We start from the raw sequence: 121896 nt of genomic DNA, 5'->3' as shown, positions 1-121896 counted from the left end.
ACCTAACACGTATGACATATAAATATTACCCATCATGGTTGTATCTTCCTGTGTAATTACTTTCCCATATTTGCACATGTGCATTTAAGCGATTCTCAATGTTGATTCGTCAATTAAAGCCATTTGACGTCATCCATTGTTAACGTCACAAATTCATTTCATTACGTCATCTGAACAATAGGCTGCCTTCAGTGAAATTTATCTGTAGTGTTTTATGTGTTTCTTCATGTTCTCTCTTATAATGACAATTAGTAATATAGAGAATAACCTACTCTAAACTCGGAATTACAGATTATCTTAACCCCGTGAAAGAATGCTGTAAGAACACATTTATTCACTTAGGACAGATAATCGGTAATTCCTCATAGGTCGTTTATTATTCTATATATGTAATTTATGATCTAATGTCAATTTCATCATAAATTGAATGTCTGTTTTTCAACTTGACAATGTCACAACATTCCCGATTACCCTTAACGTGCTGAACTTGATAGACTTAGTGATCAGACCATGGCGCTGTATGAGAGAGTGTCTGGATTGAGAGAGGGTCAGCTTTCTTGTCGCCCCATGAAACAGTGTCCTATACCACGTTACTGCTGAAAACGACAGTATTTTTGAATTTTAAAAATCATACCCTAGCCAACTTCTATTGTACCAGTTTATCTGATTCACTTACTGGATGTAACGTCCCAGCAGACTTGCATACCTAAGTTTACATCGAGGTTTACAGAATATATTCAATGAATGTAATTGAATATAATCTAAACAGATGTTTATGGACCTTTGGAATCCAGTACAAAAGCTGAATGGACTTATTTTCAAGTTCTAGAATCAAGCCAGAAATTGATGCTTGTGTTGTGTGGTTTTAGGAACTTTCTTCCCCAGTGGACATACTGGTCTTATATGTAGTGTTATACATGTCACTTTTACCAAGTTCTCTGATCAAACAAGAAATGACGGGATGCTTACATATTGCAGCAAACGTTATTTGCGGCCATGTCAGGGAACAATTACTAATGTTTCACGAGAGCATCCAGACTTTGGATGACAGCTGACTGGGAAAGACTAGGTTTAATGGGTTTTCAATTCGTGCATTCTATATTTGACAACAACACGCACACCAAATTTACACACTCTGTTGGACACTCAAAAGTTTCATCTTCTCTATTGGTCCATTTTGTGACATACACTTCTTCGACAACATCCATAACTGATTTAAACTTGTGACCTAAATTGGTAATATTATGGTTTATATTTGAATAACTGGCGAAAGGTGCTTTGGTCAACGATAGAGACTCCACCTGTAATTATTAGATCCAGACACAAGACATGTAGTTTACATAACGAACCGCCAACATTTCAAACCTACATACTAATAGATATTTTCACCTTCATGTCTGGTGCCTCATATGTACACGTAAGAGAACATTTTGCTTGAAGTATTCCTTCGACCATTCCTTCGACTGTACTGAGTGACTACGGGGCATACAATAGCAGGGGGTTGTCTTTGTGTTTGTAACAGACAATTGAAAGATATTTCTTCAAGCTTGGAAGAACATTGTGCCATCTTTGCCTGACATCTGTACAAACAAGACAATATTGTAAACTGTATAGAACATGAATAGAAAGTGAGTTTGATTTGTGTATATTTAGAAACAATTCATGATCCTCTGTGTTCAAGAATGTGTCGCAAAACAGGCGGCGAAAAAGGAACTTGAGAAACAATATTATAAATTTACTGAATAGTGAAGAAAAACATAAAGAAAACATAGATAAATATTCAGTCTGTTTAGGAGGTACAAGGATATATCTAAGTATTACTTCAGGCAAAATGGGGTCAATGTTTGTTAAATAATGTGCTAATGGTCATAACACCATTTAATCGATTGTTTGAATAGACAAACAAATTTTAAATGTTCTTCCAAGCATGAAAATTACAAAATCAATTGCTTTTTCCAGAAACTAATTTGTATATGAGTTTACTTATTTCGTCTAGAGATATTCATTTGTTATGTCTACTGTGGGTTTGGAGTGGATTCTTGGAACAAACCTTTAGAATACCAATAGTACTTAAAGCATCTTGCGAGTCTGGCACCATGTGGGATTATGGGATTGTCCTGGCAGACGCTGTTGCCTACTTTAGCCTAAATTTTGGGATTGCCGAACACTCTCTTACCAAAGCACTTTCTCATATGGCAGTCCCTTCCTATTATTTATAACCAAGTAGTGGAATTTGTTTTTATTTGTCAAAATATACTTTATTCAGTTAAATCCCTTACTGTTGTGGACTGTTTTCAGGTAAAGTCCCTCAAGCCGTCCCTTTGAGTGGTACGCAGAATATATTTACCGGACCGACCCCTGCAGGGACTGTTGGTGAAGGTAGGCACTGTCAGCCATGATTCAGGTTATTCTAGTTGTGTATTTGGACCTAACACGTATGGAAAGAAAACATTTAATAATTTATAATGTAGAAGTAAACTAGTCTATGACATATAAATCTTACCCATAATGGTTGTATCTTCGTGTAATTACTTTCCCATATTTGCACACGTGCATTTAAGCGATTCTGAACGTTAATTCGTCAATTAAAGTCATATGACGTCATCCATTGTTAACGTCACAAATTCATTTCATTACGTCAGCTGAACAATAGGCTGCCTTCAGTGAAATTTATCTGTAGTGTTTTATGTGTTTCTTCATGTTCTCTCTTATAATGGCAATTAGTAATATAGAGAATAACCTACTCTAAACTCGGAATTACAGATTATCTTAACCCCGTGAGAGAATGCTGTAAGATCACCATTTATTCACTTAGGACAGATAATCGGTAATTCCTCATAGGTCGTTTATTATTCTATATATGTAATTTATGATCTAATGTCAATTTCATCATAAATTGAATGTCTGTTTTTCAACTTGACAATGTCACAACATCCCGATTACCCTTAACGTGCTGAACTTGATAGACTTAGTAATCAGACCATGGCGCTGTATGAGAGAGTGTCTGGATTGAGAGAGGGTCAGCTTTCTTGTCGCCCCATGAAACAGTGTCCTATACCACGTTACTGCTGAAAACGACAGTATTTTTGAATTTTAAAACTCATCCCCTAGCCAACTTCAATTGTACCAGTATATCTGATTCACTTAGTGGATGTAACGTCCCAGCAGACTGTCATACCTAAGTTTACATCGAGGTTTACAGAATATATTCAATGAATGTAATTGAATATAATCTATACAGATGTTTATGGACCTTTGGAATCCAGTACAAAAGCTGAATGGACTTATTTTCAAGTTCTAGAGTCAAGCCAGAAATTGATGCTTGTGTTGTGTGGTTTTAGGAACTTTCTTCCCCAGTGGACATACTGGTCTTATATGTAGTGTTATACATGTCCCTTTTACCAAGTTCTCTGATCAAACAAGAAATGACGGGATGCTTACATATTGCAGCAAACGTTATTTGCGGCCATGTCAGGGAACAATTACTAATGTTTCACGAGAGCATCCAGACTTTGGATGACAGCTGACTGGGAAAGACTAGGTTTAATGGGTTTTCAATTCGTGCATTATATATTTGACAACAACACGCACACCAAATTTACACACTCTGTTGGACACTCAAAAGTTTCATCTTCTCTATTGGTCCATTTTGTGACATACACTTCTTCGACAACATCCATAAGTGATTTAAAGTTGTGACCTAAATTGGTAATATTATGGTTCATATTTGAATAACTGGCGAAAGGTGCTTTGGTCAACGATAGAGACTCCACCTGTAATTATTAGATCCAGACACAAGACATGTAGTTTACATAACGAACCGCCAACATTTCAAACCTACATACTAATAGATATTTTCACCTTCATGTCTGGTGCCTCATATGTACACGAAAGAGAACATTTTGCTTGAAGTATTCCTTCGACCATCCCTTCAACTGTACTGAGTGACGACGGGGCATACAATAGCAGGGGGTTGTCTTTGTGTTTGTAACAGAAAATTGAAAGATATTTCTTCAAGCTTGGAAGAACATTGTGCCATCTTTGCCTGACATCTGTACGAACAAGACAATATTGTAAACTGTATAGAACATGAATAGAAAGTGAGTTTGATTTGTGTATATTTAGAAACAATTCATGATCCTCTGTGTTCAAGAATGTGTCGCAAAACAGGCGGCGAAAAAGGAACTTGAGAAACAATATTATAAATTTACTGAATAGTGAAGAAAAACATAAAGAAAACATAGATAAATATTCAGACTGTTTAGGAGGTGCAAGGATATATCAAAGTATTACTTCAGTCAAAATGGGGTCAATGTTTGTTAAATAATGTGCTAATGGTCATAACACCATTTAATCGATTGTTTGAATAGACAAACAAATTTTAAATGTTCTTCCAAGCATGAAAATTACAAAATCAATTGCTTTTTCCAGAAACTAATTTGTATATGTGCTAACTTATTTCGTCTAGAGATATTCATTTGTTTTGTCTACTGTGGGTTTGGAGTGGATTCTTGGAACAATCCTTTAGAATACCAATAGTACTTAAAGCATCTTGCGGGTCTGGCACCATGTGGGATTATGGGATTGTCCTGGCGGACGCTGTTGCCTACTTTAGCCTAAATTTTGGGATTGCCGAACACTCTCTTACCAAAACACTTTCTCATATGGCAGTCCCTTCCTATTATTTATAACAAAGTAGTGGAATTTGTTTTTATTTGTCAAAATATACTTTATTCAGTTAAATCCCTTACCGCTGTGGACTGTTTTCAGGTGGAGTCCCTCAAGCCGTCCCTCTGAGTGGTACGCAGAATATATTTACTGGACCGACCCCTGCAGGGACTGTTGGTGAAGGTAGGCACTGTCAGCCATGATTCAGGTTATTCTAGTTGTGTATTTGGACCTTACACGTATGGAAAGAAAACATATAATAATTTATAATCTAGAAGTAAACTAGTCTATGACATATAAACATTACCCATCATGGTTGTATCTTCGTGTAATTACTTTCCCATATTTGCACACGTGCATTTAAGCGATTCTCAATGTTAATTCGTCAATTAAAGCCATATGACGTCATCCATTGTTAACGTCACAAATTCATTTCATTACGTCATCTGAACAATAGGCTGCCTTCAGTGAAATTTATCTGTAGTGTTTTATGTGTTTCTTCATGTTCTCTCTTATAATGGCAATTAGTAATATAGAGAATAACCTACTCTAAACTCGGAATTACAGATTATCTTAACCCCGTGAGAGAATGCTGTAAGATCACCATTTATTCACTTAGGACAGATAATCGGTAATTCCTCATAGGTCGTTTATTATTCTATATATGTAATTTATGATCTAATGTCAATTTCATCATAAATTGAATGTCTGTTTTTCAACTTGACAATGTCACAACATCCCGATTACCCTTAACGTGCTGAACTTGATAGACTTAGTAATCAGACCATGGCGCTGTATGAGAGAGTGTCTGGATTGAGAGAGGGTCAGCTTTCTTGTCGCCCCATGAAACAGTGTCCTATACCACGTTACTGCTGAAAACGACAGTATTTTTGAATTTTAAAACTCATCCCCTAGCCAACTTCAATTGTACCAGTATATCTGATTCACTTAGTGGATGTAACGTCCCAGCAGACTGTCATACCTAAGTTTACATCGAGGTTTACAGAATATATTCAATGAATGTAATTGAATATAATCTATACAGATGTTTATGGACCTTTGGAATCCAGTACAAAAGCTGAATGGACTTATTTTCAAGTTCTAGAGTCAAGCCAGAAATTGATGCTTGTGTTGTGTGGTTTTAGGAACTTTCTTCCCCAGTGGACATACTGGTCTTATATGTAGTGTTATACATGTCACTTTTACCAAGTTCTCTGATCAAACAAGAAATGACGGGATGCTTACATATTGCAGCAAACGTTATTTGCGGCCATGTCAGGGAACAATTACTAATGTTTCATGTAGGGCATCCAGACTTTGGATGACAGCTGACTGGGAAAGACTAGGTTTAATGGATTTTCAATTCGTGCATTCTATATTTGACAACAACACGCACACCAAATTTACACTCTGTTGGACACTCAAAAGTTTCATCTTCTCTATTGGTCCATTTTGTGACATACACTTCTTCGACAACATCCATAAGTGATTTAAAGTTGTGACCTAAATTGGTAATATTATGGTTCATATTTGAATAACTGGCGAAAGGTGCTTTGGTCAACGATAGAGACTCCACCTGTAATTATTAGATCCAGACACAAGACATGTAGTTTACATAACGAACCGCCAACATTTCAAACCTACATACTAATAGATATTTTCACCTTCATGTCTGGTGCCTCATATGTACACGTAAGAGAACATTTTGCTTGAAGTATTCCTTCGACCATCCCTTCAACTGTACTGAGTGACTACGGGGCATACAATAGCAGGGGGTTGTCTTTGTGTTTGTAACAGAAAATTGAAAGATATTTCTTCAAGCTTGGAAGAACATTGTGCCATCTTTGCCTGACATCTGTACGAACAAGACAATATTGTAAACTGTATAGAACATGAATAGAAAGTGAGTTTGATTTGTGTATATTTAGAAACAATTCATGATCCTCTGTGTTCAAGAATGTATCGCAAAACAGGCGGCGAAAAAGGAACTTGAGAAACAATATTATAAATTTACTGAATAGTGAAGAAAAACATAAAGAAAACATAGATAAATATTCAGACTGTTTAGGAGGTGCAAGGATATATCAAAGTATTACTTCAGTCAAAATGGGGTCAATGTTTGTTAAATAATGTGCTAATGGTCATAACACCATTTAATCGATTGTTTGAATAGACAAACAAATTTTAAATGTTCTTCCAAGCATGAAAATTACAAAATCAATTGCTTTTTCCAGAAACTAATTTGTATATGTGCTAACTTATTTCGTCTAGAGATATTCATTTGTTATGTCTACTGTGGGTTTGGAGTGGATTCTTGGAACAATCCTTTAGAATACCAATAGTACTTAAAGCATCTTGCGGGTCTGGCACCATGTGGGATTATGGGATTGTCCTGGCGGACGCTGTTGCCTACTTTAGCCTAAATTTTGGGATTGCCGAACACTCTCTTACCAAAACACTTTCTCATATGGCAGTCCCTTCCTATTATTTATAACAATGTAGTGGAATTTGTTTTTATTTGTCAAAATATACTTTATTCAGTTAAATCCCTTACTGCTGTGGACTGTTTTCAGGTGGAGTCCCTCAAGCCGTCCCTCTGAGTGGTACGCAGAATATATTTACTGGACCGACCCCTGCAGGGACTGTTGGTGAAGGTAGGCACTGTCAGCCATGATTCAGGTTATTCTAGTTGTGTATTTGGACCTTACACGTATGGAAAGAAAACATATAATAATTTATAATCTAGAAGTAAACTAGTCTATGACATATAAACATTACCCATAATTGTTGTATCTTCGTGTAATTACTTTCCCATATTTGCACACGTGCATTTAAGCGATTCTCAATGTTAATTCGTCAATTAAAGCCATATGACGTCATCCATTGTTAACGTCACAAATTCATTTCATTACGTCATCTGAACAATAGGCTGCCTTCAGTGAAATTTATCTGTAGTGTTTTATGTGTTTCTTCATGTTCTCTCTTATAATGGCAATTAGTAATATAGAGAATAACCTACTCTAAACTCGGAATTACAGATTATCTTAACCCCGTGAGAGAATGCTGTAAGATCACCATTTATTCACTTAGGACAGATAATCGGTAATTCCTCATTGGTCGTTTATTATTCTATATATGTAATTTATGATCTAATGTCAATTTCATCATAAATTGAATGTCTGTTTTTCAACTTGACAATGTCACAACATCCCGATTACCCTTAACGTGCTGAACTTGATAGACTTAGTAATCAGACCATGGCGCTGTATGAGAGAGTGTCTGGATTGAGAGAGGGTCAGCTTTCTTGTCGCCCCATGAAACAGTGTCCTATACCACGTTACTGCTGAAAACGACAGTATTTTTGAATTTTAAAACTCATCCCCTAGCCAACTTCAATTGTACCAGTATATCTGATTCACTTAGTGGATGTAACGTCCCAGCAGACTGTCATACCTAAGTTTACATCGAGGTTTACAGAATATATTCAATGAATGTAATTGAATATAATCTATACAGATGTTTATGGACCTTTGGAATCCAGTACAAAAGCTGAATGGACTTATTTTCAAGTTCTAGAGTCAAGCCAGAAATTGATGCTTGTGTTGTGTGGTTTTAGGAACTTTCTTCCCCAGTGGACATACTGGTCTTATATGTAGTGTTATACATGTCACTTTTACCAAGTTCTCTGATCAAACAAGAAATGACGGGATGCTTACATATTGCAGCAAACGTTATTTGCGGCCATGTCAGGGAACAATTACTAATGTTTCATGTAGGGCATCCAGACTTTGGATGACAGCTGACTGGGAAAGACTAGGTTTAATGGGTTTTCAGTTCGTGCATTCTATATTTGACAACAACACGCACACCAAATTTACACACTCTGTTGGACACTCAAAAGTTTCATCTTCTCTATTGGTCCATTTTGTGACATACACTTCTTCGACAACATCCATAACTGATTTAAAGTTGTGACCTAAATTGGTAATATTATGGTTCATATTTGAATATCTGGCGAAAGGTGCTTTGGTCAACGATAGAGACGCCACCTGTGATTATAAGATCCAGACACAAGACAAGTAGTTTACATAACGAACCGCCAACATTTAAAACCTTCATACTAATAGATATTTTCACCTTCATGTCTGGTGCGTCATATGTACACGTAAGAGAACATTTTGCTTGAAGTATTCCTTCGACCATTCCTGCAACTGTACTGAGTGACTACGGGGCATACAATAGCAGGGGGTTGTCTTTGTGTTTGTAACAGAAAATTGAAAGATATTTCTTCAAGCTTGGAAGAACATTGTGCCATCTTTGCCTGACATCTGTACGAACAAGACAATATTGTAAACTGTATAAAACATGAATAGAAAGTGAGTTTGATTTGTGTATATTTAGAAACAATTCATGATCCTCTGTGTTCAAGAATGTGTCGCAAAACAGGCGGCGAAAAAGGAACTTGAGAAACAATATTATAAATTTACTGAATAGTGAAGAAAAACATAAAGAAAACATAGATAAATATTCAGTCTGTTTAGGAGGTGCAAGGATATATCAAAGTATTACTTCAGTCAAAATGGGGTCAATGTTTGTTAAATAATGTGCTAATGGTCATAACACCATTTAATCGATTGTTTGAATAGACAAACAAATTTTAAATGTTCTTCCAAGCATGAAAATTACAAAATCAATTGCTTTTTCCAGAAACTAATTTGTATATGTGCTAACTTATTTCGTCTAGAGATATTCATTTGTTATGTCTACTGTGGGTTTGGAGTGGATTCTTGGAACAATCCTTTAGAATACCAATAGTACTTAAAGCATCTTGCGGGTCTGGCACCATGTGGGATTATGGGATTGTCCTGGCGGACGCTGTTGCCTACTTTAGCCTAAATTTTGGGATTGCCGAACACTCTCTTACCAAAACACTTTCTCATATGGCAGTCCCTTCCTATTATTTATAACAAAGTAGTGGAATTTGTTTTTATTTGTCAAAATATACTTTATTCAGTTAAATCCCTTACCGCTGTGGACTGTTTTCAGGTGGAGTCCCTCAAGCCGTCCCTCTGAGTGGTACGCAGAATATATTTACTGGACCGACCCCTGCAGGGACTGTTGGTGAAGGTAGGCACTGTCAGCCATGATTCAGGTTATTCTAGTTGTGTATTTGGACCTTACACGTATGGAAAGAAAACATATAATAATTTATAATCTAGAAGTAAACTAGTCTATGACATATAAACATTACCCATCATGGTTGTATCTTCGTGTAATTACTTTCCCATATTTGCACACGTGCATTTAAGCGATTCTCAATGTTAATTCGTCAATTAAAGCCATATGACGTCATCCATTGTTAACGTCACAAATTCATTTCATTACGTCATCTGAACAATAGGCTGCCTTCAGTGAAATTTATCTGTAGTGTTTTATGTGTTTCTTCATGTTCTCTCTTATAATGGCAATTAGTAATATAGAGAATAACCTACTCTAAACTCGGAATTACAGATTATCTTAACCCCGTGAGAGAATGCTGTAAGATCACCATTTATTCACTTAGGACAGATAATCGGTAATTCCTCATAGGTCGTTTATTATTCTATATATGTAATTTATGATCTAATGTCAATTTCATCATAAATTGAATGTCTGTTTTTCAACTTGACAATGTCACAACATCCCGATTACCCTTAACGTGCTGAACTTGATAGACTTAGTAATCAGACCATGGCGCTGTATGAGAGAGTGTCTGGATTGAGAGAGGGTCAGCTTTCTTGTCGCCCCATGAAACAGTGTCCTATACCACGTTACTGCTGAAAACGACAGTATTTTTGAATTTTAAAACTCATCCCCTAGCCAACTTCAATTGTACCAGTATATCTGATTCACTTAGTGGATGTAACGTCCCAGCAGACTGTCATACCTAAGTTTACATCGAGGTTTACAGAATATATTCAATGAATGTAATTGAATATAATCTATACAGATGTTTATGGACCTTTGGAATCCAGTACAAAAGCTGAATGGACTTATTTTCAAGTTCTAGAGTCAAGCCAGAAATTGATGCTTGTGTTGTGTGGTTTTAGGAACTTTCTTCCCCAGTGGACATACTGGTCTTATATGTAGTGTTATACATGTCACTTTTACCAAGTTCTCTGATCAAACAAGAAATGACGGGATGCTTACATATTGCAGCAAACGTTATTTGCGGCCATGTCAGGGAACAATTACTAATGTTTCATGTAGGGCATCCAGACTTTGGATGACAGCTGACTGGGAAAGACTAGGTTTAATGGGTTTTCAATTCGTGCATTCTATATTTGACAACAACACGCACACCAAATTTACACTCTGTTGGACACTCAAAAGTTTCATCTTCTCTATTGGTCCATTTTGTGACATACACTTCTTCGACAACATCCATAAGTGATTTAAAGTTGTGACCTAAATTGGTAATATTATGGTTCATATTTGAATAACTGGCGAAAGGTGCTTTGGTCAACGATAGAGACTCCACCTGTAATTATTAGATCCAGACACAAGACATGTAGTTTACATAACGAACCGCCAACATTTCAAACCTACATACTAATAGATATTTTCACCTTCATGTCTGGTGCCTCATATGTACACGTAAGAGAACATTTTGCTTGAAGTATTCCTTCGACCATCCCTTCAACTGTACTGAGTGACTACGGGGCATACAATAGCAGGGGGTTGTCTTTGTGTTTGTAACAGAAAATTGAAAGATATTTCTTCAAGCTTGGAAGAACATTGTGCCATCTTTGCCTGACATCTGTACGAACAAGACAATATTGTAAACTGTATAGAACATGAATAGAAAGTGAGTTTGATTTGTGTATATTTAGAAACAATTCATGATCCTCTGTGTTCAAGAATGTATCGCAAAACAGGCGGCGAAAAAGGAACTTGAGAAACAATATTATAAATTTACTGAATAGTGAAGAAAAACATAAAGAAAACATAGATAAATATTCAGACTGTTTAGGAGGTGCAAGGATATATCAAAGTATTACTTCAGTCAAAATGGGGTCAATGTTTGTTAAATAATGTGCTAATGGTCATAACACCATTTAATCGATTGTTTGAATAGACAAACAAATTTTAAATGTTCTTCCAAGCATGAAAATTACAAAATCAATTGCTTTTTCCAGAAACTAATTTGTATATGTGCTAACTTATTTCGTCTAGAGATATTCATTTGTTATGTCTACTGTGGGTTTGGAGTGGATTCTTGGAACAATCCTTTAGAATACCAATAGTACTTAAAGCATCTTGCGGGTCTGGCACCATGTGGGATTATGGGATTGTCCTGGCGGACGCTGTTGCCTACTTTAGCCTAAATTTTGGGATTGCCGAACACTCTCTTACCAAAACACTTTCTCATATGGCAGTCCCTTCCTATTATTTATAACAATGTAGTGGAATTTGTTTTTATTTGTCAAAATATACTTTATTCAGTTAAATCCCTTACTGCTGTGGACTGTTTTCAGGTGGAGTCCCTCAAGCCGTCCCTCTGAGTGGTACGCAGAATATATTTACTGGACCGACCCCTGCAGGGACTGTTGGTGAAGGTAGGCACTGTCAGCCATGATTCAGGTTATTCTAGTTGTGTATTTGGACCTTACACGTATGGAAAGAAAACATATAATAATTTATAATCTAGAAGTAAACTAGTCTATGACATATAAACATTACCCATAATTGTTGTATCTTCGTGTAATTACTTTCCCATATTTGCACACGTGCATTTAAGCGATTCTCAATGTTAATTCGTCAATTAAAGCCATATGACGTCATCCATTGTTAACGTCACAAATTCATTTCATTACGTCATCTGAACAATAGGCTGCCTTCAGTGAAATTTATCTGTAGTGTTTTATGTGTTTCTTCATGTTCTCTCTTATAATGGCAATTAGTAATATAGAGAATAACCTACTCTAAACTCGGAATTACAGATTATCTTAACCCCGTGAGAGAATGCTGTAAGATCACCATTTATTCACTTAGGACAGATAATCGGTAATTCCTCATTGGTCGTTTATTATTCTATATATGTAATTTATGATCTAATGTCAATTTCATCATAAATTGAATGTCTGTTTTTCAACTTGACAATGTCACAACATCCCGATTACCCTTAACGTGCTGAACTTGATAGACTTAGTAATCAGACCATGGCGCTGTATGAGAGAGTGTCTGGATTGAGAGAGGGTCAGCTTTCTTGTCGCCCCATGAAACAGTGTCCTATACCACGTTACTGCTGAAAACGACAGTATTTTTGAATTTTAAAACTCATCCCCTAGCCAACTTCAATTGTACCAGTATATCTGATTCACTTAGTGGATGTAACGTCCCAGCAGACTGTCATACCTAAGTTTACATCGAGGTTTACAGAATATATTCAATGAATGTAATTGAATATAATCTATACAGATGTTTATGGACCTTTGGAATCCAGTACAAAAGCTGAATGGACTTATTTTCAAGTTCTAGAGTCAAGCCAGAAATTGATGCTTGTGTTGTGTGGTTTTAGGAACTTTCTTCCCCAGTGGACATACTGGTCTTATATGTAGTGTTATACATGTCACTTTTACCAAGTTCTCTGATCAAACAAGAAATGACGGGATGCTTACATATTGCAGCAAACGTTATTTGCGGCCATGTCAGGGAACAATTACTAATGTTTCATGTAGGGCATCCAGACTTTGGATGACAGCTGACTGGGAAAGACTAGGTTTAATGGGTTTTCAGTTCGTGCATTCTATATTTGACAACAACACGCACACCAAATTTACACACTCTGTTGGACACTCAAAAGTTTCATCTTCTCTATTGGTCCATTTTGTGACATACACTTCTTCGACAACATCCATAACTGATTTAAAGTTGTGACCTAAATTGGTAATATTATGGTTCATATTTGAATATCTGGCGAAAGGTGCTTTGGTCAACGATAGAGACGCCACCTGTGATTATAAGATCCAGACACAAGACAAGTAGTTTACATAACGAACCGCCAACATTTAAAACCTTCATACTAATAGATATTTTCACCTTCATGTCTGGTGCGTCATATGTACACGTAAGAGAACATTTTGCTTGAAGTATTCCTTCGACCATTCCTGCAACTGTACTGAGTGACTACGGGGCATACAATAGCAGGGGGTTGTCTTTGTGTTTGTAACAGAAAATTGAAAGATATTTCTTCAAGCTTGGAAGAACATTGTGCCATCTTTGCCTGACATCTGTACGAACAAGACAATATTGTAAACTGTATAAAACATGAATAGAAAGTGAGTTTGATTTGTGTATATTTAGAAACAATTCATGATCCTCTGTGTTCAAGAATGTGTCGCAAAACAGGCGGCGAAAAAGGAACTTGAGAAACAATATTATAAATTTACTGAATAGTGAAGAAAAACATAAAGAAAACATAGATAAATATTCAGTCTGTTTAGGAGGTGCAAGGATATATCAAAGTATTACTTCAGTCAAAATGGGGTCAATGTTTGTTAAATAATGTGCTAATGGTCATAACACCATTTAATCGATTGTTTGAATAGACAAACAAATTTTAAATGTTCTTCCAAGCATGAAAATTACAAAATCAATTGCTTTTTCCAGAAACTAATTTGTATATGTGCTAACTTATTTCGTCTAGAGATATTCATTTGTTATGTCTACTGTGGGTTTGGAGTGGATTCTTGGAACAATCCTTTAGAATACCAATAGTACTTAAAGCATCTTGCGGGTCTGGCACCATGTGGGATTATGGGATTGTCCTGGCGGACGCTGTTGCCTACTTTAGCCTAAATTTTGGGATTGCCGAACACTCTCTTACCAAAACACTTTCTCATATGGCAGTCCCTTCCTATTATTTATAACAAAGTAGTGGAATTTGTTTTTATTTGTCAAAATATACTTTATTCAGTTAAATCCCTTACCGCTGTGGACTGTTTTCAGGTGGAGTCCCTCAAGCCGTCCCTCTGAGTGGTACGCAGAATATATTTACTGGACCGACCCCTGCAGGGACTGTTGGTGAAGGTAGGCACTGTCAGCCATGATTCAGGTTATTCTAGTTGTGTATTTGGACCTTACACGTATGGAAAGAAAACATATAATAATTTATAATCTAGAAGTAAACTAGTCTATGACATATAAACATTACCCATAATTGTTGTATCTTCGTGTAATTACTTTCCCATATTTGCACACGTGCATTTAAGCGATTCTCAATGTTAATTCGTCAATTAAAGCCATATGACGTCATCCATTGTTAACGTCACAAATTCATTTCATTACGTCATCTGAACAATAGGCTGCCTTCAGTGAAATTTATCTGTAGTGTTTTATGTGTTTCTTCATGTTCTCTCTTATAATGGCAATTAGTAATATAGAGAATAACCTACTCTAAACTCGGAATTACAGATTATCTTAACCCCGTGAGAGAATGCTGTAAGATCACCATTTATTCACTTAGGACAGATAATCGGTAATTCCTCATAGGTCGTTTATTATTCTATATATGTAATTTATGATCTAATGTCAATTTCATCATAAATTGAATGTCTGTTTTTCAACTTGACAATGTCACAACATCCCGATTACCCTTAACGTGCTGAACTTGATAGACTTAGTAATCAGACCATGGCGCTGTATGAGAGAGTGTCTGGATTGAGAGAGGGTCAGCTTTCTTGTCGCCCCATGAAACAGTGTCCTATACCACGTTACTGCTGAAAACGACAGTATTTTTGAATTTTAAAACTCATCCCCTAGCCAACTTCAATTGTACCAGTATATCTGATTCACTTAGTGGATGTAACGTCCCAGCAGACTGTCATACCTAAGTTTACATCGAGGTTTACAGAATATATTCAATGAATGTAATTGAATATAATCTATACAGATGTTTATGGACCTTTGGAATCCAGTACAAAAGCTGAATGGACTTATTTTCAAGTTCTAGAGTCAAGCCAGAAATTGATGCTTGTGTTGTGTGGTTTTAGGAACTTTCTTCCCCAGTGGACATACTGGTCTTATATGTAGTGTTATACATGTCACTTTTACCAAGTTCTCTGATCAAACAAGAAATGACGGGATGCTTACATATTGCAGCAAACGTTATTTGCGGCCATGTCAGGGAACAATTACTAATGTTTCATGTAGGGCATACAGACTTTGGATGACAGCTGACTGGGAAAGACTAGGTTTAATGGGTTTTCAATTCGTGCATTCTATATTTGACAACAACACGCACACCAAATTTACACACTCTGTTGGACACTCAAAAGTTTCATCTTCTCTATTGGTCCATTTTGTGACATACACTTCTTCGACAACATCCATAACTGATTTAAAGTTGTGACCTAAATTGGTAATATTATGGTTCATATTTGAATAACTGGCGAAAGGTGCTTTGGTCAACGATAGAGACGCCACCTGTAATTATTAGATCCAGACACAAGACATGTAGTTTACATAACGAACCGCCAACATTTCAAACCTACATACTAATAGATATTTTCACCTTCATGTCTGGTGCCTCATATGTACACGTAAGTGAACATTTTGCTTGAAGTATTCCTTCGACCATTCCTTCGACTGTACTGAGTGACTACGGGGCATACTATAGCAGGGGGTTGTCTTTGTGTTTGTAACAGAAAATTGAAAGATATTTCTTCAAGCTTGGAAGAACATTGTGCCATCTTTGCCTGACATCTGTACGAACAAGACAATATTGTAAACTGTATAAAACATGAATAGAAAGTGAGTTTGATTTGTGTATATTTAGAAACAATTCATGATCCTCTGTGTTCAAGAATGTGTCACAAAACAGGCGGCGAAAAAGGAACTTGAGAAACAATATTATAAATTTACTGAATAGTGAAGAAAAACATAAAGAAAACATAGATAAATATTCAGTCTGTTTATGAGGTTCAAGGATATATCAAAGTATTACTTCAGTCAAAATGGGGTCAATGTTTGTTAAATAATGTGCTAATGGTCATAACACCATTTAATCGATTGTTTGAATAGACAAACAAATTTTAAATGTTCTTCCAAGCAATGAAAATTACAAAATCAATTGCTTTTTCCAGAAACTAATTTGTATATGTGCTAACTTATTTCATCTAGAGATATTCATTTGTTATGTCTACTGTGGGTTTGGAGTGGATTCTTGGAACAATCCTTTAGAATACCAATAGTACTTAAAGCATCTTGCGGGTCTGGCACCATGTGGGATTATGGGATTGTCCTGGCGGACGCTGTTGCCTACTTTAGCCTAAATTTTGGGATTGCCGAACACTCTCTTACCAAAACACTTTCTCATATGGCAGTCCCTTCCTATTATTTATAACAAAGTAGTTTGAAAACGACACATCATTAGCATCTTTAATTGATTTACGTACATGAAAGGTATAATGATTTTCTGTTTTCGTTTCAAGCTACCCTGGACCTACAAATAAGTGACGCACAAGAAGTCTTTGTTGAAGCAGAAGCCTTCAGAACTGCAAAAAGAAAGCTGAAGGAATTTGGCCATGTTACCATCTGTGGTGCTCCAGGAGAAGGGAAAACCACGACAGCTCTCATGTTGGGTTCACAGTACAGGAGAAAGGGGTACAAGCTGGCGTTTGTGGACAGGATTGATGCGTTTGACATGGATAGCTTCTTGAGTTCAGCACCTAGAGTATTTCTGATCATAGATATGTTTGGATTGGTTGGGCTATCCACAGATATTTCCGAGCTGAAACTATTTTTGAGTAAGCTTGCTAAGAAAAGAGGTGAAAAGGAGGCTCGTGGAGTTTCTGATCCAGCACAACAACCATCGAAGGATATCCGTGTTGTGTTCACATCCAAGACCTACAACTTCCACGTTGGGTTTGCCCAGATGCAGTATGAGGAAAAAACAAGGATGGATATAACAAATCAAACGAAACACAGATATACTCAGGAAGAGAAGAAAGCAATATTTGAGAAACACAGAAACCTCCACAATAAGTATTCTGATGAAGGTAATGAAAATGACACAGATTATGAAGATATGTTACAATGCGACCTGTGGGACACCGATTCGGTGTTTGGATTTCCACTTACTTGTAAACTATTTGTTGAATTGTCATCTTTTTCCAAACATAAGATGAACTTTTTCAAGGAACCCCTGTTTTATCTTAGATTAGAACTTGAAAGCTTACTGGGATCAAAAACTGATCGATCAGCCATATTGGTTCTTATGCTACTGTGTGAGGAGAAGTTAGATTTGGCCATGTTGGAATCAGCAGGAAAGGACAAGACACTGGACAACATGATTAGAAATGTGTCAGACTTGTTCCCAATAGCTTCACGTGCAGGAATGTACGAAGCAGCAAAGAGCTTCAGAGGAACATACTTCTCACATGGAGATACCGTTGGATTTGCCCACTCTTCCATCTATGATGCCTGTGCTTGTGTCTTGTATGACATCAGTCCAACATTTGTGCTGACTCACTGCAGTGACAACTTCATATATGAGAGAGTGCAACCCAAGCCAGTATCAGAAACCGAGATTGATGATCACCTTCATGTCATCCACATATCAGAAAGTTATTATGACATTCTAACCACACGGTTTGCAAAGTCAATAAAAGATGGGCATTTTTCCAAATCAGTGACACACCCAATTCTCCAGCAAGACAAAATAGTTGATCAACTGCTTGAAAAACTTCGGTGTGATGATTCCATGGAAGAAAGTTGGTTTCACAAAAGAGAAATGGGCGACAGTTTCCTATTCTGGACTGTACTTGGACATAGTTCAATGTTTCCCAAATATATAGAAAAGAAAACTGGCGAAGAATTTACGCAAAGAGAAATCACAGAATCCTTTGAAGGTTGTGTATTTAAAAACAATGTGACATTGTTAAAGTGGCTTTTCTCTAGAATTGATCATCCAGTCCTTGGTATCACCATGAATAGATTGCTTTTTCTGTCTGCTAGACATGGAAGTTCTGAAACACTTCTTCATCTATTAGAAGAGGGTGGTGATACAGTCACTACTGCTGAAAATTACAAGACCATCATACATATAGCGTGCAGGACAGGACAGCAGAAGATACTAAATGTGTTACAAGAGCACAAAAGCGACCTCTTTAAGACTGTTGTAATGAACTTTGTAGATGATGAAGGCAAAACTCCACTCATGGAAGCAGCACAGGCAGGATCAAATGACTGTTACCAGATTTTGAAATCAATGTCAAAGAAGAACATTAGGGACAAGTCCGGGAATGCAATAGTACACTATGCATCTTCAGGTGGTAACATTGCTGTAGTACAAGACATCGTGTCATCTTCTAACATCAACATTAGAAGACAGTATGGGCGTACACCTGTAATGACAGCAGCTGCAGCAGGACACCAACGTCTGTTTGATCTCCTCGTATCAAAGAAGGCTGACCTGACACTGGTGGATAACCATGGTGAAAGCTTCCTTCATCTTGCCTGTATTGGAGGTAACAAAGCTATAGTGCAACATGTCTTGTCACCCTCCAACATCAATACTAGAGGAGAAGGTGGACATACACCTGTCATGGTAGCAGCTGGTAAAGGACACAAAAGTGTGTTTGATCTCCTCGTATCAAAGAAGGCTGACCTGACACTGCTGGATGACCATGGTGACAGTTTACTTCATCTTGCCTGTATTGGAAGTAATACAGCTATAGTGCAACATGTCTTGTCACCCTCCAACATCAATACTAGAGGACAGAATGGACGTACACCTGTAATGGCAGCAGCTGTAGCAGGACACCAAAGTGTGTTTGATCTCCTCGTATCAAAGAAGGCTGACCTGACACTGGTGGATAACCATGGTGACAGTTTACTTCATCTTGCCTGTATTGGAGGTAACGCAGCTATAGTGCAACATGTCTTGTCACCCTCCAACATCAATACTAGAGGACAGAATGGACGTACACCTGTAATGGCAGCAACTGTAGCAGGACACCAAAGTGTGTTTGATCTCCTTGAATCAAAGAAGGCTGACCTTACACTGGTGGATAACCATGGTGATAGCTTTCTTCATCTTGCCTGTATTGGAGGTAACACAGCTATACTGCAACATGTCTTGTCACCCTCCAACATCAATACTAGAGGACAGAATGGACGTACACCTGTAATGGCAGCAGCTGTAGCAGGACACCAAAGTGTGTTTGATCTCCTTGAATCAAAGAAGGCTGACCTTACACTGGTGGATAACCATGGTGATAGCTTTCTTCATCTTGCCTGTATTGGAGGTAACACAGCTATACTGCAACATGTCTTGTCACCCTCCAACATCAATACTAGAGGACAGAATGGACGTACACCTGTAATGGCAGCAGCTGTAGCAGGACACCAAAGTGTGTTTGATCTCCTTGAATCAAAGAAGGCTGACCTGACAATGGTGGATAACCATGGTGATAGCTTACTTCATCTTGCCTGTATTGGAGGTAACACAGCTATAGTGCAACATGTTGTCTCACCTTCTAACATCAATACTAGAGGAGAAGGTGGACATACACCTGTCATGGCAGCAGCTGTAGCAGGACACCAAAGTGTGTTTGATCTCCTTGAATCAAAGAAGGCTGACCTTACACTGGTGGATAACCATGGTGATAGCTTTCTTCATCTTGCCTGTATTGGAGGTAACACAGCTATTCTGCAACATGTCTTGTCACCCTCCAACATCAATACTAGAGGACAGAATGGACGTACACCTGTAATGACAGCAGCTGTAGCAGGACACCAAAGTGTGTTTGATCTCCTCGTGTCAAAGAAGGCTGACCTGACACTGCTGGATGACAGTGGTAATAGCTTACTTCATCTTGCCTGTATTGGAAGTAATACAGCTATACTGCAACATGTCTTGTCACCCTCCAACATCAATACTAGAGGACAGAATGGACGTACACCTGTAATGGCAGCAGCTGTAGCAGGACACCAAAGTGTGTTTGATCTCCTCGTATCAAAGAAGGCTGACCTGACACTGGTGGATAACCATGGTGACAGTTTACTTCATCTTGCCTGTATTGGAGGTAACACAGCTATAGTACAACATGTTGTGTCACCTTCGAACATCAACACTAGAGGACAGAATGGACGTACACCAGTCATGGTAGCAGCTTGTAAAGGACACCAAAAGGTGTTTGATCTCCTTGTGTCAGAGAAGGCTGATCTGACACTGCTGGATTACCATGGTGATAGTTTACTTCATCATGCCTGTATTGGAGGTAACACAACTATGTGCAACATGTCTTGTTACCCGGTAACATAAATAGTAGAGGATGTAATTGGTATACACCAGTCATGACAGCAGCTGGTAAAGGACACCAACGTGTGTTTGATCTCTTCGTATCAAACAAGGCTGACCTGACACTGCTGGATGACCATGGTTATAGCTTACTTCATCATGCCTGCACTGGTGGTAACACAGCTATAGTACAACATGTCTTGTCACCCTCTAACATAAATAGTAGAGGACCCTATGGAGATACGCCAGTCATGGTAGCAGCTTGTAAAGGACACCAAAAGGTGTTTGATCTCCTCGTGTCAAAGAAGGCTGATCTGACACTGCTGGATGACCATGGTAATAGTTTACTTCATCATGCCTGTGCTGGTGGTAACACGGTTATAGTGCAACATGTCTTGTCACCCTCCAACATCAACTTTGGTGGACAAAGTGGTTTGACTCCAGTTGTGTTCGCAGCTATTCGAGGCCGCCAAAGAGTGTATGACCTCCTGGTGTCAAGGAATGCTGACCTGACGCAGTGGATAGCATTTGTAATAGGTCGCTTCGTCTTGCCTAACGTGAGGTCAAGACAACAATAGTATGGCTGCCCGTACCACCAACGTAATACGGAATAAAAGCTGCTCACATTACATTATGAACCTTTATTCTAGCACATGTTTTCAAAGAAGAAAAGCTGTCAAATATACGTTTTAGCTGTAGACAGGCGTCAGAGCAACATGTTGCTCCCAGCATTCAGTCTCTTAGTACATCATAAGCTTTTGTTTATGAAACGCTATGAAGGTTTATACGAAAAGGCGGTTCCCGTCACAGTACCACCCACCCCAACACACACGCATGCACTGACGCACGCACACACGCACAAACCACACTCACACTCTTTCTTAAAATGGCATTTCTACGAACATGTGTCGTTGTTTTATCTGGTTCTAACCATCTATTCTCCACGTTTGGTAGCTATCTTCACATTTTACTAAAACTGTCATCAGCATCATTTTTCTTTTGAAATTAAAGTTTTAGTTAATTGTTTTCTTAAAATCATCCATCAATTTAAATGATTAGAACCGATTTTACTACATCGATCGGTTTATATTCTTCCTGCCTGCTGAGGAGTGAAGAGTTCACAACCAAAACATACAGTTCTGAAGTTGAAACTGATTGTTGGTGAGAGGTGGTTTTGCAGTACCATCATATGATTGACAATGTTCTATTCATAGAAGACATGAAGAATACATTCTCCTTCCATCTTACCAAACGAGCATTTATTTGTACTGACTAACTTCATTCTCAGGGGTTCTTTTTACATAATTACCTTCGCTTACAAAGCAGCTGTGCTGCATACTTTCGGTGCCTATCAAAAAGTGGCGTATTACGATGAGAGAAAAATATGTTTGTGCTATTATCGGAGTCCGTAATTAGGGTCGACAACCCACTCACAACAAAGGACTCAACCAATGCCGCTTCACACCATGTGTTTGCTTCGACCAAAGCGTTTGCCTTTTTATTTTCTCCTAAATGAAATCTTTAGTCACACCAAATACAGTTGACAGCAGGACACAACATCTAAAAGCTTATCTTTGTGTAGGGGACACGGGTGGCTGTTTGCTGTGCAGAGTTGCGTCCCTTGAACCCGCCAGAAACCTATGATTGTGGGTTCGAATCCCGGTTCGCCCCGATTATGTTTCTAGGTTTGTCAGCACCATACCCGTGCTCGTGGGTTTCACCGAAGTGGTAAACGTCTGATACCTGCATCACTTCGGGCTTTCCTCCCACATTAAGCTGACACGCTGTGATATAACTGGAATACTGTTAACCCGGCGTTAAACCCAACTCACTCACTCACTCACTCACTCACTCACTCTTTGTGTAGTTTGCTTGTAACTTATACCTTGTTTATGGGGTGACAACATCATTGCATATTGACTGAAAATAATTCATACCTTTTAGATAAAAGTTACTATCAGTGACACTATTCCATACTTATGTGGTATAACCTGAAACACAACTGATATCACCTTTTGGAATGCATTTCAAGATTCGATAAAATCACGTGATGGTCACCCCAGAAATAAATTTAGAGACAGAAAAAGAACTTTTTTGTAGACGGTAAACAATAATGGCAGTTAATTTGTGGTTATTTGTTGATACTATGACATCCCTCCTGATCTGTCCCCGACTTTGGAAGGTACTTATGAGTTAGAGAGACTTTCAGTAATGTATTGTACATTTTTGAATGGATAATCTCTCTGAAAAAAATATACTACATCTAAATGGCTGCCGTCTGTAAATAATTGATTCTGGACCAGATAATCCAGTGATTGACATCCTGATGAAGGGCCACATGTAGCCATTTCACGTCGTTACAAAACAATAAAGACGTTACCATAAACGAATAATGCCTTCATGTTCTTTTCAACTTCTACGACTATCGAAGACTTTATTTCCATTGTCTTGATTCACGCTAGCTGCGGTATACCGGAAATCCACTGAAGCGTTTGCGCTCATGAAAACAACGCATGCATTCCAAGATTATCCCAATAAACAAAGTATAGGTTTCAAAGTCAATAAATATCAGATTCTGCCATTTTCTCACACACAGCTTTATTCTGTGACACGATGTATCCAAACAGTCAATGTTCTAGGTATAGCATGTGAGTGAGCGAGTATGGTTTTACGCCGCTTTTAACAATATTCCAGCAATATCACGGCTTACGACATCAGAAATGTGCTTCACACATTGTACCCATGTCGGGAATCGAACCCGGGTCTTCGGCGTGACGAGTATACCATTCGAAGTACATTCAAGCTGAAACCATCCAAAACAACAAACTTACTTGCATGTCCTCTTGTACCAAACACAGCCAGCTTGTCCCAAAAGAAACTCAATCCGTAATTATCCAAAAATATGGTTAATACGGTGATACATGCACACATCACAACACGGTGGTAACTCTCAAATAATTCTGGCTTTAAATTGACAATATAATAAATTCCACTCCTACCATAAATACACATATAATGCATGCATATGCAATGTATTACTTACAAATTTCGTGGCAGAATCATGGCACTTACAACAGCCGTACATCAGTTTATCACTCACAGGGTATATCAATTTTATTGCTATTTTGTAAATATTTTAGTAAAGTCTTTAAATTGTCTCGTTTCTGTTTAAGCCTGTTTCTGTCTCAAGGTAGATTACTTGAGCAGTATGAAAACAACAACAATTAGACTAGCTCCAGTACTTACATAACTACTAACATAACAATAGCCACTTTCACCTATACAGTCACCAACAGCACAAGCGTCTTGCTTTGTTTCCCTTCCCAGCTTCTGTATTATTTGTTTCTTCTGTTTTTGCTGACTTTGCTAAATTAGTTGGTCACTTACACTTGAAGGAAATCAGTGGTTCTGTTGACTGGATTCATATCAGTGGATGATATATTTGTTGTGTTCAGGATCTCTATTAGGTTAGTTTGTGTTTGGTTCATATTTATGTATCTTGTAGATATGTCTGTGTATTTAGTTTTATGAATTAAATGTATTAAGGTAATGCATTGATTGTAATTATTTATATTTTATATATATCTATATATGTCAAACTGAAAATGTTTAAAAACATAAACTAGTACTTAATAATAACATGTTATCTCGATATCTTCAGATATTCCATACCTTCCCTCTTAATTTGTTAAACACTTCAGTTAAATCTATAATCAAATTTAACTATTAATCACTACTTAAATACCATCTAGCTACATGTGTGAATGCAGTATGTATGTGTGTAGATTATGATTGAATGGATACGTATGAAAAGGTCATTTTACATGTTCTTAATTTTATTGGCCATTTCCTTTTTCTTCTGCGGCCTTATTGTTTCAATTTTTCTAGAATATGGCAATCGATGTTACGATGCCTCTGATCTGCCAACGCTGACATAGTTGCCAGCTCATTGCCACACAGTGGTAAGTTATGTGTATATTATGTTTATATCATGGCAATCTGTAGAGGCGGTATTTATGTAACCGTCTTAAGTATTTTTATATGTAATTTGGCTTAAAACCACAAGGGTAAGTGTAACTACTGCTCAGCATGTTTGATACATTAATGTAAAATATCAAGTATAAATAATGTTTATAGTATGCATAGCATATTAAACTGGATGAGCCGTTTATGCATTGGTGTGTTGATACTATGTGATATGTTTGTTATATTTCATCTATTAGATATTTTCATTGTATTTTTATACATATTTGCAGAGTTCAGAAACAACTAGCGTATGTGCAAATAAAATCAGCTGTCCACTCACACCCCAGTAGCCTGTTCTGTGTTTACTGCCCTAACCGGAGCCTTGCCCGCTACTACATATCCTGGAGGATAAATAGAGGTTATCACGTGAGTGTGTTTGGGGATGGTAAATATCCTGCATTAGGAATAAACATTGTATTTAGCGAGCCTTGCCACCAGTTGTGTGTTTAAGGACATTCAAAGGGTGTATGACCAACTGTCAAGGAATGCTGATCTGACACAGTGGACAGCAATTGTAATAGATAAATTTCAACCTGATGTCAGGATGGCAATAGTAAAGCTGCCCACCCAACTCCATCTAGTTGCAGCTCCTGAAGCCACCATTCAACTCTCCACCACAGGTTTTCAAAGATGAAGACAGCCTCCTTGGTCTCATGGATAGAGCATCTGCCCAGAAAGCAGAAGGTGGGTTGTTCGATACCCAGCCACGTCATTCCGAAAGATGTAAAAGATTGTACTCCTTGTTATCCTGCTTGGCGCTCACACTAAGCAAAGTGTGCAGAATCACAACATGTATACTTAATCGGATGACCAATTCCCTCATTATTGGTTAACTCTGCTCTGATTATGGTTTATTAATGCGAACGAAGCCAACAGACATTCAGTACTTGGTGTTGACAAAGGATCATTATCACTCACATCTAGGGCTTCAAACCTACCACCAGTGGATCCTCACATGGTTAAGGGACACAACTCTTCATATCAACTTGTGGTGCTACAGACCATCTGGCTGGTGTTACCATCTGTGCCTCCCAGTCTCACCTAAATACTGTACATATTCAGCAGCCATTTTGACCATACAATATCCTTCTAAATGCATGAGAGACACAGGCTTCTGGGATCCTTGTACGGTCAGGAATACTCCTTGAGTACCAAGAAAATTACAAGTAATTTGGTAAATGTTTATTACATGATATAGTTAATAAATTCATTGATAGGAAAAAGTCTTTACAAAATGTTGATATTCTGAAAAAGAATTCAGGATGATTTCTACTCAGAACAAAACTGTACAAACAGCATTAGGAAATGTACAATATTGAAATTGTTCACATGAAAGAGCATAATCTTGCAGCATGATGAGATACTGGGTGATACTACCTGCTACACAATAGGCTTTTAGAACAGTGTACTACCTATTAACAATTTCTTTCTTACTCGGTAAATATACATACAGCAGCATTTAAGCATTAAACAGATTAATATAAGTATTGATTTCTAGTCAGGAATTTATCTAGTATTCCAAAATAGTAGCCCTTCAAAAGCAAAATCAGGATTTTTTTATTTTGTCCAAGATTGAGTTTTATAAAAGTTACAAATTCTTACCTCTTTTAAAAAAATGTATGTTAACATTAACTTCAATAATGTAATACTAAGCATTAAAGCCTCTTCTCATTATGGGTCCTGACATCAATGAAATAGTTGACCTGACCAAGCCATCACATTTCATATAACATTCTATATTTCACATGATCAGGGAATGTTTTAATACCAATTTGGGATTTCATAATGATATTTGCTGCAGCCTCTGAACAAGCCTAGACAAACCCCTCCTAGGTATCTATACATATAAAACAGCGGACTATTGTTATCCAAAGCAGGAACAACTCAGCTTTGAGATCACCCAAGGGATTGCAATGAACATGCATCTGGGGCTTCATTCCATGACCAAAGTCGGGTTCATCGTGATTGGGATAACAAGAGACAAGTGTATGTGGTTTAAATGCAGTCATGGACCAAGCGTAATATTTCTTTAAAAAAACACCAAAATATCTGTTTTTTTACATATGCTGACCTTGGAAAAGTGATGTGTAAATTCAGCACGTGTCATCAAAAACACTTATTATTCCTGTTTAATCACCATACTTAAAAAATTGTTACAAAAAGTAAAACATTATTGCAACCAACATTTCATGAATTTGGCAGCAACACCCCAATGATCAAATTCAAAATCTTGTTTCATGATATTTTCATAATTTTACCAGCATAATCTTTTCTAGTGTTTGGATCTACTGAAAGCAAAGTAAGCTCTTGTGAAAAGCAATACAACGAAACACAAAGACAAGCATAGCAACACTACAACAGCCGACAACCAAGCCTCCGCGCCACCCTGAGCCAGTCAACATGTCTGAATTATCACAGATACTAGCTACCACACAACTATGCATAGAAGACTAACTGATCTAAAACTGCCTATGTCTATTCAAACTTATCGCAAAATACAAACTTAGAAAATTTAGTCTGCAGCACAAACATGGTTCATTTCTACAATGCATCATGCAAGCTGATGCTATGAACTCACCCAGATTATCAGTAAAATGGCAACAAACCACAACATACTACCATTGCATAATGAAAGGAAAGTTCTCAGGAAAATAGTCTTTAAGTAGTTATGATGCTGAAAATTTGGGTCCTCATCACAGGATCATAGACAAATACCACCTTGGTTGGATCCACAAAAACAGTAATATTGCCTGCAGACGAACCAGAATTTGTGTTTCAAATCCAAGATCCAGACACACCGAAGGGGCATAACTCTGCAATGGTTAATTTCATCATAGGTATAACCAGAGTGGCTAATCTTTGTTTTCATGTATAACAATTATCATCTTGATCAGTATGAACAGACACGCAATATTCTTATGTAAAATACAAACAGGAAATTACTTCACAGACTAGCAACATCAATGAGGTAACTGGTATGTTTCGTCATATAAAAACGTCCAAGCACTTATCTAACACCGAAATCTGACATTTGATTGCACTTGCCTCTGGTGATGTCGGCACCACTCAATCACCTTTACGCAGTAAAAAAACATATCTACAAAAATCTCCAAGAGAAAGTTATTGAATGTGAAACATGTACATGAAGTATTTGATTGGTATTTAGGAGTGGGTTGAACAGGAAGACTTCGCACTTTAATTTCAAGGGTAAATAACACAGATGTTTTGTCCTCAGTGTTTCCTGTCTCCTACTATCTACAATATTTGAGCAGTTAATTTGCACAGAGAGAAAATATGGATATTTTATTTGTATAGCGATGTAGCTGCAGAAAACTCTCAATAAACTCCTTCTTTTGATGTCTGATGATGTCCTGATGGTCAGTTCCTACATGTCCAAGTATGTTGCTATGAATTGTTCTTGACTATTCCCACCACAGGGAAACTAGTGAGTGAGAGAATGAGTAGGGTGTTGTGCTGTTTTAGCATTGTTCAATTCATATCAAGCCTGGGGAAACTAAGCATGGAGAAACCAAGCATGGAGAAACCAAGCATAGAGAAACCAAGCATGGAGAAACCAGGGATCGAGAAACCAAGCATGGAGAAACCAAGCATGGAGAAACCAGGCATGGAGAAACCAAGCATGGAGAAACCAAGCATGGAGAAACCAGGCATGGAGAAACCAAGCATGGAGAAACCAGGCATGGAGAAACCAAGCATTGAGGAACCAAGCATTGAGGAACCAGGCATGGAGAAACCAGGCATGGAGAAACCAGGGATGGAGAAACCAAGCATGGAGAAACCAGGCATGGAGAAACCAAGCATTGAGGAACCAAGCATGGAGAAACCAAGCATGGAGAAACCAGGCATGGAGAAACCAAGCATTGAGGAACCAAGCATTGAGGAACCAAGCATGGAGAAACCAAGCATGGAGAAACCAGGCATTGAGAAACCAAGCATGGAGAAACCAAGCATGGAGAAACCAGGCATGGAGAAACCAGGCATGGATAAACGAAGCTTGGAAAAACCAAGCATGGATAAATCAAGCATGGAGAAACCAAGCACGGAGAAACTAGGCATGGATAAACTATGCATGGATAAACTAGGCATGGATAAACCAAGCATGGAGAAACCAGGCATGGATAAACTAAGCATAGAGAAACCAAGCATAGAGAAACCAAGCATGGAGACACTAGGCATGGATAAACTAAGCATAGAGAAACCAAGCATGGAGAAACCAAGCATGGGAAACTAAGCATTGGCTTCACACATTGAACCCAGGCTTTTGAAAAGTAAGCAATGATTTCTCCACAACACTACTCCAAGGCCCCCCACAGGAACACTACCAGACTGATGCTGTGATACAACAACCAAGGAGTGATGACTGACAAGATGAGGTGATACAAGGAAGCTGATAGCTCTGCAAATTAGGTGCCCATCATCTCCACCAAGAAGATGAAGAACTAATCAACAAGGTACATAAATTACAAGAATAAATACAAGAAACAAATACCTTATACTTGAAGATTTTACAGTTCAATTAGATTAAAGATGAATAGCAATCATCATAACATAAAATAGAAGAAAATGATGGTGATGAATGACCAACAAACTCCCTTAGTTCATTGGAGAGTAATATGCAAATTATCAATATTAAATGATGCAAATGACAGTGAGGGTAATCTCCCCTTACGGCTGTTGTTTTAATGAATTAATCCATCCAAAGCCTGAACAATATAAACCAAATGCATGGATGTGCTTCACTGATTTGCGGATTATTGTCTTAATGAAATATTTTGGCATGTCTAAGACAACATTGATTTCAGATCTGTGCATGGGTCTCAAACAAAGACAAGCTACAAATAAAGGTAACGAATGCAATTATTAAGCACATACATGTCATAAAAATAAACTTCTGAAATAGACGAAGATCTGTAAATGGCAAGTCATTAACATCATTAAGACATATCTAACAAGCCCAAGTTGACTTTTACTTCAGACAACTAAAATCATGATAAAATAGTAACTTAAATCACCAGGAATCAAAACTCAAATATGATCACTATAACATCATATTTCTTAGGGACAAATTCAAAAGAAAAACAATTAAAATAGAAGTATAAGACACTATCATTGTTACACAGTGTCTAGGCAGATAATAAGCTGAATATTATCTTCAAAACCCTGATTTCAAGGAGGATGTACAAAACTGGGATTACGTGGAATATATTACACAATAATTTTTAATGAGGGAAAACTATTTTGACTTAAAAAATGCAAAGAAAAAATACCCTATTCCTTCAAAATAAAATTCATAGAACAAATTAAATATGCATCTGCCTAAAGTTCAGTAGTCCATCACTGTGACCTTACAACTCTATCAATAGTTAATTCTGGGGGTGAGTGAATGAGTATGGTTTTACGCTGATTTGGGCAATATTATGACAGGGGACACCAGAAATGGGCTTCACACACTGTACCATGTAGGGAATCGAACCTGGGTCTTCGGTGTGATGAGCAAACGTTTAAACCAGTAGACAATCTCACTGACCCATTTAGTTCTAGAAGAAAATGTTTGTGAGACTGAATGCAAAGATCTCTGGCTCTCTGCACAGGATGATCAATAGGCTGTACCTCTACACATCCCCAACCCATCAGGAACACTCCCTACATGGGGCAGATGCAGTCATAGTGTCATATCAATTATTTATAATAGATTTCAATTCTGGTTATGAAACAATGTCAAGCATGGTAAAGCAGGTAATTAATAATTTTGCCGTTAATAAAATCAATTAATTAAATGACACTGATTAACCATTTATGGCACATTTTTGTTCTCTATAACCATGTGTTCAGCATCTTGTACCCAGAAACTGCAACATCAGCAACTTTCTCAGATTCACATTTTTTGGTCAGTTTGTAAATACTGAAACTGACTTCCACATTTGGATGTTGAAGGTACACATATTTTAATGAACTATTACACAGGTTTCTTTGCTAATATTGGACATAAGGAAGTACCGACTGTTCAGAGACCCAGAAAATGAAGCCTGTGCTATCTACCTGTAGTATATACTATGCAACAGTGTCAGTAAGGGGTTTACTTCCATGCTGCTTTCAGTAACAGTCCAGCTATATCACAGCTGGACCACCAGAATGGGCTTCAAACCCTATTCGATGACGAGCTAACGCTTAACCCACTAGGCTCCCCAGTGCTTCAGATGGTAGTAGCGAGAGACTGGTGAATGGGGGGAGGGAAGCAGCGGACGTGCTCCACCGGCATACTCTCCGTGTCACTTGTCTTCATGTATTTGTTGAGAACGGAGAAAATCTGGTTGTTGAGGATCTGGAACTTGCGGATGCGATCCACCATTCTCTTCAGTTGCTAAAAACACAAATGAGTGAGTGAGTGAGTGAGTGAGTGAGTGAGTGAGTGAGTGAGTGAGTGAGTGAGTGAGTGAGTGAGTGAGTGAGTGAGTGAGTGAGTGAGTGAGTGAGTGAGTGAGTGAGTGAGTGAGTGAGTGAGTGAGTGTACATCATTGTCAGCACATCAAGTACATTGCTGTCTGGACCAGACTTACGGGTGATCAGGTCAGCTATGTGACAGCTGTTACTATGTTCTCTGTTGTAAGAGGCGACTAAAGGGATTGGGCGGGTGGTCAGGCTTGCTGACTTGGTTGATGCAGATCATCGTATCACAAATGTATAGATCGATGCTCATGATGTCAATCACTGGATTATCTGTTTCAGACTCAATTACTTACAGACCGCCGTCATATAGCAAAAATATTGCTGAGAGCGGCGTTAAACACAAACAATGTGGTAAAGTGCTCAAGGGCCATTGCACATATGGCAAATTATGCATATAAGGTTTTGAAGAAAAGAATATATAACTTTTATGTAGTTCAAACAACCAACCTGGAAAAAATATACAAAAGTTCTCAATAACACCATTACACCATTACACCATCACACAATAACACCAACCCACAACAACACAATCACACAATAACACCATCAAACAATAACACCAAAACAGATTAATACCATCACACAATAACACCAGTGCACCAAAACACACCTACATCAAACAATAACAAATTAACACCCTAACACCATCACACAGTAACACCCTAACACCAGTGCACAATAGCACTTTAACACCCTAACACCATCACACATTAACACCCTAACACCATCGCACAATAGCACATTCACACCCTAACACCATCGCACAATAGCACATTAACACCATCACACATCAACACCCTAACACCATTACACAATAACACCAGTACACAACAACACCAGTACACCCTACCACCATCACACAATAACACATTAACACCCTGACACCATCACACAATAACACCATCACACATCAACACCCTAACACCATTACACAATAACACCATCACACAACAACACCCTAACACCATCGCACAAAAACATATTACCACCATCACATATAATCACCATTACATATTATCACCATCACATATTATCACCATTACACAACAACACCAGTACACAACAACACCAGTACACCCTAACACCATCACACAATAACACATTGACACCCTGACACCATCACACAATAACACCATCACACAACAACACCCTAACACCATCACACAACAACACCCTAACACCATCGCACAAAAACATATTACCACCATCACATATTATCACCATTACATATTATCACCATTACACAATAACACCAGTACACAACAACACCAGTACACCCTAACACCATCACACAATAACACATTGACACCCTAACACCAGTACACCCTAACACCATCACACAATAACACAACACCAAGATGAGTTGTACTTACAATGCCCTTGACATTTTCATCCTTCATGTCCACTCGGTTGACTCGCAGTATGTGATAGCAGAAGTCCAGGCACTCGAACCTCCGCTGTTGCCCTAGCAACATGATCAGAGTACATCCCGCCCAGTTCAGTCCCTCACCGAACAGCTCTCTGGAACACAGGACACATCAACCATACTGCTGCCGTCCACATCAGGAATGCACTAACCTACTCTCTGTTCAGGGCTACAGTGATTTATATTGGTTAATTTTATTGGACAGTGACTGACTGTATTTCAAAATGTCCCTCAATCTCCACCCTGTCAGTTAGGAGATAATTGTAAGTCTGTGTCACCACATGACTCATTGTATTTGATTCTGGCAGGATCTGGTCACTTTGACAACAAAGTGTTTCCACAAAGAAATCAAATCAAGAGTGGGTATTGAATTGATTGGTTGAAAGTAATATCTAAATGCAATCAAAAGCACGGCAATCTGGAATAATTATGGTAAAAAAAGTCTTTCTTAATATCAATCTTTCATCAGTTACTAAAAGGGAAAACAGAATAATATTGGTCTGGCTTAAATCAACATGATTTCAATAAATACTGTATCAGATCATAATTGGTTAGAAAATTGTTCTTGGCATTTTCTTACATTGGTGTCAAGTTGCCATGGAAACTGATCCAACTGACTAATTTTTTTACATTCCTGCATTTTAAATTAGATAATTTCTTTTCACTGTTGTTTCAGTACATTGGAATTTGTAGCTAAGAAATACTACAATTGTAAATTCTCCAGCAACAATCACATAATATATATATTAAAGAATGTTATTATATGATAAAGAGGTTAAGACGCTTGTGTGTTTGGGGATGGTAAATATCCTGTATTAGGAATAAACACTATGTATTTACAGGATATTTACCATCCCCAAACACACAAGCGTCATAACCTCTTTATCATATAATAACATTCTTTAATTCTGTACTTCAAAATTGCTTTCTCTCTCTCAAAAACATTACCGAAACATTGTGAGTTTTCCTGGAATGCGTGCATTAATATTTATTACGTCACAGGGTAAGTGATATGTCAGTCGGACAGTGACAGTAGGCATTATAGTTCCAACTGAAATCTCTTTCTTATACAGTGGCGAAGCAACATATACGCAAAACAATTGTTTTAATTGCCTTTCGCGGCAATCGATCGGTGTGTCTGCTAGAGTAACTGCCCTTTGTCAAAGGGAAGCTACTCTAACCCTAGTCCATGAGACGTCACAGCCACAGTCAGACGTTGTTGACAGTCGGTCTGTCCTGTCATAACGTTAAGAAGTGTTATCAGATGTACACACAGCGACAAAACGAAACAAGGTAACAATTCAACCATATTTCGGCCAAATCCAACTATTTTAATTTGTGGAGAAAGGTTCAATCCGCAGAGGTCTACAAGCACAGATATGGCTACTGATCCAGCTTGACTAGGCCTTGTGCCCTTGCAAAATTGTGTCAAAATTTATATCTCCGAAGTTGCCAAAACTTATAAATCGCCTTAGCTACGTCACAGTTAGACACTGATTTTCAGTATATTAGACTGATTTTTTGATAATGAAAGCAATTATCTCTGTAGTTTATCCAGATTCCCGATGCTTAATTTGATGGGCGACGAATGACGAGGGCGACGCCATGTTTGTTTATAAACAGTGAAAGTAGTCCCTACTTGACCTTTGATATTTGCATCTCTATCCGCATATGACCCCAACGGATATCGTTTTAATCTGTTGGCTTTATCCTGCCGAGAAACCTACCCATTATATGATAAATATATATATATCTCCAAACTGAACACATCAAAACTTTCAACACTTACTCCACAGTGAATTCATTCTCTCCGACGGGCATACAGAACACAAACTGTACTGCTGACCATAGGCGGTGGAACTCGGTACACTTGTCCACGTTCATGACACCGTTGACGGGCGGCATGCCGTGCCACAGTGGCTCATTGAGGAAGGACTTGATGCGGTTGAGGACGACCTCAAACATGGACAGTCCACAGCACAGGCGTTCTCGAGTCAGCAGGTCACCCTCCGCAGCGATGTCGGCTTGCTGCAACAACATCCTTCCAATACAGGTGGAGGCCAGAAGGAGGTTTCAGAGTCCTCTACTCCAGTTCAACTGAATAACTGTTTGTCTTAATCAACACCTCTCATTTTTCTTCCTTTCATAATTATTTGTCCATCTCTAGGTATCACATTTTTTATTATTTGGTTTACACAAATTTTGGTTTAAGCTAAATGTAGATCCTAATGAATGAAAAAGATGGCCAAATATCAAAAGATAATTTAAAAAAAGATTTTTTAAAAATAAAGATTTTTAGACGTAATATTCCCCATTTCTTTTCACCTTATTCAATGTTAATTGTAAAACAGAATCACACCCCCAAAAATGTCAAAATATTTTCAAAATTTCATATTTTTTGGTCAGTCTCATGAACCAACTAAAAGGCCCTACAAATTCTAACTGCATATAACCATCGGAGATGCAGACAAGAAGCACAAGCAGTTTGACTGCATAATCTGATCATAAGGAAGATCTTAAAACAAACCTAAACCATTATCCTTTTTGACACAAAAATATGACACTGAACAAACATTCACTTTGTTGTGATCTGAGCAGTCTGACAGCTGTGTGTCTAAGATAGGAGCATCTCTAAAGTGCACTCACACAGAGGATTGTCTTTAAGATAATTAAGTTTCCATGGAGACAGATCTGTATTTATTTCACCATTATTTCCGCATGATTATTACAGTGTGATGGATGTACCCTGCGGAGTGTATAAGGTCAGAAAGATAGTCGTGATGTAGTGAAGACAGTTGAAGTGACGTAACATCTCACCGTCTGGTTGCCAAGTTTCTTGATGACGGACACAATCTGAAGCGCTGCATACTTCTTCTCCAACTGTTTCATCACTTGTTTCAGCTCCTCATCACGATTCTTCCGATTATCTGCATCTGTAATCGAGTGTGAGTGAGTTAGATATTAAATCGCTTTTAGCAATATTCCAGCAATATCACGGCCGGGGACACCAGCAATGGGCTTCACACATTGTACCCATGTCGGGAATTGAACCCGGTTCTTTGGCGTGACAAGCGAACACTTTAACAACTAGGCTACCCAACTGTCCCCATCTGTAATTGAAATAGTAGTTACATGACATCATGACCGAGAACTAGTAAAAATGCCCTGCATAGTAATCCCCAATGAGTAGGGAAGTGAGTGTTTATTTGTTTGGTGTTTAACGCCACACTCAGCGATATTTTAGCTATGTGATGGTGATCTGTAAATAAGTCCGGACCAGACAATCCAGTGATAGATATCATGAGCATCATATAAGTGATGCAGACTAATGTGCATCATATCAGTGATGCAGACAAATGTGACATATAAGTGATACAGACAAATGTGATAAATAAGTGATGCAGACTAATGTGACATATAAGTGATGCAGACAAATGTGATAAATAAGTGATGCAGACAAATGTGACATATAAGTGATGCAGACTAATGTGCAACATATCAGTGATGCAGACAAATGTGCATCATATCCGTGACGCAGACTAATGTGACATATAAGTGATACAGACAAATGTGATAAATAAGTGATGCAGACTAATGTGCAACATATCGGTGATGCAGACTAATGGGTATCATATCCGTGACGCAGACTAAAGTGCATCATATCCGTGATGCAGACTAATGTGACATATAAGTGATGCAGACTAATGTGCAACATATCAGTGATGCAAAGCTATGTAACATGCCATAACTTATCCTTATAACAGACCATGCATCTTAAGTGATTGACCTCATGAGCATTGATCCACGCAATTGGGATATGATGACATGCATCAACCAAGTAAGCAAGATCCCATTAGATCCCACCTCTTACAAAAAGCATAGTCACCTTTTACGGCAAACATGGGATGCTGAAGACCTATTCTACCCCGGATCTTCACGGGTCTCCTGAACAACTACACATTTACCTTTGACGTGGATGAATGGCTTTGGGATGATGTTCTGGAAGGGAGCCGCATGCTTCAAGTCACACACTTCCTCCTGGGTCTGTGACAAGAACACAAGGTCAGAGTGGCGGAGTTGTGAAAAGATGACCGATACAGCGATAGTGTATTCACTTCTTCACAGACAATGCTTCAGAAATATCACTGATATTATCCCTCTTTGGTTTTTTTAAATCCTGGATGACCTTTTGTCAAGGTGGAATCAGTTTTGTGGCATTATGTCAAATATACCATAGGACATATAGGGATTCCAATTACAATTAAACATAAATTATCATTTTCCTGTTATCATTGCCAAATTTTACACAATTATGGATGTAACATTTTCATTTCTGGAAATAACCTGACATCTTTAGATATTTCACAAAGCTATCATTGCATCACAATCATAATATTATTGAGCCCTGAGGATACACTGTCAGTGCAGTGTATGAATATTGGTTATACCTCAGTCAGCACTATCCTAGCTTTATCATGAGGGCCGGAACTACATCACAGCGGCTGTAAGTATTTGAGTCTCCAAGAGGCACACTAGTTGTTAGCGGCATGACTTTCTTTCTGGTTTGTTTGTTGTTTATCGCCGCACTCAGCAATATTCCAGCTATATGACGGCGGTCTGTAAATAATCGAGTCTGTACCAGACAATCCAGTGATTGATATCATGAGCATTGATCCATGCAATTGTGATCGATGTCATGCATCAACCAAGTCAGCGAGCCTGACCACCCGATCCCGTTAGTCGCCTCGTACAACAAGCATAGTCGCCTTTTACAATAAGCATGGGACGCTGAAGACCTGTTCTACCCCGGATCCGGGTCCGGGTCCGTTCTTTCCTGATGAAACCTTTCCCAACTGCTACAACTCACCAGAGCCTGTTCCACCAGCAAAGTGAACAGAATGGCATTGCCCATCTCCCTGAAGCTCTGGAACACCTCTGTCCTCAAGTCAGGATACTGAATCAGGTCTGTCAGCTGGGCCTGGTAGTACCCCATCACACCTGCAGGATTCAAAGACTCTCACTAGACTCATATATCAGAGAGCTTCCAACATGATGACGTCGTACATTGGACAACACTATTTTTGAGAGGAAAGTGTCTAGTTTCCCATAGATGTAGCTTGCCAACGCAGATGAATGCAATGGCTGAATGATTGCATTAAAAAAGCATTCAATTAGCATTGGGAGAAAAGGTACAGATGACAGCCATGAAAATTATGAGGATATCTGGGAAAAAGAGAATCTCACCCGCGTGTCTTTTGATATCAAACAATCAACACGAGCTGATAAAAGTGGGAAAAGTCCGAGGCTTGCCGAGGAGTTTTTCCACTTTATCGAGTGTTGATATATTTTGATATCAAAAGACACGAGGGTGAGATTTTATTTATCATCCAACATCATTCTTCCAACTTTTTCAGTTTGTAGACAGTAATAAAAAGTGTTTTAAGTGTAAAAAGTACTGTTAACAGCTTCAGTAGCAGAGCCATTAGTGATGTCATTTGATTGTGACATCATGGTAACCAATGACGTCACAATGGTCTTCAAAGCATTGTGATACAATCTCGCCCAAGCGATATCTCCTTTCGGAGCCAGTTTTTGATGATAAATACCAAGCGACCCTGTTCAATAAATTGACTTGTCAGACATTGCCGAGGATGGACTGTATTTTTTATTATTATTTAAGTACGGTTAAATGTTTTTATAGCTTGTGCATTTTATTAACATCCTTAAAACGGCAATACAAAATAAAAAATCTCTTATATGAAATAAACTTGTTTATCCTTCAATAAAACACTGCAGGGAGAATAAACCATGAGGGGCCCAATTGTTTATCATACAATAAAACACTGTTGGGAGAATAAACTATGAGTTTATTCTCCCTGCAGTGTTATTTTGTACAATAAACAACTCCCACCCGTCGCTTACTTCTCAAACAAAGAAAAAGGAAATACCTGGAGACCCGTAGTCGTATCTGAGCAGCTTGCAACTCTCTGGCATCACCCTCATCAGTGTCCGCACATACTCCATCGTCGTCTCCTTCAGCTGGTGACCACAACACATCATTACCACAATATCAACACATGAAGACAACAAGGGTATCCATTGGGCTGTAAAGGGACAACACTGGCCTCCATTATGCTACTGCGATCTTGAAGCTATACTGATTATTCAGTGTACATAATATCTCCATTTGATAGATACACCCTGGACCAAGCTTTGCAGTAGTGATAGCCTTGAGATCAGCTTTGAGCCGTTCTGTAATGTTGTGTACAACAAGAACATCCATATTTGCTTATAAATTGCCATGAAATGAGGCAAATGGAAGCCAAGATTTGATTTCAGAGTGCAGGAAAAGACGTTTCAGAGGTGAGGAGTTCTAAAATTTTCATTACATGACCTTGGGTTCACGGGTTCTATTAGATGTGGGCCAGTTCGTTTGGAATAGGGCCGGTAACTTTTGACAGCAGCAAGCCCTGCTAGCTATATACAAATTGGTTGTTAGATCTACCCCCGAGCACACATTGCGGGGGACCTGTTTTAACCTGGAATCCCCACAGGGGCTCTGAAGTACTTGTTACTCACAAAGCCCTCGACGGTTTTGAGTAGTTCTTCGATGACAACAGCAATGCCCTGGTAGCCGAGGAGCCGGCAGATTGCTCGGAAGTGGGGTGGACCAATGAACCCTGTGTACAGGCTGTAGATGGTGGTGTAGGAAGTGTTCAGCACCTGAACATACAACACGCAGTGAGGACATGGTATACTGAACTGTATAACAACATAACTATGGTCTGGAAGGTAATTTAAGGTACCAACGTTTACTACAATATCTGAAAAACTATTGGACCTACTCCAGTCAAAGTTGGTATGAGATTATTAAACAGTCATACATAACTGGATATTACATTTAAAGACAATCGGTGCATGAAAAAAACCCGAATACGGTGTTAGTATTGGGCGTCTCAACATGCGTGATTCCCGTGCAACCTTTCGTGTTGAGGTGATTGGTTCAACTCTGTCATATGGCCCTGTGATGCAGGGGTAGCATTATGCAGATGGCTGTTTCAATGAATGCTCGTTCCAACCGTGACGAACATGTCCGGTTGTTGATGAAATATAGTGATAGCTAAATAGACAGATTTTTTATTCATGCACTGATTGTCTTTAAATGTAATTTCCAGTTATGTATAACTGTTTAATAATCTCATACCAACTTTGACTGGAATAGGTCCAATAGTTTTTCAGATATTGTGGTAAACGACGGTACCTTAAATTACCTTCCAGACTATAGTCAGGGCCCTGGTCCACAAGGCGATCTTAGAGCTACGACTGTTATATGAAATATGTTAGAGTATTGGAGTTTCGTTTGTCTTGGTGTTACGATCACTTTGTGGAAGTGGGCCATGGACCAGACATATCATTAGTTGACAGTGTGTTTTGTTTTTTTGTTGTTTAACATCGCACTCAGCAACATTCCAACTATATGATGCAGTTTGTAAATAATCACTTCTGGACCAGACAATCTAGTGACTAACATCATGAGCATCAAACAACACAAATGGGACACGATGACATGCATCAACCAAGTCAGCGAGCCTGACCACCTGATCCCCTTAGTCGCCTCTAGACCTATTCTAACCCGGATCATCATTGGGAGACATTGTGAACAACTGGCAATAGGGTTGTTAATTTTGTCACAGTGAGACTAACACTTTACTACGTCACCATTATTGTTCAATAGGAAGTGAGTGACTGAATGTTATTCTATGTTGACTTCTATATTCCAGCTCATCAAAGTCATCTAAAATAACTGAATCTAGGCATGAAAACTCAGTGGATTACAGCTTGAGCAGAGTTCCTAGGTTCAGGATTTTTCATCTGTCACTAGTGAAACACTTTCTATGACTATAACAGCAACCCTCCATACAGAGTGTAATCTCATTAAAATCAGATCTTAGTTCTCGCTGCCGCTAAACAAAGATCTGAGGACATCCCAATACCGGTCACGTCAGAACGACCTTTCGCGAATTTTGACCGACCAATGACATTACGGACAAGAAATCGACATTAGCCAATCAGAAGGCATCTCTCTCGAGCTTTAAAACACTAGTTTCATACTGGCGACTGCGCTTCGAAACATATTTTGACGTATTCTCAATTAAAAAAATTAAAACTGATAAGAAGAACATTCTGGAATGGCTTATAGATGGCCTAGATTGTATGGATATAATCATAAAGCCTGTAACTGTCGTTCGGAAAACCCTGAGTTAAATATTTCGTGGTTGCATGATTAGAAAACACATTCCGAAAGTCACTTTCATGATCTGGTAAGTGACGCTCTGATTGGTTGGATGAAAGGTTGTTCTGATGTGACCCTTAATGGGATGTCCTCAGATCTTTGTTTAGGGATAGCGAGGACTAAGATCTGATATTAATGAGATTGTACAGAGTGAGGCCAGACTGACCTTGGTGCCCCAGATGTAATACTGTGAAGGGTTGAGGGGCTTGTCTCGCTTGGCGTCCGTCACAAACGGCAGTCGAGTCTTCACAAACCTGAAACACAAGTACACATGAATACTAGGGCTGGGACGATACACCAACTGTGCGATCCGATATGTATCATGATACCTTGTTCACAATCCGATACGTATCACGATACTTGTCTGTGCTCTTATCTGTGGTGTGTAAGAAATCTTTTTAATAGACAGCCTAGTCAAATACCTGGCACACTGACGATTTACAGTTGGCAGCGTCAAGTATGGCGCAATGGATAAAAATATTTACTTTTTCACTACTAATCTTCACTACTAATTAGTGTTTGGTGCAACCTACATGTTTGTCATAACTCACTGCAACCTTCCTGTTTGTCATATCTCACTGCAACCTACCTGTTTGTGGCTGCATTGTAACAATAGTTGGGCAGGAAATCGTAGTTGAGTTCCCAGAAGACATGCAGAGTTATCCGCCCATAAGGAGCGGACACATTGTGGTTGGCCTCGCTCAACATGGCATCAAAATTGTTGAGTACGACCAGTTCGGACAGGAGTTTGTGACACAGGCGGTTGACCTCTATCAAGCCCTCTAGTTCCTGCACAAAAAAAACAAAACATCAGAGTATTTGTGTACACATTAGTGTGGAACAAGTCAAGAACTTGAATTCGTGATCAGTATTTCCTAGTACACCTAAGGGAGGTTACCCTGAGCCCCGGACCCCATGTTCATGCCTTGGAACCCGAAATTTATGACAAGAGATTCTCCGGACTTGAAAATAGAGACCCAGGTAAACTGTTTGTCCTTTGAAGCTTTTTCAAAATCAGTGAGTGTTGATTAAGACATCCTGCACGTGATGTAAAGTATCAACTGTACTGCCTATCTATCCAGTTGTCTCACCATGACACCGGTGATGTCCTGGGACTCAAATCGTGAGATGGCAACATCCAGGGCCTTCTGTAGCGCTGCATTCAGTCGCTGACTCACCAGACGGTTCAAGTCAAACGAACGACCCAGAATCTGAAAGTAAGTGCACATTTTTATATCACATTCATTTTGATACAACCACAGAAATTTTTGACATTCATGAAAAATGTCAACCTTGAACACTATAAGGGTGATTAAACCTCAAGCAACTTGTCCACAAACGCAAAAGTGTTCCAAAATCAAGTTCTGAAATTTGCAATGAGTGAGATTTTATCTCTCTTTCAGCAATAATCAATCTGTATGATGGATTGGGGACAAATGGAATGGCAGTCTGTGACTTGTGCCACTTGTCCATTAACCACAACATTCGGTCTAATAAGTTTTGCCAAGTCCATACATTAACACCAAAACAAACTGAAAATGATGCCTAGTGACAGAATCAGGCTCTCAGAGAATCAAGGACAAATGTGCTTCACACATTATAACCAGTTAGGATTTGACCCCTCTGATGTGTGAGGAGCTGTAACTACTGGGCCACCTGGTGATATATCAGCTTGACAAGATTCCTGGTTACTACATATTTACCTGGACGTGTCTCTGTTTGAGCAGCGTGGAGTAGCGGTTGGCCACTGGGTAGAAGATCTTGGCGCCCTGACTGGCACACTCGGCTCGGAACCGCTTGTCCAGCATGATGCTGCAAGAATAGCCACAGTTGATCAGTCACTTGAAATAATGGATGGATGTTTAACACTGCAGGAGTATCTCAGCTACATAACAATGCTGAATGAGTTAGTTAATGTTCTCAATGCTACTGCTGATCCCATTCGATAGGCGCAAAGTGAAAGGACACCCCCAAATGAAACTTGCAAATACTGTTTAACAAGATGTCTTTGTGTATCATTAAAGTTACATGTGGTATGCATAAATGCTCAGCCTGCAAAATATAAACACTTTCAGTTGTTTATTTACTTCAAAAAGAAAACATCACGAGTTATAAAAGTATCGGCCAAAAGTCTTGGCACACAACTACCAGAAACGGCCATTGTTGACTTTTGGCACTTCATGTTGAGTGGCATGCAGTCCGATATTTTCTTTATAATCTATCATTTTTCACATTCAGTCATTATTTTTTGTTACCTGATGTAAACAAAACACTCAAGTTCCTCAATTTCTAAAAATTAGCAACTTTCGGTATAATTAATTATAAAGACTAACAATCAAATTCACAACATCCATTGGATGAAGTTGCACGATCATGGCAAGTCACCTCTCACCACTAGCACAGGTTCCTGAGGATCAGTTCTAACCCTTAATCCCCAGGGGTGATATCTTCCCAAGGCAATGGAATCAACTGACTGTAAAAGTCCAGTTTTCCCCCTTGCTGAACTAGGCTGGAAATTCTATGCTCGATCGTAGCACCACCAGTGGCTACAATGAGTTATGTCCCTTCTATGTCCCTTCTACTGACCAATCAGATTCCACCATAATTAACTTGCAATCACTTCAAATAAGATGACGCCACCCAGTCAAGACGATCTGATCGATAATCAAGATCTAAATTGTAAAAAAACAGGTCTTACTTCGCAAAGTGCATCAAATCATGTGAGCACCTTGATTGAAGACATGAAAATATTTGGAAAATATCTATGAACACCCATTTGACAGTACACATGCTTTTCAAATCCAGCAATCGACAAAAATCTGCACGTCAGTTTACAAACCGGATTTCATTTCGTTACATGATTTTGACAATGCATAGACTTGTTAGTCCAGTCAAAATAACTCCATAATTTTAGCCTAGTTCGGCAAGGGTGGAAACTGGACTGTTACAGTCAGTTAATTCCCTTGCCTCAGGAAGATGGTGGGTGAAAGATCATGAGATGATGTCAGTCACTTCAAACAGGAGTTAAAGCATGGTAAATTATTGCAGTAACATCTAGGACCTCGGCCTTGACCCTGTTTTACAAAGATGATCTGACACTGCTTTCATCAATATTCCAGAAATATCACCACCGGGGACACCAGAAAAGGGCTTACCTCTTTGTATACAAGGGGCGGTCGGGTAGCCTAGTGGTTAAAGCGTTTGCTCATCACACCAAACACCCGGTTTCGATTCCCTACATGGGTACAATTGCTGCGAGCCCATAGTGGACCAAAGTTACAGAAATAGTATCTCACCTTCCTGCAAGATGCTTGTAGTAGGCGAAGATTTGGTCACTCAACTTGTACACAAATTGATCAAAACACAGATTCACCTGCCAAACAAATAGGATATCATAGAATTTCATATTATTATTATCATTATTAACAGTTTAAAATAAACAAGTATTTGTCACAGAAGTGACGAAATGTCCCCCGCCTGTATATACATCAAAATACCAAATATGAAGACAATCAAGCGATTAATTAGTTCTTGAGATATCGCGGCAACACCGTTTTCCAACTCCAAAAGCAGATTTGCCTGCTGTGACCTTAAAAATAGGGTCAAGGTCACCAAAACCGACTGGTGTCTGCGGTGTCTGTATATACACCATAGTTCCAAATATTAAGACAATCCTGGGATTAGTTCTTGAGATATCGCGGCAACACCGTTTTCCAACTCCAAAAGCAGATTTACCTGCTGTGACCTTGAAAATGGGGTCAAGGTCACCAAAACCGACTGGTGTCTGCGGAGTCTGTATAAACACCATAGTTCCAAATATGAAAACAATCCAGTGTTTAGTTCTTGAGATATCGCAGCAACTCTGTTTTCAAACTCCAAAAGCAGATTTACCTGCTGTGACCTTGAAAATGGGGTCAAGGTCACCAAAACCGACTGGTGTCTGCGTTGTCTGTATATACACCATAGTTCCAAACATGAAGACAATCCTGCGATTAGTTCTTGAGATATCGCGGCAACACCGTTTTTCCAACTCCAAAAGCAGATTTGCCTGCTGTGACCTTGAAAATGGGGTCAAGGTCACCAAAACCGACTGGTGTCTGCGGTGTCTGTATATACACCATAGTTCCAAACATGAAGACAATCCTGCGATTAGTTCTTGAGATATCGCGGCAACACCGTTTTCCAACTCCAAAAGCAGATTTACCTGCTGTGACCTTGAAAATGGGCTCAAGGTCACCAAAACCGACTGGTGTCTGCGGAGTCCGTATATACACCCTAGTACCAAATAGGAAGACAATCCAGTGTTTAGTTCTTGAGATATCGCTGCAACACCGTTTTCCAACTCCAAAAGCAGATATGCCTGCTGTGACCTTGAAAATGGGGTCAAGGTCACCAAAACCGACTGGTGTCTGCGGAGTCTGTATATACACCATAGTTCCAAATATGAAGACAATCCAGCGATTAATTAGTTCTTGAGATATCGCGGCAACACCGTTTTCCAACTCCAAAAGCAGATTTGCCTGCTGTGACCTTAAAAATAGGGTCAAGGTCACCAAAACCGACTGGTGTCTGCGGTGTCTGTATATACACCATAGTTCCAAATATTAAGACAATCCTGGGATTAGTTCTTGAGATATCGCGGCAACACCGTTTTCCAACTCCAAAAGCAGATTTACCTGCTGTGACCTTGAAAATGGGCTCAAGGTCACCAAAACCGACTGGTGTCTGCGGAGTCTGTATATACACCCTAGTACCAAATATGAAGACAATCCAGTGTTTAGTTCTTGAGATATCGCGGCAACACCGTTTTCCAACTCCAAAAGCAGATATGCCTGCTGTGACCTTGAAAATGGGGTCAAGGTCACCAAAACCGACTGGTGTCTGCGGTGTCTGTATATACACCATAGTTCCAAACATGAAGACAATCCTGCGATTAGTTCTTGAGATATCGCGGCAACACCGTTTTCCAACTCCAAAAGCAGATATGCCTGCTGTGACCTTGAAAATGGGGTCAAGGTCACCAAAACCAACTGGTGTCTGCGGAGTCTGTATATACACCATAGTTCCAAATATGAAGACAATCCAGTGTTTAGTTCTTGAGATATCGCGGCAACAAACAGGTGGGACGTACGTACGGACGGACGGACGGACGGACGGACGGACGGTCGTGAATACTATATCCCCCGCTTCGCGCTTTCGCGCGGCGGGGGACAAATATGCAGCAAAGAGGGTTGGGTGATCCTGGCAGTCAGGGTGGTAGGCTCATCATCAGCTCAGGGCCCTTACCCCCTCTACACGCAGCCCAGACAGCGAATGGGACTTCTCCCAGGAATCGCTGCCTTGTCAAACCCAGCCAGAACTTTTCTGGGAATGTGAAGACTGCAGTCTTCTGTTTTCTTATTTTGTCAAGTATTTCTTGCATTTAGACAGTTCATAAGTTGTATAAAACACTCCTCCTCTGTTTTGGTTGAAAATGTAAAACCTTCAGCTCATGAAAAGACCTCCGGACTACGGCCCTCAGACTTTTGCCTCACTTGCCGTTTTACATTTTTAACCGCCATTACTCCACTTACCTCAGCCTCCACCTCATCATACAGGTACTGTTTCCGGAACTTGGTCAGGGCGTAGTGGGCGGAGTCGTTGTACAAGTCCAGGGGGTACAGGATGTACCTACACACAACATACCCGCTTAGTGACTCACAAACTAATACCAGCCATGTAAAACACTTCAGAACTCTACAACTTCAATACAATGATAATAATATGGAGTGTATCGTGTATGGTACTATTTATCATGGACATAATCCACACCCTCAAGCATGCTCAAAGCATTAATATTCTGATCAATGTGCACTGGATTTTCATTGTCAGCTCATGGACTATACAAGCTGCCTGTGAGGAATGAGGTTAGCAGTCACAATACCATGTCAGCCTGTCGGGTACCCATTTCACTGCTGGGCGAACAGAGGCATATTTTGAACAAAGTTACTTGCCTAAAGAGACAAAATTAATATATCATGTGTTCCATTCTGACACAGTACACTGACTTCAAGCTGACCAGCCTTTGTTTTGGACCCTTAATGCGGAGCGCAGGGCAGGGCAGGGCAGGGCAGGGTAACAACAAGTACAGTAAACTACGTTCATAACGAACACACTTATAGCGAACTGGCAGATATAACAAACTGGGTTGGGTTTTTTGTCCTGGCCATTTGCTGTATATATGCTGTATATATGTTTATAATGTATGCCGGTTGTAACGAACTAAAATTAGTGTTCCCTTTGAGTTCGTTATAACCATACTGTACCATCTTTTAACATATTTTGGGGTGATGCGGTCGGGAATCGAACCCCTGACCTTCCGTTCTCCGGGTAGACGCTCTACCACTAGACCACAGACGCAGTCCCCAAAGGCCTAGCAACTTAGGAGTCATGCTGCTGAACACGGTCACCCATTTGTCTAGTCTCCGTGAACTTTATGACCTGTGTGCTGTGCACCACCTTCCCCTTGTTACACAAACTCTGTTGTTCAATGACCCCCTATCATTCAAACAAATGAGCAAAGATAACATAAGAGGCTGCAGGGGCTCGTATATAAATTCAATATGAAGTGGTGACTTTTGATATCATTCCTAGCTAAAATTGCACTAATAAATAAATCTGTCCATGGTGCAATGCACGAAAGCACCACATATCGCCATTTATTTGAACGTTTTTGGGAAGCAGTGTGTTATCATATGTTATCAAGTACACTTGTCTACTCACTCCATCATGGAAGGTTCCTTGGTCTCCAGGATGTGGTCGGTGAGGATCCAGGGCATCGACATCTCAATCGGGAACTACAACAGAGACAAATAGTTATTGTATACCTTCCACTGAATTCGCAAAAGAGTGAGTGAGTGAGTTGGGTTTAACACCGCTTTTAGCAGTATTCCAGTTATATCGCGGCGTGTCAGTTTAATGTGGGAGGAAAGCTCGAAGTGATGCAGGTCTCAGACGTTTACCACTTCGGTGAAACCCACGAGCACGGGTATGGTGCTGACAAACCTAGAACATATTCGGGGCGAACCGGGATTCGAACCCACAATCATAGGTTTCTGGCGTGCCCAAGGGACACAGCGCTGCACAGCGAATCCACCGCCTTAGACGACTGGGCCACCCATGCCCCCTAATTCGCATAAAACAATGGGTCAGGTTATAAGTAATGAAGTCGCAGCCAGGCAAACCAGTAGATGCAATCAAAACTAAGTTGTTAGTGTCATGCCCCAGCAATTTTCCACCATGGTGTGAGTTGCCATTTTTGTTATTTGTCAAGGATATATGTAACCATTATAAGGGGTTAATATTCATCCCAAGGTTTACAAAAAATAAAAGTTAAAATTGGAATCTAAAATTTCCAGATTTAATTTATTATTACTAATGTTCAACTTCACAAATGCTGCTTGTATTTCACTGATAACAAGAAGGATAAAGACGGGGGGAAATTAACAGCTGGTGTTACATTACTGCATTGAATGAAATGCTAAACAAGTATGAAGTATTCATATCCCTGACTACTGCGTGACAGACTCCAGCCCCTGACTACACAAGATGTCTGGGACATGCTACAAACAGTCATTGACTCGTCATCAAAAATTGAACAAGCATGAAATACTCATATTCCCTGCCAATATGACATGTTCGGTCTAAGCCAAAGCGATTGCCAAGGAAACTTGAAAATATTCTTTTCATAAATTCAAATTATCAGAAGGCACCAGTTCACCACTAGACCTATCTATGTGCCAAGTTTGGTTAAGATATTTCTCATGGTTTTCGAGCATCACCCATTTCTATATCCCCCCAGGGGATAATAATACACTGCTGGCTGATATACAAGACACAGAAACTATCAAAGATCCCCAATTCCAAATATATAAAAGTAATCACTTGACCCCTTGACTGAATAGGGAGGAAGTAGTTGGTTGGTTGGTTGGTTGTTTTTTGTTTTACGCCGCACTCAGCAATATTCCAGCTATATGACTGTATATAATCAAGTCTGGAAGAGACAATCCTCTGATTATTATCATGAGCATCAATCCAGGCAATTGGGATCGATGACATGCTTCAACAAAGTCAGCGAGCCTGACCACCCGATCCCGTTAGTCACCTCTTACGCCAAGCATAGTCGCCTTTTACGGCAAGCATGGGTTGCTATTCTACCCCGGATCTTCGTGGGTCAGGGAGGAAGCACAAATGATTGATTCATCAATGGTTCATTGATTACAATTTCTTATTACTAAAACCATGAAAAATATAAAATTAAAAAATTCCTAAATATCCAAAGGCACGCTTCATAGCTTGACTGATATCTGAGTGAGTGAGTGAGTGAGTGAGTGAGTTGTGTTTTACGCCACTTTTAACAGTATTCCAGTTATATCACGGCATGTCAGCTTAATGTGGGAGGAAAGCCCTAAGTGATGCAGGTATCAGACGTTTACCACTCCGGTGAAAACCACAACCAAGGGTATGGTGCTGACAAACCTGGAAACATAATCGGGGTGAACCAGGATTCAAACCCACAATCATAGGTTCCTGGCGTGCCCAAGGGAAGCAACTCTGCACAGCGATTCGTGGCACCTTAGACAAATGGGCCATCCGTGCCCCCGACTGATATCTCAGCAAAATATGATGAAGACATATTGAATGGACTTTGTGTTATGCTCTTGAAACAAACCAACTAACATCTGAACCTGAGTTCATTTAGTTGTCATGAAAACCGGACAAAATTTCAAAAATTCAAAAATAGCAAAAGGCACAAGTACATTGTTCAATACTTTGAGTGCTGTCCCAGAAAGACAGACAGATGAACAACACCCATTACTATACCCCCCTGTCTGTATGTGTCTCTCATAAAGGAAACTATGTTTAGAGATAATAAGAAACGAAGAAATGTGACAACATCTTCACAGCAAATTTCCAGCCTCATTGGAAAGATAACACCCAGAATAGGTTTTTGAGATGAAATCAAGTGTGGATTTCAGCATTAGAAATTGGCACTAGTCCTATAGTTGTTATCAGACTGCCCAATAGTTAAGGTATCATAAAGACTAGTAGAAAGTTGCCATTATTAAGGGTTTTGTTATCGTTATCGGACTAGACCACTAAAACAGTTAGTTTCTATCACTGGATCTGAACCCACACCCTGTTTGATCTGAGGAGTTGTAATTTCAATACTAGATCCTAAATGTGGAATCATCACAAATAAAGAGCCCCTGAGTGCCGAAGATGAGTCCGACCCACCTGTATTCTCTTGCCCATGGTGAGCTCCAGGAAGAATTCTCGGTACCACAGTTGGGACAAGTCGCAGCAGTTGAACAGCGACTCTGAAAAAAAGCATTGCACACATTGTGTCATGTCTACACAAGCATTTAACATGTACAAAGTCTTGGCAATAACTATCCAATAAGCACAAGACACCAGGGAAATGCTCAAAGCACATGATGATATTACTGCTCAAGTCAACGGACCTGTGTGCATTCGAATGGAATTCTCAGCTCCCTGGGGAGTATACAACTTGATCAATATCCCAGTAAACTTCAGGGTTTAGTACGGTGCATGAGTACATATCGTCAATGCAGGTAGCATGGTTCAATGCAGGTAGCATGGTTCACACCGACTTCAGTCAATATATATATTAAGGCCATTTTAGAGTCAGTTATAGTTGAGGGCCCATAAATCAAAATGTTATGTTGCCACTGATAGGGGCTGGGACAGTCATAGCAAGTTTGTCCAAGTCACAGTCATATCAGTTTCAGTACCACAATCACAGTTAAACATTCAACTGTAGCACTGGACTGTTTGTTTGTTGTTTAATTCTGCAATCAGTTTGTTGTTTAACGCCGCACTCAGCAATATTTCAGCTATATGATGGCGGTCTGTAAATAATAGAAACTGGACCAGACAATCCAGTGATTATTATCATGAGCATCGATCCTCGCAATTGGGATACATGGCATGCATCGACCAAGTCAGCGGGCCCGACCATCTGATCCAATTAATCGCCTCTTACGACAAGCATAGTCTTGTTTTACGGCAAGCTTGGGTTGCTGAAGACCTATTCTAGCCAAGATCTTCACAGGTCTCTGTACTCAATAATCTTACAGCTAAATGATAGCAGCCTCTTGGTAATCGAGTCTGGGCCAGACAATCCAGCAATTGAAATTTTGAGTGAGTGAGTATGGTTTTAAGCCACTTTTAGCAATATCACGGTGGGGGACACCAGAAATATGATTCAAACATTATACCCATGTAGGGAATCAAACCCAGGCTTTCAGCGTGACGAGCGAAGACTTTAACCACTAGGCTACCCCACCACCCTTTGATGTTGTGAGCAATAATCAGAACAGAAAACAACTGTATTACCGGCATATGAGGTCCAAACACAGATAACATAAGGAGTCAGACAGAGTCAGACAGAGGATTAGCCAGGAGCTTTAACAACTTTTGTGATGATATCAGCATGTTAACAAAGTATTTCCGGACAGAATTTAGAGGAGGGAAAAAATTCCATGAACTTAAGCATCCATAACAGCAGTCGGGTACGTGACACAACGACCAAGCCTAACCACCCGATCCATTTGGTGACCGCGTATGACCAGCAGATTCATCCATGTTGCCTGGAAACTATTTCTTGTGGCACAGTGTGCAATAAGTAATGTTCTTATCTCATTAACCTCAATAACCCTTTGCTATTTCTTCTGCTACTGAAACAGATTGCATCCATAATTCCCCATACAACATGCATTCAGCACCTGCCACTCATGGCCATTCACAGTCCAAAAGTGTCAAGAAAAGGGAGGTAACTCTTATAATTAGAAGTACTCTTTACAATCTGTTGCTGAAACTCAGACTATTTTCATCACAGTTCTCAAAGTACGTTCAACCATTTTGACAAATTCCAGGCCTTTTTCAATACATTTTGTATCTTGTTTGTCTACCTGACCTTTTCAAGCAAAACTAGAATTTAATACCTTTTGGAGACAAACTTCTTAATTCATGTCCTGTGCGAACCTTGGTCAATCATTGATGCTCTCTTCATTGCATGTCCATCTTAGAATTATCCGGGAAAGACAAACCACTTGGCTCTAGCCAAGTAGGATTCAAGTCGAAGACAAGCAATTTGTTTAATATGTTATCTGATTCAGTAAAAGCGATGTAGCCCTGTGACCTGTATACTGGATCTACATCTGTGTTGTTCAGGATCTTAGTTATCCGTAACTTTCATGCCGAGTAAACATAACTCTGTACCAGTCCACTGAGTTCATCTACATCATCTGATGCCATTACTCAAGCACCAATGTTGATCTAATACAGGCATCAGTGTTGACATCACAGTGGTAATGATATCACTACCTCTGAATGGGTCAGTGGTTGAAGCGTTCGCTCATCACGCCGAAGACCCGGGTTCGATTCCCGACATGGGTACAATGTGTAAAGCCCATTTCTGGTGTCCCCCGCCATGATATTGCTGGAATATTGCTAAAAGCAGCGTAAAACCACACTCACTCACTCACTGAATGGGTCATGGTGACCCTGCTTCTTGATGCGGTGTTCAATATGGAACACAGTACTCCTTCACTACATCAAATAATAAATTATGTAAATGAGATTATTCTAATCATGTGATTATTCTAATCATGTGAGTAAAAGGAACTCCAAAGTTAACGTCTAGTGCACCTACCGTTGAAGTTGAGCACGTAGTTCCAGAAGAAGGAAGTCTTGTGGAAGTTGTCAATGGCCTGCAGGTGCTGGATGTCGATGTCCTTCCTCAGCGTCTTCTTGCCGCCACTCTTGTCTGCGATCAGAGACTCCAGCATGGTCCGAACCATGTACAGCTGTAACACAACAGACAGACAGTGAACAAAAGTGTCAAAACCCTTTCCATAATCACGAGAAATCCATGGCACGATTCCCGAAAATTATATAAGTGAATCACTATCAAACAATGATGATACTATACGTTTCCCTGCCAGTCAACCAACACACTACCACATGTGGTTTATGTTTCACATAGGATGCAACACACCTAACATTTGTTTGTTTATTGTTTAATGTGCACTCAGGAATATTACAGTTATATGATGGTGGCCAGTACATAATCGAGAGTGGACCAGACAATCCAGTGATCAATATTGTGAGCACGAATATTAGTCTTCCATCCGAGGAAATAACTAAGTCACAATCAGAGCACCTGATCCATTTGCTGGCTTCTTATGACCAGCATAGGTTTTTGCTATGGTTAATATAACATCAGCTATATCAGTCCCCACAGACCAAGCAATATGTGAAACTGTTTACCTGTGTCGTTGAGGGTCCAACATTCCTCCTCGGGACTTTGATGTGGAAGCCGTCGTCAGGGTCCTTCTTTCCCCGCATGGCGGGGTCATCCTGGGGCTCCACACCTCTCAGCCAATCGGCACATGTGTCTCTCACCGACATGATGATACTGTCAACATACAGCCCAGTACATGAATCTCAGAGCAGTATCACAAAATACCATAGACGTTTCGACTTTATTTAAAATGACAGGTAATTTTTTCATGTTTTATGACAAGCTGTTACATGACATGTTCACATGCTACAGTCACTTTAACATAGCATCAGACATTGATTGCTTATTACAAATAATGTCCCTCATATTCCTCTCAAATTAGCTAATGATACAGATGTAAATCCCATCAAAAGTCGACCAAGTCACTGCAGTTTAAGGCTAAAAGAAATAATTCTCTTGGTCCTCAGGCACTGCCCACATCATCATAAAGTTCATTGCACATTTTGTTTCCATTTTCAATTTTTTGTATGCACTGTCTTTAAGTATCAGGATTTTTATATTTTTTTAAAAATGGAAACAAAAACAAAACTTGCGGCAGACTTTATGATGATGCGGGTGGAGCCTGAGAACAAGACTATTATTTTTGTATGCCTTATCAGAAATACACAGTTTAACTAGAAGATACACAAGACTGATCCAGTGATTGACATCATGACCATCGATCCACACTGGTTGGGATACAACAACATGCTATCAACCAAGTCACTGACCACCCGATCCACTTAATCACCTCTAACAACAAGTATAGGTTACTGTAGACTTCCAGAGGCAAGGGAGCTAACTGACTGGACTATGCATAGACTCGTCAGTCAGGCCAAACTGAAACTCCATAATTCCAGCCTAGTTTGGCAAGGGTGGAAACTGGACTTTTATAGTCAGTTAAGTTCCTTGCCTCAGGAAGATGCTAGGGACTATATTCTTACCCGGAATCTCTACAGTTGTATCACAAAGAAAAAAGGGATAGTATCCTGTTAGTCGCATTTTACGACAACCATATTCGCAAGTCTGGACCAGACAATCCAATGATTGACATCATGAGCATTGATCCACAAAAGTCAGTGAGCCTGACACCCCGATACTGTTAGTCGCCTCTTACGACAAGCATAGTCGCCTTTTTAGGGCAAGGATGGGTTGCTGAAGACCTATTCTGCCCCGAATCTTAACTCTTATCTAATGAAGTTACTCACACTTTAATGACATCATTTTTCTTCTTGATGGACTTCCTCAGTGGCTCCCTGAGTACCAGCTGAACAAAGTCCTGCAACTCGGTATAGATGTGGCGCCGTATGGCGTCCATGAACACCGACTCCATCCGGGCCATGAGGAGTTGCAGCCCTTTGATCATGGCAATCACTTCAATCAGGGCAAACTTCTCCTCCTTGCTGTAGTTGTACCGGGTGGACTGAATAACAAGTGAGTGAGCTTTTAACATTTTTCCAGTTACATCACGGCGTGTCAGCTTAATGTGGGAGGTGCGGGAGTGATGCAGGTCTCAGACGTTTACCACTTCGGTGAAACCCACGAGCACGGGTATGGTGCTGACAAACCTAGATAATTGGGGCGAATAGGGATTCGAAACCACAATCGTAGGTTTCCGGCATGTCCAAGGGACACAACTCTGCACAGCAAATCGCGGCACCTTAGATGACTGGGCCACACATGCCCACCTGAATAACGAGAGATTTAACTCGGGATTGTAAAACAAAGTGAGTTCATCATGGTTTAATTGTACAAACTTAATTAAATGGGTTTAGAGTCCTGAAAGCTTCAGAGACCCATTCCACAAAACAATCTTAGAAACCTATGTTAAAGTCTGGAGGTTATGATCATTTTAGCGCTATGATTGCTTGTGGAACGGGGACAGGGCTTTTCATTGAGAATCAACAACTATCCCTTTAAAGATATGCTTATTTTTCTGTCACAAATTTGAAAAAAACATGCAATAAGTAATTTGAGGTGAGAAGAAATGGGGTTTAACATGTCGAAGATTATTGCACTTACAGAGCGATGTGCATGCACGGGTGTATTTGTTGCTGCTTGTACTAGTCCAGACTAAAGCTGATTTTAGAGTGCTAGCCCACTGGGATACCATGCCGCAGTTTAACATAAATACCCCACTCAGACACAGAATACTGACTCCAAGCCGACCAGTCCTTGTTTTGTCCCCTTAATGCCTAGCACCAGGCAGGGTTACAACAGAAACCATCTTTTAACATCTTTCGGTATGATACGGCCGGGAATCAAACCCCAGACTGTCTCTCTCTAGGTGGGCGCTCTACCACTAGACCACGGAGCCGGTCATAACAAAGCATGTCAACATGAGAGCATGCAACAGGGTTATGATTCACTACAAAACATATGAAGGAGACTTGAATGAGAGCATGCTGCTTATACCAAGACCTGCAATAACACAGCAATGTAAAGTGAGTCTGTTTGCCGCAAGGTGAGGTGAGATATGGTGGGGGTGAGGTGAGATGGGGTGAGGTGTAAGGTGAAGTGAGATATGGTGGGGCTAGGTATGGCAAGGTGAGGTGTAAGGTAAGGTGAGTTTGTGAGAGGTGAGATAAGGGAGGATGAGGTAGGGTGATGTAGGGAGAAGTGAGATATGGTGAGCTGAGGTGAGATGAGGTAGGGAGAGGTGAGATATGGTGGGGTGAGGTGAGATGAGGTAGGGACAGGTGAGGTGAGGTGCCAGAAACAGGCTATGGACAGCAGTTTAATTTTACTGCAGACTGATGACAACTTAGAATGTAACACAACTTACCCTCTCATACTCTTCTGCATCTTGTGGACACAGTGGATTCTGACGAGGATCAGTCGGATTCAGCAGCTTCCAGGAATACTGGAAACAAGAGGCAAGTATTACAACAGTGAGTGAGTTAACGTTGTTAATCAGGTCCTACATAAAGCCCCCCAATTTCAACAATCTATCTGGGACTGCGACTGAACCAAGACAGTCTTCATTATCATGTTAATAAATTAAGTGATAACATTCTTCAAACATGTAAAATAGTATTAATAAGATACGGACATGTATCCCCTTCATACAGAATTGTAAAAACACAGAAGAAATGATTCTGCCCTTCATGTGGGACAACAATACAGCCCTGCAAGTGACATCCACTGACTACAAGACTCCCTGAGAAGATGCTGGTCAAAATAGGTCTCCAGCACCCATGCTTGCCATTAAAGGTGACCCTGCTTGTCATAAGAGACTAACAGGATCGGGTGTCTGGCTCACTGACTTGATTGATGCATGTCATCATATCACAATTCTATGGACCGGTGCTCATGATCGCAATCACTGGATTGTCTGGTCCAGACTCGATGATTTACAGACCGCTGACATATAGCTGGAATATTGCTCGGCTAAACAACAAACAAAACCTAAAAACCAGAAAGGCTAGAAGGTGCTTCCACTGACCAGTTCCATGACCTGCTGTGTCCAGGCTGAGAGCAGCTGCAGTCCGCGGAGCGCCAGGTCCGTCAGTTCCTTGTTCTCCGCGTCATTCCGCGGACTCTCCCTGGTGGTAGTGATGGCCTGAAACAATCACATTGTCTGTCACGCAGGGGTTATATATGAAATGTGGCTTGTGTCTTAATTTTAATCAGAAGCATATTTTCACAAATAGACAATAAAACCATGTTTATACAAGCACTGTGCAGCAACCGCCAGATACTTTATACAGAAAAGGGGAACTTACTGACTTAAGTCATGGTCTAGAAGAAAGAAGGTCTCTCCTATATGTGCAACAAATTGAATTCAAATAGTTGCAATAAAAGCAAAGATCATGGACATTCTGGACAATAATATGAACCAATCTATAACCCTGAACACTGCACTGCACTGCACTAAAATACACCACTACGATACACAATACTAAAATACACCACTACACTACACTACACTACACTACACTAAAATACACCACTACACTACACAACACTAAAATACACCACTACACTACACTACACTACACTACACTACACTATACACTAAAATACACTAAAATACACCACTACACTACACTACACTAAAATACACCACTACACTACACTACACTACACTACACTAAAATACACCACTACACTACACTACACTACACTACACTACACAACACTAAAATACACCACTACACTACACTACACTAAAATACACCACTACACTACACTACACTACACTACACTACACTACACTACACTACACTACACTATACACTACACTACACTACACTAAAATACACCACTACACTACACAACACTAAAATACACCACACCACTACACTACACTACACTACACTACACTATACACTAAAATACACTAAAATACACCACTACACTACACAACACTAAAATACACCACACCACTACACTACACTACACTACACTAAAATACACCACTACACTACACTACACTACACTACACTACACTACACTACACTACACTACACTACACTACACTACACTACACTACACTACACTACACTACACTACACTACACTACACTGTAAGCTAAGTAAGTGTTGTGCTGACCTCGTTGCTGTGGCGGGACAGCTGGCTGATGAACTGCATGTGGTCTTCTCGGATAGCCTCCAGGTTGACCAGCAGGTTGGACTGCGGGCTGGGCTGGCTCGACTCACAGCACGGCCACTTGGACGGCTCGAACACCGCTGCGTTCTTGATGAAGTGGAATGGAGCTATCTGCATGTCTCCATACAGAGGCACAACCTCCAGTTGCTGTTAGGACAAAGGTCGTCATTACGGCTATTGGGTTTAATGTATTGGGAATCAAAGTGTTTGACAGTGACTGACACTGTGTATACATTCAGATCCTATTTTCTACATAAGAAAGTAAATATTACTCAGCAAGGTCAGTCGACGCCATTTTGTAGTCATGGATACAGGAGAAATAACTGGAGAGAAAAATCAGCTCCATGTTTCAACAGTTTTGTCAATCATTTTTTAAGCAATCTCATAAAAATCGGATCATAGTGCTCTTAACTGCACTAAACAGAGATCCCTTATTACAACATATGAAAGGTTTTGTTTGATTTTGATTTGGAAAACAAAATGAATCGATAAAGATATTTTATACAGCAAAACACGAGAATTGATCAAAATACACCTCTCATAAAATATAGCACAACAAAAACTTTATGGCAAATCTTCATCGATGAGTTACCTTTGACCTAGTATACACATGCAAGTAGGCTGCTGATTCTACAGATTTTGGAAAATGGGCTCTTCTATAACAATAACTTGACTTAGATTACCACGCACATGAGCACAGTACACTTTAGCCAGTTTATTATTAGTACTGAGATATCAGAGCCTGCATCTTGTTGCTCACCTTCAGGATCTTGTCTATCTTGCTGATGTTGATTCTCTTCTTGGCATCCATCTTGTAGATATTGATGCCTTCTTTGGAGTTCATCAAAAACAGCCCAAATGCCATTACCTGAAACATCAGGCCACGTTACAGCAGGTATCAACACATTGGCAGGGAGTCAGTCTCGGCTCTTGCCTAAAACATGTCCATTTTTCTACTCTATTTGAGTTCTACTACAATACTGCGCAGTCTGTCTCCACTCTTGCCCAACACTTGCCCAGTGATCTGCAAGAGTTCTGCTACAATGCAGGGCAGTCTGCCTCCACTCTTGCCTAAAACATGTCCACTATTCTACTCTATTTTGAGTTCTACTACAACGCTGGGCACTCAGTTTCCACTCTTGCCCAACACTTGCCAAGTGATCTGCAAGAGTTCAACTACAACGCAGGGCAGTCAGTCTCCACTCTTGCCCAACACTTGCCCAGTGATCTACATGAGTTCTAAAACAACGCTGGGCAGATCAGACTTTTTTCAGGGCAAGGGGAATTATTCAAACAGGAACCTCCACAGGGAAGCCACAAGCAATGGGAACCTTGCTGTCCAGACGTGACCTCCACGACCTGACCTACCTTGACCAGCATGTACTTCTCACTGGGCTCCAGGAACATCTGAGCTTCATACAGCTGCAGACACAGGTTGACGATGTCTGCCAGCAGGTCTTCATGGCCGGGGATCTGGGCTAAGTTCTCCTTCACTGTGGACCGGATCTTGTTCTGGGTGGCCAAGTTGATGGATAGGTTCTGAGACTCCTGTAGAACATTTGGGTCGGCCATAACCTTGAGGAACTGAGCAGCTCTGTAATGAGAGAATATACATGTTGCCAGTTCCATCAATCTGTTTGTTTGTTTCTTGCTGTTTACAAGCAATATTTCGTCATGCCGAACATTCGAGTTCGATTCTCAACATGGTTTGTTTGTTTGTTTGTTGTTTTGTAGAATTTTCCTATTCGGAATATTCTATAAGTAATACGTTACCACTGTTATACCGAGGCTGTTGTCTCCCACAACTGCTGCTATAGTGAAATCTACCACAGAGATCTCAATTACCTCATGCAGCACGTGCGTAGCCACCTAGCTGCCATGTGACACCCTTCACTCTTGTCTCCTGCGAGAGCAAGTGCTCGGGGGACGGACGGGCGGGCAGCAGCCCAGTGGTAACGTATTACTTATAGAATATTCCGAATAGGAAAATTCTACAAATTACATTAAGTAATACGTTACCACTGTTATACCGAGGCTGACTACCACAGTAGGCGGTGGGGAGCACCTACAACCCGAATCCTGACTGCTAGCGTTCCTTCCGACCAGCGGAAGAAAACACCAAGGCGGAAGCACTCGATGCGCATGCACCTAGCTAGGCGTTACCCTATAGGAATACCAAAGCACTGTCAAGCGCATACCGTAAGGCTCAATCGTCAATGCCAAAACGATTGGTGACTCCAAACGGCCCCACTGGATAGGTATTTCATCGCCACAGCGGATGAGAACACTGTATCCGCGTGAGCTAAATCTTAGATCAGGTTAAACAGTCGAAAAGAGGGAAATTAATTTCCTTCAGACCGTATATCCCAGAGCAAGCCTACTTAAAGTATGCATTAGGCGCGTGACCTAATTCCAGTATTCGTAAGCATGTATCGCAAGGTTGGAATACACGACAGACAATTAAATGCATAATTGTCAAAATACAAATAAGGACAAAACACACAAAAAGCCGCCTCACCTGTGGTGTGAGTGCGCTGGTTTGCAGGACCCCCACTCCTGTACCCACAGCGTGGGAACATTGGAGACGACCCAGATTGACCACCGTGCAAGGACTGACGACTGCGGAGTTTGGAATTGCGCTGGACACACCCCCTAGATGACCGCTTGTGCCGCGATCAGCGGCCCAAGACGGTGCACCCCCTCCACGTCTTCATCAGAAACCTTTCTGAGGTAATGATTGGCAAAAACCGAGTCAGAACGCCAGTAACAACCTCGTAATATTCTGTGAACAGAGATATTCGAGTGTAGGGCAAATGTTGCCGCTAGCGCCCTGATCTCGTGCGGGTTTGACCCCGCTACCGGTAACCCCCGAGACTGGTACGCCAGATTGATGACAGAACGAAGCCACAACGCAATCGAGTTGCGAGTTATGTCAACCGTGCGATTAGGGTTACACGATATGAACAGACGGTCACGCCCTTGTCTACGTTCATTCGAAGCCTTAAGATAATACTTAAGGGCCCTAACCGGACACAGCGCTCTGTCCTCAGTATCAGCAGGATGTAAGATTTCTTTGAGGGATCTTACAGTGAATTCTCTCTCCGTTTGCCCGACTCTCTGATTCTTGGCGACGAAGCCCATGAGCAGGCCCAGGCGGACCTCTCCTTCGTCACCCCTATCGAATCGTACCTTGGCGACATCGAGTGCATGAATTTCGGATACATGTGCCGCCGTGGCAAAGGAGAGGAGAAATGCTGTTTTCCAAGTCACATGCCGGAACGAAGCACTATGCAAGGGTTCATACGGAGCTTCCGTAAGTGATTGCAACACTAGGGAAAGATCCCAGGCCGGTGCCCGAAGGCGGCCCTTCTTAAGATCGTGCTGTTTGAAACCCTTGATAATACCCCGTATCACCGGCTCTTTGGAGAGACTGGTACCCATAGCAACGTCCCGTACCGTAGCAACGGACGAGACAGCGTAAAACTCGAACGTGAGATCGAGTAGCGAGTGACTGTGGGTTCCCCCCAGTTTGTTCACATAGGACACTACCGTTGTGTTGTCGGTCGCCAGCATGAGCCGGGCGTCGACGAGACGATGCTTCCAGTGATTGACTGCGTTGATCACTGCCTTGAACTCGAGACAATTGATGTGAAGACCTAGTTCATCTACGCACCACAGCCCCGAGCTCACCTCCCCCTCTAGATGGGCGCCCCAGCCCACTAGAGAGGCGTCTGTATACAGGTTCAACGTGGCCCGGTAGGGCCGCATAGAGACTCCTGATAAGACATTGTAAGGGAGCGTCCACCACTCCAGATGCGGTCGGAGCCGATCCGGGAGGGCGACGGTCGCACTGTTCACCTCCGTTGCTAACAACTGGATTAAAAACCGTTGCAGCGGGCGGAGTTGGAGACGACCCCGTTCGGTGCAGTCCTGGGCTGATACAAGTAGCCCTAAGAGCTGTTCCCAAAAGTGAACAGTCTGTTGCACCGCTAAGACTTTGGCAATCATCGCCTGAATTTTGTGCCACCGGTCTGGGGGGACAAATAGGCGATGGGACACCGTGTTGAACCGACCTCCGATGAACTGCAAGTTCTGAGAAGGGGTTAACTCGCTCTTGGGGAGATTGACAATCCACCTAAACTGCTCCAAGAGCCGACGTGCGAAAACGAGATGGCGTGACAGGGTGTCCGTCATTCGATTTGCTACTAGCGAGTCGTCCAGGTACGCGAAGTACCGGACACCCCTCCGGTGGAGGAACCCCACTATGGGGGTGGTTAACCGGGTGAACAGCCAGGGAGCGGATGAAAGACCGAATGGGAGAACAACCCACTCGTAGTGCCTGCCTTGAAAGACAAACCTGAGATACTTGTGATGATCCGAGTGAATCGGAACATGCAGATAAGCATCCTTCAGGTCGATCGAAGCTAGCCAGTCGGCCGGCATGATCAGTGCTTTCAGGTCCGTCAAGCTCAACATTCTGAACTTGGGCGGTTTGCGCAGGTAGAACTCGTTGAACGATTTCAAGTTGTGAATCATTCTGAGTTCGGCACTGTCCTTCTTGGGAACGAGAAATATCCTGGAGTACAACCCAGGTGTTATTTCTGGTAGAGCTAACTCCCGAACTGCCCCCTTCTACACCAACCTGCCGATGGCATCGGCGAGGAAGGGAAGATCTGTTTCCGAACAGAAACCTCCTGACGGGGCAATGGTGAGCGGCGGATTCGCTTTGAGATCGAGCCGATAGCCGTACCGAATCGTGTTGACCACCCACGGGTCGTCGAACACTTGTTCCCAATTCTCCCAGTAAGTCTGGAGTCTGGCTCCCACTGGGAAAAGAGAGGGGGGCCGGACGGGCTGCGGCAGGCGCAACTGTCCAGGGCCAAGTGACTCGGGTTCGCCTACGGGCCAACCGAAGTTGGCGCTGTCGGCACACGAACCCCTCCAATGAGAGTCACCTGGAGGGGCCCTTGCCGTCCTTAGACGACTTGGGCTTCCCCCAGTTCCCCTTCTTCCCGCGAAAGGGCTGCTGAGAACCCTTACCGGAGCCCTCAGAGCGGGGCTTCTTCCCGGAGGAAGAAGGACCCGACCCCTTAGGCCTGCTGGACGCAGCATCCTGGGGCGCGCTCCGCTTCGGAGCGGCACCCAGGCGCCTATGCAAGGACCCCACAAGATCCAGTGTGTGCCGAGAGGCCTCGGCAGACACAGCGGCCTGTTGTTCCTTCAGAACCCCAGGGATCTTGTTATTAAACAGGGTCCGAGCAGACCAAGGCTGCGAAAGGAGCACCTCCTGATTGGCAGCGTCCAACCCTGAAGCAACCAGATACGACTGGCGCCCGAAGAAAATGGCACGTGCCGGAAACAAAGGCCGAAGCCCCGGCAACGTACTCCAGGGAAGCATTCAAACCGAGCAAGCAGTTGTAAATGCGCTGGTCTCGGTCCGTGGGAGAACCTTCGACCAGGCTGGCCGCTGCAGCCAGGTATGTGTCTCCGTGAGACATTGCCAGCATGGAGTGTCGAGCGAGGGTGTCCAGCTGTTGCAGGGTACCTTGAGGTACCGTGGCAACCGGTGGGGCACGGACCCCCAAACGCTCCACATGGGCTTCCGCAGAAGGACCAGCCTCGGGAAAGGCAAGGTCATGTACTGGGAAAGACCCTTTTCTCCACGACGGGGGAGGTAACGGGAGACCCCGACCGGAGGCAGCCGTGAAGGCCTTCTCCAAAGAAGGCTTAATCCCACGCAGCAAGTTTGATGCCGGGAAAGCCTTGTCGGACGCCTCGTCGTATATCTCGGAGGAACCCACGGAACCGTGGATTCCCCGCGGTATCGGCAGGGGCTTTGGCATGTCCTCGAAGAGGTCATACACCATGGCCATGCGGTCCTTAACCGATAGCGGAAGCAACGGTTCGGGGGAAGGACCGGTAACCACGGCAGCCCCCGCCGTACCGGTGGACCCCGCGTCCGAACCCGCGGCCACCGAAGAGGCCGGGGACGGAACAGCCAGCGGCCTATCTTGCGATAAGGCCGCCAGCTTGGAGTCCACAAGTTTCGACAATAATGCGGCGACGGAATCCCCAGACAGCCCGAGGGCCGCAAGGGGATCCTCCGCAGCCGAGGAGGTGGTACCCGCACGGGGACCCCGACCGGACGAACCGGCCACCACAGGGGTGGAGACGGACTGTACGTACAGCCGGTACCGCTCAAACTCCGCAGGCCCCAGACCTTCGCACAGGATGCACCGGGTGTCCCCGCAAGGAACCCTGCACCGCGGGCAACGATCGTGGGGATCCCGGGACGACAAAAACTTTCTGCACACCCCACAACTCCGAGGAGCAGGGGTAGAGGGGGTGGATACTGGGGACATATCCATGTCAGACATTGATTGTTTGCTATAAACAAAGAACAAAACACGGTTACAACGCACGCACCACAATGATTCACAAACGAGCATTTTCACAAGAAAATAAACGAGCAATGTGAACATATAACATACACATATAACTTTTATTAAAGAAATAAGTTATGTTAACCCCCAAAACATACAAGAACAGGGGAAACGTAAAACACAACGTGCATACGCGAACCCCGCAAGTATATAGAAAAAAGGGCGGGAAAAATTTTCCATTTGGCGGGAAAATTATAACCAAGCGTAGCTACCGCAACGCCCCATAAAAGCACAGTTTATTAGAGAATAAACTATAATAAATATCACCAAATCTTCAAGGAACGCTTCAGCAGGAGAAAACACGTCTTGCTAAGCAGACGAAGGAGACAAGAGTGAAGGGTGTCACATGGCAGCTAGGTGGCTACGCACGTGCTGCATGAGGTAATTGAGATCTCTGTGGTAGATTTCGCTATAGCAGCAGTTGTGGGAGACAACAGCCTCGGTATAACAGTGGTAACGTATTACTTAATGTAATTAACCTGCACTCAGCAATATTCCAGCTATATGACTGCGGCTTGTAAACAATCGTGTCTGGACCAGACAATCGAGTGATTGATCATGAGCATCGATCTATGCAACTGGGATATGATGACATGCATCAACCAAGTCAGTTACCTGACTACCTGATCCCGTTAGTCACCTCTTATGACAAGCATGGCTTTCTGAAGACCAACTCTAACCTGGATCTTGACTGGGTCTATGAATCTGTCATTGCATCTCGAGAGATAATAATCACTGAGTAATAATAATCGTCATCATCATCAATATTAGCATAGTTATTGTCAACATCATCATCATCATCAACAGTGAGGGCTACAAGACAAGCACGACGGCCCTGAGGGACATTACCTCCTGTATGCTGAGTAGTCATTCTTCACACTAGCCTTCATGTTCTTCAGCTCGTCCAGTTCAGCAAACATGTTAATGAACTTCCCAAGTGTCAGCAGATACGCCTCAGACACAAAATCATTCTTCTTTTCTTTGTGGCACAAACGACGAACCTCATCAGAAAATCGCTCAATAGCTCTTTTCTGAAAGTATAAATTGTTCATTTTCAATGAAAGCTTGTTAATACTGTCTCACACAAGAAGTAGCAATTCATCAGGTGCGTGGCCTACAGTGCCTATTGTGCCCACATACCTGGAAGATTAGAAACCTGTGGCTCAACAGCCAACCTACATACCTGGAAGTGCATGAAGTCTGTCAGTCAAGACACCTGTGGCTCAACAACCAACCTACATACCTGGAAGTGCGTGAAGTCTGTCAGTCTAGACACCTGTGGCTCAACAGCCAACCTACATACCTGGAAGTGCATGAAATCAGTCAGTCTAGACACCTGTGGCTCAACAGCCAACCTACATACCTGGAAGTGCATGAAATTGGTCAGTCGAGACACCTGTGGCTCAACAGCCAACCTACATACCTGGAAGTGCATGAAGTCTGTCAGTCGAGACACCTGTGGCTCAACAGCAACCTACATACCTGGAAGTGCATGAAATTGGTCAGTCGAGACACCTGTGGCTCAACAGCTAACCTACATACCTGGAAGTGCATGAAGTCTGTCAGTCTAGACACCTGTGGCTCAACAGCAACCTACATACCTGGAAGTGCATGAAATCGGTCAGTCTAGACACCTGTGGCTCAACAGCAACCTACATACCTGGAAGTGCATGAATTCTGTCAGTCTAGACACCTGTGGCTCAACAGCCAACCTACATACCTGGAAGTGCATGAAGTCTGTCAGTCGAGACACCTGTGGCTCAACAGCAACCTACATACCTGGAAGTGCATGAAATTGGTCAGTCGAGACACCTGTTGCTCAACAGCTAACCTACATACCTGGAAGTGCATGAAGTCTGTCAGTCGAGACACCTGTGGCTCAACAGCAACCTACATACCTGGAAGTGCATGAAATTGGTCAGTCGAGACACCTGTGGCTCAACAGCCAACCTACATACCTGGAAGTGCATGAAGTCTGTCAGTCTAGACACCTGTGGCTCAACAGCAACCCACATACCTGGAAGTGCATGAAATCGGTCAGTCGAGACACCTGTGGCTCTAGAACCTCCACAATCTTCTGGTAAATCTGTGTACGATTTTGCTGGTCATTGCTCTTCACCTGCACAATAAAAAGCATCATTCAAACACAACACAAAATATCTATCAGAGACAATATTTCCCATTTCTGACAACAAGGACAAAAACATACTCAACTATCTGGAAAACTGTACAGAGGTTTCAAATCACAAAAACGACTGGGACAAACAATTCATAGGAAACATATGTATAGGAAAGTACACTTTCGCTATCGTGGACAGAAGGCACTTTAAAATAATGTTGTTATAAAATGGAACTTGGGGGTTTCTAAAATAGATATGGTTCCTATTCAAAGTCATCAGTACATTTTGGGCAGAAAATGTGATAGAAATGAAGCATTGCAATTTTCAGGAACAACGGAGAATTTTGTGTTTCCCTATCTTCATCTGGGACATCTAATGCATCCCAGTAAACATACTGACATCATAATTGATGTTTTTAAGTTGGAACTTACCCTTACAAGGTTCTTATTTCCTGAAAGGGAGACCACTTACGTGTTGGCTTTAAGATTAAAACTAGCTGTGCCACTGTCCTGCTAAATTTAACATTTGAAACCACTCACTGTGCGTTCTGTTACAAATTCCATTAAATCTACAGTCAACCGCTCAATGTGGAGCTGTTCTCCAAGTCACAATAACCAACAAATGTTTGGTGTTTGTATTGGTCATTTATGACCCATATCAAACAAATTCCATGAGCATTCAGTCCAGTTTATGATATTTCAAGTAACGTCGTAGTTGTAGCAGTGATGGTGGAGAGGGAGTGTTACCTGTGGCAGTGCACGGGAGCAGCACCTCCAGGTGTACAACATGGCGGCATACTCCTGCCCCTCCTCAAGCAGCTTGTTCTGAAACATGGCAGGTACATATTACATCATGATACTGCTACCATAAAACATGGGATGTATACATTACAATCTGCCACCTTAAACATTCTGGTGCCTGGAACTCTACAAGATTTACCAATTCTGCTGTTTACCATACCATAGCACAGAGCGGCCAGCACACCCATGAAGACCCAGGTTAAAATCGGTCTTCGGCAATACATGCTAGTTGCAAGAGGTGACTATGCTTGTCACAATGGGCGACTAACAGGATCGGCTGGTCAGGTTCACTGACTTGCTTGATGCATGTCATCGATCCGAACTGCGTAAATCTATGATCATGTAGTCAGTCACTGGATTGTCTAGAACAGATCTGATTCTTTACAGACTGCCATCATATAGTTGGAGTGCAGCATTAAACAACGAACAGATGATTACTTTGTGCAACACACAGCAATATTGCAGCTAAATGATGGCAGCCTGTAATTAATCAAGTCTGGAACAAACAATCCAGTGATCAATACAGTGTTCCCGTTTACTGGTATTTACCAGTTTTTTACTGGTAAAATTAGACTTGGACTGGTTATTCATTTGACTGCCAGTCCCTGTGAACTGGCAAATAAAGTACCATATAAATTTTGGTTGTTGAAAAAAACACTGGCGATATTCAAATGTAAGTATATTTTTTATCGAAGTCAGCTTGTCTGTTACCATCAGCGTTTCCCGTTGTCCATTTTTAGTGCAAGAAAATAACATTTCGCTTTGGTTTGAGGTTAAGTATATCTTCGTAGTGACATCGTCCAGAAATATCCAAAAAAAAGAAGAGTAAATTGTGACTGAACTTTGTATGAAAAACAAGTAGATCTAACTAGGTTGCTTCAGAGATGGTGTCTTTTCAATCGAACATAATGTCGAAAGAATTAAAGCCAGGTAATTTTCATATGTTTATTTATTTGTGGAAAGTCTGGACTGACAAAAATTAGGAGGGACTGGTAATTTGTAGTGTTGTCAGTCCACCAGGACTGGACGTTTCAAAAGCCAGCGGGAACACTGCAATATAGTGAGCAACGATCCATGCTGTAAATATAACAGACAATAATTAAATTTTCGTTGTGTTCATGGAAATTCCTGCATTCTGATTAGCTGAATTGGTCACGTGTTATTGCATTCATTTCCCAATGAATGTAAAAAATTAAGCCACGCCCACCGCGGCGCACTACTTTTATTACTGCGGAATGTCGGGGAATCCCAATATTACAGTCGAGGGAATTCCCTTTCTGCAGACGTGTATCGTCATGCACAGGACATTTAGCGACTTTCATGCATATTCATTTTCCAAACAACCGTTTGAAACCGAAAACGAATGAAACAGCAAACGTGCAGGCTCTCTCGACTGTTTTTTCCCCGCTCGTCTCGGTTCAACTTTCATGTCTTCGGGTTTCATGTCTAACTAGCATTTCTCTAACTGAGTTTTACCGTAATCAGGGAAGTAATGTTTGAATCACGCAGTAAATGACCATGTTATTTGAAACAGCCGCCTTCTCTCGGTCGACATATTTCTTCCGGTTCGTTACAGTCTGACTGTTGCAGTTCTTTTTGCCTCTTGCCTTAATTGACAGGTCTAATGAACATTGTTTTAATCCCACTCTCCGTTGATTGGCTACTGACTGTGTAGGCGTGTTAAGTTATGTGCATAAATTAAACGATCACCTGATACATGTCACGCCACTGTATATATTCCTACACCTGGAATGTTTATCAATGTCGTCATTTTTGTCTGTTTTGATATATGCAACTGTTTTGGGTTAAACTATTGTAGATAAAACATGTTTAACGTTGTCGAATTTAATTATAAGCATTGACTGTATATTTGTTTCGGTTCATTGAGGTATGAATCGAAAAGCCGATGTGCAAACTTTTGTAAGAATCCGCTATGCGGGTTCATACAGTTTGCACATCGGTTTTTCGATTCATACCTCAATGAACCGAAAAAAATACACAGTCAATCCTTAAGTAAATAACAGGCAAACCAGCAAGATCCTCCCAATTCATTTGGTTGCCTCTTGTGACCAGCTGTTTATGGGGACCAACTCTAACCAAGGGAAACACACAGTGAGACACACTTACCAGATCAGCATGAACTGTGGCCTCTTCAATGTACTTGGCCACACCGGTAACATAGGCGTTTCTGTCCTCGAAGTTGGTGTCGAAGTCTGCACGGTAGTGCACGGACTGCGGCATGGCCTCGATACATGGCTGCTGGTCCGGAAGGTGGAGCTCGTCCAACACATCCACATTCTGTAGCGCATCAGTCAGGGTGATCTTCTCACCCGCCCCCACAGACATCGCGCTTGGTGTGCCTGGAATATAGTACAGAAGAAATTATTATTATTATCATTATCATTATCATTATCATTAACATTATCATTATTATAATATACCGCAGGCATCCAGGAACTAGTGTCTGCTCAAATGCGGTTTTATTTGTTCCCTGACCAGTGTTATCATTCTCAACTCCCTGGGGAGTATACAACCCAACCTGAATAGGGGCACTACAAGGTTTTTACATCCAAGGTTTTTACATAATCATACACGGTTTCAAATAAACTATGAACAAGAAGAAAGTCAAAGTCAAAGGAACCTTGACATAAAACTCCAATGTGCATCCAATTATGCTACCATCACACCAAAGTAGTTCTATCCTGTTCTACCCCGTTCTGACAAAAATACAAGAACGTTCTGAAAAAAATACAAGAACGGGCTGTGAGCAGTCCTCAATATGTCTATCTCATTCTTATCGAATTCTCAGTCAGTCTGCGGTCTGTTTGTATCCAGTTCAGATCGTGTAAAAGTGCCTGTTCACCAATTTTCGGAGCAGTTCAGGCACGTCCGTAGCCGTTCTCAACCCATTCTTAACCAGTTCAACCTCGTTCTACCTCGTTCACAATACATCCAAGCCAGTTCTAACTTATTCTTAACCCGAACAATTCGTTCGCACTACGTCCTCATCTCGTCCCAAGTGCGTGTGTATTCGCGTCCTGGCCCGTCCTGTTCGACTCCTATGGATACCGAGCGTGTTGTAGCCAGCCTTCAATCAAGTTCAGGGCTCCGAGCTGTACACATCATGCCTCCAAAGAGAAGTCTATTCAGAAAGACAGGGCAAGCGAAAGCAAGCACAATATAGCCCTGCTGAAGGCCATGCAAATCCCACTGAAGGTGCTGAGACTATTGAGCCTGCCCATTAAGGGCCAATTCAAGAGAGGGAGACAAAAAGAAAGCTGTGTCCCCTGGAGCCCCTGATGCCTGCAAGTCAGATGGGGGATCTCAAACCCATCTGATGAACCTGAAACCCTAGCGGTATTTATACCCTGGCTTGTCCTATCGTACTTCAGACGGGGGTGGTTGTAGTAAGAACTGCGTGAGAACTACATAAACATACTCCAAACTAGGAGAACTTAATGAGAACCTACTGGGAACTTTTAGAACCATCAAGAAACGTGTTGCCAACTGCTTCAGAACTTTATATTTGGTTTGAAAAGTATTTGCACGAAATAAGGATTGACTAAGAACGTAATGCGGTCAAATTGGGTCTGTCTGAAAACAGGATGAACAAGCAACAAACGGACCTGGTCGGTGTGCACACGTACTGAAATTTATGTCCGACTGCACCCAGTCGTAACACGTCCCTAGTAGGTTCGAAGTACGGCAATTCCGTTCATAATTTTGAGCAGACTTCAAGTTCTAGACCACCCTCCCCGTCCGAGCCCGTCCATGATGTTTGTAAAAAGACTGTCAATAGTTGCTACTACGTCCACTACGTTCATACACACTTGGAGCCTGGCAATGAAGTTCGTAAAAAGACTGTCAATAGTTGCTACTACGTTCATACACAGTTGGAGCCCGTTCGACAACATTTTCACGAACGTATTGAGAACTAGTTTGGTGTGATGGAGGTATTACTGAGGACACTTCCATCTCGAACATAATACATTTTTGAGTGTAGGGCCTTGAGCATGTTGAGAGTGAATTTGACATTCCAAAACAATGACAAGTATTTCAACAACTTTTCAATGGGCTACCCTGCAAATATACCAAATATGAGGTCCATATGAGGTTGTATATGCCCTACTCATTGCAAGTAGATGACAGTGACCTATCACTGACATTGAAAAGTTGTCATCGCTGGTTATACATAAGAATTCACACCAGGACATGCATAAGACTTTCAAAAAAAGACAAGCAGAAAAAGGCATGTTATTGAACATGACCTTCACTGTGACTTTGACCTTACGAAGGTCACAAACTATTTCAGATCATGACCCCGCCCCAAGGATGATACGTGCCATTTTTCACTGACATATAGCACATGATATAGTAAATGCTTCCTGAGCATTTAAAAGACATCGAGCATGACTTAATTGTCCTTTGACTGGTCAATGTGTCAAAATAATTTCACAGGGTTATTTATACACAGATAATGGAGATTATACGGTATATGATATCCCTGGGAAGTTCAAGCGCTAATCATGTACACGGATTCCAAAACAAAGTGTGGCAGTCAAACTCAGACAAAGCCTTAAAGCATCCCCATTATACATTGGGCCGCATAAAAACTGACTGTTTTAGAAGTGAGGTGGACATTTTATGAGGGAAGCAGAATGGAGATCAATCATGTATGATACATTTGCCTTAAACTCAATCAAAAACAATTTTGAGTGTTTGTAAAATAATACGTGATCTTAGTCATTGCATTGGCTAAACATGAACCTGACAATGATCATCACAATGAACATCTCAATGAACATGACAAGGAACATCACAATGATCATCACAATGAACATCACCATGAACATCATAAGAAACATCACAATGAACATCACCATGAACATGACAATGAACATCACCATGAACATCATAAGAAACATCACAATGAACATCACCATGAACATCACAATGAACACCACAAGGAACATCACCATGAACATCATAAGAAACATCACCATGAACATGACAATGAACATCACAAGGAATATGTCAAGGAACATCACGAGGAACATGACAATGAACATCACAAGGAACATGTCAAGGAACATAATAAACCTCACAAGGAACATCACAAGGAACATGACAATGAACAACATAATAAACATGACAAGAACATCTCAAGGAACATCACCATAAACATCACAAGGAACATGCCAAGGAACATCACAAGAAGCATCACAAGAAACATCAAAAGGAACATCACAAGAAACATGATGAAGGGACAGTGAGTTGAAATTAACATAATTAACATATTTGGCAATATTTCAGCTAAATAGCGACTACAGTATAAAGAGGACAGACGGTAAATACTTAATGACATTTTGACAACATTAAACAAAGCATCCTAGTATAATTATATTAATCAGGATAACAACACAGGTAATATTTTGAGCATTACCTGAGTTACCGTATTCGACGTAATAAGCGCCCTGCTCTAATAAGCGCCCACTGCGATATTTTCTAATATATTGGCTAGCGTACAATCCCAATTAGCACCCCTTCCGATTGATCAATGTACACTGGACTTATTTATTCGTGTATAATACGCATGTTATATGCATTCATAGTTATTGGAAATTAAATTCTGGAAAAAATATATCTGTCGTATATAAACATTTCAGGCTGTTAGCATAAACCACGAAATTTACGATCTTTCAACTCTGTTGTTTTTCACCAAAATAATATTCTAATAAGAGCCCCCTATTTCTAACTTTGAGAGCGCCCTGTGCGCTTATTATGTCGAATACGGTAATGGTTGTTCACCATGGGTACAGTGTCTAACCACACTAAAACCAGGAAAAATAATCATGTCCATTTTAAGATTAAACAATCGTAGGATCAATGCTAATCACCCAATCACAAGGCAACTTCCTTCAACAGCAGACCAAAGCATGATATACAGCGAGGTCTTACAGAACTGTCAGGAAACAGCCTCTTGAACAACATCCTGCTAAAGCATATTAGCATGGCAGGCCACACCAATCTGAAGCACAATATAAATGTACACTACTGCCAGCATGGTGGGGCCATGCTCGCTGGGACGATAACTGAATTCAAACAACGTGACCATGCTCATTGTGACGATAACTGAATTCAAAGAATGTGACCATGCACATTCTGACAATAACTTGAGTCAAACAACATAACCATGCTCGTTGTGACGATGACATGAGTCAAGCAATGTGACCATGCTCATTCTGACAATAACTTGAGTCAAACAAAGTAACCATGCTCGTTGTGACGATAACTTGAGTCAAACAATGTGACCACGCTCGTTGTGACGATAACTTGAGTCAATGTGACCATGATCGTTGTGACATTAACTTGAGTCAAACAAAGTGACCATGCTCGCTGTGACGTTAACTTGAGTCAAACAAAGTGACCATGCTCGCTGTGACGTTAACTTGAGTCAAACAAAGTGACCATGCTCGCTGTGACGTTAACTTGAGTCAAACAAAGTGACCATGCTCGCTGTGACGTTAACTTGAGTCAAACAAAGTGACCATGCTTGCTGTGACGTTAACTTGAGTCAAACAAAGTGACCATGCTCGCTGTGACGTTAACTTGAGTCAAACAAAGTGACCATGGTTGTGAGGGTACGTGAAAACGGGTTCAACATCTCTCCCTCTCAGATAGGAAATACAGATTTGTGTGTACAATCGGGTTTTTGAAACTGTCCATGTATTTCTGTATGCAAGCAACTCAAAACTAACTGAGTCACTGTCATGTGATTTACTATTTTACACAAATATGCAGCTTATCTGGAGGTCTGTGCACAGTACATATCAATGTACACGATGAACAACGATCACATGGTAAAGTGTGTGACAGCTAGCATGATGAATGCTATGCTTCCAAACAAATACCTGATGGGTGCAACAAAAAGGTCCCAACTCTGAATCAACACCACAAATACACTGACAATACCTTATCATCTGATCATTATCATGTGTATACATACCAAAACATACTTCCTTGAAAGGGATGCATGGAACACAACTTATCTCCATGGCCTGCTAAGCAGAGAAGGAAGCAATCATCGTCATGAACACTGTGAATTGTCTGGAGTAGAACTTAATGTCACACAAAACCAGGAAGCAAGCCATTCAGAATAACTTGCCTTGATGCTTGAGAGACAATAATGTACTATTTCAATTGAGGCACATCATTTTAAAAATCGGGAATTGATCTGGGATTCCGAACATCATGAACATAGTACCTGTTCTTACTTTCAGTTGTATCTTAACTAGGTATTTTAACATTTAAATACAATTGCTTTTTATTGGTCCTCTTCTCAGTGAAATTAAAGCCACCTCAACCAAGTGAGTGAGTGAGCATGGTTTTACGCCGCTTTTAGCAATATTCCAGCAATATCACGGCAGGGGGACACCACAAATGGGCTTCACACATTGTACCCATGTCGGGAATCGAACCCGGGTGTTCGGCGTGACGAGCGAACGCTTTAACCACTAGGCTACCCGACCGCCCCTCACCTCAACCAAGCCATCACCATGTCACCATGGTCACATCAGTGACCACAACCATATCTTTTTATTTTGAGAGAGTGAGTATGGCTTTACACCAGGGTTGGATATAAAAAAAATGCCAGGCTGCCATCATGACGCACAAACTTCAGAAGCTGCAGGCCCTGGCTATACCCTTAAGGCCCTCATTTTTAAAAAAAATGCAGCTTATTGTGACAGATACATAAAGACGTAAATTTACTGCAGCATAAGGACCCATACAAATTTGAAACAATGGGCCCAATACGAAATCTACCTGCAACAGGCCTACGGGCAGGCACTAATTTCGAACACTGTTTTACACAGCTTTTAGCAATATTCCAGCAACATCAAGGCAGGAGACAACAGAAAGGGCTTCACATATTGTACCCATGTGGGGAATAAATCCCAGGCCTCAGGTGTGACAAGCCTGACCCTTAACAATTAGGTTATCCCACCAACCCCAAATTTTCATGAACATCATAAATTGAATTTGTTTAATTCCCATGTGGAAATCTTTACTGAACAGGTCTAGATATATTCCTGAACACTCATTACGTATTCATAGAAAAGACAAAAATATATTAGTCAATCTACGTTGTCCAAAAATATACAACACCCAAACTGATTATGCGTATATATAACCCAACTGTCCAAACCAATATATAATGTATTTAACTAGATTAACTATGAATCACATTTGTTTGTTTGTTTGCTGTTTGACACCACACTCAGGAATATTCTAGCTATATGGCGGCAGTCTGTAAATAATCAAATCTGGACCAGACAATCCAGTGATTGACATCGTGAGCATCAATCTACACAATTGCAATGTGATGAGATGCATCACACGTCAGCGAGCCTGACCACCCGATCTTGTTGATCACCTCTTACACCCAGCATGGGTTGATGAAGACTAGTTCTAGCCCAGATCTTCACAGGGTGCCCCTTGACAGTAGATTAGCATTGTAACGTAATGGGGATAAACATGGCCTAAATAGTTGAAAAATGTAATAATGACGTCAAGTAACTTCCAAGAATGGTAGGGCTTCATGAAAGTATTTATTTACTACAGTAAATTTTGGCTGCAGAAATCATGCTGAATTAGTGTGAATTTAGTTTAAAATGTTCAAGTTTTCAATTTATCGCCGAGTACCCTATTTTCGAACGACACCTATAATTTCGAAACAGCCAAATTGAAAGTGATTTTGACCCACTATAACAAGAGGTGGGACGTCAACAAGGTTGTCACCTTGAGAGTGCACACGTTCAGCCTGTCATGATTTGGGTTCACCTGTCAGAACAGTCCATCGTAATTCAGATTTTTGGTGCCCGTGCCATGATGAAACATGATGAAAGGGAAGAGTGGAATAGTGTGAACATTATCATTTGACAAATATTCATATTCTGTGACTAGGTTTCAAACTTTCAATTACTGTTTGAGTGTTAATGCCAACCTGCAAGAAATATGTTGAGAACTGTGTGCCAAAACATGTTGGTTCATTCATAGAAACTCTGCTAAATACAAAACCAAGCATGTGTATAGGTGATGTCACTCGAGCATGTCGAGTGCAGCGGAAGTTTACAAACCATGCAAATGAGGTCACGCCTTTAAAGGGGCACTGATCTAAAGCAATTCCCCGGGACTGGTTGTTGCCTTTGTTATTGTTTTTTCCAAGTGAGTACCCGGATGTATAGCAGAAATCTAGACTAGTTCGCGACCTCTGCTGCGCCATTCGTAAGCGCATTAGTCACTTTTATCGGTAGTAATAAGGGCGTATGGTCACATTGATCAACAAAATGAAATACAGTTTTCGAGATAATAAGGAAATGTAGGTATCTTTTTGGGTAGTATCGGTAATGGTGACGAAGTTTTGATAAGTCACTTGCTTGGTAATTTTGCGATTTTCGTTTACACTGTTTTGACTTGCAACACAAAGTAAATATTTCACCTAAGCATTGCTTTTTTATAGTGTGTATACTTTTTTACTGTCAAAATGTGTAACATTTTCAAATTTATTAAACGCCTAAATATTCAGTTATTTTACAAAGTGACTGAAAAACATTTCCATCTGTATTATTATAATAACGAATTCCAAACATGTTGATGTTTAATGTCATCACCAAGAGACTGAAAATGTTACGTTGAAAAGTACATTTCTGTGTTGTATGGCTTCTAATCCTACATAATAATCTGTTGTGATGTTTTTAGGCCCTTTGATCGTCTTAATCAATTTTAGTGAATCTACAATCAAATATTTTAAAAGATATATATGGTTTCGGGATGTTATAACCCGTGTTCGTTTCTCAACTGATCACATAGTTTGTTTCAGGTGTTTCACATAGGTGTCAAGTCTCAAGGGTCGGCTGAGAAAGCCCAAGTGAAAACTATTGTCATAACGTCCACGGTTCCTAAAAAATACATTGAGTGATAGATAACAATGAGCAATCAATCAACGTATTATCAGTTAACCCTTTGAACAAAGTATGTTGTTTTTACATTGGCACTTTACGCCATGATATGAGTGTATTCCCTTTGTTTTAGTAAACCTAGACATGTAAACACTCACTTTTGACATATCCCCTGTGCAAGATAACAGTGACTAATCAATCAACGTATTTTCTTTTAATCCTTTGATGACTAGGAACGATCCGTTGATTTACAAAAAAAAGTAAATCAACTGATCATTCACCTCTTGCTGGGCTGCCACATGCATATTACATAACAAACATTTCACCTCACTTCAAACCTGGATTTAGATTGAATAATTACCCCAGACACAATAAATGCCAAATGGGACCCTTTGTCAGGTAATCTAAGTGGTGCTACCAATAATTGTACCTATGACGACAAATACACAGGTGTAGGGTTATACCAGAAGACGTGGATGACAACGAGGGAGTAGTAATCATATTATCGACGCAATCCGCAATTCACTGCATGGATACTTTTTTTATTATTAAACTATAACTATCTGGAGTATTTCCAAATGGCACATCCGATAAGCTCCGCGGTCCCTTTTTCTGTTTGTTTATGCTGAAGAAATTAATTAACATGCGCCCTTTGTCGAAATCTTTATAGATCACAGTTAACCAATCATTGTTCAAAAATGCGTAAAACAAATATTGCCTCCAGCCTCTAAGTTTATTTAGCTGTCCTTGCAGACGGTAGCCCAGTCTCTGGTCACGCTCAGTTGCGTTGCGTATCATCCGGGTACTCACGGGGGAAAAACAATAACAAAGTTAACAACCAGTCCGGGGAATTGCGTTAGATCAGTGCCCCTTTAAACAAGAATTGTTGTTTCTTTCGGAATGGAGCTGAATTCTATCGTTGAAGACATCACCTACTGGTGTGAAGCAGAATTTGAGTTTTGATTCACTTATCCCTCGAAATAACAGCAATGCCATCTTAACTGTTCGAAAATAGGGTACGTCAGGATACATGACACGCTATCCATGGCAAAATGTATATAGTAAAATAGTCATCATAGAAGGAACAAGAGTTTATTTGGATTGGTGTGTATGCATCGACTATAAAATCACTCCCGAAACTGTAACTAACAAATATACGTTTGATTTACGGACACCAAGTAAATTACGAGTATCTGATCGTGTGCTGAATCAGAAACATCATCATCACGATCATAATCATAAATATATCCAACATTGTATCACAAAAAGAACAATACTGCTGGAAATGATTCCACACATAACATGTTTCTGAATACAGTCACACACAACCGATATCAAATCAAAACCACCTGTCAAAATAGCCAAGCCAAATGTCGTGTGACAGGGCGCGTATGTCAAAATATCAAAATCATGAAACTATTTCAACAAAGGCGTAGCTCGTTTGCATTTCCCACTTGGTGATATCTTTAAAGTGACTCTAATAAACACTACATACCTCTAAGAACTATCTTCTGAAAGTGTGCACTTCTTCTCAATTAGGACCGTAACATTTCTATACGTAAATTAGAACGAATTCCGATAAAATTATTATAAATATGGAGACACTTCCGCTTTGATAAAGGGAGGTAACTCTAGAATGAGTCATTCAACTAGGTCACGTTGACATTTTTATTCGGTACTGTAAAAAGAAGCCGTAAAATCATATATTTCTTTCAGCATTGCTATTGAGATGATGATGTACTATAGATTACTGTATAGATTCTCCGTAGCGAGTATTCGTATGTAAGAAGTAGGAGCCTATGGTATGGACAATTTATAATACGAAACATGTGGAAACTCAAGAAACGCGGTACTTTTTGTGTTGGATGTATGTAAATTCGTAACCCAAAAGAATTCATACCCCTGGAAATGAAAAAAAATCCTACCCCAAATAGAAAAAAATTTCGTTACCCTATGCAGTAAGCAATAAATTACGTTAAATGAGATATATATTAGTTTAATAGAATATATCAATTACTCCGGCCAAACACAGTCAACAATATTCCATACGAATATACAAAACTATCGGACCAAGGGCAACGGGTGGAGCTGTGTTGGATCCCCTCTCACATAGATGTTCATGGAAATGAAAAAGGCAGACTCACTGGCGAAGCTAGCTCTAGACAAAGCGAATATACAGCCTATTCCCTTTAGTAAACTAGAGATAAAAAGCAAAAGCAAAGCCTCCATAGCAGAAAGATGGCAAGCCCAATGGGACGCAAGTAAGATCGGCAGATGGCTATACAAAATTCAACCCAAGGTCCAACAAAAGCCAAACTCATACTCAAATGAAAGGAAAATTGAAATTGCTATCTCACGCCTCAGACTCGGTCACAAAAAGCACTATGACAAGGTTTGTTCATCTTGCAATCAGGATGAAACCATTGATCACGTGTTACTAGAATGTCAAGACCATGCCCCAGCCCGGGCTAGGTTAAAACAAGAATTGCAGTTAGATCCGCTATCTGTCATAGATCTCATAAAGCCAAGAGATGCAATAGCGAAGGCCAAACTAACTCTATTTCTGAGAGATGGACAGCTACTGGAACGTATATAAACAGAGCAGCCAAGGATAAAAATGAAATCATATCAATATAAGAAAATAGAAATCATATCAATACAAACACAGAAATTATGTGAACACCAAACTCACAATAGATATGTGTACCCTACTCACACACAGGAGTCCCAAAGATGGACAGGTCAGCCGAAATTGCCTAGGCAGAAGGCGACCTCTTAAACACTTAAAGCAACAACAACATCAGTTACTCCGAACGATGACATGCGATGTATGGCAACACCGTTTATGCGATATACAGTATATTCCAGCAACATGATGGCAGTCTGGACAAGACTATGCAGTGATTTGGGATATTGGTTGTTGTTTTCAACACAACTCGTTGTAGCTAGAAAAAATGCGATAAACATAGGCGCCCGAAAAGAATGTTTGGAAACCTGTAATCCAATTATACGACGGCTGGTCAAACAGTTCTAAGCCTAACAAACAAAACCAACAATTGTGAAAGCGTTTTTAATTTTATTTTCAACATAATCTCCCTGCTTTTCAATACACTTCTCATACCGATAGTGAAGCTTTCCAATTCCAGTTAGGAAGAAGGTTTCTGAAGCCAACCTGAAAAACCCATTCACTGCAGCTTCAGGTCATCGTTGTAGCCCAAGCGCTGAGACCACTTCCACCGCAGGTGACATTTCAACCTGTGAGAATGCAGGGGACGGTGTGGGGTCATCACATCGGGACAGGTGTTGGGTAATTACCTCAGCTTTTGACCATTGTGATGTTGAGCTGTTAATAATTCCAATTGCTCTCCACGGCCATCGCACAAGTGTGGTATTTATAATTATGAATAACTTTGAATCATTGAGTGTTTTCCTGCAAACCAACTGACAACGGGAACAAAACATACGTACAGCTGTTCAGACTCCGTTAATTTAGATAGCCATGACTTCTCCACAAAATGCACATTTACGAGAGGTTGCTGAAAAGTTCTGAGCATAAGTGCGATGGACAGCATTGATGGAGTTGGTTGTTAATTATTATTTTTAATGATCCCTCCTGAGTTCCAAACACTTCTGCCAACGGTAGTGAAATTCCTGGACCACACTGGTGTAGCATCTTTCCGATGCAAGGAGGTTAACTGACTGTAAAAATCTAAACTTCTAGAGTCAGTTAACTCCCTTTCCCCGGGAAGATGCTGGTGTAGACGCTTCCTCCTGGTGGTGTGAAATTCCTCCAAAGCAGAAATGACGTATGATGATTCATTTGCATATTTTTTGCAAATCTGTTCTTTTGTGAGGTTTGGAAAGAGGTGGACGAATGGGGGTGTCAAATCTGCTGAATACGGAGGATGCTCAATGAGTTCAAAGCCACCGCGTGTTCATAGTCGAAAGGCCATGGGAGCTGTACAAATTTTGCACTTGTCAGAGGGGTACACAAAGTATGTGATCTAGACTACCACTTGTCGGACTTTCATTTTGTGGAAGCCTCGGTGGCTTAGTGGGTTAGATCGTTGACTTTGTGGGCTGATGAGTAGGTGCCTCACTCTGGCAGTGTGGGTTTGAATCCCGGACGGGACTCAACCCAGAGACCATATAATCTATTATATGGTCTCTGACTCAACCCCACAAAAGTAGGAGAATCTGTGCTTTACTGAGGAAGTGCTATCTCATATATGACATTTGTTACATTTGACCACTTTCTAAATGGCATTGTGTGTTCAGAGATAATGAACCTGGAACGTTTCTATCAGGAGCCAGAATCTTTGGAACCCAGCAAGTTGAAACCTTTCTCATGCCCAGTTTGTTTCTCAGAATGCTCTTGTTTCGTTTGTTTGTTGTTTAACGCCGCACTCAGCAATATTCCAGCTATATGACGGTGGTCTGTAAATAATCGAGTCTGGACCAGACAATCCAGTGATTGATATCATGAGCATTGGGATGCGATGACAAGCATCAGCCAAGCCAGCAAAAAGTTCTCAACTCTTTCATTAGAGATGCCTACTGCATTGGCTATGAGTGAGTTGTCACTCATCCATAATGATTTTATCATCATTTTCCTGGTGGCACTTGAAGGACTTCCTGATATTGTCGTAAGAGGTAACAGGGTTGGGTGGTCAGGCACACTTAATTGGTTGATGCATGTCATCGTATCCCAAATGTGAGGATCGATGCTCATTATATCAATCATTGGACTGTCTGGTACAGACTAGATTATTTACAGACCGTCGTCATATAGCTGGAATATTGCTGAGTGCAGCGTTAAACAACAAACAAACAAACAAACAAAACAAACAAACAAATCTTGGAACTGCACTGTCCTCCTCTTAACAGTGGCAAAGGAAGGAGCATCATCGCCCAAAGTTGACACTATGTTCATATAGATGGCTATTAGGAGATACTTGATGACAATTTTGTCAAAGAATACATAGTCACTTCAATGCCTGGAGAAATACATGTCCTGGCTGTGTACCAATAATGAAAGTACAGTACTTAATACATGCAAACTGTTAAGAGTGTACTGTACATTTTTTGTAGTTAGGCTCAGAATGATTCAGCCATTCCTTATATCCTTTATAACTTGTGATTTGGTAGCAAATTATGTTGGGCTTCAGAGGTTGTGAATGGGAATGCTGTTCCTTGTCATTTGTATCAGGTATGGACCTCCCATAAAATTACTGCCATTGTGAAGGGCTACTGTTTGGACAGATGGAGACTCAGGACATGAACTATGATGGCAACTGGAGCCAATAAAAGACCATTGTAAAGTTAGGTTATTATTTTACATTAAACTCAGTAATATTCCAGCTTCATGACAGCAGTCTGGGAATATCTGACTCTGGACCAGAAAATCCTGTGATTGACATGACATGATGAGCATCAACCTATGGAATTGGGATACGATGACATGCAATGACAAAGTTAATGAGCTTGACCACCCAATCCTGCTGGTTGCCTCTTACAACAAGCTTGGGTTGGGGAAGACCAATTCAAACCTGGATTTTCACAGGGAGCTGGTTTCTCTGAGTGGCCATCAGTCCCAATGGTAAAGGAGGAGCATGTCTGTGCCACAGTAGCAGCAGCCAACTTCTTTAACTTCCTGGTTCGGCTTATCTGCGGGTCATTTCATTTTCTTTCATATTTCAATGGTCAAGTTAACACCTCGGCTTATCTACGGGGTTGGCTTATCCGCGGTCATATACGGTATGGTATGTGGTGACACTTGTCATAGAAATGTTATGTACAGAAAGAACTATTAGAGTTTTTGAATATGTAATTGTTTTATTGACATGGACAAGAAAGAAAATTAAAGAACACAACCCTAAATGTTCTTCCAAAATATGACTACAAAAGTATGAACAGGTTTAACTTGTGTAAAATGTTACAGAAACGTCACTAACACAACAAATACTATATATATAATCTGTTAAATGGGTCACAATGATGTAATTAAATATTGTACCAAAACTGTACATTCTGTACACTTAATTTGTATGTAATCATCATCATCATCATCATCTTTATGCCGATGATTGTTGCCCCTTCCGATTGATCAATGTGCATAATACACACTTGTGTGTTATATGCACCCTAATTATGGGCAATAAACTTCTAGAAAAATATATCCGTTGTATATAAACATTTCAGGCTGTCAGCATAAACCATAAAATTTCTCTTTCAACTCTGTTTTATTTCACCAATATAATATTCTAATAAGAGCCCCCTATTTCTAATTTTGAGAGCGCCCAGGGCGCTTATTACGTCTAATACGGTAATAACATTGTGTATAATAAAACATAACATATTTCCATGAGAATTTTAACAATTTTTTAAAATTAAAACCTAATTATTACAGCAGTGCATGAACAAAAAGTGTTTGGAATTTCGAACAAGCATGTGGTTTATCTACATCAAAGATAGTGCATCAAGTGTGTGTAATTGTGTGCATGTTTCTAGGTGTGTGTGTATGTGTGCGTGCGTGTGCGTCTGTGGTATGTGTGCATGGATGCACAAGCTTAAAAAAAGTTACTTTTATTCATGAAATGATGCGTCGGCACACCCGTAAACCAAGTATTCAAAAACAAAAAAATATTTATGTACACATACTACATTTGTTCTCACATCCATAAACTTAAGTCTGTTTGAAGACTTACCGATGTGCCCAGGCTTGGGTTATAGTTCATTTTATCGTTGAAGAGGAGGTTCAGATGAGTTTGTGAACCTCTGGTGTCATCAGTGTCTTTCAGTGATCCATTCATATTTACGCCCAATGGAATCTGCAGAATCAGTAGATAATCTCGGGCATTGACGTTTAATATTTATCTTCATGAAATCATTTTTGTTCTATGTCAAGAATATTGTATAAGTTTCTGTGCATTTTTTTCACCATAATTGTAAAATTCATTAAATAGACTTAATCTAGTTTATTACTGATATCTATTCTCATGGATCAACAACCTGGCTTGATGACTGGCTCAAGCTCAGCACCAGATCTAAGTAGATATTTCTCTGATGACGAGATGCTCATCACTGGATCTAAGTACATATTTCCCTGATGATGAGATGCTCATCACCAGATCTAAGTAGATATTTCTCTGATGACGAGATGCTCATCACTGGATCTAAGTAGATATTTCTCTGATGACGAGATGCTCATCACTGGATCTAAGTACATATTTCCCTGATGATGAGATGCTCATCACCAGATCTAAGTAGATATTTCTCTGATGACGAGATGCTCATCACTGGATCTAAGTACATATTTCCCTGATGACGAGATGCTCATCACTGGATCTAAGTAGATATTTCTCTGATGACGAGATGCTCATCACTGGATCTAAGTAGATATTTCCCTGATGACGAGATGCTCATCACTGGATCCAAGTAGATATTTCTCTGATGACGAGATGCTCAGCACCAGATCTAAGAAGATATTTCCCTGATGACGAGATGCTCATCACTGGATCTATGTAGATATTTCCCTGCCAATCATGCAGTGAGCAAGTGACTGCCGGGCTATGTATGTGACCATGAGGCTGTCCCACAACACGTGACACCAGCACATAGAGGGTCCTCAGTACCTCATGCTTGTCAGAAGCCAGGGATGTATCCAGGATTCTAGATTCACAGCCCTAGGCAGGCAATTTGGGACATAATACTTATTTTTCTCAAATTGGTCAGAGAAATACATGTCACCTGCACAAAGTCTTAAAGTTCTCACCAAATAACATGAGTTTGGAAATTTGTAATTCCAATTTGGGAATATTTACTGGAATTTGCTGCTGCCTTGGGCCGAATATCATCCTCTGAGCAGACCTAGATAAATCACTGCGACTAAAATGTGGATTGGGTGGTTACAGTTGGGGGTCGGCTAAAACCCTGACAGTGTGTATCACTGCTTACACTATCTACCTCTGGTTCTCTGCTATTAATATGATTACCTACAGCATTTGTGTTGTTATAATGTGAGGTGTTGTTACACAACATTAGGTCACCTGGAAACAATAAGGGTTTGTTGAATAAATACATACACATAGCTAAACTTTCTCAGAAGCTAATTCATAACCCATTTTGCTAACTCAAATGAATAAAACAGAATAAAAAAATCAAAATACAAAAATAAAACTATTTTAGAAAGAGTTACCCATGAGCTTATAGGATAATGACGATCGGCTTTTCCAACAAAACCAAATGTGTATTAGATTAATGGTTTGCAACAAAATAAGTTACATCCCTTTGTTCAAGGTTGTTGATATTAGACTTGCTTACTTCAAGAATTGGCGAAAACAATACGTTCCAGGTAGTACTGCGTATTAATCATCTCACTCAGTTTTATATGTTTTTTTCCCTGTGGCAAGAAGGCACTCAGTATTGTATATGACTGACGGCTAATATAACTATATGTTATGTTGTCTAAAATAATTCTTTTCAACACTTCAACAGTTAAATACCCCTCCCTACAAGGTGTAGAACACATCCACTGTTCAATAAGTTCAAGGACTTTGTAGAACAGTTCAACACCTCTGCTTTCAAGGACCTTGTAGAACACTTCAACACCTCTGGCTTCAAGGACCTTGTAGAACACTTCAACATGTTTCCAAGGACCTTGTAGAACACTTCAACACCTCTGGCTTCAAGGACCTTGTAGAACACTTCAACATGTTTTCAAGGACCTTGTAGAACACTTCAACACCTCTGGCTTCAAGGACCTTGTAGAACACTTCAACATGTTTTCAAGGACCTTGTAGAACACTTCAACACCTCTGGCTTCAAGGACCTTGTAGAACACTTCAACATGTTTCCAAGGACCTTGTAGAACACTTCAACACCTCTGGCTTCAAGGACCTTGGAGAACACTTCAACATGTTTTTCAAGGACCTTGTAGAACACTTCAACACCTCTGCTTTCAAGGACCTTGTAGAACACTTCAACACCTCTGGCTTCAAGGACCTTGTAGAACACTTCAACATGTTTTCAAGGACCTTGTAGAACAATTCAACACCTCTGGCTTCAAGGACCTTGTAGAACACTTCAACACCTCTGCTTTCAAGGACCTTGTAGAACACTTCAACACCTCTGGCTTCAAGGACCTTGTAGAACACTTCAACACCTCTGGCTTCAAGGACCTTGTAGAACTCTTCAACATGTTTTCAAGGACCTTGTAGAACTCTTCAACATCTCTGGCTTCAAGGACTTGTAGAACACTTCAATAGTTCAACACCTTTGCCTTCAATTTAAGTGCGGGCTCTGGTCTCATTGTGATTCTTTGTCGTTTCTTGTAAATCTGGTCTGGGTTTGAGAGTTTAAAGTCAAACTCTCGGAACAGAATTGCCAAAATAACTTTCATCTCCATGAGGGCAAACTTGTACCCAATGCACATTCTGGGCCCGGCCACAAACGGCAGCCAGGCGTATGAATGGAGCTTACTGTCGTCCATGAAACGTTCCGGTTTGAACTCTTCTGCATCTGTCCAGTAGGCTGGGTTTCTGGGAAATGTAAATATTTATTTAATTTAAATTCAATATAAGCTGATAAGTTATTTCGCATGTATTTAGAAACATTTCTAAAACATGACTAATCATTTTAGGTATCCCACAACAGTCTTGTATTGCAACCTCACAGACCCTAAAGTATCCCTCACTTAGGTGGTAATACAACCTCACAGTCCTTAAGGTATCCCTCACTTCGGAGGTATTACAACCTCACAGACCCTAAAGTATCCCTCACTTCGGATGTATTACAACCTCACAGACCCTAAAGTATCCCTCACTTAGGTGGTAATACAACCTCACAGTCCTTAAGGTATCCCTCACTTCGGAGGTATTACAACCTCACAGACCCTAAAGTATCCCTCACTTCGGATGTATTACAACCTCACAGACCCTAAAGTATCCCTCACTAAGGTGGTAATACAACCTCACAGTCCTTAAGGTATCCCTCACTTCGGAGGTATTACAACCTCACAGACCCTAAAGTATCCCCCACTTCGGATGTATTACAACCTCACAGACCCTAAAGTATCCCTCACTTAGGTGGTAATACAACCTCACAGACCCTAAAGTATCCCTCACTTCAGAGGTATTACAACCTCACAGACCCTAAAGTATCCCTCACTTCGGAGGTATTACAACCTCACAGACCCACCAAAGTGGTAAATGAGACCTGCATCACTTCGGGTTTTCCTCCAACATTAAGCTGAAATGACATGATACAAGTGGAATACTGTTAGTAGCAGTGCTAAACCAAACTCTCTCACAGACCCAACAGATCCTAAAGTAACCCTCACTTCAGCTGAAGTGTCCTTTACCTCCCTTGTACATGCCATTACCGATCCTGAAGAATAGCCTACCTTTGTAAGGCTCCCACGTGGATGTTGATGATGGTGCCAGCGGGGATGGAGTAGCCGTTGATGACGTCATCATGAACAGCGGTCCGGAATGTCATCGGAGCAGCTGGGTATAGCCTGTCATGGAAACAGATGAGTGAGTGAGTGAGTGAGTGAGTGAGGCGTGGGATTGGATGCGTCATTGGTTGTTTGGGTGAGAGTGAGTGAGTAAGTGAGTGAGTGAGGGTGGGATTGGGTGTCATTGGTTGTTTGGGTGAGCGAGGGTGAGTGAGGGAGTGAGGGAGGGATGGAGGGAGGGAGTCCTTGTTCTTGTTTATCCTCTCAATGCTGAGAGTCAGGCAGGGTAACAAGTACCATCTTTAAGACCTTTTGGCATGACACATCCGGGGATCAAACCACCGACCTTCTGTTATTTGGGCAGACACTGTATCCACTACAGTTCACTATTACAAGCATGGGCTACTGGGAGTTCCCTCTGCACAGGAATCACCATGGGGATAGAGTATCAATAATCAAGCACACTGACCGCAATGTTTCCTTGATCACACATGCCAAATACGGCATCTTCTCCAGATGCTCCACTGTGATTGGTTGACCTCTTGGAGGCAAGGTTGCAGTGACCTCATCACGAAGGCGTTTCTGAATCTCAGGGAATTCAGACAGTTTCAGGAGGCACCACGTCATTGAAGTTGCTGTCGTCTGGTGAAAAAAGACAAGAAATATGTAAATTTCTAACTGTGGAAATCTGTGAATTTGTGACTTGATTGTCATTCATTGATAAGTTTCTCATTCTTCGGTTCAATTCACCTATGTCGGTGTCAAAACCTTATGGTTTTAGAGTGTTCAATAAATGTTCCTTGATCTCATCTAGTTTGCATCATCATCGCCTTGATAATTCACGGATACGGCAGAGACTTGTTTGTGGAGGTGCACAATAAGTATGAGAAGTAAGCAGGCAGCCAGATGATGTCTCTCATGACAGTTGTGTTATGTATTAATGCTCCACTGCAATCATTGGATAAAATAGACAAATTATGCATCGATTCCACGCTAAAATGATGCAATTTTAGGGTGTGTAAGGAGTAGGTTACTGCACTGATGGACCCGTGAAGATCCGGGGTAGAATAGGTCTTCAGCAACCCATGCTTGCCGTAAAAGGCGACTAACAGGATCGGGAGGTCAGGCTCGCTGACTTGGTTGATGCATGTCGTCGGTCCCAATTGCGTGGATCGATGCTCATGATGTCAATCACTGGATTGTCTGGTCCAGACTCGATTATTTACAGACCGCCGTCATATAGCTGGAATATTGCTGAGTGCAGCGTAAAACAAACAAACAAACAAACTGACAGACAATCGTGTAGTAACCTCTATAATATACAGTACAGTGACCTCTCACTGAAGGTCTCACCTCATGACCAGCTAACATGAAGGTCATCACATGATCTCTCAGCTGTTGCCGTGACAACCCTTCCCCAGACTCGGTGTCCCGTGCCAGCAGCAGCATGCTAAGTAGGTCCGAAAGTTTACTCTCATCTGTAAAGATCAAACTGTTTGGTTCAAGTTTGGTTCCATATGCCGCTTGGGGCGGTGAGGTAGCCTAGTGGTCAAAGCATTTGCTCATCACGCCAAAGACCCGGGTTCAATTCCCCACATGGGTACAATGTGTGAAGCCCATCTCTGGTGTCCCCCTCCATTACATTGCCGGAATATTGCTAAATGCAGAGTAAAACCATTCTTACCCACTTACTTTTTGCCGCTTTGATCATTACTTCAGGCATGTCATCATAATTTGGGAGGAAGGCCAAAGTTGTGTATATGCAGATCTAGTGGCTATAAAAGTTCTTAGTCCCATGATAAGACTTGAACCATGGACCTTCTGATCTAAGTTTGGATGCCTTGTCCACAGAACCAGAGAGGTTTACCCCATCAACAAGCCAACACCGTAATGATGTCATCGGTTTGAGTGAAGGCCCTGCGTAGAATAGGTCTTCAGCAACCCACGCTTGCTGTAAAAGGCGACTATGCTTGTCGAAAGAGGAGACTATCGGGATAGGGTGGTCAGGCTTGCTGACTCGTATCGTATCTCAACGACGGGATTGTCTGGTCAGGATTATTTACAGACCGCCGTCATGTAGCTGGAATATTGCTGAGTGATGTGTTAAACAACAAACAAACTAACACACATCTGTTTGATGACTCCATGCCCTGCAACATGGTGCTCACAAAGCAGAGGATCATAGTTGGGGCCAATCGTAATGGGATTGAATCATATTTTTGTGGTACATTTTGGCACACACACACACACTCCGCCCTCTGTCGCTTTGTCTTTTCTTTACGAACACGACCCTTGATCTCTCATATCGCTACCCTCCCTATAACAAATGACAAGCTCTTTAGATGAATGAGCCACCCATGGTAAACAATAAAAAAACAATCAAACAACAACCCTACCCCTACCACCCTGAATCAATAGTTTACAAGCATTGAATGTGAACAATCACAGAGCTACAGAAAAGCAGCATATCTGCATAAGATACCCCCCCAAAATATTCCAAATGCAATTACTTTCAATTAACTTGCGTACAGAAAGGCATGCATTAAGTGAAACACAGGAAAAATACAGGAAGCGTAAATACCCATTCAAGCTTTTCCAGCATGCGTACAAAGGAGCTAATTTCCGAAACACAATTATGAGCTAATTTACTTTCCGAGTCAAGCCTATATATTTAGAACAGTTATATACATCTAAAACATTATTTCATTTTTTAAATCTTAAAATGTTCACTAATTTTGGGAGAAACCCAATAGTGTGATGAACAGATGAGTGAAAAAATATTGGTTACCCAATGAAAACTAACAACCCAATTAAAATAGAATGTAATAATCCAATTAAAATAGAAACTCTCGAGTAAAAAGTACTAAAAACTCAATCGCTCAAAAAGGTATCTGGAGCTCTGCAAGCACCTGCTTCCTACTCTCTACCATCATCACCTGTGCACTCCTTCAAGACCTCCTGCTTGTTGCTGATGACATCCTGGATCATCTGGTTCGTCACAGTCAGGTTCTTGGTAAAGTTGCTGTTCTCTTCCGTTGGTAGGTGGGACTGCAGCCATGGCCATAAAACCCTTAGGATGCTGAAGAGGAAAGATCCAAATGTAACATTTATCTTGAGGCATATGTTGCCATCCACATCGTGATCAATAATAGAAGATCATTCTTAATAAAAGAGGGCCGGTGGGGTAGTCTGGTGGTTAAAGCGCTCGCTTGTCACACTGAAGACCTGGGTTCGATTCCCATCATGAGTACAATGTGTGAAGACCATTTCTGGTGTCCCCCGCTGTGATATTGCTGGAATATTGCTAAAACCATACTCACTCATTCTTATTAAAGGATCATTCTGGGCTCTCTTTGTGCTGCAACGCCTTTGTGATAAATTAGATATGACTTGTTATCTGTTTATAGTTGATACTTGTATTGAGAGTATCACATGGACCGAAAACATGTTGAAAAATAGTCACTAGGCTCTGAAGCCTAAATGTTTAGAATAAAATACAACAGATGAGGGGAAAAATTCTACAACCTATGTCTCCCTTGGTTCCGGTGATCACAAGTTATGAATAGTCACAAAACTGGAAAGTCTCCAAACTGAGATATCGTACATCATGGCCAGTCACACTCACTGGGAGTGTAAAAATAATGGATTGTCACAAATCACTGAGTCACCAATCTTAGCAAGATGTATAGTAAGTAAAAAATTATGGATAGTCCAATATTCATGGACAGTCACAGATCACAGATCAGAGATCTTCATTAATCACAGACATATATAATACTATAGACATGTCCTGCACTAGGCGAGGTTAAATGAGGTTTAATGTTGCGTTCAAGATTCTTGCACTTACATAATGACGAGTATACATGTGTGTGTGTGTTTGTGTGAGATTGCTTGTATTAGTACAACTAATGCTAGTACTAGTCTATTGAGACCACCAATCTTCCACTCTCCAGGCAAACACTCTATCCACTACCCCACAGAGACAGTCAGGGTATCAAACCACTGACCTTTCATTCTCCAGGCAAACACTCTATCCACTACCCCACAGAGGCAGTCAGGGGATCCAACCACTCACCTTCCACTCTCCAGGCAAATGCTCTATCCACTACACCACAGAGGCAGTCAGGGTATTGAACCACTCACCTTCCACTCTCCAGGCAAACACTCTATCCACAAGACCACAGAGGCAGTCAGGGTATTGAACCACTCACCTTCCACTCTCCAGGCAAACACTCTATCCACAAGCCCACGGAGGCAGTCAGGGGATCAAACCACTCACCTTCCACTCTCCAGGCAAACACTCTATCCACAAGACCACAGAGGCAGTCAGGGTATTGAACCACTCACCTTCCACTCTCCAGGCAAACATTCTATCCACAAGCCCACGAAGGCAGTCAGGGGATCAAACCACTCACCTTCAGCTCTCCAGACAAACACTCTATCCACTACCCCACAGAGTCAGTCCTGACCTACACTGACCTTGGTTTGAAGCCGTACATCAGGTCTGTGAAGGCACGGGATCCTTTCTGCTCTGGTTTGTACAGGGCTTCAGTGTTGTACCCAAACCCACAGTCTGAGATGATATCCATTGTCTGCCAACAACAAGTTTAAAGTGCAAAGCCTTTCCATTAACACATCATTTATCTTATTTGTCCATCTGTCATGCAATAGTCAGCAGCCATCACATGTACTGCTGAGTACACTTGGATCTCTGAGCTGAGTGTATGTGGATCTCTGAGCTGAGTGTAGGTGGATCTTGGTGTTGAATGTATGTGGATCTTGGCATTGAATGTATGTGGATCTTGGAGCTGAGTGTATGTGGATCTTGGCGTTGTATATATGTGGATATTGGTGCTGAATGTATGTGGATCTTGGCGTTGAATGTATGTGGATCTTGGCGTTGAATGTATGTGGATCTTGGTGTTGAATGTATATGGATCTTGGAGCTGAGTGTTTGTGGATCTTGGCGTTGAATGTATGTGGATCTTGGCGTTGAATATATATGGATCTTGGAGCTGAGTGTATGTGGATCTTGGTGTTGAATGTATGTGGTTCTTGGCGTTGAATGTATGTGGATCTTGACATTGAATGTATGTGGATCTTGACATTGAACGTATGTGGATCTTGACATTGAATGTATATGGATCTTGACATTGAATGTATGTGGATCTTGGCGTTGAATGTATGTGGATCTTGGCATTGAATGTATGTGAATCTTGACAATGAAAGTATGTGAATCTTGGCATTGAATAGATGTGGATCTTGACATTGAATGTATATGGATCTTGACATTGAATGTATGTGGATCTTGACATTGAATGTATGTGGATCTTGACATTGAATGTATGTGGATCTTGACATTGAATGTATATGGATCTTGACATTGAATGTATGTGGATCTTGACGTTGAATGTATGTGGATCTTGACATTGAATGTATGTGTATCTTGGCGTTGAATGTATGTGGATCTTGACATTGAATGTATGTGTATCTTGACATTGAATGTATATGGATCTTGACATTGAATGTATATGGATCTTGACATTGAATGTATGTGGATCTTGGGTGTTGAATGTATGTGGATCTTGACAATGAAAGTATGTGGATCTTGGCGTTGAATGTATGTGGATCTTGACATTGAATGTATGTGGATCTTGGCCTTGAATGTATGTGGATCTTGACAATGAAAGTATGTGAATCTTCACATTGAATGTATGTGGATCTTGACATTGAATAGATGTGGATCTTGACATTGAATGTATATGGATCTTGACATTGAATGTATGTGGATCTTGACATTGAATGTATGTGGATCTTGGCGTTGAATGTATATGGATCTTGACATTGAATGTATATGGATCTTGACATTGAATGTATGTGGATCTTGACATTGAATGTATGTAGATCTTTGCGTTGAATGTATGTGGATCTTGGCGTTGAATGTATGTGGATCTTGACATTGAAGATATAATGGATCTTGACATTGAATGTATGTGGATCTTAGTGCTGAATGTATGTGGATCTTGGTGCTGAGTGTATCTAGATCTTGGCGCTAGGCCCCAAAGCTAAAAGGTTTCACAGAGCTACCACAAATGTCCACCTGATACTGTCAACTGCTTTTCTGTTGAAGTGTGTTCACCCTCTTGCTTCTGCTATTCTACTAAACTGTGCTCCAATGTTTAAATACTTCTGTTCTACTGAATGGTGCTTCAATATTCAGCTTCTATTATTCTACCGAAGTGTGCACCAGTGTCCAGGACTTACCATTCTACTCATGTCATCCCCTATGTCCAGATCTGCGTCTTCATTTTCCTTCAGACTCTGAACCCAGAAGTCCACAAGTTCCTCTCCATGTTTCTGTATGGCTGGAATCATGTCTGAAACAGCAACAATATTTTCTGCAACCATCATGCGACGTCAGGATCTTAAATGTGTTCATAGACCATATATCCAATGTTTCCTTCCAAACGTGACACATTTGTCTTCAAAAGTTACCAGATATATTTCAAACTGGGCTCTCAGAGAAACCATCTGAGCACAACTCCTCCACCAGCTACAGGGGTTAAACCCTTAGCTTTTCCATCTTCCTGAGGCAAGGGAGTTAACTGACTGTAAAAGTCCAGTTTCCACCCTTGCCAAACTAGGATGGAATTACGGAGTTATATTTTGGTTGGATTATGCATAGACTCATCCAACCAAAATATAACTCCGTTACAAAATTAAATGTCATGTAGATTTAGTTCAATTGCAGGATTTAATAAAGCCATTATATTGCAAACTCGGCATCAACAGATATTTTCCAAATATGTTCATGTTTATAACCAAGGTGCTCACGTCATTTGATACACTTCATGAAGGAAGACACGTTTCTTTACAATATAGATCTTGATTAACGATCAGATCGTCTTGACTGGGCGCCGCCATTTTGTTTGTGATATGATAAGTGGAATCTGATTGGTCAACAGGAGGGCAATAGAAGGTGCATAACTCGTAGCAGCCAGTGGTGGTGCTACGATCGAGCCCAGAAATTCCCGCCTAGTTCGGCAAGGGGGGAAATTGGACTTTTTCAGTCCCTTTCCACCCTTACCTCAGGAAGATGTACCTTATCACAAAAAAACTCAGGCTCAGTTCCACACAAGGGTACATCATCCAGTGATCTCACTGGACCACATCTTGACAAGTCGAGCACAGGGATAACACAGCTGGAATACTGCTGAGTACTGCATAAGGCCATACTCACTCATTCACCAGATGACATCGTCTGTGTCTACAGCCACCATGCCTCAGGTTTAACTACAGAGGGGATCAGCTACACATGGACCCACCTGATTTGGTCGCTGCAGCCTTTGGCAGTGATCGATGATAGGGTTACCATGACAATTTCAAAGTAATTCAAAAACACATCCTTATGATGTAGCTGGAATCTTTCAATGGACTCTGCTTTTAGCAGAGATTTCTTATGATTATGAAAGGGTTTGGTTAAGCCAGGGTTATATCAAAGAATATTGATTTGATTCCTGTTACATATATGACCATCAAAATGTATGCACTTCTCAGAATAAAATGAGAAAATAAACCATCTTTTGTGAAATAATGGCCCTTGGAGAGCTGAGATAAATCTCTGAAACCACTGACTTGCCATAGCTGGCTAAATTAATTCAGCCCATGGTGATCTCGCTGACACATTGCAGATTAGAGCATAAAAATCTCATCTGCCCTACTCAGCCTGAGGGCTGCCAGCCTCGCTGCGATGTGCCTGGAATGGTTGCGAGGTAATCATGTTTGACTCAACGTCTCTCGTACTCACTTTTTAGAAATGAACTCTTGAATGCTCCGAGACAGAGTTTTCTCTGAGTTAGATGCTGTTGTCCATTCAAGCTGATCAAGCCATCGCCTGTGACTCTTGTGAACAGCCTGTAAGAAACAATGTGGAATCAGTGGAGTGTTAACTTTGAGACTTGACAGTGGAATGTTAACTGGTGAGATTTGACAGTGAAACCTTAACTGTGACACTTGACAGTGGAATGTTTACTGGGGACACTTGACAGTGGAATGTTAACTGTGACACTTGGCAGTGGAATGTTAACTGTGACATTTGACAGTGGAATGTTAACTGTGACACTGGACAGTAGAATGTTAGCTGGTGAGATTTGACAGTGGAATGTTAACTGTGACACTTGACAGTGGAATGTTAACTGTGACACTTGACAGTGGAATGTTAACTGTGACACTTGACAGTGGATTGTTAACTGGGGATAGTTGACAGTGGAATGTTAACTGTGACACTTGGCAGTGGAATGTTAACTGTGACATTTGACAGTGGAATGTTAACTGTGACACTGGACAGTAGAATGTTAGCTGGTGAGATTTGACAGTGGAATGTTAACTGTGACACTTGACAGTGGAATGTTAACTGTGACACTTGACAGTGGAATGTTAACTGGTGAGATTTGACAGTGAAACCTTAACTGTGACACTTGACAGTGGAATGTTTACTGGGGACACTTGACAGTGGAATGTTAACTGTGACACTTGACAGTGGAATGTTTACTGGGGACACTTGACAGTGAAACGTTAACTGTGACACTTGACAGTGGAATGTTTACTGGGGACACTTGACAGTGGAATGTTAACTGTGACACTTGGCAGTGGAATGTTAACTGTGACATTTGACAGTGGAATGTTAACTGTGACACTGGACAGTAGAATGTTAGCTGGTGAGATTTGACAGTGGAATGTTAACTGTGACACTTGACAGTGGAATGTTAACTGTGACACTTGACAGTGGAATGTTAACTGGTGAGATTTGACAGTGAAACCTTAACTGTGACACTTGACAGTGGAATGTTAACTGTGACACTTGACAGTGGAATGTTAACTGGTGAGATTTGACAGTGAAACCTTAACTGTGACACTTGACAGTGGAATGTTAACTGTGACACTTGACAGTGGAATGTTAACTGGTGAGATTTGACAGTGAAACCTTAACTGTGACACTTGACAGTGGAATGTTAACTGTGACACTTGACAGTGGAATGTTAACTGGTGAGATTTGACAGTGAAACCTTAACTGTGACACTTGACAGTGGAATGTTAACTGTGACACTTGAAAGTGGAATGTTAACTGGTGAGATTTGACAGTGAAACCTTAACTGTGACACTTGACAGTGGAACGTTAACTGTGACACTTGACAGTGGAACGTTGACTGTGACACTTGACTGTGGAATGTTAACTGTGACACTTGAAAGTGGAATGTTAACTGTGACACTTGACAGTGGAATGTTAACTGTGACACTTGAAAGTGGAATGTTAACTGTGACACTTGAAAGTGGAATGTTAACTAGTGAGACCTGACAGTGAAATGTTAACTGTGACACTTGACTGTGGAATGTTAACTGTGACACTTAACAGTGGAATATTAACTGTGACACTTGACAGTGGAATGTTAACTGTGACACTTAACAGTGAAATGTTAACTGTGACACTTGACTGTGGAATGTTAACTGAGACACTTGACTGTGGAATGTTAACTGTGACACTTGAAAGTGGAATGTTAACTGTGACACTTAACAGTGGAATGTTAACTGTGACACTTGAAAGTGGAATGTTAACTGTGACACTTGACTGTGGAATGTTAACTGTGAGACCTGACAGTGAAATGTTAACTGTGACACTTGAAAGTGGAATGTTTACTGTGACATTTGACTGTGGAATATTAACTGTGAGTCCTGAGAGTGAAATGTTAACTGTGACACTTGAAAGTGGAATGTTAACCGTGACACTTGACAGTGAAATCTTAACTGGTGAAACCTGAAGTAGAATGTTAACTGGGGACACTAGACAGTGGAATGTTAAGTGGGGACACTTGACAGTGAAATCTTAACTGTGACACTTGAAAGTGGAATGTTAACTGTGACACTTGAAAGTGGAATGTTAACTAAAATGTTAACTAATGTAACTAAAATTATTGTTTTATCTGGAATGATATATTCCAATATCATGTTATTTCACTTGCAGCTTTTACTATACATATTAAGTATGGAACAAATTGTCCAGTCACTGTTGGGACTTCCCATGTATTTTGATTACGATAATGTTATCTTGACATATAAGAGTCAAATTATGGCAGTTATGATATGTATCCATTCTCTGGTAACTAAAGTGCATTTCAAGGCCTCAATAGCGGTAAATAGCTGTGCGATCTACCAATCACTTCACACATGATTTTGCCAAAATTAATGTAAACAACATTGAATTAAATTTTGAATAAAATTAATAAAATATATGACAAACATAAGTCCAGGTATAGAATGATCATGTTTTTATAACCAGATGGTATATTATGGGCTTAAATTGCGTACTTCAGTGTGGATATGTTGTCTGGTATTTGAGGTGTTGCGTGATCAGCTGATAATGTTTCTTGAGATGGAGCAAAACATTGTGTCAGTGTAAAACTTGAGTTGATTAAAAATGTAAGTTTAGGGAGGCATGCGTTACCGCATGATATAACCCTGTTGTAGATATATTGAAGGATGCAATACCGAGGGAACACTGTACGTAAGATTTGCGTTCTGTATCGTGGTGTGTCGATAAACAGGCCAACGTGTATCGTGTATCGTATCGTGGGTCAAACACCGCGATGCATCTGAATATCGGTGTTACAAATCACTCTTACCAGGAACTATCTACATTGTTAGTGAACGTCACCAGAAATAATCTACATTGTTGGTGAGCGGCACCAGAAACTATCTACGCTGTCACTGAATGGCACCAGAAACTTTCTACGCTGTCAGTGAATGGCACCAGAAACTATCTACACTGTCAGTGAATAGCACCAGAAACCATCTACATTGTCGGTGAATGGCACCAGAAACCATCTACACTGTTTGTGAATGGCACCAGAAACCATCTACACTGTCAGTGAATGGCACCAGAAACTATCTACACTGTCAGTGAGCGGCACCAGAAACTATCTACATTGTCAGTGAGCGGCACCAGAAACTATCTACATTGTCAGTGAGCGGCACCAGAAACTATCTACATTGTCAGTGAATGGCACCAGAAACTATCTACATTGTCAGTGAATGGCACCAGAAACTATCTACATTGTCAGTGAATGGCACCAGAGACTATCTACATTGTCAGTGAATGGCACCAGAAACTATCTACACTGTAAATGAATGGCACCAGAAACCATCTACATTGTCAGTGAGCGGCACCAGAAACCATCTACATTGTCAGTGAGCGGCACCAGAAACTATCTACACTGTCAGTGAGCGGCACCAGAAACTATCTACATTGTCAGTGAATGGCGCCAGAAACTATCTACATTGTCAGTGAGCGGCACCAGAAACTATCTACACTGTCGGTGAATGGCACCAGAAACTATCTACACTGTCAGTGAGGGGCACCAGAAACTATCTACACTGTCAGTGAGCGGCACCAGAAACTATCTACATTGTCGGTGAATGGCACAAGAGACTATCTACACTGTCGGTGAGCGGCACCAGAAACTATCTACACTGTAAATGAACGGCACCAGAAACCATCTACATTGTCAGTGAACGGCACCAGAGACTATCTACATTGTCAGTGAATGGCACCAGAAACTATCTGCACTGTCAGTGAGCGGCACCAGAAACTATCTACATTGTCAGTGAGCGGCACCAGAGACTATCTACATTGTCAGTGAATGGCACCAGAAACTATCTACACTGTCTGTGAGCGGCACCAGAAACTATCTACACTGTTGGTGAATGGCACCAGAAACTATCTACATTGTCAGTGAATGGCACCAGAGACTACCTACATTGTCAGTGAATGGCACCAGAAACTATCTACACTGTCTGTGAGCGGCACCAGAAACTATCTACATTGTCAGTGAGCGGCACCAGAAACCATCTACATTGTCAGTGAACGGCACCAGAGACTATCTACATTGTCAGGGAATGGCACCAGAAACTATCTACACTGTCAGTGAGCGGCACCAAAAACTATCTACACTGTCAGTGAATGGCACCAGAAACCATCTACATTGTCGAGGAGCAGCACCAGAAACTATCTACATTGTCAGTGAATGGCACCAGAAACTATCTACATTGTCAGTGAATGGCACCAGAAACTATCTACATTGTCAGTGAGCGGCACCAGAAACTATCTACATTGTCAGTGAGCGGCACCAGAAACTATCTGCACTGTCGGTGAATGGCACCAGAAACCATCTACATTGTCGAGAAGCAGCACCAGAAACTATCTACATTGTCGGTGAACGGCACCAGAAACTATCTACACTGTTGGTGAATGGCACCAGAAACCATCTACAATGTCGGTGAACGGCACCGGAAACTATCTACACTGTTGGTGAATGGCACCAGAAACTATCTACACTGTTAGTGAATAGCACCAGAAACTATCTACACTGTCGGTGAATGGCACCAGAAACTATCTACACTGTCAGTGAATGGTATCAGAAACTATCTACACTGTCAGTGAAAAGCACCAGAAACCATCTACATTGTCGGTGAATAGCACCAGAAACTATCTTCATTGTCAGTGAGTGGCACCAGAAACCATCTACACTGTCAGTGAGCGGCACCAGAAACTATCTACACTGTCAGCCAACTGCGCTGCAGACAAAGTGAACTGAAGGCAATAAGGAATGCATCTGATCCTGGTCAGATCAATTTCTAGCATTTGTTATTAGATTCACCACTAAAACATCTGACAAAAAAGTAACTTCTTCATTGCAACCTAATGGTATCAGGACACACTAACTTGAAAAGGAACGTTGGCTTCACATAGTTCTTGCTGTGTGTGACCATGATGTGCTTCATGGCATCAGCGTCCGCCACCATCAGTCTCTGGGCCCCAAGAATATGGTGGTACCGGATCACACTCGTCTTCATCTCCTTCACCCACCTTTATACAAAAACATATTACACCTTCATTTATATAAATATATTTACTGATAAATGTCATAAAAGCAAACGACTTAGACTGACATCTAGCAGTGATAGAAACTAACTGTTTTAGTCCACTAGTCCTTATAATGATAACATATAGCAAAACCCTTAATAATGGCAAATTCACACCAGTCCTTATGACACCTTAACTATTGGGCAGCTTGGCAAGGACTATGGGACTAGTGCCATTTTCTAACGCTGACTAGTCTCTGAAATGAAAATATCTCACAGAAAAAAACAGTTGTTAAATTATGTTAATAAAAATACAACAGAAAGGAGCCTAGAGACTATCTAGTAATCTAGACTTGCCAAACATTATAGACTGGCATGGGCTGTATTTGATATATTTGTATCAGGGTCAGTATGACTGTCTACAAACGACTCTTGAACTGAGGAAGGGAACTACAGATGATATTTCTGCGGTTCTTATTGCTAAATCCGCTCAATATCCATTGCCTACCTCAGTAACCATGGTAGCATGAGTTACTTATCTCTGCTAGGATCAGAAAATCATAGGTTCCAATCCCCAAACCAATCTTCCAATCTTATCATGATCCTTGGTCTTTGATCAGCATACCCATGATAGTGGCAGCCTCTACAGTTCATGCTGGTCCTCTAGCCCATGACTACTCAATTGTGCTGAGGACAAGTAAAAATCCAGTGATGGTAGTTCTCGTTGACTAGTAGCACTTGGGACTGATAGAACACGCAAGCAAAGTAAACATGTTTGTCCTGTTCAACCAGGACTAGCTACAAACTCTGAGGACTAGTAAAATAAGGGTTCCACTTATCATCTGGACTTGTCTTCTGGAAATGAATTTCTAGGGCTGTAGCGGTTTCAGCCTGGTGTCCCTGACCTAATCTGACCCATCACGATATACCAGCAACTAAATAGTGTTCAAAATGACAGAAACCCCAACTCACAATACTTGTGACCATCGTGAGTGAGTTAGTTTCATGACGTTTTAAGCATCTCTCAACAGTATCACGGAGGGGACGCCAGAAATTGTGGGGAACTGAACCAGGGCCAATGGCGTCACGAGCGAACACTTCAAGCACTAGGCTACTCTACCACCCCTTTGGGCATTGACGACTGACATATGAATGTTACTTACTTGATATAGGGATCAATGCTTTCACCGCCAAATATCTCCCGCATATTCCCTAGGAAAATGCTGGTGACTGGTCGTGCTGGTATCTGGAAGTAATAGATGTTGGTCACGTAACATGGAACCTTAACAAAATGGAAAAGAACTTTTGACCCATTTTTATACACTTATCGTTTGTTTGTTTGTTGCTTAACGCCGCACTCAGTAATATTCCGGCTATATGACGGCGGTCTGTAAATAGACAATCCAGTGATTGACATCATGAGCATTGATCCATGCATCAACCAAGTCAGCGAGCCTGACCACCCGATCCCGTTAGTCGCCTCTTACGACAAGCATAGTCGCCTTTTAGGTATACATTTATCAGTGGTCGATACCTTAAATCTTTAACCAGCTGAAAGTTTAGAACACTCCTTAACTTGTCTGCTGGAGGTACATATACTCAGTGACCTTGAACTTCAATGCAATCCATTCTTATATCAGTAAAATATTAGATACATTGGAGGCATATCAGACATGAAATCTCTAACTTTCAGAAGGAAGAAGGTTGAGAGAATCTATTGGGTTGGTGAAGGAGCTCAAATTCAAGTAAACACATGCTGTATTTAATCATCTATAATACGCACTGGTGTATAATATAATATGCAACCCTAATAATGGGCAATTAAATCCTGAAAAGAAAAATATCTCGCACATAATACACACTGACTTTTCTTTAGTATCCTTTCAGGCGGTCAGTTATACCACTGTCATGATCTGTCATTGGAAATAGAATATGAACAAATTTGTGTCTGGTAATAAAAGGGTTCATTGTATATCTGACTTTATGTTTGTCATCTATTTTTTAAATTTTATTCAAAATTTAATTCAATAATGTTTTCATTAATTTTGGAAAAATTGTCAACCGCTCTGAAACATTGTTTGTAAACAATAGCCCTAAGGTTACTTGGCTGTGCTCATCTTATTCCACAAGAGAAGTTTCTGCTCCAGTGACCACACTGTCAGTGTAGGCTTATCACTTGAACAGACTTTCCTGTTGTTTGTAAACAAATGCACTTATACTGAAATTAGAACAGACGAGCCCAATGCAAGTCTTTTATGACTTTACATATTGTTTTCCACAATTATAGAGATGACCTACTGCGACAGTGAGGTGCATGACAAAATAGGTTTACACATCAATGTGACCATATCGCTAGCTTCGATGACAACACGCAGAGGATAAATATGCACATAGTTTTCTGCATTTTAGAATCTTTTCTGAATGAAAGTTAAACATTTCATAACACACGTTTATCTAAATGTGTGGCCTCATCCACAATGAAACACAAGAATGGACTGTGGAAAATATGTGACAATGTGACAGGGGTACCAAGCTGGCCACAGTTGATTGACGAGTGAATGGCTTATTACGGCAGAGGCATAATTGTATGTACAGTATATTGTAATCCAGGCTTTGATAAACACTGCCTTTCAATCTAATCAAGCTGGCAACTCGAAGTTTGTAACTCTTCCGTAAGAAAAACACACAAGCTTTCTCTTCAATTTGCCTCAATAAAAAAACTTGACTGAAGCCTGAACTCTGTGCTGCACTTGCGTTGTCAGCTTCACTGTGTGGAGCTCTATTGTTTTGGTTCGAAAATTAAATTGGGCATGCACTAAAGGTGTTACGTCACACTCAGATATTACTTCATGCATGATTCAAAGACAAACACAACCGTCCCTTCAAGCATTCTTAAGGAATAATTAAAGATCATTGGTTACATTCTCTCAAGGGTAGGGGCTCTTAGCAAATTCCAAATGCTGCTTAAGCATAAAACAAGAGCGTACATTATCACAATTTTCCTGCTGGTTTTTGAAACTACCAGTCCTGATGGACTGGCAACTCTAAAAATTACCCTTCCCGCTAATTTTTGTCAGTCCCAACAAATAAAAAACGCATGAAAATTACTATGTTTTAGTTTCAACATCATGTTCAATTCATCTCTGAAGTAACTTAGATCTACACGTCATTCACGCAAACTTTAGTCACTATTTTCTCTTTTGTTTTGAATATTTCGAGACTTAAGTCGCTACAAATATAAATTTAACCACGAAGCAAAGCAAAATGTTATTTCCTTGCACGAAAAATAGACAAGGGGAAACCCTGATGATAACAGACAAGCTGACTTTGGTAAAAAAATATACTTATATGAATGTTGACGATGTTTTATTCAACGACAAATATTTATAAGATACCTTATTTGCCAGCCCACAGGGACTGGCAGTCGCGTGAATTGCCGGTCCAAGCCTAAATTTACCAGTAAAAAACTGGTAATAACCAGTAAGAGGGAACACTGAAAATCTGGACTTATGTTAATCTATTTTATCAATTCAAGATTTCATTCCATATTTTATATATTCATCTCAGCGAAATTGTATGTGAAGTGATCAGAAGATCACACAACTCACCGTTATTTACAGTAACCACGGTCATATTACCGCTATTGGTGCCTTGAAACGAACTTTAGTGGCTAGAGAATGAATACATATATCATAAATGCCAGACCGGCATATCTGGCAATTACAATCAGCTGTACGAAAGTGCTACGTTTATGGTTATTTTTTTATTTTAAATATACATGTATATAGTAAAATACTACTAAAATAACATGATATTGGAATAAATTATTCCTGATAAAATAATAGTTTCAGATACAATTCTTTCTATCATTGTATCAAAATTCTTTAACGTTATATTATTGGGTAATTATTAACCGAATCACCAGTAGATTCCGAGAAACGTATGTACAGCTAATTGGTACTTCCGTCTCAGTTTACGAGAAAATACACATGGTAATCTTAATCTCTGCATACAAAACAACGCCTATCAGAACAGGAAATGCAATTTAATCGGGAAATCACCATGTCTAGTGTTTTTTATCTTAAATTATAAATTTGCATTGACCAAGTTTAATTGTTATGATCTGTTTGTTCCCCTGAATTTGCTGAAGGGATACGATGTAATTGTTTTCTGTGGAAGACAAACATGATTTAACTGCAAATGTAGAGATTGTGTATGCGCTGGTGACGTGCTTCATTCAGATTCGCTGTATAGACAGGGTATATAAATTAGCATCGATTTTAAAGGCTTGTACTGGGGGGTCGTCTTATACGTGGGGTCACTTTCCTAGCATCCCTGTGTTTTTCTACTTAAACCATGGGTCCTTTGACAGTACATTAACTAACAGAAAGATAACAAAAAATCAGTCCAACACTTACGTTTCGGAGTGGCGTCAGGTATGGTGTCAGGATGACCTTGTAGAACCCATACGACAGTCCCAATATGGTTCCATACACCAGAACCGAGCTCCACGTCACTACCTGGGTGAGAGAGGAGTACACTCCCATCACACTGCTGGTGACCACTTCCGCCATATCTTTGTTTCACTACTGAAACACAGGGCACACATGGATAGAAAAAAACCCATCTTGTCAGGCCATTACAAAGTAAAATATATTATTTTTAAATAAGTATAAGTATATTCCTATGTACATCGCTACATGTTTTAGGTTATTTAGAATGCACTGGGACACAGGTGGCCCAGTTGTCTAAGGCGCCACGATTCGCTGTGCAGAGTTGCATCCCTTGGGCTTGCCAGAAAGCTATGATTGTGGGTTTGAATCCCGGTTCGCCCTGATTATGTTTCTAGGTCTGTCAGCACCATACCCGTGCTTGTGGGTTTCACCAAAGTGGTAAACGTCTGAGACCTGCATCACTTCGGGCTTTCCTCCCACATTAAGCCAACATGCCGCGATATAACTGGAATACTGTTAAAAGCGGCGTTAAACCCACTCACTCACTCACACCATGCAGCTTCATGTCAAAACAAAGCACACTTGTACTAATGGTAACATGCCCTAAGGTATGTAAATATAACTTAAAGTTTTTATAATATATAATGTTATATGATCTGCAGTGATTTAGTTATAACAAAAATTATTTTCAACCAATGAAATTCTACTAAGACAACCATGCTTTAAATTTGCTAAAACAGAAATTAAAAAGGCAATTAAGTACTAATACTGCATCATCTAATGTTATTTTATATTTCTTAATGACACAATTAGACCATAACAATATTTACATTATACTGTATATCTAAACATTAGAGATGGAGTATTCGAGGTTTATAGTGTATCACAATATTTTGCGATGCAATATCATTAAAGAAATCGCTATTTGACATCACCCAATATCGAGCATGAAAAAATGATACTGTGATACGTATAGTGGAATGAATAAACCTCAGTTTACCAATATACTAATAATACAGCACACCCTTACTAAACGTGCTAAAGTTAATTCTGAAATATATCAGCTGATGGATACATAGTGAGTATGTGTGTCTATAAGCATGTACAACATGGTTCTTTAATTATATTTTTCACAAGAACCAAATGACTGGACTCATTATTGTCAATGCTTAACCTTGTACCAATTTGACCAAATAATTGAAACCTGTTGAAATGGTCAGAGACTAATATACATTATATTTAAGTTTATCTTTATGGCATTTGTTGTGTATGTTTTGTTAAAAAAATATGATCAGAGCTCCAGATAAGCTTTTGGTGCATTTTAAAATCATTGGGTATCAGTCATTCTATCTGCGTATTCAAATTTCTGTTACCCACTAGTTTTTACACATGTGGGTATTTAAAAACACTATTCATCTAGTCCCTGCAAACTGGTGTCGTGTGGGTTCGAGAGCTTTATAGGACTCAAAAATATACGATACTTCCAAAAGAAAGAATGATGGCAAATGATCATGATGTAACTGTCATCATACGCAGGGTTACTTCACAATATTTTGATGATACGCACAAGTTTTTTTTTTGTAGCGTATCTGTAATGTTCGTTGTGTATTTGATACGCTTGGATTATATTTTACTGCGTATTTCTGCATTTCTGATGCGTATTTCACGCAGATACGCAGCTTATCTGGAGCTCTGATGATAATATCACATATTGCAGATCAGACTGACTGATACTGTTACTGACTGTAACGGTGAACAAATCCTGTAATGAAATCATAAAAAAACAACTTTTAAAATGGACTTCCTACTTTCAGAAAATGGGCCTGATGTGAATATTGCATGTACAAGGAATCCGCTGAACTAACCTCGACTCTGACATCATGGTGACAGTTCATGATCAGGACTATCATAAGTAGTGGTATTGTTAGTGGTTATCTGATCACAAATTTGAGTTTGGTTTGTCTCTGGTCAGGTTTGGGATGACGCCTACATTCATCTATCATCACATTTCCGTACTTTCAGGAAACTCAAATGCACTTCCATCCATTCATCCTGGTGCTGTTGTGTAGTCATATGGAGATTTTATATTACATCCCTGTCAGTCTGCTGCAACACAAGTAGTCATGAATGATCTGATCACAACTGTCAACACTCACTCCTTTCTGAAATCTGTCATTCTGCTGGTCTTGGAATGGTCAAGAATGAAATAAACTACTACTGCGCGCTCAAATGCACTGATGTGTGACATGACGACAGCTAATTAATTATCTCTTTCAGCATTAAATCAATTTTGTGTCATCTCCCAGTTACATTCAACCCCTGGTCATCTATATACACAGTTGGAAATTAATTAGAAAACATACAACTTTATGGATAACAATTTCTGGTTTATTGCATATAGCATGGTTTTGATGTAGATTCTTACACCGTTATCAAGCTGGTGTCACTACAACCAAATGATGAGAGGTTTATATACATGATGTAGTATATGTATTACTGCATGCTACTGATCACTATAGAAGCACATGGTATTGTTTACATTACAGCAGTGCCACGCCCACTGAGTGTGAACTATGTCATGTGTGATGTCATCAGTGTATGTGGATGATGCCATCCTCAGTAAATGATGGAACCACCATTACAGGCGTTTGTTTTCATTTGCTCCTGCACTAAATATATATGACACATGGAATGTTGTGAAAAGCAGCAGATTAACATGACCAGAGCTCCAGATAAGCTTTTGGTGTAGTGGGTATTTTACCCATGCATTTTAAAATCATTGGGTATCAGTTATTCTATCTGGGTATTCAAATTTCTGTTACCCACTAGTTTTTACACGTGGGTATTTAAGTTAAATATTTAAAAACACTATTCATCTAGTCCCTGCAAACTGGTGTCGTGTGGGTTCGAGAGCTTTATAGGACTCAAAAATACCACGATACTTCCACAAGAAAGTGTGATGGCAAATGATCATGATGTAACTGTCATCGTGGAGTTGGGCAAGGTTGACGGAATGCCCGTTTATAATTTCAAATAAGTTGCTGATTTGCTAATCGAATACGCAGGGTTGCTTCACAATATTTTGAATATACGCACAAGTTTTATTTTTGTAGCGTATCTGTAATGTTCGTTGCGTATTTGATACGCTTGAATTTTATTTTACTGCATATTTCTGCATTTCTGATGCGTATTCTATGCAGATACGCAGCTTATCTGGAGCTCTGACAACAACAGGTAATGGATAACAAGAAGCATACAGTAAAAATAACAAATGACAAAAGCGGGGGTTGGAGCACCTGCTTATAAACACTATAATAATTTTACTTATATTCAAAAGTCCAAGACACACAAGATTTACTGGCGTTCCAGAGTTCGTAAAAATAAAAACCATCCACAGCTGTGGCAGACAAGGAGGGTGGTGGGGCTTGACTGCATTGTTCACTTTTATTCAATTTTGTCTCTGTTCGAGCCCAGGTGTGTACTGGTTATTGATGCACTGTTTAAATTTCACTGAATTATCAAAAAAGATGTTATAACAACATGCTTAAGGAACCATGTTAATCACTGTAACTGACTAATTAATAATGTTCGACAAAGTGTAAATAACAAGCTTAGATTGTAAGTTAATCCAATCCACCCCTTACCGGTTCACGTCAGCGGTTCACTGCCTAAAGATTTTAACAGGATCTAACATGTGTCGAACCCCAAGAATCGTCTTCAAATGCGACAAAACAGCTAGATGACATTATGCTAGTCTGGAAACAAATAACACTCAAATGTCAACTACATACTTACGTAATGTTGCAAAATGTCTTTGACGATGATAATCTTAAATTGCCTAGTCATAAACGAAACTTCAACCTCTTTATACATAAACAAAGTAGAGTTACCTCCCTTGAAAGCTTCGGCCCCAAGCTCCTACACAGCGCGTGACACCTTCGTTACACTCGGTGTAGAGAGCTGCGCGAACGGGCTGTCGCTGTGAGGAGCATACTTCGGCCCGTTCGTATCAGTCCGTGTGTCCATTCATCACCACTCGCCCCTTTCCGTAACCTGATATTCGGCTTGCAACTCGTGTTATTCCGGGACAAGCCGAATAGCGATTACGGAAAGAGGCAAGTGGTGGAATGTCATGCGTTACTGGTCGCGTCTTTCCGTAACCTACAAAAGCAATTCGTGTCGCGGAAAGGGGCGAGTGGTTACGAAATAGTACAAGAGGGCATTCGACCTGTCCTGGATTGTCACAAGTCGGTCAGGAATGCAGATGGTGACCCTTTCTCAAATTACCTATCAGTTTGTGTGTAATAACTTTCGTGTGTAATAACTTTCGGATATTTGGACATGTGCATTTAGCGATTCAGTTGAAGCCACATATGACGTCAGTGTTTTATTGTTGAGAAAACTACGATGTGACGTCATTCATTGTTCATGACGTCAGATATTGATTACATTACGTCATCTGTCCAATAGGTTGGCTTCAGTGTCGTGTTTTTCTTAATTTCCTCTCTCAAACTGTCAACGAGTAATATACATCATAACGTACTCAAAACTCAAAATTACGGATTACATGTCCCCCGTGAATGAATGTTGTAAGTCACTCACCAAAAGCTCGGTATAACCCCATTCAAACCAAACCAAACCAACCCAAAAATGTGCTAGCGAGTACTTGCCTTGCTGCTTGCGATATTAAAGTGTGGAGGACGCCACCTGGTAGTAAGGGGCAGTACCCCTATGCTAGCTTGGCTGCACACGTACAAAGGATACTTTCGGCGCAAGGGAAGTAACTCTTCCATACTGTTAAAACAGTACTAGTTTTATCCAAATAAAACAACACACCAAAAGCTCGGGATATCCCCATTCATTCACTCAGGACGGATAATTCGTAATTCCTCGTAGTTCTCTAATGATCCGCGTGAAGCTCATTTCTGGTGTCCCCTGCCGTAATATTGCTTGAATATTGCTAAAAGCGGCTTAACCCCCTGGATGCCACAGGGACATATGAAGAGATCGAAATAATAACATAATAATGAACAAATATATGTCCAATATTGAATATAATTTTGGTTGTTTTGAAATATTCTTTTGGGTATTTCATTACGTAAATTGATGCCAAACAGGTGCGTGTCTTGTCTAACTAATATGCACGATAAACTATCTAATTGTTTACATATTCAAGACATTATTTACTTAGTGAAAGCAGTCATATTATGTTATGTCGAAAAAGCGTCAAATTCCGTTTTACACATCGAGATTTTCCATACCATGAACGAAAATTAGGTGAGATATATATTAATCAAAATATCAGTATCGTCTTTCTCCGACGTTATCAAAGACATAAAACCAGCCATGACGTCAAATAGAATGGTGTTATTTTCTTGGTATTTCATTACATTTGATGATAAGGCTGGTGCTCCATTAATAATGGTGCACCATTAGTCAAATTACACTTACACAATCAGGAGAATGTTGGAATCTAAGGAATAAGTTATAGATTAGATAGGGCCATCCATTTCTCTATTACCTCTTTTTTTTATGAAGTACGATTTCATCATTTCTTATGGGGTTTTTTTTACGACTGAACGTATAGTTTCAATATCGATATTTGTGTTGGAATAGTTTGGTTTCTCATGAACACAACACCACGAAAATATATTGTCCTTACCCACAGCTAATTCTCACCAAGTGACCTGAGTTACAATAAACTAGTGCTAAGCATAGCGGAGTTATGCCCCCTTTTCTTTGTACATGTATAACCTCTCTGTCGCATTTTGACATCATAGAGAAAAATCAGTTTTCGTCATTTACGGCATGCTATATTTGGCATTGAATGTATGTCGTTATACATACGCATATAACTCCATTTGATATGTAGTTATGTCGTTCAGATATCAGGCAGTATTTTGTTCGCTCACAGTTTCCGTAAAGCTTCTAAATAAAGAAATCGTCGCGCAGTACTTTCATCGGTGTACGATGAAAAGCGGAGAAATTTACTCTTTTTCAACGCAAAATATATTCTCGGACAACACTTAGAAGTGTCTTTTTTAAAACCGGTTTAATATTTGCAGTAACATTTACACCATCAAATAGGAAATTTAATATTCTCCACCTCTGCGTAATTTTATAGCCAGAGGTAGATCCAGTGCCGCCCGAGCGCAATTCTCGCACAACCTTCACTTTTCCAATCTTCGGAAAATGTGCGTCAGAAAAAAACTCGGCATCCAGAGGGTTAAAACCACGCCTCACTCACTCTTCGATCAAGCGACAGTTAATACGTTCGACCCGTGAATATCCGGGGTAGAATAGGTCTTCAGCAACCTATGATTGCCGTAAGAGGCGACGTAACGGGATCGGGTGGTCAGACTCGCTGACTTGGCAGATGCATGTCATTGTATACCAATTGCGTAGATCGAAGCTCATGAAGTCAATCACTGGATTGTCTGATCCAGACTTGGTTATTTACAGACCGCGATTATAAAGCTAGAATTTTGCTGAGTGCGGCGTTAAACAACGAACAAATAACACGTTCCAAGACCAAAATCGCCTCTGCTTTAGAAAATACTCAAAAGCATCACTAGAGTGAAGCATCATGTAATAGGAGACATTATACACTCCACGAACTGAACCACGTTCTAATGATTCAGTTTCATCAGTATTATGAGGACTGGTGTTTAGCTTCAGGTTATCTATCAAACAGGCAACGGCAATATTTGATGACAAATAGCATTCAGCTAATTAACTAGGGTATTGTATTTGAATAAGCCACCAGGCTTTGGGTTGTCATAAATAAGGTCTGTGATGTTCCTACATAATTAATAATCTCATGTTTATGTTTAATTGGTTTTAAAAAAAAAATTGTGTCCGAGACTTTGTGCGATTATATCGATATTATTACACAACCATGTACAGTGAGTCCTACTAATTTACGGACCCGTGAAGATTCCAGGGTAGAATAGGTCTTCAGCAACCCATACTTGCCGCAAAAGGCGACTATGCTTGTCTTAAAAGGCCACTAACGGGATCGGGTTGTCAGGCTCGCTGACTTGGTTGATACATGTCATCGATCCCAATTGCGTGGATCGATGCTCATGATGTCAGTCATTGGATTGTCTGGTCCAGACTCGATTATTTTACAGACCGCCGTCATATAGCTAGAATATTGCTGAGTGCGGCGTTAAACAACAAACAAACAAACAAACAAAACTAATTTACGTGTGAGTGAGTTGGGTTTAACGCCACTTTCAACAGTATTCCAGTTATATCACGGCGTGTCAGCTAAATGTTGGAGGAAAGCCCGAAGTGATGCAGATCTCAGACGTTTATCACTTCTGTGAAACCCACGAACACGGGTATGGTGCTGACAAACCTAGAAACATAATCGGGACGAACGAGGATTCGAACCCACAATCATAGGTTTCTGGCATGTCCAAGGGACGCAACTCTGCACAGCGAATCGCGGCTCCTTAGACGACTTGGCCACCCGTGCTCCCTACTTATTTACAAACGAGTGACAGCTTTGGGAATACATGAATTCTGACTCAATTTTAATTAAAATCATGAATACATGACACTTTTTTTTATGGATAGCAACTTCCTTGTCCCGACATGACATATATGTATTAACTATATGCACTTAAATTACCCAGGATTCACCTGATGAAGGAACAAGAAGTAGCTCTGAAAGATCGTTACAAAGAATAAAAGAAGTTGTTATCCATAAAAAAGTGTCATATATTCATGTTCTTCCAACGTCTTAATGCCTATGGAAGACATAATTAGAATCAGATCTTGTAGTTCCAGCTACCGCTAAACAACGATCTGAGGTTATCACATGAGGGGTCACGTCAGACCACACTTTTACCCGACCAATCACAGTGTCGCTAACAAGCCCTGACAAGTGACAGTCGGAATGCGTTTTCTCCTCATACAACCTCGAAAAGGTTAACACGGGGTATTCCGAACGACAGTTACGGGCTTTACGACTGATCACCGTCCATCCCCTGCTACAGTGGGATAAACATTTGATACGGAAGAGATTGTCCATAGCCCGTGGGAAGTACCCGCATACAACATCAGTCACCTATAGTCGTTCCAAAATTTTCTTTTGTTCAGTTTTCAAATTCTGAAACGAGAACTTCGTCAAAATATTTATTAAAATGTAGTCTGGAATGGAAGTCGCCGGTTTGAAAATTATGCCGGTGTGATCTTGCTTTGTGATTGGCTAATGTCGACTTGTTAGTCATTTCATTGGTCAGTCAAAGTTCGCGAAAGGTCGTTCTGACGTGGCCTGCTATGAGACGTCCTCGGATTTGTTTCGCGGTAGCGATCAATATCTATATATATACTGAACCGCAAAAGAAACATCACCCCAACATTGCATGAAAAGTTGTCATTTAAATATCTGGGTAATTTTAGTCAAAGTTTCTAAAATTTAACATTACCTTGACCGGATGATAAAAAAACCCAAAGCAGATGACAATAGAACTGATCGCCCAAACGCATCACGGAAACGGCCATGGTAACCCGATGCACGTAAGTTCCGTGCAAATTAACATGCACATGCGTTCCCCCATTTCTTGCCCTATAAAAATCCACCCAGATCGGATAACATTCATTCGTTATTGAATTGCTACCACATGCCAAGATTGACAAGAAATCAGCGACACCAAGCCCTTTATCGATTGCAAGCTGGACAAACCGCGCGGCAAGTAGCCAATGCATTTCAAGTCCACGTAAGGACCATATACAGGCTCTAGCAACGGTACCAGACCACCAACACTTCAGATGACCGACCGAGTAGTGGAAGACCAACGGTCACCACCCGACGTCAGGATCGTCAGATTGTGCGACAGCATCTTCAAGATCGCTTTGTTACAGACCATGGGGACACACCAGCGACACATTAGTGGGGACACCGTGCGTCGACGATTGACGAGCAGACACCTCCACTGTCACAGGCCACACTGAGGACCCATTCTGACACCACGTCATCGCCGGGACCGTCTTGAGTGGGCAACACAGCACCAGTATTGGCGCCCCCAGCAGTGGAGAAGAGTCCTCTTCTCAGACGAGAACCGTTACTGTATCTCAACAGCAGATGGCAGAGAGAGAGAGTCTGGCGACGCCGTGGGGAACGTTTTTCGGATGCTTGTGTTGTTGAGAGAGACTCGTGGGGTGGTCCAAATATCATGGTTTGGGGTGGAATTGGTCTTGCACAGAGGGTCGGCCCTGTGGTCTTCCAGAACATCGGTCCTGGGAGAGGCAATGGTGTCACAGCAGCTCGGTACACTGATCAAGTCTTGAGACCACACGCCATACCTCATTTGGCGATACCACACTGCGAGAGCAACAAGAGACTTCCTCCAGCAGAATGGCATCAGAACCATGCAGTGGGCTGCCCTCAGTCCCGATTTAAATCCCATTGAGCACTTGTGGGACGAGATTCAAAGACGGCTGAATGACGTCCGACGAAGGTCGACAACTGCAGCTGAACTGCGTCAGGCGTTCCTCAGGGTGTGGGCTCAAGTGCCTATGGCCTTCATCAACAGCCTCATCCATTCCATGTATCGACGTTGCGCGGCAGTCATCAATGCACATGGCGGACACACGAGATACTGATTTGTGATGCCATTTTCCCAGAGACTAGTGGTTGTGTTTCACTTTAAGAACATTTGACACTTTAATTTCAACCTTGATGATCAGTTTTGCCAAGTTTCATCTTTTGGATATGTCTCAAAGTATGTTTACAGTGTTTGGACAAATAAGGTTTCTCATATATCTATCCATGGTGACATTTCTTTTGCGGTTCAGTATATAAGGTCTGATTTTCGTTAGATGGATGCCGATTTGAAGGTGTACAAGCTAGTCCTTTCAGCTTGTAAAGCCAAGCACACAACCGCTAGTGACACGCGCCATTCTCTTCATCATTTATCATAAAAAAATATATATCTAGATCTGATTGGCCAGTTTCCGTCTTATAAAAATCAATACAAGTTGGCTGGTCGCTCCGTACGGACAACATGGCGTCATGGTGCTTGTCACGCCACACTTGACCAAGTTTGCTCTTGGAGTTACCAAATAAGTTAAGGCAGTATGATGGCGGTAACAATGAGTTCCTCGTCTCAGACAACACAAGGATCAAAATCAGGATTGTGGGATTCGAACCCATGATCATTAGATCATGGCACGCCTTACCAGAATAAACGAACCGCGGCTTAGACGAGCTTGCCACTGTGCCCCCTAAATGCGGAAGTAACAATGTTGTTATTTACTGATCGTATTTAGATTTGTTTGAAGCACGTGGCATGAAGCACAATCCTTACTTTTTCTTTAAAGGTTTCAAGCGTACCTATGTTTAATTAGACTGAAGATGGATCAAAACAGACTTTTTCTTAAATTTTCACTGATTAAATTTAATCAAATTAAAAAAATTACACTATTATTGCTCTCTGGCAGTTTTTGCGTTGGATCGATGCTCATGATGTCAATCATTGTATCAGAGTCCACACTCATACAATATAGATTCACACTGACATCATGCATTTCGTAAACTAGAAACAGTTTGCTGCCCACGATATAAATGAAATTCAACCAATATATGGACGCCACGAAATCATAGCATATCATATTTTTCACCAAATGGGAATGCCCTGGCTACACGGTGACGTCACGTATGATCACGTGACTGAATGTTATCACCGGTCTACAGGGAGTCTAGCCGTCTGTGCTGCTAGATAGTTGCCATTAGTCTGAAGTATATAATGTGTTATTGATGATTCTGTTGAGTATAGCTTTGATGCAGGAATTTATTTCCCACTTTATGACCCCTTAATCAAAGCAATTAAAGGGAAGGAAGCAAATAGGTAGTGTGGCGGTTTCATGTGGTTGTACACGCTGTAATTAGTTTGGTGTCACCAAAACTCCGGATAAGAACATTATTCGAATTGATAATCCAGACATGATCGTAGCTCTAGATACTTTTTGCCGCTTTTTGATATACATGCACACATAATTATATTTATTCATGTCATAATATCTATATAAATTTCTGAACAAACTAAGTTCAACTGATCATATTACCTTGAATGGAAATACTCATGGACTCATGCACCCTGTTGTGTTGCACACACACACACACACACACACACACACACACACACACACACACACACACACACACACACACACACACACACACACACACACACACACACACACACACACAAAGACATACACATACACACACAGAGAGAGACAGACAGACGCACACACACAGACACACACACACACTCACACACAAAGACCGACACATACACACACACACACACACAAAGACATACACATACACCCACAGAGAGAGACAGACAGACGCACACACACAGACACACACACACTCACACACAAAGACCGACACATACACACAAACAGACACACACACAGACAGACACATACACACACATACACACGAACACACACAAAGACAGACACACACGAACACACACACGAACACACACAAAGACCGACACATACACACAGACACACACAGACAGACACATACACACAGAGACATACATACACACACACACGAACACACACAAAGACAGACACATACACACACACACACGAACACACACATACACAAAGACATACACATACACACACAGAGACGCACAGACAGACATACACAGAGACACACACATAGACACATACAGAGACAGACATAAACACACACACACACACACATAGACACGCACGAACACAAAAAGACATACACATTCACACAGACACACACACACACAGAGGTGAACACACAGACAGACACATACACAGACATACACACACACAAATACACACACGGACACGCACACATACACACATATACAGATACACACACACAAACATAGCCACACACACACACACGCACGCACGCGCGCACACACTGATGACAGCAATACTACATTTATACATCGTGGATTTCATAAAAGTAATCGGTCAGAGAGAGTCCTTGTTTTCGCATATTTACCTCGTTAAGAATAATCTTTCGTTTTGTTATATCGAAATTCACCTTAAAGTTTATGAAGTCTTTTAACCGTCCTCTGTTTCATTACAGTAACGTAGCTGCGAACCGTGAATTGTTCATACCAGACGCGGGGGCAAGGATGGCCCAGTCGTCTAAGGCGCCGCGATTCGCTGTGCAGAGTTACGTCCCTTGGGCACGCCAGAAATTTATGTGGGTTCGAATCCCGGTTGGCCCCGATTATGTTTCCAGGTTTGTCAGCACCATACCCGTGCTCGTGGGTTTCACCGAACTGGTGAACGTCTGAGACCTGCGGGCTTTCCTTCCACATTTAGCTGACACGCCGCGATATAACTGGAATATTGTTACAAGCGGCGTTAAACCCAACTCACTCACTCAATCACACCAGACGCCATCTTGATTTTTTGGAAAACGAGTCAATTTTCATCACGTAACAGCTCAATACTGATCATGTGACGAGCTAATAATATTCGAGGTCAGTGTCAGTCACATGATTTAGAGGTCTACATTGAAATCTATTGTTTCGTCACGTGATAATTATTTGTGATTCGTCACGTGATTCTTAATATAGGTTTAACAAACAACCGTATCAACTTGGTGCTTGATTCTGGCCCATACAATACATTTACAGGGATTTTCCACGCCCCCTTACTCATTGGCGCTTTGTTGATCGGGTGGCCAGGTTTGGTGAGTTGGTTCACAGCATGGCGTTGTACCCTGTCGACGTGGACCATTGCTCACATGGGACCGAGCCAGGGGTATAGCTGGGTGCAGCGTTAGACAATGAAAAACAAACTTCCTTTTTTAAAATAAAAATTAGCATTTGTGGGGGTTACAGACAAAGCAGAACATGCTAACCCTTTTCGCGAACACCTGGTGTCATCACTCTATTAGTGGTCCATTCATATAGTTTTCATCACTACGTCCCAGTGGATCTGCATCGGCGGATAATCGAAACTGATTATTCTGTGGCATTGAAGTTTGAATTTACTCGTGAAAAATATGTCCTGAAGTTGAATATCAGCAACCGGACTGTTCACTAAACTGTTGAATTATTTCCGAATATATTCCGAAAACTTCATTATTAAGTCGCACACCCGAAGATAATTAATTATACATATATTTGTCTCCATCAGTAAATACTGCGTTTTTCGAGACAAAAGCGATATCTAATTGAACGGAGAGTCGCAGTCAATATTAATACCACCGCTTTGACATTCAAACCGGTCTGTAATTCCATAAGTTCCTTCCGAAGTTGTAATTAAGATGTATAAGGTTCACACTGTCAGATCAGATAGGTGTCTGTGTTGAGATAAGACAGCGCAAACTATCAAATAAACGCTGAGTTAAATTAAACATTTATATAGTCTACCAACCGCCGTTGAAATTTACGTGCTGAATCAGGCCCACAAGTAAGTTAGTTATATGCGATTCCACATGAGGAATGGCACCTAAACAATGTGTCAAAAATATTTCCAGGTCTGATCGATTAGATGTGAAAGAGAATAAATGGAGTGTGATTTCCTTAGTCAGCGATATTTCAGCAGTTTCAAATCTGTATGTGAGCCGTGTGAATGAGTGTATGTAAACACTCCTGCAATATCACGTGTAGGGTCTGACTAACGATCCGGGTCGACTGGGGTCCATGACATATGATCATTAGTATCTAAACCGCACTTCGTAACTGCCGAATACTGGAGTACGAGGAACCTATTCTAGCCTGGAATCCGCGCAGAGATAAGACTAAGCCGGGGTCCTATGGTTACAATGTTTAACCTACTAAGACGGGGTCCTATGGTTACAATTGGTCATCTACTAAGACGGAGTCCTATGGTTACAATTGGTCATCTACTAAGACGGGGTCCTACGGTTACAATGGGTAACCTACTAAGACGGGGTCCTATTGTTACAATGTTTAACCTACTAAGACGGAGTCCTATGGCTACAATGGGTCATCTACTAAGACGGGGTCCTACGGTTACAACGGGTAACCTACTAAGACGGGGTCCTATTGTTACAATGTTTAACCTACTAAGACGGAGTCCTATGGCTACAATGGGTCATCTACTAAGACGGGGTCTTATGGTTACAATTGGTCATCAACTAAGACGGAGTCCTATGGTTACAATGGGTAACCTACTTAGACGGGGTCTTATTGTTACAATGGGTAACCTACTAAGTCGGGGTCCTATGGTTACAATGGGTAATCTACAAAGACGGGGTAATATACTAAGTCGGTGTCCTACTTACATATGATGAGTGGTACAGTGATTGATATCATGAGCACTGATCCACGCAACTGGGATATGTTGACACGCATTCAACCAGGTCACCGAGCCTGACCGCCAGATCCATTTAGTCGCCTCTTCCACAAGCATAGGGTGCTGTGGGCGTTATTCTTACCCGGATTCTCCACGGGTTTATTTTCACCATGAGCTGCAAAGTGTTTGTATTGTATGAATTGTGTGGTGGGGTTGTGAATCTATGTTGGATGATTATATAATCTAATAGTCATGGAGACATGTCAGGGGAATACCCACCAAAATGTCAAGAGTTAAGGAGATAATGCATTGCCTCAACAGCTAATACCCGCAGACTAAAATCGATATATATATTTGTCTGCCGTCTCCATAAAGGGACGCAGGGATGGCAGACTGTACTATCGTGACCTCTCTTTACGTGTTTAAAGGGGGGAATGGATCTGGCTAACTGACAGTCCTTGTAAATTTGATTCAAGTCCTTCAAAACTCACTGTTTATGACATACATCACCCCATGATGTTTATGTTGATTTAACTGGTACTATGATAATGTCTATTTATTTACCTGGACCTGTGATAGAGTCTGTTCATTTACCTGGTCCTGTGATAGTGTCTGTTCATTTACCTGGTACTGTAATAGTGTCTGTTCATTTACCTGGTACTGTGATGGTGTCTCTTTATTTACCTGGTCCTGTGATAGTGTCTGTTCATTTACCTGGTCCTGTGATAGTGTCTGTTCATTTACCCGGTCCTGTGATAATGTCTGTTCCTATCAGTATATGTTCCTCCGTCTTATCTTGTGATAGTTACTTTTATTTACCTGGTCCTGTGAAAGCGTCTCTTCATTTACCTGGTCCTGTGACAGTGTCTCTTCATTTACCTGGTACTGTGATAGTGTCTGTTCGTTTACCCGGTACTGTGATAGTGTCTGTTCATTTACCTCGACCTGTGATAGTATCTGTTCATTTACAAGGTACTGTGATAGTGTCTGTTCATTTACCTGGTCCTGTGATAGTGTCTATTTATTTACCTGGTCCTGTGACAGTGTCTATTCATTTACCTGGTCCTGTGATAGTGTCTTTTCATTTACCTGGTCCTGTGATAGTGTATGTTCATTTACCTGGTCCTGTGATAGTGTCTATTCATTTACCTGGTCCTTAGATAGTGTCTGTTCATTTACCTGGTCCTGTGATGGTGTATGTTTATTTACCTGGTACTGTGATAGTGTATGTTCGTTAACCTGGTACTGTGATAGCGTATATGTGTATTTGTTGTATATACTGTTCGGGCCAGCCTTCGTACCTCTACCTCATGCTCGTAGGGTTGGTGTCACACACTTAGACGTTGAACAAAGATTAATGACCATTCATAGCCTTCTATATATTCTTATGATCCCGTATTTTTTCCATGACTGATATAATGACAGACTATTACTCACTATTTAATACCTGTTTCGTGTTGACCAAAGAGAACGTACTTTTAAGTCTACTGTCTGCAGATTAGTGTTCATCTAATGTCTCCTAATTCTGATATCTTTGAAATATGTTTTGTACAAAATATTTATGTGAACTAATAATATGTCTGCCTTTTGGCGAACTCGGAAATATCGTGACGCAGATTAACATTCAAAGATCAAACTTCTAAATTGCATATGGATTGATAATAATCGACTCGTGTTGTCTTACATTGATGCTGATGCTGACTCCCAGGGCACTACCCTCCAGCATCGACTGATATAAACACATCGGAAACATTAGGATTATAAATAATAAATGTAAAGGAAAGAAATTACAACAAATGCAAGTAAATAGGGAAACCGATTTGATTTAATTTTCGAAATTTGTATTTGATTTGGAGAAAAGGAAGCCGATTTAAAAATCGCAAATATTTTCAGTAAAGTTTAAACGAAACTATAATGTTACAGGAAAATTCTTAACATTAAAGCACACTTTAAAGTCATGGAGGAATAAACCTACGATGATATTCCCGATGTCTCCCTTCTCTCAGTCCTGTTTCAGTTTCATTATTAACCTTACCTGGAAGGCTAAACGAACGGCCATTACACATTCTGAAAGAGTCAATATTTTAGAAATAGCTACGCTCCATCTCTAAACGTAACACTTTTACGCCGCCCTAGGAGAACCGGAGAACCTCCACAGAAAGAATGTAACAGTATTATCTTATGGAAAATGAATCTCTCATATCTTTTATAAATACACTACATTTATCACCGTTTGTTTGTTTGTTTGTTGTTTAACGCGACAATAAGCAATACACATGTACGCATGTGTAGCATGTGTGAAACCTATGTTCTCCGCCGTAATATTGCTAG

General features: G+C 40.7%; 6 protein-coding genes across 44 annotated transcripts; 4 read left to right on the top strand and 2 right to left on the bottom strand.

The window, feature by feature from the left end:
* Positions 1 to 2982: 2982 nt before the first annotated feature.
* On the top strand, positions 2983 to 20246 carry LOC124111237. Its single transcript, XM_048388206.1, has 9 exons — positions 2983 to 3019; positions 4771 to 4851; positions 7242 to 7322; positions 9715 to 9795; positions 12186 to 12266; positions 14659 to 14739; positions 17142 to 18422; positions 18846 to 20153; positions 20206 to 20246. The coding sequence occupies exons 1-9, from the start codon at positions 2983 to 2985 to the stop codon at positions 20244 to 20246; spliced, it is 3072 nt and encodes a 1023-aa protein (XP_048244163.1).
* A 179-nt stretch (positions 20247 to 20425) lies between these two features.
* LOC125376235 (fibronectin type 3 and ankyrin repeat domains protein 1-like) lies at positions 20426 to 20977 on the top strand. Its single transcript, XM_048388205.1, has one exon. The coding sequence runs from the start codon at positions 20426 to 20428 to the stop codon at positions 20975 to 20977; it is 552 nt and encodes a 183-aa protein (XP_048244162.1).
* A 32-nt stretch (positions 20978 to 21009) lies between these two features.
* Positions 21010 to 21531, top strand: LOC125376234 (integrin-linked protein kinase homolog pat-4-like). Its single transcript, XM_048388204.1, has one exon. The coding sequence runs from the start codon at positions 21010 to 21012 to the stop codon at positions 21529 to 21531; it is 522 nt and encodes a 173-aa protein (XP_048244161.1).
* Positions 21532 to 26146: 4615 nt separating this feature from the next.
* Positions 26147 to 79077, bottom strand: LOC124127546 (cytoplasmic FMR1-interacting protein-like). 4 transcript variants are annotated; one of them, XM_048387323.1, is made up of 29 exons: positions 78941 to 79077; positions 69614 to 69846; positions 67433 to 67510; positions 66584 to 66685; positions 65416 to 65597; positions 59492 to 59717; positions 58884 to 58991; positions 58067 to 58270; positions 56958 to 57074; positions 56298 to 56375; positions 54721 to 54935; positions 53500 to 53647; positions 52883 to 53036; positions 50443 to 50525; positions 47929 to 48002; positions 46740 to 46836; positions 44463 to 44539; positions 42870 to 42978; positions 42258 to 42377; positions 41756 to 41955; positions 41333 to 41420; positions 39453 to 39596; positions 38822 to 38912; positions 37741 to 37871; positions 36839 to 36917; positions 35691 to 35806; positions 34663 to 34901; positions 32821 to 32968; positions 26147 to 31361 (listed from the first exon to the last, which is right to left on the bottom strand). In XM_048387323.1, the coding sequence occupies exons 2-29, from the start codon at positions 69830 to 69832 to the stop codon at positions 31194 to 31196; spliced, it is 3795 nt and encodes a 1264-aa protein (XP_048243280.1). In that variant the 5' UTR covers positions 69833 to 69846; positions 78941 to 79077; the 3' UTR covers positions 26147 to 31193. The 4 variants fall into 4 exon arrangements, with proteins under 4 accessions (XP_048243280.1, XP_048243284.1, XP_048243282.1 ...); XM_048387327.1 differs by lacking the exons at positions 66584 to 66685; positions 67433 to 67510; positions 69614 to 69846; positions 78941 to 79077 and adding an exon at positions 66168 to 66187; XM_048387325.1 differs by lacking the exons at positions 66584 to 66685; positions 67433 to 67510; positions 69614 to 69846; positions 78941 to 79077 and adding an exon at positions 65930 to 65965.
* Positions 28500 to 29231, top strand: LOC125376233 (repetitive proline-rich cell wall protein 2-like). The gene has a single exon (XM_048388203.1). The coding sequence runs from the start codon at positions 28500 to 28502 to the stop codon at positions 29229 to 29231; it is 732 nt and encodes a 243-aa protein (XP_048244160.1).
* Positions 79078 to 84776: 5699 nt separating the features above from the next.
* LOC124127548 (cytochrome P450 monooxygenase 169-like) lies at positions 84777 to 109189 on the bottom strand. Of its 36 annotated transcripts, none has more exons than XR_007218956.1 (14): positions 109066 to 109189; positions 105235 to 105405; positions 101980 to 102062; positions 100677 to 100820; positions 95709 to 95815; positions 94166 to 94278; positions 92381 to 92493; positions 90838 to 90980; positions 89255 to 89379; positions 88371 to 88543; positions 87848 to 87961; positions 86308 to 86984; positions 86240 to 86275; positions 84777 to 86207 (listed from the first exon to the last, which is right to left on the bottom strand). XR_007218956.1 is itself a non-coding variant. In XM_048387484.1 (13 exons), exons 2-12 carry the CDS (start codon positions 105388 to 105390, stop codon positions 86705 to 86707), a joined length of 1551 nt encoding a protein of 516 aa, XP_048243441.1. In that variant the 5' UTR covers positions 105391 to 105405; positions 109066 to 109189; the 3' UTR covers positions 84777 to 86376; positions 86657 to 86704. The 36 variants fall into 36 exon arrangements, 4 of the variants coding, with proteins under 4 accessions (XP_048243441.1, XP_046346899.2, XP_046346901.2 ...); XR_007218966.1 differs by having other exon boundaries at positions 86413 to 86984; XR_007218958.1 differs by having other exon boundaries at positions 84777 to 86343; positions 86377 to 86412; positions 86449 to 86984.
* Positions 109190 to 121896: the final 12707 nt, after the last annotated feature.

The sequence above is a fragment of the Haliotis rufescens genome, unplaced genomic scaffold (assembly GCF_023055435.1).
Source record: "Haliotis rufescens isolate VD_foot unplaced genomic scaffold, xgHalRufe1.0.p SCAF_7, whole genome shotgun sequence".
Classification (NCBI taxonomy): domain Eukaryota; kingdom Metazoa; phylum Mollusca; class Gastropoda; order Lepetellida; family Haliotidae; genus Haliotis; species Haliotis rufescens.
Note: the sequence above shows the minus strand (reverse complement) of the source record. Positions and strands in the feature narration are given on the sequence as shown.

Coding starts and splice junctions, on each gene's coding strand:
- LOC125376235 (XM_048388205.1), top strand. CDS start 20,426: ATGACAGCAGCTGTAGCAGGACACCAAAGTGTGTTTGATCTCCTCGTG.
- LOC124111237 (XM_048388206.1), top strand. CDS start 2,983: ATGGCGCTGTATGAGAGAGTGTCTGGATTGAGAGAGG. Junction 9,796..12,185: donor TGCAGGGACTGTTGGTGAAG/GTAGGCACTGTC, acceptor GACTGTTTTCAG/GTGGAGTCCCTCAAGCCGTC. Junction 20,154..20,205: donor TCATCTTGCCTGTATTGGAG/GTAACACAGCTA, acceptor CATCAATACTAG/AGGAGAAGGTGGACATACAC.
- LOC124127546 (XM_048387323.1), bottom strand. CDS start 69,832: ATGTCTGTGGGGGCGGGTGAGAAGATCACCCTGACTGATGCGCTACAG. Junction 59,718..65,415: donor GACTACTCAGCATACAGGAG/GTAATGTCCCTC, acceptor CTCTCATTACAG/AGCTGCTCAGTTCCTCAAGG. Junction 44,540..46,739: donor ATGATGAGGTGGAGGCTGAG/GTAAGTGGAGTA, acceptor TTTGTTTGGCAG/GTGAATCTGTGTTTTGATCA.
- LOC125376233 (XM_048388203.1), top strand. CDS start 28,500: ATGGAGAAACCAAGCATGGAGAAACCAAGCATAGAGAAACCAAGCATG.
- LOC124127548 (XM_046490943.2), bottom strand. CDS start 105,390: ATGGCGGAAGTGGTCACCAGCAGTGTGATGGGAGTGTACTCCTCTCTC. Junction 100,821..101,979: donor AGCATTGATCCCTATATCAA/GTAAGTAACATT, acceptor TTTTGTATAAAG/GTGGGTGAAGGAGATGAAGA. Junction 95,816..100,676: donor AAGCCAACGTTCCTTTTCAA/GTTAGTGTGTCC, acceptor TGTTTCTTACAG/GCTGTTCACAAGAGTCACAG.
- LOC125376234 (XM_048388204.1), top strand. CDS start 21,010: ATGACAGCAGCTGGTAAAGGACACCAACGTGTGTTTGATCTCTTCGTA.